We start from the raw sequence: 144,179 nt of genomic DNA on the forward strand, positions 1-144,179 counted from the left end.
ATAATATACTTCTGGACCTGAAAATGAACCTCTGTCAGAATGACTGCTGTGCTGCCCAAAGGACTCAACTGGGCAGTTTTTTTGGAAGTACTGCTTTACTGCTTGTTGCCCTGCTGCATGCTACTCTCTGACCCCGATGGAAGGACACTGGCTTCCCTCTACAGTGGTCTCCAAGGGCTTGATGACTTGTTCCCTGTTCTCCTACAACTCTCCTGGAGGTGCTGAACTGTGCTTTCTGGAAGTCACATCCTTGCCTGAGAGGCGCCCTCCAAGCTCTGGTCATCTGAAGTTGGTTCTGTATCTGTTTTCTACAAAACTTATGCACCCCCTTTGTGTGCAGGAGAAATACCACCACATTGCTCCTTTGACACTGACGCAGAGGCTATTCAATGACAGCAGGTTCACAGCCTGAGTGGCCCGATGATGATGCTCTGCACGGCTTGATGTGAATGCATAACATTCTCTTCAACAGAGTTCACCACAGACGCGTGACCCGACTGCATGGAAAATACGCATTATGTCATCAATGTCGATGCTTTGCTTCATCCAAGGTACTGTTTCATTGGACCCTGCATGGGTTCTGTAGCCGACCTATCTTCCATCGCCATCAGCCTGAGCTTTGGGTTTGCATCAGTCCCCCACGACCTCAAGTAACCTTTGACCACTAGTTACTTCTAAGCAGTATTTTGGATCTCGTATTGAAAAATTCATATCTTGACTTCGACTAGTTGGATATTTGCAGTTTTGGTCTTGTTTTACTTAGATCAGTATTCTCTATTTGTCTAACCTGGTGTGGGGCCTTTTTGTGGTGTTTTCACTGTGTTACTGTATGAGTTATTGCACCCATTGCCTTCTAAATTAAGCCTGCCTGCTCTGTGGCAAGCTACCAGAGGGTGGACATAGGATAATTTAGGTTATGTTGTGACTTACCCTGACTAAGATTTTGGTCCCTACGTGGACAGGGTGCATAACTCTGCCAACAAGAGACCTAATTTCTAACAGTAGATAAATATCTTCTTGCAAATATAGTGATTCAGGTGTCCATGGTAAGTAAATGGATTAGTAAGTCTCCTCCCAAGGTATGTCAGTGGTGTACACCTTTTTGCCAGATATATTCATATGAAATTGAGGTAGCTCTCAGGAGGCTAAGAGGCAATAAGGGACTTAAATTCCTTAATTATATATGGACCACTGTATTCTTGTGCTGATTTACCATTTTGCTGCACTGTAGTTTTTTTTTGTTTTTGTTTGCACTGTGCAGTGTTAATTATTGTTTGTCAACTTGTTTTGATTATATTGAAATTGGTGTACTTGAAAGTTAAAACAAAATGTGTTAGCCATCATATACTAATTTATAAATGCAGTTAATAAAAAAAGAGTAAATCTTTCTGCCTTTCCACAATATATGTACTCTCCCCTTAGTGTTTGTGGAATTGGAGTGAGGAGAAGAATACTGCCAAGAAAAAAGGCACAAAAGAGACATTGTTGGGTTGCAGCCAAATAGCTTGTCATATTAAAAACAGGCTTCTCTGATGTTCTACTGTCTTTCACATGGAATAGCTCTTTTATACCAAATGGAACATATCTTATGTTAGTCCCTGTTCTTATGTCAATTTCAATTGCAGGGAGTTATTTCATCTGCGTGGACTTCATTTGAAAGATAACATTCTACATACACTGAAAAAAACACCAGAGGATCACTGTACCAAAAGAAATCATAGTAAAACACTTCACTGTCAGTGACACAATACTTTCATCATGCCAGAAACAAGGGGATCACCGTGATCCTGGTCTTTTCCAATGTCCTTGTTGTAGTTGTACTCTTGCTTTAGGCAAGACTGCTGGTTTAGGGATGACAGCACTTTTGTATGTAGATGATTCGGCCAATCCTAAAACAAGTCGCAACGGTTGACCCAACCCTTCAGGCTCACAAGCAGTACCTCACCAAAAACCCAAACAATTAAGGTGATTTCTGGCAGCCTTTACTCATGGACTAAAGAGTGCGACATCTCAGGGGAGTCATAGTTAAAAAGAGATTACCATTTTCCAACATGATCAATAAGTCAAAGTCACACACAGGCAATGAAGGAGATGCAGTAAAGTTTTTAATAGCTTTTAACAACAAGACTGCAATCTACTGTAAAATGCACGGACTGCAATCATTGGGATAATGAACAATGCAAGAAACAGACTTGTAAACATGAGAGTTGTGAATATAAAGACCCCAACCATCTTGCAATAACATGAGATGTGAAATAGGCCCTGATACCCTAGCATGATGAACCTAATCTCTAACCTAAAGAGAGATAGGCGTGTTAAACCTAATCATCCAGTACCAGCTCCTTGAGAAGCACCCCCCAACCCTTGGTATTTTGGAATATGGTCTCTAGATTAGACTCCATTGGGACATGAAGGCTGGGTGTGGATCAAGGCAACGTGTAGCATAGATAGGGTTGATGGCACCTGGTAGGAATCCCTCTGATAACTTTGCCTGCATGAGATGTATTTATAAAGATCTTGTAGAACTCCTGATGCAGGTATGTTCCTAAACAATAGATAAGAAGGCATGCTTTGGGTGGCAATTACATAAACAATTCCCTCCAAAAGTATATTCTGTTCCTGTCACACATAAGTGGGAAAGGGACATGATGTGAATACCTACGTATATCACTTGTCCTTGACGCTGATAGTGCGCCTTCACAGAATGGCACTGATGACGTGAAATCAAAACATCTTCCCAACTATATGTATAGCAGCCTTCTTGGAAGAAATAATTAAATAAAAAAGAGCAGGCTAAGCAGGTTAAAAGTCACGAGGTGACGGGGCACAGGACTTCAAGCCAGAAGGCTAAGCTAAACTCCTGATTCCCATTGAAACTAAATAGGACACACTATGGCCCTCATTACAACATTGCCGGTAAAAGCTGCTTACCGCCGTGTAGAAGACCGCCAACACACTGCCGCGGCTGCTGAATTCCGCCACAGCTATTATGACCCACAGCTCGGAATCCGCCAAAATTCAGACACCCACACAAGTCAGCCACACCAAAGGTCAGTGATAAATTTGCGAAAACAAATCCTCCACCATCACGCCAACAGAAATACGCCCACACTATCACGACACACGAATCCATGCGGCAGTCTTTCAACACTCGGTATTCCATTGGCGGTACACACCGCCGCGCTCAAAATACATACACTCTTACAAAACACTACCACATTGGGCAATTCCAAATACACACACCTGATACACATACACACACCACTCCCACATACCCATTACAATATAAAACATACACCCACATAACCCACAAACCCCTACGACCACAATTACCGAGAGAAGGCCAGAGAGAGTCACCACAAACAACTACCAAGCATACACAGGCACACAATACCATCACCCACAGAACTTCCACGCACCTCACACAACACACCACTAAATATCACCCCACTTATCACTATACACACCACCCCACACATCAACCACACCACCCCATGGCACGGCAAAGACACCCCAGGTTCTCGGAGGAGGAGCTCAGGGTCATGGTGGAGGAAATCGTCCGGGTAGAGCCACAGCTATTCGGATCACAGGTGCAGCACACCTCCATAGCTAGGAAGATGGAGCTATGGTGAAGAATAGTGGACAGGGTTAACGCAGTGGGACAGCACCCAAGAAATCGGGATGACATCAGGAAGAGGTGGAACGACCTACGGGGGAATGTGCATTCCGTGGTCTCAAGACACCACCTTACGGTTCAGCGGACTGGCGGCGGACCCCCACCTCCTCCCCCACAACTAACAACATGGGAGGAGCAGGTCTTGGCGATTCTGCATCCTGAGGGCCTCGCAGGAGTAGATGGAGAATGGACTTTGGTAAGTCAAAGCTTTACTTTTACATCCCCCATCCTACCTGCATGCCATCACATACCCCCACCCTCACCCTTACCCCATCACTCCTACTCCTCACAAATGTCCCACTATCACAACCCACCCACCCCAACACCAAGCCCTGCATGCAACAACAAAGCATGGACACCTATCACCAAAGCATGGCCACTGCACATACCCATACACCCCCCTAAACCACCATCACACAAGGTCCCACACATGAATGCAAGCGCTGGGGTACAAGGTCACCCACCTATTGCACACCATGGCACACACAGATGTAATAAACATCCTTTTATACCCCTGCAGGACCCCTACCCAACGTCACCGGACAGGAGGGTCCACACATGTCCACACCACCAACAGAAGAGGCCCACAGTGATGACAGCACCTCTGTCCAATTGGATCTAGTTGACCAGGGGGGCCATTGGGGACCTCGGGACAATCGGTTCCCCTCACACAGTCACAGGCCACTACAGACCTTCCCCCCTCTGGAAACACCAGCACAGCACCCACACAGCGGGCCCATACCTCTGTCCCCAGGACACCTCAAGCAGCAGTGTGTCCACCACTACAGGGAACCCAGGCTAACCCACCACCCCAACAACAACAGGGACCTGGGGGCAGTGGTAGTGGGCACACGGTCCAGGGGACGGAGGCCCAGGAACACAGGGGAACTGGGAGGGCTGCTCTGCGACAGGGGGAGGACAGGCCAAGGGAACCCACTCTCCACGAGACCCTCTCCAATATTGAGCACTTAAATAAACACCCTTAAAGCACAAAACAATCTGGAGTCAGTCTGTGATTTCGAAATAGTGTATTAGCAATTACAGTATCAAAATGCTCTTTCAATTGTAATGTCAACATACCTATGTCACACAGCTCTAGTCCATGAGGAAACAAAGCAGATGTTACACTGTGAAATCGTAAGGGAAAGTGACAACTCAGTGGCTAAACACTGGGTGAAAACAACAGACAGTAGAGAGGTAGTAGTGTTAAAGTACATGTAACAGTCAGGTTTGTATTCTTATATGTGTCTCACTGGAAATATTGCAGGATCACCGAGTTCCTGTTGTCCATGTCCTCTTCTTCTGCTTCCTCGTCTTCACTGTCCACAGGCTCCACAGCTGCAACAACACCGCCATCTGGACCATCCTCCTGCAGAAAAGGCACCTGTCATCGCAAAGCTAAGTTGTGAAGCATACAGCAGGCCATGATGATCTGGCACACCTTCTTTTGAGAATAGAATAGGGATCCACCTGTCATATGGAGGCACCTGAACCTGGCCTTCAGGAGGCAGAAGGTCCGCTCTATTATCCTCTGAGTTCGCCCATGTGCCTCATTGTAGAGTTCCTCTGCCCTTGTCCTGGGATTCCTCACTGGGGTCAGTAGCCATGACAGTTTGGGGTAACCAGAGTCACCTGCAAATGGCGAGGGACAACTGTTAGACACACACTAACCTGTAGGGATATCCTCAGACCCAGATAACCATTCCCACAGACTTGCTTCCAGGTGCTCACCTATTAGCCACACACGGTGCCTCTGGAGTTGACCCATCACATAAGGGATGCTGCTATTCCGCAGGATGTATGCATCATGCACTGAGCCAGGGAACTTGGCATTAACATGGGAGATGTATTGGTGTGCCAAACACACCATCTGCACATTCATGGAATGATAACTCTTGCGGTTTCTGTACACCTGTTCACTCCTGCGGGGGATACCAAAGCCACATGGGTCCCATCAATGGCACCTATAATGTTGGGGATATGTCCCTGGGTATAGAAGTCTCCTTTCACTGTAGGCAAATCCTCCACCTGAGGGAAAACGATGTAGCTCTGCATGTGTTTCAGCAGGGCAGACAACACTCTGGACAACACATTGGAAAACATAGGCTGGGACATCCCTGATGCTATGGCCACTGTTGCTTGAAATGACCCACTTGCAAGGAAATGGAGTACTGACAGCACCTGCACTTGAGTGGGGATTCCTGTGGGATGGCGGATAGCTGACATCAGGTCTGGCTCCAGCTGGGCACACAGTTCCTGGATTGTGGCACGGTCAAGCCTGTATGTGATGATCACATGTCTTTCCTCCATTGTCGACAGGTCCACCAGCGGTCTGTACACCGGAGGATGCCGCCATCTCCTCACATGTTCCAGCGAAAATTAAGCCATGTGGACCCCTGAAATGGCGGCTGCCTGACCTGTAAAGTGGGACAATGGGATGTGAGGTAACTGCGCTGGCGTTGTACACCGTCGCGGTAGGCGGTTGAAGACTGCGGCGCAATGCTGCATTGGTTAACATTGGACCCTATGGGTCCCAGGAGCCAATGACGATGTACGCCGGCGGTGACGGGACGCACCGCCGCGAACGTGACCGCCATTTTCTATCTGTTCAATCACTCGATACCTGATCTTCGACAGGAGAGGACCTACACTGAAAGTGCTGCTGTGACCTCAGTCTGGAAGAGACAATGGCTCGTGCGTCTGGGGAAAGGGCCCCTGCCTTCACATCGGAGGAGTTGGAGAAACTCGTGGATGGGGTCCTCTCCCAGTACACGCTACTCTACTGTCCTCCAGACAAACAGGTAAATACACCGGGAGCATGCTGTATGGGCTATGCCTGTGTGGAGTGGGGTGGTTGAAAGATGGGGGGGGAGATTGAGGCGTGGATGAAACAATAGTGAGTGCATGTGCATCATGGCAAGGGTAGGGATGGGGGCCAATGACTTTGATGGTGCATTTGGTAATAACTTTTCTTTTCTCCCTGTACAATTCATGTAGGTCAGCGCCCACCAGAAAAAAGATATTTGGCGTGCCATTGCCAAGGACTTCCTGACCCTGGGGGTCTACCACAGACGGAGCACCCACTGGCGTAAGAGTTGGGAGGACATTCACCGCTGGAGCAAGAAGACGGCGAAGGCCCAGCTGGGGATGGCCTCCAAACGTGGGAGGGGTGCCCGTCGCACCATGACCCCCTGATGTTCAGGATCCTGGTGGTGGCATACCCGGAGTTGGATGGGCGCTTGGGGGCATCACAGCAGCCACAAGGGGGTGAGTACACTCTCATTCAGCTGATTTTGCACGCAGTGGAGGTGTCTGGGTGGGTGAAGTGGGCTGTGGGTTTCCCTAGGCCAGGGCGAGTTTAGTAGGCAAGGTCCCCTTGTTCTGGCAGACCCTGTGGCACCCCACCTGTGTACAGTGCCAAGTACACCTAGTCAGGCTCCTGTGTCATCCATGTGTGCAGATGTCGTCCATAGCCTTGTAGGCCATGTCCCAGGGATTGAACAGTGGAGGCCAAGTGCGCGGCGTAGTGTAGGGGGCTTCTGTGTCTGTCGTGTCCGCCAATGGTAGCGGTAATGCATGCACTCAACATGTCTTTCTTCTGTCGCCCCCCCCCTTTTTGTGGTCTCCCTGTTCTTGTGTGCATTAGCATTATCAGGCGGAGGAGCAGTGGCACCGGAGCACGAGGGAGCTGCATCCCACATGGCCCTGGAGGGTAAGACAGTGGACTCGGAGTTCACCAGTGGGACGGAGGGTTAGGGGCCCAACCTAGCACCTCAGCCACAACATCTCCAGGACCAGTGGTGCCTGTAGTCACCGGAATCTGGAGTGCACCGGCCACCAGGGCAGCCAGTGTGGCATGGAGCCACAGCACGGACAGTCCCCCACCTGTGAAGCATCAAATGTTGGCCAGTGCCCGGCGGGAGAGGGGGAAGACTCCAGTCACCAAAGCTGCTCCCAGGGGTACAGGTGGGAGTGTGGAGTCAGCTGCGACACCTTCCAAGGTGGGGAAGCGCCACAAGAAAGTAAGCAGGTCTGGGAAGAGCAGCACGGCGGAGAAGACCGCCATCATCCCCGCTGCCCAGGAGGCCACCGCCATCATCCCCGCTGCCCAGGAGGCCACAGCCATCATCCCCGCTCCCGAGGAGGCCACTGCCATCATCCCCGCTGCCCAGGAGATCACCGCCATCATCCCCGCTGCCCCAGCACCTGCCTTGCTGCCCAGGAGGCCACCGCCAGCACCTGCCCTGCTGCCCAAGAGGCCACCAGCCCGCTGGGCCATACAGGACCGCCAGCACCAGCCCCGCTGGGCCAGAGAGGACCGCCAAAACCAGCCCCGCTGGGCCAGAGAGGACCGCCAAAACCAGCCCCGCTGGGCCAGAGAGGACCGCCAGCACCAGCCCCGCTGGGCCAGACAGGACCGCCAGCACCAGCCAAGCTGGGCCAGACAGGACCGCCAGCAGCAGCCCCGCTGGGCCAGACAGGACCGCCAGCACCAACCGCGCTGGGCCAGACAGGACCGCCAGCGACAGGACCGCCAGCACCAGCCCCGCTGGGCCAGACACGACCGCCAGCACCAGCCCCGCTGGGCCAGACACGACCGCCAGCACCAGCCCCGCTGGGCCATGAAGGACCGCCAGCAGCTGAGTCACTGGGCCATGAAGGACCACCAGCAGCTGAGTCACTGCAAAGGACCCCGGCACAACAAGCACTGTTGAACAGGGCACTGCCGACACAAGCACCGCTGAACAGGGCACCGCTACAACAAGCACCGCTGAACAGGGCACCGCCGCCACAAGCACCGCTGAACAGGGCGGCAGCGCAACAAGCAGCGCTGAACAGGGCACCGCTACAACAAGCACCGCTGAACAGGTTACCGCCGCCACAAGCACCGCTGAACAGGGCACCACCGCCACATGCACCACTGGCCCATGAGCGCCAAGGGCACTGACGCTACTGAGTCCGTCACAAGCAAGATGAAGCACTCTGGGCACCAAGCCCCCTCCAGAACCAGTGGAGAGATAATTCCACCACCTCAGTCCTTGGCAGGATGAAGCACTCTAGGCATCAAGCCCCCTCCAGAACCAGAGGAGGGATACATCCACTACCTCTCTCCTTGGCAGGATGAAGAACTCTGGGCACCAAGCCCCCTCCAGAACCAGTGGAGACTGTCATCCACTTGAGAGACTGTGGCTTTGCACTCCCCAGGATAAAGCAGTGGGCAAACCACCCACTGTAGAGACTTGAGAGACTGTGGCTTTGCACTCCCCAGGATAAAGCAGTGGGCAAATCACCCACTGTAGTGACTTGAGAGACTGTGGATTTGCACTCCCCAGTATGGAACAGTGGGCAAACCACCCACTGTAGAGACTTGAGAGACTGTGGCTTTGCACTCCCCAGGATTGAACAATGGGCAAACCACTCACTGTAGAGACTTGAGAGACTGTGGCTTTGCACTCCCCAGGATTGAACAGTGGGCAACCCACCCACTGTAGAGACTTGAGAGACTGTGGCTTTGCACTCCCCAGGATAAAGCAGTGGGCAACCCACTCACTGTAGAGACTTGAGAGACTGTGGCTTTGCACTCCCCAGGATTGAACAGTGGGCATGTGGCCCCCTCGTGGATATGGTGTCGTGCACTCAACCGGCTGAGGTTCCCCCCCTTTCCCTCCCCCTGAGGTGCCTGTTTTATTGCTATCTGATGCCCCTGCAGTGTTCTCTCCGTCATGGTCGGGGATCTTGTGTGGGCCTCGCCCATACCGTGGGGCTCAGTGTTCCACGGACTTCAATGGAGCACTCCCTGGACCACTATTCTTGGTGTATATTTTGTTTATAGTGCGTATATGTATATTTTTGCGTACTGCATTTTCATATATTACAATGGTTACACTCATTTTCTTTGGTCTTTGCATTCTTCCGGGGGGCTTGAGGGGTGTAATTATAATGTATCATGATGTATTAGTGTGTGTGTTGTCGTGGGTGAGGGTGGGGGTGTTGCATGTTGCGTGTGTGTGTCCCTGTTTTTTCCCTTCCCCCACCCCTGTGTCATAGGTGCAGTACTCACTGTGGTCTTCGCTGCCGGCGTTCGTGTTCCTGGTAGAGGAGCAAGAAGATAAGGGCTGGCAGGATCTGCAGCTCTGGTTCTATGGCGTCCTGGTTCCCCGTGAGGTGTGTAGAGGTGAGCGTTTTCCCTTCGAAGTCCTGTTTCCACTGTGTTTTTGTCCGCAGTGAATCCACCCCGGAAAAGGTGGCGGATTGGTAGGTTGTGATACTATGGGCGGTACTTTGACCTCCGACTGTCTGTTGTCGGTGACCGCAGTGGTGTTTGTTTGTACCGCTGTGGCGGTCGGAGTGTTAAAGTGGCTGTCTTTGTTGGCTGTTTCTGCCACGGTCATAATTCCAATTTTTTTACCGCCAGCCTGTTGGCGGTCTTACCGCCGCTTTAACAACGTCCGCCAGGGTTGTAATGACCACACAGCTCTTAAGGCTCAAAAGCTTGAGGAACCAAACAAAAGCAAAGATTCACTCAGAATTTATAAATAATTCTTTGCCTCAATTTCTGACACCAGGTGCAACAATACAAAAGCACCAAAAACAACAATCTCTTGCATTCTGTTTTCCATGTGTTTGTAAAAAATGTTTTTACCATGAATTACATATTTTACAGGAAATGTTTACTGTGAATGCCACAGTATTACACAAAGTGGCAATCATGTAACAAGAGTAATACAAAATATAAGAAATTATGCAGATTAAGCTGCCACAATTTTAATTTCTCCCAGGACTAATAGTATCCCCAGGTCACCTAGAGGTGGTAATAGGGAATTAGAGCAGAGAAGACTTGAACCTAGATATAATCTTGAATTGGATACCATTGAACCCTCATGTTCCAAAACCGACAAGGAACTCTATGTAGATCAAGAGAGTCTGCCTTTTCTTTCTGTAGTGTATAATTAAGGGGAACAATGGGAAGCACGCAGAGGGTCGTCTCTTTAAATCCCCCACTCTGTGGTCCGAAAACTCACCTGTACTCTGAAATCGACCTGCTGCCAGCTTGAGTTCCTGACATCACAGTGAGATTTCTAGATTTCCCAACATCTTCTAAGCTTCCTCTGTGCTCGTCAGCATCTCGTTCCTGGAAGATAAAAAGAAGAAAAACATTAAAAAGCAGGTATTCCTGCTCCATGTTGTGGAGAGCACATCAGCCTTCAAAACAAGGTATTTTTATAATTCTTTGTGCTCAGAAAAGCTGAAAGCAAAGAACTCTTGCCAGACACTGGGATATTGAGCACCGTGGACAATAATGTTAAAGGCATTCCAGCAAACTGTTTAACTGTTAATTCAAGGACATTGTTTGGGTGTTTTATTTGCTTCATGCAGCAAGGACACAAGCTATAGACAGTGTTGGCATTTATACATACTCTCAGGATGCACAGAACGTTTTACGAATTTATAATACTGTGAAGAGAGAGCAACTTGTTTAAGACAGTTGTATGGTATGAGTACTTCTTATGAAGTTTGTTGTACACATGTGTAGTACTCCACACGGAAATAATAGCAATAGTGTTTACTATGTTCACAGATACTCAAGATGTTGTTGAAACAGACACCTGTGGACAGCAGTATTTCTTCAGTCCTTGAAGAACAGAGAAGTACAATAGATTTTATGACACCTCATTTCTCTCCTTCTCTCTTCTCTCTCCCAAACCCCCCTTAGGGACTATCACATGTATAGTGTTCATAGCTGCTACAGGGGTTATTCCACAGGAGGAGCCAGGGAATAGCGTCACCCTACCTGAACCACCTGGAGTTCAGGTGAGTGGCTTGTGACAATCTATGAGTAAAGTATCCAAACCTGGGGAGAACACGTGTGATAAAGAATGAATTATGAAATTACAATGAAATACTTTCATGCGATGGATAAGATTGATTTGGTCTCTGTTCATGAATTTTATAATGACAAATTACCATATTTTCCAAATTCATATTTTGAATGTTTAAGAAATTATATTGGGGATTTTAGTGAAAACAAAACTTGTCAACTCATGATCATGGAATGTAATAGAGTGCACACTTTAAAACATAGGGAATCAAGATGCCTTGCATCTTGTCTAATGTCAGTGCTGTGAAATGAGTAGGAATGGTCATTGAGGTACGAATTGGGAACTGTGAACTAGTGAGTGCAACTATTCTTTTTGGAAGAAAGGACTGAGATTCACAAGATATAAAAGTGCAGTTGTTGATTAATATGTGTTATTTTAATTTAATAATACACCTCATTTAAACTGTTTAATTTAGTCTGACAAATATGAAAAATTGTTACATTACTTGCATAGATAACGTTTAAGCACGTCTATTTCACATTAAGCAAAAATAAAAATGTTAGTGAGGGTGAGTATTTTTTAGTTACTATTTGGAAATGTATTTAATACATTCAATTATTTTATCATTAAATAGCCATTTATTTGAGGGGTTCCTGTGCTTTTTTAAAATCATTTAGCTAAAGTTTATGTTTTCAAAAATGTGTTTATATTTGTGTTATGATCTGATATGCTTGTAATGCATTCTGTGCACACCTCTGTTGTTCTTTGCTCTGAAATGCCAGTTTGTGATGTCATGGAATGTTGGTGAGAGACTGGAGGAGTGTGACAGTTAGAGAGAGTAGGCCGAGGAGAGAGGATGCTGCTCCTCATGGGATTACTTTACTAAATAAATTGTAATTTATCCTGTAACCTTTTAAATAATTCTATAACCTCTATCCTACGTGAAATGGCTACCTCTGGAAATGAACCTATATTTAAGGAAACTCATGAAACAAAGGAGTGGAGGAACATTGAAGGTGCAGCAGAAAAAAAGAGAGGCAAGAAGAGGCCAAGTAGATGCTCTGATTACCAACCAGTGTCTTAACCCATCAGACAGCCTGCAGACTGAGAAGGTGGTTTACTTAACTGTACATAGATCAACAAAGATGCTGTCAAGCAGTTACTATGTTTGAGCCAGGCCTGCTGTGCCTGGTAGGAACTTTGTCAGATGTGAATTTAAATGGTTTGATATTAAACAGGCTACAAATACCAAAGAAGTGGCCGACTGAACTTTGCATGCACACAGTTGGCCAGAATACAAAGTTGGTCTAGTCTGTGGAGTGGAGTAGGTGGCTTGCAGTCAGCATTTCTGGTGGTGTGTACACTGGTAGCGAGTATAAAAGTATAACAAAAAAGGAGGGCAGCGAGTGTCACCTAATTGCAGAGGCTGACTCATCCAGTGCATTGTTATTAATGCTAAGACTGAGGCTCCCATTATGACCCTGGCAGTCACCAGACCACCAGGGTCATGGTTGGACCACTGTCAAAATGGTGGTCCAACCGCAACATTACAGACCACCGACACCGCCAGGTTACTGCCAGACGACAGCTTGGCGGTCTTGGTGGTTGTAATTCTCCAGGGCAGCGCTGATTGCAGCGCTGCACTGGGGATTATGAGTCCCCATTCCGCCAGCCTTTGAATGGCCATAGCCCTGCCATGTAAAGGGTGGTGGAAAGGGTTTGTGGGGGGCCTCATGGGGCCCCTGCACTGCCCATGCACTTGGCTTGAATAATTGGTTGAGTAATAGGTGGTGTTATGGGTCCAGTGGGACCTGCATGTGGCTGTGCTTTTGATTGTATATGGATGGGGGTGTAAGCTTCTACTGTGTAAACAATATTATAGGGTTCAATATTTTATTGAACTTATCAAAGCTAGAGTCTCTTATGTTTTCTGCTTGTATTGTTTTCTATCTTATGTTTGCTGTTTGCATTTAATTATTTTCTAAAGGAAGGAGATGTATTATAATCTGCTATGATTGTAAAACATTCTGAGCACACCTCCATTGTTCTCTGCTCTGCTCAGACAGTGTGTGATGTCATGGAATGTTAGTGAGTGACTGGAGGAGTGTGACAGTAAGAGAAAGTGGGCTGGGCAGAGAGTATGCTGCTCTTGTGGGGTTTACTTATTAAGTTACTTGTAATTTATCCTTTAACCTTTTAAATAAATTTACTATATATATCCTAGGTAAACTGACTGCCTGACTCCTACTTCAAAAGGAAGGATCATTGATGACAAAAACTTATTCTTGACATTAAAATTTGTTTAAATTATTGTTTAACTTTATTACATTTTCCGGTACTCCTCAATAGGGATATCTCCACCAATCTTCTGAAGAAGGAGAAATCCCAAAGTTTTGGGCTCTTAGCAACTGCACTCTGGCCCATTTGTGTCGAGATCTTGCCATCTGTAATGACTACCAATGCGAAAGTCTGATGGACCGGACTCTTTTCTCTACAGTGACCACCAGTGAGGACCGGCAATGAAAGATTTGCACTTTGTGCTACAGTATCAACAGGCAGTGGTAACTGCCAACATGAAACTCCAGGGACTGCCCTCTGCGATGTCTGTCCAGCTCTTCGTGCTACAGAAATGACCGTTTGTGATGATCTCCTTGCTCTATGCAGCCTCTTCCACCATGAACTGGACCCATCGTACAAGACATAAGAAGTTACTTTTTCAAGGGGCTTAACCTGGTCCCTATGTTTGGCTTGTGCTCCCTCATGGTCAGCCTGAGCTTGTGGCATTCCCACTGTGTACCAGTACCAGAGACCCAAGAGTGGCAGTTTGTGCTTTTAGGCGGTATACTTGCCTAAATGTTTTAAATTGCCTATCTCCGCTTTCACTGGATCTTTGTCATTTTGGTGTCAGATATTTTAATACATTTTGATCTATTTTTTTTAATCAGTGAGGAGTTGTTCTTGTGTAATGTTTTGACTTTATTGCTGTCTGTGCAGAGCAACATTACTTTCATGTTAAAGAGAAAATGTGCAACTCAGCAACCCCTTGTGAGCTTGGGTATAAACCAAATTAAAAAGCAGAATGCTAACAGGGGAATCATTTACATATAAATCCGATTAATACGCTCAATCGTATGTACGTTAAATAGTGACAGTATGAATTATTCAGAAAATAAATTAAAGAAATTAAGTCATACCATCATGTGTGAAAAGGAACAGGCGTGTAACATAAAGAAGGATTTGTCATGAATCTTAAAGAATCATAGAAACATTATATAACTGCATACCTAAATGGGACAGCAATAATCTCTATATCAGAGCATCTAGAATTATCAAATGGCCCCAAAGCAATAAGGGAAGTGTCTCTAGTTCTAGTTTCAAAAAGAATCCTCGATGATCAATAATATAAATTAATCTGAACAAGTTCAGATCACACGCATCTTTAATACTCCACGAGTGTGTAACTAAAACACCACCTCATTGTAACTTTACTACTAAGGCTTGCTGATGCAAATCAAGCTACATAAACGTTATGTGAGTTTGAGATCTATTTACATATTACTCACACATTACTGCAATTTGTTTTCATCTACTATAGAAAATATGGTTTCATTGTTGACGACCTACAATTGCATTAACTACAAATGCAGCCATTATTCAATGCTCGCCAAACCTTCTTCAAAACTCAATATGCACTCTGAAGGGTACCTACCGTGTCATTCTTTTGCTGCAAACAGAACAATTACAATTTACGCAACAATGTTGTGGTGCCTTCAATGAGCGAAATACATAATTGACATTAGAGCCCACCCTATCACAGGTAGAAATAATATGTTACGTGCAACAGCAAATGTACCCATTGTTTCACATTTAATTTTGAGTTAAGAATGTCTCAAAAAGGACATCTGGCATATGGGTGGTCATTACAACATTGGCGGTAAAAGCCGCTTACCGCCATGCAGAAGACCGCCATCACACAGCAGCGGCCGTGGAAATCCGCAACAGCTATTATGACCCACATCTCGGAATCCGCCAAAATTCAGACACCCACACAAGTCTGCCACACCAAAGGTCAGTGATAAACTGGGGAAAACAAAACCTCCACCGCCACGCCAACAGAAATACGCCCACACTATCACGACACACGAATCCATGCGGCGGTCTTTCAACCGCAGTATTCCATTGGCGGTACACACCGCTGCGCTCAAAATACACACACACATACAAAACACAGCCACATTGAACAATTCAAAATACACACACCTGAGACACATACACACAACACTCCCACACACCCAATACAATATAAAACACACACCCACATCACCCACAAACCCCCACGACAAAAAATTCAGAAAGAAGGCCAGAGAGAGAGCACCACCAGCAAGAACAACAGCATCCACAGGCAAACAACACCATCACCCACACAACTTCCACACACCTCACACAACACACTACTACATATCACCACACTTATCACCACACACTCCACCACACACATCACCTACATCACCCCATGGCACGGCAAAGACACCCCAGGTTCTCGGAGGAGGAGCTCAGGGTCAATGTGGAGGAAATGGTCCAGGTAGAGCCACAGCTATTCGGAGCACAGGTGCAGCACACCTCCATAGCTAGGAAGATGGAGCTATGGTGCAGAATAGTGGACAGGGTCAACACAGTGGGACAACACCCAAGAAATCAGGAGGACATCAGGAAGAGGTGGAACGACCTACGGGGGAAGGTGCGTTCCGTGGTCTCAAGACACGACCTGGCGGTTCAGCGGACTGGCGGCGGACCCCAACCTCCTCCCCCACAACTAAGAACATGGGAAGAGCAGGTCTTGGCGATTCTGCATTCTGAGGGCCTCACAGGAGTAGGTGGAGGAATGGACTCTGGTAAGTCAAATTTTAACTATTACATCCCCACTCTACCTGAATGCAAGCACATACCCCCACCCTCAACCTCACCCCCATCACTCTAACTCCTCACAAATGTCCCTACATCACAAACCACACATCCTAACACCAAGCCCTGCATGCAACAACAAAGCATGGACACCCATCACCAAAGCATGGCCACTGCACATACCCATACTCTCCCCTAAACCACCATCACACAAGCTCCCACACAGGAATGCTAGCACTGGGGTACACGGTCACCCACCCATTGTACACCATTACACACACAGATTTAACAAACATCCTTTTATACCCCTGCAGGACCCCTACCCAACGTCACCGGACAGGAGGGTCCACACGTGTCCACACCACCAACAGAAGAGGCCCACAGTGATGACAGCACCTCTGTCCAACTGGATCTAGATGACCAGCCCAGACCATCGGGGACCTCGGGACAGTCGGTTCCCCTCACACAGGCACAGGCCACCACAGACCTTCCCCCCTCTGGAAACACCAGCACAGCACCCAACCAGCGGGCCCATACCTCCGTCCCCAGGACACGTCAATCAGCTGTGTGTCCACCACTACAGGGAACCCAGGATAACCCACCACCCCAACAACAACAGGGACCTGGAGGCAGTGGTAGTGGGCACACGGTCCAGGGGACGGAGGCACTGGAACACAGGGGAACTGGGAGGGCTGCCTTGCGACCGGGGGCGGACAGGCCAAGGGAACCCACTCTCCACGAGGCCCTCTCCTCCATCATGGGAGCCTACCACCACTCCCAGGAGACGATGGCAATGGTACTGCCCAAGTTTCAGGAGACCCAGCGCATGTAGGAGGAACAGTATATGGGCTTCAGGGAGGAACTCAGAACCATCAGCTCCACCCTGGGCACCATCGTAGGGGTGCTGAAGGAAGTAATCAACACCAGGAGGGACAGTGTGGCACTTCAAGGGGTCCCTGACACTAGCATGGACGATGAACTGCCCACCACCTCCGCTGGCGCTAGTGGACAGGACGCCCCGCCACAGGACCACCACACCAGCACCCCACCCCCTGCAGAGGGAGAACCACCCCCCACTGGGCCAGACAGGACCGCCAGCGACAGGACCGCCAGCACCAGCCCCGCTGGGCCAGACACGACCGCCAGCACCAGCCCCGCTGGGCCATTAAGGACCGCCAGCAGCTGAGTCACTTGGCCATGAAGGACCGCCAGCAGCTGAGTCACTGCAAAGGACCCCGGCACAACAAGCACCGTTGAACAGGGCACTGCCGACACAAGCACCGCTGAACAGGGCACCGCTACAACAAGCATCGCTGAACAGGGCACCGCCGCCACAAGCACCGCTGAACAGGGCGGCAGCGCAACAAGCAGCGCTGAACAGGGCACCGCCACAACAAGCACCGCTGAACAGGTTACCGCCGCCACAAGCACCGCTGAACAGGGCACCACCGCCACATGCACCGCTGGCCCATGAGCGCCAAGGGCACTAACGCTACTGAGTCCGTCACAAGCAGGATGAAGCACTCTGGGCACCAAGCCCCCTCCAGAACCAGTGGAGAGATAATTCCACCACCTCAGTCCTTGGCAGGATGAAGCACTCTAGGCATCAAGCCCCCTCCAGAACCAGAGGAGAGATACATCCACTACCTCTCTCCTTGGCAGGATGAAGAACTCTGGGCACCAAGCCCCCTCCAGAACCAGTGGAGACTGTCATCCACTTGAGAGACTGTGGCTTTGCACTCCCCAGGATAAAGCAGTGGGCAAACCACCCACTGTAGAGACTTGAGAGACTGTGGCTTTGCACTCCCCAGGATAAAGCAGTGGGCAAATCACCCACTGTAGTGACTTGAGAGACTGTGGATTTGCACTCCCCAGTATGGAACAGTGGGCAAACCACCCACTGTAGAGACTTGAGAGACTGTGGCTTTGCACTCCCCAGGATTGAACAGTGGGCAAACCAACCACGGTAGAGACTTGAGAGACTGTGGCTTTGCACTCCCCAGGATTGAACAGTGGGCAACCCACCCACTGTAGAGACTTGAGAGACTGTGGCTTTGCACTCCCCAGGATTGAACAGTGGGCATGTGGCCCCCTCGTGGATATGGCGTTGTGCACTCAACCGGCTGAGGTTCCCCCCCTTTCCCTTCCCCTGAGGTGGCTGTTTATTGCTATCTGATGCCCCTGCAGTGTTCTCTCCGTCATGGTCGGGGATCTTGTGTGGGCCTCGCCCATACCGTGGGGCTCAGTGTTCCACGGACTTCAATGGAGCACTCCCTGGACCACTATTCTTGGTGTATATTTTGTTTATAGTGCGTATATGTATATTTTTGCGTACTGCATTTTAAATATATTACAATGGTTACACTCATTTTCTTTGGTCTTTGCATTCTTCCGGGGGGCTTGAGGTGTGTAATTATAATGTATCATGATGTATTAATGTGTGTGTTGTCGTGGGTGAGGGTGGGGGTGTTGCATGTTGCGTGTGTGTGTCCCTGTTTTTTCCCTTCCCCCACCCCTGTGTCATAGGTGCAGTACTCACTGTGGTCTTCGCTGCCGGCGTTCGTGTTCCTGGTAGAGGAGCAAGAAGATAAGGGCTGGCAGGATCTGCAGCTCTGGTTCTATGGCGTCCTGGTTCCCCGTGAGGTGTGTAGAGGTGAGCGTTTTCCCTTCGAAGTCCTGTTTCCACTGTGTTTTTGTCCGCAGTGAATCCACCCCGGAAAAGGTGGCGGATTGGTAGGTTGTGATACTATGGGCGGTACTTTGTCCTCCAACTGTCTGTTGTCGGTGACCGCAGTGCTGTTTGTTTGTACCGCTGTGGCGGTCGGAGTGTTAAAGTGGCTGTCTTTGTTGGCTGTTTCTGCCACGGTCATAATTCCAATTTTTTTACCGCCAGCCTATTGGCGGTCTTACCGCCGCTTTAACAACGTCCGCCAGGGTTGTAATGACCACACAGCTCTTAAGGCTCAAAAGCTTGAGGAACCAAACAAAAGCAAAGATTCACTCAGAATTTATAAATAATTCTTTGCCTCAATTTCTGACACCAGGTGCAACAATACAAAAGCACCAAAAACAACAATCTCTTGCATTCTGTTTTCCATGTGTTTATAAAAAATGTTTTTACCATGAATTACATATTTTACAGGAAATGTTTACTGTGAATGCCACAGTATTACACAAAGTGGCAATCATGTAACAAGAGTAATACAAAATATAAGAAATGATGCAGATTAAGCTGCCACAATTTTAATTTCTCCCTGGACTAATAGTATCCCCAGGTCACCTAGAGGTGGTAATAGGGAATTAGAGCAGAGAAGACTTGAACCTAGATATAATCTTGAATTGGATACCATTGAACCCTCATGTTCCAAAACCGACAAGGAACTCTATGTAGATCAAGAGAGTCTGCCTTTTCTTTCTGTAGTGTATAATTAAGGGGAACAATGGGAAGCACGCAGAGGGTCGTCTCTTTAAATCCCCCATTCTGTGGTCTGAAAACTCACCTGTACTCTGAAATCGACCTGCTGCCAGCTTGAGTTCCTGACATCACAGTGAGATTTCTAGATTTCCCAACATCTTCTAAGCTTCCTCTGTGCTCGTCAGCATCTCGTTCCTGGAAGATAAAAAGAAGAAAAACATTAAAAAGCAGGTATTCCTGCTCCATGTTGTGGAGAGCACATCAGCCTTCAAAACAAGGTATTTTTATAATTCTTTGTGCTCAGAAAAGCTGAAAGCAAAGAACTCTTGCCAGACACTGGGATATTGAGCACCGTGGACAATAATGTTAAAGGCATTCCAGCAAACTGTTTAACTGTTAATTCAAGGACATTGTTTGGGTGTTTTATTTGCTTCATGCAGCAAGGACACAAGCTATAGACAGTGTTGGCATTTATACATACTCTCAGGATGCACAGAACGTTTTACGAATTTATAATACTGTGAAGAGAGAGCAACTTGTTTAAGACAGTTGTATGGTATGAGTACTTCTTATGAAGTTTGTTGTACACATGTGTAGTACTCCACACGGAAATAATAGCAATAGTGTTTACTATGTTCACAGATACTCAAGATGTTGTTGAAACAGACACCTGTGGACAGCAGTATTTCTTCAGTCCTTGAAGAACAGAGAAGTACAATAGATTTTATGACACCTCATTTCTCTCCTTCTCTCTTCTCTCTCCCAAACCCCCCTTAGGGACTATCACATGTATAGTGTTCATAGCTGCTACAGGGGTTATTCCACAGAAGGAGCCAGGGAATAGCGACACCCTACCTGAACCACCTGGAGTTCAGGTGAGTGGCTTGTGACAATCTATGAGTAAAGTATCCAAACCTGGGGAGAACACTTGTGATAAAGAATGAATTATGAAATTACAATGAAATACTTTCATGCGATGGATAAGATTGATTTGGTCTCTGTTCATGAATTTTATAATGACAAATTTCCATATTTTCCAAATTCATATTTTGAATGTTTAAGAAATTATAATGGGGATTTTAGTGAAAACAAAACTTGTCAACTCATGATCATGGAATGTAATAGAGTGCACACTTTAAAACATAGGGAATCAAGATGCCTTGCATCTTGTCTAATGTCAGTGCTGTGAAATGAGTAGGAATGGTCATTGAGGTACGAATTGGGAACTGTGAACTAGTGAGTGCAACTATTCTTTTTGGAAGAAAGGACTGCGATTCACAAGATATAAAAGTGCAGTTGTTGATTAATATGTGTTATTTTAATTTAATAATACACCTCATTTAAACTGTTTAATTTAGTCTGACAAATATGAAAAATAGTTACATTACTTGCATAGATAACGTTTAAGCACGTCTATTTCACATTAAGCAAAAATAAAAATGTTAGTGAGGGTGAGTATTTTTTAGTTACTATTTGGAAATGTATTTAATACATTCAATTATTTTATCATTAAATAGCCATTTATTTGAGGGGTTCCTGTGCTTTTTTAAAATCATTTAGCTAAAGTTTATGTTTTCAAAAATGTGTTTATATTTGTGTTATGATCTGATATGCTTGTAATGCATTCTGTGCACACCTCTGATGTTCTTTGCTCTGAAATGCCAGTTTGTGATGTCATGGAATGTTGGTGAGAGACTGGAGGAGTGTGACAGTTAGGGAGAGTAGGCCGAGGAGAGAGGATGCTGCTCCTCATGGGGTTACTTTACTAAATAAATTGTAATTTATCCTGTAACCTTTTAAATAATTCTATAACCTCTATCCTACGTGAAATGGCTACCTCTGGAAATGAACCTATATTTAAGGAAACTCATGAAACAAAGGAGTGGAGGAACATTGAAGGTGCAGCAGAAAAAAAGAGAGGCAAGAAGAGGCCAAGTAGATGCTCTGATTACCAACCAGTGTCTTAACCCATCAGACAGCCTGCAGACTGAGAAGGTGGTCTACTTAACTGTACATAGATCAACAAAGATGCTGTCAAGCAGTTACTATGTTTGAGCCAGGCCTGCTGTGCCTGGTAGGAACTTTGTCAGATGTGAATTTAAATGGTTTGATATTAAACAGGCTACAAATACAAAAGAAGTGGCCGACTGAACTTTGCATGCACACAGTTGGCCAGAATACAAAGTTGGTCTAGTCTGTGGAGTGGAGTAGGTGGCTTGCAGTCAGCATTTCTGGTGGTGTGTACACTGGTAGCGAGTATAAAAGTATAACAAAAAAGGAGGGCAGCGAGTGTCACCTAATTGCAGAGGCTGACTCATCCAGTGCATTGTTATTAATGCTAAGACTGAGGCCCCCATTATGACCCTGGCGGTCACCAGACCACCAGGGTCATGGTTGGACCACTGTCAAAATGGTGGTCCAACCGCAACATTACAGACCACCGACACCGCCAGGTTACTGCCAGACGACAGCTTGGCGGTCTTGTTGGTTGTAATTCTCCAGGGCAGCGCTGATTGCAGCGCTGCACTGGGGATTATGAGTCCCCATTCCGCCAGCCTTTGAATGGCCATAGCCCTGCCATGTAAAGGGTGGTGGAAAGGGTTTGTGGGGGGCCTCATGGGGCCCCTGCACTGCCCATGCACTTGGCTTGAATAATTGGTTGAGTAATAGGTGGTGTTATGGGTCCAGTGGGACCTGCATGTGGCTGTGCTTTTGATTGTATATGGATGGGGGTGTAAGCTTCTACTGTGTAAACAATATTATAGGGTTCAATATTTTATAGAACTTATCAAAGCTAGAGTCTCTTATGTTTTCTGCTTGTATTGTTTTCTATCTCATGTTTGCTGTTTGCATTTAATTATTTTGTAAAGGAAGGAGATGTATTCTAATCTGCTATGATTGTAAAACATTCTGAGCACACCTCCATTGTTCTCTGCTCTGCTCAGACAGTGTGTGATGTCATGGAATGTTAGTGAGTGACTGGAGGAGTGTGACAGTAAGAGAAAGTGGGCTGGGCAGAGAGTATGCTGCTCTTGTGGGGTTTACTTATTAAGTTACTTGTAATTTATCCTTTAACCTTTTAAATAAATGTACTATATATATCCTAGGTAAACTGACTGCCTGACTCCTACTTCAAAAGGAAGGATCATTGATGACAAAAACTTATTCTTGACATTAAAATTTGTTTAGATTATTGTTTAACTTTATTACATTTTCAGGTACTCCTCAATAGGGATATCTCCACCACTCTTCTGAAGAAGGAGAAATCCCAAAGTTTTGGGCTCTTAGCAACTGCACTCTGGCCCATTTGTGTCGAGATCTTGCCATCTGTAATGACTACCAATGCGAAAGTCTGATGGACCTGATTCTTTTCTCTACAGTGACCACCAGTGAGGACCGGCAATGAAAGATTTGCACTTTGTGCTTCAGTATCAACAGGCAGTGGTAACTGCCAACATGAAACTCCAGGGACTGCCCTCTGCGATGTCTGTCCAGCTCTTCGTGCTACAGAAATGACCATATGTGATGATCTCCTTGCTCTATGCAGCCTCTTCCACCATGAACTGGACCCATCGTACAAGACATAAGAAGTTACTTTTTCAAGGGGCTTAACCTGGTCCCTATGTCTGGCTTGTGCTCCCTCATGGTCAGCCTGAGCTTGTGGCATTCCCACTGTGTACCGGTACCAGAGACCCAAGAGTGGCAGTTTGTGCTTTTAGGCGGTATACTTGCCTAAATGTTTAAAATTGCCTATCTCCGCTTTCACTGTTTGGATCTTTGTCATTTTGGTGTCAGATATTTTAATACATTTTGATCTATTTTTTTTAATCAGTGAGGAGTTGTTCTTGTGTAATGTTTTGACTTTATTGCTGTCTGTGCAGAGCAACATTACTTTCATGTTAAAGAGAAAATGTGCAACTCAGCAACCCCTTGTGAGCTTGGGTATAAACCAAAGTAAAAAGCAGAATGCTAACAGGGGAATCATTTACATATAAATCCGATTAATACGCTCAATCGTATGTACGTTAAATAGTGACAGTATGAATTATTCAGAAAATAAATTAAAGAAATTAAGTCATACCATCATGTGTGAAAAGGAACAGGCGTGTAACATAAAGAAGGACTTGTCATGAATCTTAAAGAATCATAGAAACATTATATAACTGCATACCTAAATGGGACAGCAATAATCTCTATATCAGAGCATCTAGAATTATCAAATGGCCCCAAAGCAATAAGGGAAGTGTCTCTAGTTCTAGTTTCAAAAAGAATCCTCGATGATCAATAATATAAATTAATCAGAACAAGTTCAGATCACACGCATCTTTAATACTCCACGAGTGTGTAACTAAAACACCACCTCATTGTAACTTTACTACTAAGGCTTGCTGATGCAAATCAAGCAACATAAACGTTATGTGAGTTTGAGATCTATTTACATATTACTCACACATTACTGCAATTTGTTTTCATCTACTATAGAAAATATGGTTTCATTGTTGACGACCTACAATTGCATTAACTACAAATGCAGCCATTATTCAATGCTCGCCAAACCTTCTTCAAAACTCAATATGCACTCTGAAGGGTACCTGCCTTGTCATTCTTTTGCTGCAAACAGAACAATGACAATTTACGCAACAATGTTGTGGTGCCTTCAATGAGCGAAATACATAATTGACATTAGAGCCCACCCTATCACAGGTAGAAATAATATGTTACGTGCAACAGCAAATGTACCCATTGTTTCACATTTAATTTTGAGTTAAGAATGTCTCAAAAAGGATATGGCATATGGGTGGTCATTACAACATTGGCGGTAAAAGCCGCTTACCGCCATGCAGAAGACCGCCATCATACCGCAGCGGCCGTGGAAATCCGCAACAGCTATTATGACCCACATCTCGGAATCCGCCAAAATTCAGACACTCACACAAGTCCGCCACACCAAAGGTCAGTGATAAACTGGGGAAAACAAAACCTCCACCGTCACGCCAACAGAAATACGCCCACACTATCACGACACACGAATCCATGTGGCGGTCTTTCAACCGCAGTATTCCATTGGCGGTACACACCGCTGCGCTCAAAATACACACACACATACAAAACACAGCCACATTGGACAATTCAAAATACACACACCTGAGACACATACACACAACACTCCCACACACCCAATACAATATAAAACACACACCCACATCACCCACAAACCCCCACGACAAAAAATTCAGAAAGAAGGCCAGAGAGAGAGCACCACCAGCAAGAACAACAGCATCCACAGGCACACAACACCATCACCCACACAACTTCCACACACCTCACACAACACACCACTACATATCACCACAGTTATCACCACACACTCCACCACACACATCACCTACACCACCCCATGGCACGGCAAAGACACCCCAGGTTCTCGGAGGAGGAGCTCAGGGTCAATGTGGAGGAAATGGTCCAGGTAGAGCCACAGCTATTCGGAGCACAGGTGCAGCACACCTCCATAGCTAGGAAGATGGAGCTATGGTGCAGAATAGTGGACAGGGTCAACACAGTGGGACAACACCCAAGAAATCAGGAGGACATCAGGAAGAGGTGGAACGACCTACGGGGGAAGGTGCTTTCTGTGGTCTCAAGACACGACCTGGCGGTTCAGCGGACTGGCGGCGGACCCCAACCTCCTCCCCCACAACTAAGAACATGGGAAGAGCAGGTCTTGGCGATTCTGCATCCTGAGGGCCTCGCAGGAGTAGGTGGAGGAATGGACTCTGGTAAGTCAAATTTTAACTATTACATCCCCACTCTACCTGAATGCAAACACATACCCCCACCCTCAACCTCACCCCCATCACTCTAACTCCTCACAAATGTCCCTACATCACAAACCACACATCATAACACCAAGCCCTGCATGCAACAACAAAGCATGGACACCCATCACCAAAGCATGGCCACTGCACATACCCATACTCTCCCCTAAACCACCATCACACAAGCTCCCACACAGGAATGCTAGCACTGGGGTACACGGTCACCCACCCATTGTACACCATTACACACACAGATTTAACAAACATCCTTTTATACCCCTGCAGGACCCCTACCCAACGTCACCGGACAGGAGGGTCCACACCACCAACAGAAGAGGCCCACAGTGATGACAGCACCTCTGTCCAACTGGATCTAGATGACCAGCCCAGACCATCGGGGACCTCAGGACAGTCGGTTCCCCTCACACAGGCACAGGCCACCACAGACCTTCCCCCCTCTGGAAACACCAGCACAGCACCCAACCAGCGGGCCCATACCTCCGTCCCCAGGACACGTCAATCAGCTGTGTGTCCACCACTACAGGGAACCCAGGATAACCCACCACCCCAACAACAACAGGGACCTGGAGGCAGTGGTAGTGGGCACACGGTCCAGGGGACGAGGCACTGGAACACAGGGGAACTGGGAGGGCTGCCTTGCGACCGGGGGCGGACAGGCAAAGGGAACCCACTCTCCACGAGGCCCTCTCCTCCATCATGGGAGCCTACCACCACTCCCAGGAGACGATGGCAATGGTACTGGCCAAGTTTCAGGAGACCCAGCGCATGTAGGAGGAACAGTATATGGGCTTCAGGGAGGAACTCAGAACCATCAGCTCCACCCTGGGCACCATCGTAGGGGTGCTGAAGGAAGTAATCAACACCAGGAGGGACAGTGTGGCACTTCAAGGTGTCCCTGACACTAGCATGGACGATGAACTGCTCACCACCTCCGCTGGCGCTATTGGACAGGACGCCCCGCCACAGGACCACCACACCAGCACCCCACCCCCTGCAGAGGGAGAACCACCCCGCAAACGGTCCCTGAGATCCAGGAACAAGACAGAGAACGATGCCAAGACCCCAGCCAAGAAATGAGACCACCCTGATTGTCATCCTACTGTCTAACTTTGTCACCCTGTCCATAATTAAACTGCCCAAGCTCCACTTCCTATGTCCATATGGGCAATGCACTTGTGAGACTAATAGACTGGACTCTTCCATGGACACTCCTCCGCCATCACCCTTCACCATTTCACTGCCCCCTCCGATTTTGAGCATTTAAATAAACACACCTAAAGCACAAAATTATCTGGAGTCTGTCTGTGATTTCGAAATAGTGTATTTGCAATTACAGTGACAAAATGTTTGTGAAATAGTAATGTCAACATACCTATGTCACACAGCTCTAGTCCATGAGGAATGTAAGCAGATGTCACACAGTGGGACCCACATCTGTGAAACCGTAAGGGAAAGTACAACTCAGTGACCATACACTGGGTGAAAACGACAGTCAGGAGAGAGGTCGTAGTGTTAAAGTATATGTAGTAGGCAGGATTGTATTCTTACCTGTGTCTCACTGGAAATATTGCTGGATCACTGATTCCCTGTTGTGCATGGCTTCTTCCTCTGCTTCCTCCTCATCACTGTCCACAGGCTCCACAGCTGCAACAACACCGCCATCTGGACCATCCTCCAGCAGAAAAGGCACCTGGCATCGCAAAGCCAAGTTGTGAAGCATACAGCAGACCACGATGATCTGGCACACTTTCTTTGGTGAGTAGAATAGGGATCCACCTGTCATATGGAGGCACCTGAACCTCGCCTTCAGGAGGCCGAAGGTCCGCTTGATCACCCTCCTAGTTCGCCCATGGGCCTCATTGTAGCGTTCCTCTGCCCTGGTCCTGGGATTCCTCACTGGGGTCAGTAGCCATGAAAGGTTGAGGTAATCAGAGTCACCTGCAAATGGTGAGGGGCAACTGTTAGATATACACTAACCTGTAGGGATAACCCCAGACCCAGACAACCATTCCCACTGTCTTGCTTCCAGGTGCTCACCTAATAGCCACACACAGTGCCTCTGGAGTTGACCCATCACATAAGGGATGCTGCTATTCTGCAGGATGTAGGCGTCATGCACTGAGCCAGGGAACATGGCATTCACATGGGAAATGTACTGGTCTGCCAAATATACCATCTGTACATTCATAGAATGATAACTCTTCTGGTTTCTGTACACCTGTTCACTCCTGTGGGGGGGGACCAAAGCCACATGGGTACCATCAATGGCACCTATGATGTTGGGGATATGTCCCTGGGCATAGAAATCACCTTTCACTGTAGGCAAATCCTCCACCTGAGGGAAAACGATGTAGCTCCGCATGTGTTTCAGAAGGGCAGACAACACTCTGGACAATACGTTGGAAAACATAGGCTGGGACATCCCTGATGCCATTGCCACAGTTGTTTGAAAAGATCCACTTGCAAGGAAATGGAGCACTGACAGCACCTGCACTTGAGGGGGGATTCCTGTGGGATGGCGGATTGCTGACATCAGGTCTGGCTCCAACTGGGTACACAGTTCCTGGATTGTGGCACCTTCAAGCCTGTAGGTGATTATCAAATGTTGCTCCTCCATTGGCGACAGGTCCACCAACTGTTAGTACAACCGAGGATGCCGCCATCTTCTCACTTGTCCCAGCGGACGGTGCCTATGAAGGACAACAGCAAGCACAGATTCAACCAACTCAGAGGTACGTACACACAGTTTACCCAGAACACAAATAATACAAAAAAGGTGGCCTGTATGTGTGTTGAGACTAGGCCTAGGTATGTGTGACACAGTTGAAAATGAAGCCATGTGGGCCCCTGAAATGGCGGCTGCCTGACCTGTAAAGTGGGACAATGGGATGTGAGGTAACTGCGCTGGCGTTGTACACCGTCGCGGTAGGCGGTCGAAGACCGCAGCGCAATGCTGCTTAGGTTAACATTGGACCCTATGGGTCCCAGGAGCCAATGATGATGTACGCCGGCGGTGACGGTACGCACCGCCGTGGACGTGACCGCCATTTTCTATCTCTTCAATCACTCGATACCTGATCTTCGACAGGAGAGGACCTACACTGCAAGTGCTGCTGTGACCTCGGTCTGGAAGAGACAATGGCTCGTGCGTCTGGGGATAGGGCCCCTGCCTTCACATCGGAGGAGTTGGACAAGCTTGTGGATAGGGTCCTGCCCAATTACACGCTACTCTACGGTCCTCCAGACAAACAGGTAAGTACACAGGTAGCATGTTGTATGGGATATGCCTGTGTGGAGAGGGCTGGATGTAAGAAGGAAGGGTGCAGAGTGCTGCATGCATGAAAGACGGTGAATGCATGTGCCACATGGCAAGGGTAGGGATGGGGGCCAATCACTTTGACGGTGCAGCTGGTAATAACTTCTCTTTTTCCCCTGTACATTTCATGTAGGTCAGCGCCCACCAGAAGAAAGATATTTGGCGTGCCATCGCCAAGGACGTCCGGACCATGGGGGTCTACCACAGACGGAGCACCCACTGCCGGAAAAGATGGGAGGACATTCGCCGCTGGAGCAAGAATACAGCGGAGGCTCAGCTGGGGATGGCCTCCCAACGTGGGAGGGGTGCCCGTCGCACCATGACCCCCCTGATGTTCAGGATCCTGGCGGTGGCGTACCAGGAGTTGGATGGGTGCTTGAGGGCATCACAGCAGGCACAAGGGGGTGAGTACACTCTCATTCTGCTGGCTTTGCGTGCAGTGGAGTTGTCTGGGTGGGGGAGGAGGGCTGTGGGTTTCCCTAGGCCAGGGCGAGTTCCGTAGGCAAGGCCCCTCCGTAAGGCAGGCCATGTGGCACCCCAGCCCACTTCTGTAGACTGCCAAGTACAGCTATTCATGCCCCTGTGTCATCTATGTGTGCAGATGTCGTACATAGCCTTGTAGGCCATTTCCCAGGAATTGAACAGTGGAGCCCAAGAGCACGGCGTAATGCAGGGGGCATCTGTGTCTGTCTTGTCCGCCAACGGTAGGGGTAATCCATGCACTCAACATGTCTTTTTTCTGTCGTCCCCCCTGCTTTTTGTGGTCTTCCTGTTCTTGTGTGCATTAGCATCATCAGGCGGAGGAGCAGTGGCACCGGAGCACGAGGGAGCTACATCCCACATGGCCCTGGAGGGCGAGACTACGGACTCGGAATTCACCAGTGGGATGGAGGGCGAGGGGAGCTTCACGGTGGGGACAGGAGCTGAGACCAGCGACACGGACACATCCTCTGATGGGAGCTCCCTTGTGGTGGCGGCAACATCTGTGCCCCCGCATCTACAGGTACAGCCGCCACCCCCCCTACCAGCACCGCCCTCCCAGCAGCCCCTCAGCCTTCGCCCGTGCCCGCTCACCCAGGAGGGTGGGCATCACCTTCACCCCAGGCACCTCAGGCCCTGCCCCATTCACCCCTGCTGCCCTCAGTGAGGAGGCCATTGACCTCCTCAGGTCCCTCACTGTTGGGCAGTCTACCATTTTGAATGCCATCCAGGGTGTAGAAAGGCAGTTGCACCAAACAAATGCATTCCTGGAGGGCATTCATTCTGGTCAGGCGGCCCTTCACCGCGCTTTTCAAACTCTGGCCTCAGCACTGATGGCAGCCATTGTCCCTGTGTCTAGCCTCCCCCCTCCAACTTCCTCCACCCAGACCCAATCCCCTCTACCTCAGCCTATCCCAAGCACACCTTCAGACCAGCATGCACACACGTCAACACACAAGGGAAGCTCAGGCAAACATAAGCACCACACATCCCACAGGCACTCACGCAAGCAACACACACATGCAGACACACCAACATCCACTGCTTCCACTTTGTCCCCCTCCTCCTCTTCTCCCTACTCCCTCCCAGTCTCGTCTACACTCACACCTGCATGCACTACCTCTACAGCCACTATGTCCCTTACCAGCACACCCACCAGCACACCCCGCTCACGTGCAGTCACCACCCCCACTACCATTCACACGTCTCCTGTGTCCTCTCCCATTGTGTCTGTGACGCCCCCTCCCAAGATACACAAATGCAGGCACACACCCACCCAACAGCCATCCACCTCACGACCGCCTCCAGCGCATGCACCTACACCCAAAGTCACCAAACGTACACCTCCTACTACCACCACCTCTTCCTCCACTCCCAAACCCCCTCCATCAACCCGTCCCAGTGTGTCCAAAAAACTTTTCCTGTCCAGCATTGATCTTTTTCCCACACCTCCCCCACCCCGTCCATCTCATAGGTCCCGAACTAGCACCTCAGCCACAACATCTCCGGGACCAGTGGTGCCTGTAGTCACCGGTATGTGGAGTGCACCGGTCACCAGGACAGCCAGTGTGGCACGGAGCCACAGCACAGACAGTCCCCCACCTGTGAAGCATCAGAAGTTGGCCAGTGCCCAGCGGGAGAGGGGGAAGACTCCAGCCCCAAAGACGCTCCCAGGGGTCAGCTTTGACACCTTCCAAGGTGGGGAAGGGCCACAAGAAACCCGGCAAGTCTGGGAAGAGCTGCACAGTGGAGAAGACCGCCATCATCCCCGCTGCCCAGGAGGCCACCGGCATCCCCAGCCCAGCTGCCCAGGAGGCCACCGCCAGCACCAGCCCAGCTGCCCAGGAGGCCACCGCCAGCCTCGCTGATCCATGAAGGACCGCTATCACCAGCCCCTCTGGGCCATAAAGGACCGCCAGCACAAGCCCCGCTGGGCCATGAAGGACCGCCAGCACAAGCCACCGCTGAACAGGGCACAGGGCACCACCAACTCAAGCCCTGCTGACAGGGCACCGCCAACTCAAGCACCGCTGAACAGGGCACCGCTGAACAGGGCACCGCCAACTCAAGCCACCGCTGAACAGGGCACCGCCAACTCAAGCACCGCTGAACAGGGCACCACCAACTCGAGCACCGCTGAACAGGGCACCGCCAACTCAAGCCACTGCTGAACAGGGCACCGCCAACTTGAGCACCGCTGAATAGGGCACTGCCAACTTAAGCACCGCTGAACAGGGCACCGCCAACTCAAGCACCACTGAAGAGGGCACCGCCAACTCAAGCACCGCTGAACAGGGCACCGCCAACTCAAGCCCCCGCTGAACAGGGCACCGCCAACTCAAGCACCGCAGAACAGGGCACCGCCAACTCAAGCCACCGTTGAACAGGGCACGGCCAACTCAAGCACCGCTGAACAGGGCACCGCCAACTCAAGCACCGTTGAACAGGGCATCAGCAACTCAAGCACCGCTGAACAGGGTACCGCCAACTCAAGCCCCGCTAGCCCATGAGCGGCAGGGGAACTGGCGCAACTGGGTCCGTCACGGGGTGAGTGTTGCACTCCGGGCACCAGTCCCCCTCCAGAACCAGTGGAGCCATCCATCCACTACCTCTGTCCTTCACAGGATGAAGCACTCTGGGCACCAGTCCCCCTCCAGAACCAGTGGAGACATCCATCCACTACCTCTGTCCTTCACAGGATGAAGGACTCTGGGCACCAGTCCCCCTCCAGAACCAGTGGAGATTGTTATCCACTTGAGAGACTGTGGCTTTGCACTCCCCAGGATGGAACAGTGGGCAAACCACCCACTGTAGAGCCTTGAGAGACTGTGGCTTTGCACTCCCCAGGATGGAACAGTGGGCAAACCACCCACTGTAGAGACTTGAGAGACTGTGGCTTTGCACTCCCCAGGATGGAACAGTGGGCAACCCACCCACTGTAGAGACTTGAGAGACTGTGGCTTTGCACTCCCCAGGATGGAACAGTGGGCAAACCACCCACTGTAGAGACTTGAGAGACTGTGGCTTTGCACTCCCCAGGATGGAACAGTGGGCAACCCACCCACTGTAGAGACTTGAGAGACTGTGGCTTTACACTCCCCAGGATGGAACAGTGGGCAACCCACCCACTGTGTAGACTTGAGGGACTGTGGCTTTGCACTCCCCAGGATGGAACAGTGGGCAACCCACCTACTGTATAGACTTGGGAGACTGTGGCTTTGCACTCCCCAGGATTGAACAGTGGGCATGTGGCCCCCTCGTGGATTTGGCGTCGTGCACTCAAGCGGCTGAGGTGCCCCCCCTTTACCTCCCCATGAGGTGCCTGTTTAGTTGCTGTCTGATGCCCCTGCAGTGTTCTCTCTGTCATGGTCGGGGATCTTGTGTGGGCCTCGCCCATACCGTGTGGTCCCAGTGTTCCACAGACTTTCTTTGTGCAGTACCTGGACTACTATGCATGGTATATATTTTGTACATGGTGTATATATATATTTCTTCCTACTTGTTTGTAATATATTCCGATGGTTACACTCATTTTCTTTGGTCTTTGCATTCTTCCGGGGGGGATTGGGGGGTGTAACTGTGATGTATTGATATGCATTAGTGTGTGTGTTGTGGTGGGTGAGGGTGTGGGTGGGGTGTTGCGTGTGTGTGTCCCTGTTTTTTGCCTCCCCCCTCCCCTGTGTCGTAGGTCCAGTACTCACTGTGGTCTTCGCCGCCGGCGTTCGTGCTCCTGGTAGAGGAGCAGGAAGACTATCGCAGGTAGAATTTGGAGTTCCGGTTCCATGGTGTCCTCGTTCCTCGTGGAGTGTGTAGAGGTGAGCGTTTTCCCTTCGAAATTCCTGTTTCCACCGTGTTTTTATCCGCGGTGAATCCGCCCCGGAAAAGGTGGCGGATTGGCCTGTCATAATAGTGTGGGCGGTACATTGTCTCCCGCCTGTCTGTTGGCGGTGACCGCCGCGCTGTTTGTTTGTACCGCCGTGGCGGTCGGAGTGTTAAAGTGGCTGTCTTTGTTGGCGGTTTCCGCCACGGTCGTAATTGCAATTTTTTTACCGCCGGCCTATTGGCGATTTTACCACCGCTTTAAGACTGTCCGCCAGGGTTGTAATGACCACCATGGTGTTTTTTATTTAACAGGATGAAATCAAAGTGCAAAGTGCACAATTCTGGGAAAGTGCTAGTCACAGTGCTCACAAAACATGCCAGTATGTTAGACTAATAATCATTGAAGTGTGTTCATAAACGTTGTCCACCTACTGCCATATAGGTCCTTGTCTAACAAAGTCGGAAAATTTCTCACAAATTTCTCCTTGAAATCTTCCTTTGCACTCATCGGTCTTTCAGTTTAATGATCTTCCATAAAAAGTTATTTTTTAAAGGTTTTAATTCACAATTCTTTTCCTACTATCTGTAATGAACAAACTCATGTTGGCATGGAAATTCTCTTTCGTTTGATGTGATGCTGACTGCAGATTTTATTAGTGTTTCCCAGAAATACAGTAATTCAGATGTACGAATAGTATAAAAAAATTATTTTACATGAATTCCAAAGCTTTTTCTCTGCGTAAAGCAGAATTATTTACAAAGAATGAAAAACTGCAGAATCCAGATTGAACTGGGACAGAATAATATCAACAACTTATCTCTATTGATTTGCCATGATGAACTCAGATATCCCAGCTATTTATTTAATTTAGGAATTTTGAAAAGCTCTAACACACCTCAGTTCCTTTGTGGCATTGTATACATATAGGAGTGAGCTGCAACTACCCTTAGATTTGTTTTTGCTAGAACTGTTACTGGGAACCAGTAAATTATCCAGCAGTGGTAAACAGTGTGTGGAATGGACTCACATCGAAAATGACTCCAACTAGGTGGCAGCAAATCTGTGCAAAAATAGCAACCTTCTGTAATGCCTGGGAGGCCATTGCACACGTCCTGGGAGTATTCCACCAATCCTAGGACAAGATGGGCCCGATAATCACCATGTTGGTAGAACACCAAAGGTTGAAAACCCAGTACCACCAGAAGGTCACGCAGCAATGGCAGGAACACAATGCCACCATGGCCTCCATTAAAGGGATTACGCATAAATTCATATCCATCCTGTGTAAGTCCTCCACTCACCACCAGGCCCCTACCAGTAGCCACAGTGCTGAGCAGCCCTCCTCGTCTGCTGCAGCTACTTGGATGGTGGCTCTGCCTGAGGACTCACAATCCACAGGTGACCTCCCCCAGTAGATGAGAAACCCCCATACAAACTTGGACGTAGACCCAGACATCCTGCAGGGACTGGTGCCAAGACCAAGCCGACTGACAGAAAAAGAGCCTCTCCTGAACTATCTCCCTTGTGTGACACTGAGACACCTTGGGGACTGACTACTGCCATATCTCCATTACCTATCACTCCTGGAAACTGGACCTGTGCTACTGAATGCTTGGACTAACAACCTGATGATTTTGAGCACAATTGCCCCACTCTTTTGCACCAACCCATCCTATTAGACTCAAAATAAATATACTTAAACACAACAATTGGTTTTGTGTGTTCAATAAGTGACAATGAACAAACAATGTTGTGGTGTAGTGATGAAGTGTAGTGTGAAATGTAAAATCTTTGAAGCCTTGGTCCATAGAGCTCGGAGTTAGATGCACAGTTTCAATGTAAACACATCTCTGGGTCCACAGGTAGCAGAGAGGGAAGGGAACTCAGCATCCAGTGATAGTTCTCCTGTGTAAAGTTGTCAACAAAAAATGCATTATGATAGATAACCATATCAATGTAGTATTACATACACCTGCAACAGTAAGTGTCTCCAAACATAACTAATTCCAACAACTCGAAGATTATTTTTTATGAACAAGACGGAACATATCACACAATTCCTGTCTTGGAGACATGACTAATAAGTGTCTATCACAATTATCAGTATGCTATATTCCACTAATAGTATGACAAAACTGAAAAATGTAATTTGTGGAAACTGTACCACGAGGTGATGTATGAGGACAGCTGTGAAGAAGGTACATTCCATTGTCACTTCCAATTTATTCATATATAATTTAGCATATGATGCATTTGGATAGTAAGTGAAATCAATTCATAGGACTGACAATAGCAATGACTCTGTACAGCTGTACCTAACTCAGAAATGACACTGCTCATATCACAGATAGATTTCAAACAACACCCATACTGTAGTTCTGCATGATAAGTAGTATACTGAGAGATAAACCTACCAGAATTTTACTGGAAGCATTGCTGGATGAGCTGAGTTCTTGTGACAACATCATCCTCGTCCCCATCTTCATCACTGTCCATTGCTCCCTCTGCTGCTACCAGTACGTCCCCTACACCCTACACCTCCACCAATGGTCCATGCTTCCTTAGTGCCAAATTGTGCAGCATGCATCAGGCCACAACAATCCAGCACACTTTCTGAGGTGAGTAGAGTAGGTAACCTCCACACATGTGCAAACACCGGAACCTCTCCTAAAGAAGACAGAATGTCCGCTCAATGACCCTTCTCATCCTCCCATGAGCCTCATTGTACCGAATTTCCTCCCTGCTCCTTGGATTCCTCACCGGTGTCAGTAGCCAGAACAGATTAGGATACCCTGAATCACATGTGATTTGTGTAAACATATATCACAGCCCTGCTATGTTCAGAGTAGGAAGTGTAAGCTTGCTGAGGTTACAGTGATTGTACACACACTCATCATACTCACCAATGAGGATGCCTCTCTCCGTCTGTAGGTACATCATCATATGTGGGACACTGCTTTTTATGAGGATGCAGGAATCATGTACAGAGCCAGGAAACTTTGCAGCCACCTGTAAGATATATAGGTCTACTAAACAGACCATCTGCACAATAATGGAATGATAGCTCTTCCTATTTCAATACACTTGCTCTTTGTCCCTGGGTGGTACCAATGCAATATGGTTACCATCTATGGCCCCTATTACACGAGGGATATGCCCCATTAAATAGAAGTCAGCCTTCACATGGGGAAAATCTTCAGTATGGGGACATTTTATGTAGCTGTCAACATATTTCAGCAGGGCAGACAAGACTTTCCACAACACATGACTGAACATAGGTTGAGACATACCTGCTGCCAATTCTACAGTCCCTTGGAAAGAGCCAGTGGCTAGAAAGGAGAGGACGGAAAGCACTTGTACAGTGTGAGGAATGGCTGTAGGTTGTTGTATGGCTAGAAGCAGATCTGACTCCAACTGGCTACACAGTTACATGATAGTTGCACAGTTGAGACGATAGGTGAGTATAATGTGTCTGTCTTCCATGGTGGCAAGGTCAACCAGGGGCGGTACACAGGTGCAGTTCTCTGCCTCCACAGTGGTCCATATCTAGGTTTAGCAAAAAACACATTTGTGAGTACAATTGCACTTCCTTTGTCCCATATTGTGACAATATATCACCAAAATGCATCACACCTGAAAATAGGTTCATGACTCAGACCTGAATATTTGATGAGATACTGTTCCAACAATATGACAACCCACTGCTGTCATCTGGAGTGCATACACCGTATATATTAGTGGAGTGTGGTATCAGGCATCACACTTTCACCTGCTACACAATGATAGGCTGTTTATGTGTCTGTAAGATATTCCTCATTACTCTGAAGGTACAACTGACTATATATGGCTCTCTCACTTGACTCCTGACTCGCCAGCCAACCAGACCTCTACTGCATGTGCTGCTGTGTCCTGTTCCTGGAAGCCACAATGGCACATGTAACAGGGGAGAGGGCACCCTCCTTCAGACAGGAAGAACTACAGAAACTTGTGGATGGGGTCCTACCTCTGCACACAAAGCCATATGGGGCTCCAGAAAAGCAGGTAGGTTGCATATTGGTGTATTTGTAGCAACATGGTTGTGTGGGGTTGATAGTATGTGTATGTCGTATACCCTGTGGAGGGTGATGCATCGGACATGAATGCTGGAAAAGGAAGTATATGTGTCCTGTTGTGGATGGAAGTGTCCTTCTTACTGTGTCTCCTATAGATGTCAGCACCCATCAGAAAAAAATCCATGTAAAAAGCCATTGCCAAGGAAGTGCGGACCCTGGGGGTCCATAGCCGGCAGAGCACCCACTGCAGGAAGTGGTGGGAGTACTTGAGAAGTTGAGCCCGGAAGATCGTGGAGGCCCAGTTGGGGATGGCCTCCCAACGAGGAAGGGGTGCCCGTCAGACCCTGACCTCCCTTATGGCCTGCATACTGGCAGTGGCATAGCCGGAGTTGGATGGGCACTTGGGGGCAACACAGCAGCCACAAGGGGGTGAGTAACAGAATGTAGTTATTGTGTTACTTCACTCTAAATGGAAAGGAGGAGTGTGATGGACAAAGGTAGATCTCTACTGTACATATGATAGGGTATGTAGCTAGGATGTTTGTGTAAAAGGTGTGTAGGCATGTTAGATTGGTAGTATATGTGCCTAAGGATGCCAGGCATAGGTAAAGTTGTACTATCTAGGATTGGCCTGGAGGAAAGAGACTGTCATGTACAGTTGTTATCATGAAAAGTTAGGTCTGTGAGGGCATGCACAGGTTGGCATCACATTGCAAGGTTGTTACTCAGGGATTCCGTTAGCATAGTTCTAACCTGGATTCATTGAGGCATGCCAGTATGCAACAGATCCTGAATTGTGCTGACGAACCGTGATGGTTGTGCTCACTTACTTATGGGTAGCTATTTGGGAGTGTTGATGGATGTGGTAATGTAGTATGTGTTGCATACCTGTAATTGCTATGCTTATGGATCAAACTGTGTTGATATTTGCTATTTGTGCTGCCTTTCATGCTCTCCCATCCTCCCTCCTTGACCTCTTCTTTCCACGTGTGCATTAGCATCAGCAGGCAAAGCAGTAGGGGAAGCGGTGAGTGGGGAGGCTGCAGCCCACGGGACCCAGGAGGATGAGAGCACAGACAATGAGAGGACCAGTGGGTTAGAGGGCGAGGGGAGCAGCACGGGGAGACAGGAACTGCAACATCGGACTCCGATTTCTCCTCTGATGGAAGCTCTCTGGTGGTGGCAGACCCTTCTGGGACCAGCCCAGCAACATCCTTGTCCGCCACCCTGTTTATCAGCACTGCCCTCCCAGAAGCTCCCCGCCCAGGTGCCTCTGCCCACTCACCCAGGAGGGTGGGCGTCTCCTTTGCTGCTGGTACCTCTGCCCCTGCCCCAGTCAGCCCTGCTGTCCTCAATGCAGAGGCTATTGACCTCCTGAGATCCATCTATGTGGGGCAGTCAACCATCATGAATGCCATCCAGGGCCTGGCATCCCAGATGCTACAGACCAATGCCTGGAAGGCATTTACAAAGCCTTAGCTGGCCTACAGAGATCATTTCAGGCTCAGGCCCCCTCACTGACAGCAATGAGTGTCCCTACTTCTTCCGTCCTCCCTTCAGCTACCTGTGCCTAAGACCAGATCCCTCTCCCCTCACCCATCCAACCCACTCATTCAGAAAGCCATTCACCCAAAGCAACAGACAAGGTACACAAAGACATACACAGGCATCACAAGACACACTACAGGCACACACTCAACACTCACAAGCAGACACAACAACAGCCATTGCGTCCCCCGTGTCCCCACCCCTCCTGCCTTACAGTCATGTCACTACTCACACCTGCCAGCATTGCATCCTCACTCCCAAATCCTGCCACCACTTCTGTTTTTCCCACAGTCACCACAACAGCAGACACTCAGACATGCACCCCATACACCACATCTGCACTCACCACAACCACCATCACAACCAAATGCAATACACCCACCTTCCTTGCAGACACTACCCCAACATACATTCACACAAGCTGTTTGTCCTCTCCCATCCTCTCTTACCCCTCCCAAAACACATAAACGCTCCCACTCAGACGCTCATCATTCCTCCACCTCACACATGCACACCATGCATACACCTGCATTCATATTGCGCATACCTACATGTCCTATGAGCACTCCCTCTACCTCCACTCCCAGACCTGTATCCCAGTCCATCCCGGTGTTCCTAAAAAGCTTTTCCTTGCCCACCTTGACCTGTTCCCTGCTCCTGTCCCACCTTGTGTTGCCCCTCACCGCTATGGTTCCCACACCACACCCAGTCCCTCCATCTCAAAGTCCTCCCATGACCCCCCTTCTGTTACCCATACCCCTCCCCCACCAAAGAGCCTCCCCCTGTACCTGTGGCTGAATCCAAACACCTTCCTCCTCAGTCCAAATCAAAATTTGTCTGCCCACCCCTTCCCAAAACAAAGGCCAAGGAACCCCCTCACAAAACATCAGTAAAGGACCCCCTCCCTAACCAAAGACCTCCATCACAAACTTAAACCTCTGCTGCCACCCCCACTCACTAACCCCTGAGGTGCCTGCCTGCCCCATTGATGTCCCTAGCTTGTGGAGGCCATGAGGTTGTCAGGAATCAAGTTAGGCCAGTTGCCTGGCTTTGTGTGCCTGTGGCATCTGTGGACAATTTTGACTGGTCTATGGCCCCCTTTTGTATATAGTTCGACCAGTGTCCTTTAACAATTGAAACTTCCCAACAGACAACGTTGGTGTCAATTTGAAACATTTATCATGCCTTTCACAGTACATGCTTGATGTACAAATGTATTTGGATGCTGTTTATTTAGCATGTCTATGTATTGTGTTTGTATGTCTGTATTGGCTGGATTCACTACTTGGGCAGTGTAAGTATTGTTATGGATTGGTATGTTTGTGTATGCTTGGTTGTGGTATTTGTGAGGTTGAGTATTATAATATATGTGTGGAGGTATGAATGTGTTGTGTGTCCATGATGTGTGAATGTTTCCTTTGCATGGATGTCTGAACAGTCAGAATTGGTTGTGTTGAATGTTTCCTATTCTTTGGAGGTTGTACTGCCATTTTGTTTTGCTTGCTTACCCTGTCTGTTACAGGATTAGGGTGCCTGACTTACGTTTTATGGCCTTTTGAGTGAAATTACTGTGGGTGGGTGTATTTGAGGTTCCATTGTAAAGTTTGTCACATGGGTGTGTGTGACATGTGTGTTGGGTGTGGTGTGTGCGTGTTGGTTTTATGTGTGTGTGGTCTGTGTGTGTCTGTTAATGTGTGTGTGTGTGTGTGTGTGTAGCAGTACTGGTGTTGTATCACGTGTGTGAGTGTTGCAGTCCATGCTGGGTGTGTGTGGCGTGTATGACTCTCTCCTTCCCTCCATTGTGTGCTAGGTGGGTGTACTTACTGATGGCATCTTCATTAGCATTGCTGGTCCTGTAGGAGGATGTTGTAGAATAGCACTGGGAAGACTTGTAGTGCACATTCCATGGCATCCACTGACTCGTCTGTATCTCTGGAGGTGAGTGTCTCCTTCTTTCAGTTTATTTCTGCCAGCTTTTTGTGGCATTCATACCACCCGGAAATCGTGGTGGTCTACTGACTCGTTATAGGGTGGGCACTACTGTGCTTTCCGACAGCCTGGAGATGGCTACCACCATTGGCAGTGGTGATACCGCACTGGCGGTATTGGTCGGGAATTGGCTGTTTTGCGGTGGTATCACTGCCAGGGTTGTTATGTGGTAGTCTGCCCCGCCAGCCTGGCGAGGGTACGACCACCACCGACAGCATGGCAGTACTGTGACCGCCAAAGTTGTGACGATGGCCATTGTCTTTAAAGATGAGATGAATGATTTAGTTCTACTATTCCCTTGATTCACAGACTTTAATAGAAACTAAGTATAAAAGTTACAACCCAATTAAAAAGGCACAGTTACTGTAATGTACAGGTTATATATCAAATTATTGAACTACATAATTGGACGACTACATTTAATTAACATAATTGAAATGAGCTTGCAAGAGCAATCCTCTTGAAAATATATTCTCACAGTACACTAAACTGTGATTCAACACAAAAATGCGTAATTGAATTTGAATGTCAACTTGGTGTATGAATGAAAACTATCATTTAAAAAACAAACAGCAATGTAATTTTGATGGCCTTCAGCAGTTTTAGAGCATTTTAGATCAAACTTAAAGTTTCTGACAGAAGTATTTTTTTGTTGGCAGCTTTGTATTATAGGTCTAGGCATCACAGTGCAATTCTATGCTGATAGAAGTAGTGAATAATATGATACATTCAATTTTGTAAAAGCTCATTTTATTGAAGTAAGCACACCATATCTACTGCCTATCATTTGTTTTTTTATTTTATTTTAGATTCCACTTATTTGTTTCTTTGTAGCAGAGCTGTCCGAAATGAACATGTAAACACTTTGTTGAAAAGCATGGAGTAAAATGATTTTGTTTTAATGGTACACCTATAACTAAATGTGCCATTTGAAGAAATTTGTCACATTATATATAGAAGGATGTACAATGTCTGCGGACAAAGATTGCTTTGCATGCATATTTTGTGGAGCTTCTTATTGTTGCCCTTTTGTCTAGTTTGTGAAGTTTCTCCTTTACCCATAAAACATTTTTCTTGACATTTCAAAATAATTTATTGTGTTTTTTTGTTTTAAATCACTATACTCAAACACTGTTAAGGTAGAAAATGTTTGCAGAAATGTATTTGTTGCAGAGCATTTCTGTTTCCCATGCTAAATATTTTGTTTGAAAGATATGTTACGCAGAAACATTTTGTTAAAATTAAATAATTTACAATGACATACAATGTCAATGCAGTGTCTCTTTTAATTGTGATAGTGCCGATAATGGAAGTTACCAGTGCCGTGGGAATTACAAGATCTGCAGGAACTCCACAGGTCTGTTTTTGGGGTAAAACAGTAAATTACCAGGCATAGTAACTTATGTTAAAAAAAAACTACCCTTTATTCTCTGAAATGATAATGGGTTAATATTGTCCCAGACTCCTGCCCCATATGCAACTGCAGTACATTTTGCCATGGATATATGAATACGTTTTTTCTTTGGTCTCTGTAGAAGCAGTGATGTAAAACTAAATACTGCATCCATGTCTCTCCGAAACTGTAAACATCTAACATTTATTAACTGACCCCATTTTAATTCATCATCAAAGGGAATGCCTTGGTAGTTAAAAATGTTATTCCTACTTATTAGGCACTCCCCTATCAGGAGTGTTTTAAGCTTGGCCTTCGGTGGACCGCAAACCATAGTGTAGGATTTAGCCATATGAACATTTAGAGCTAACATGTTCGTGAATGAAACAAAATCGTCCAACAAAAGCTGTAAACCATTCGCTCTTCTAGCGAGGTGAACAACACCTTCTGCATTCATAAGAACGGGGATAGGCTGCTTCTAAATTTGGGGCATATCTTTCCCATTAGCCACTAAAACATTATCTAGATAATTTATGTAAAGTAAAAATAAAAAGGGCCCAGAATACAACCTTGTCAAATGCCCTGAAATCATTTGATATGTGATGTGCACTCCTTGCATTGGGTATACTGGACTTTAGCAAAGGTGTCCCAGTGTAAGCAACAAAGTAGGTCAACTAAAGCTTGCTCGACCCCCATAGACTTTAAAAAATACCAGAGTTCTGCATGGCTGACAGGGTCAGAGGCACAGGAGAGGTTCATAAAAGCCAGATGAATGGCACTTGCCCTGGCCTTCAAATACTTCCCTGAACTAAGTGATAAATTGAGACACTGCTCAGTCATCCCCATACTTTGCAGGAAGCCAAACTGAATGTCTGAGATGATATCGTTGTCCTCTGCACATCTCTCCAACCTAAATAATAAAACTCAACCCAAAATTCTGAAAGTAGAATTGAGCAAAGAAATGGTCTGATAGCACAAAGGATGATTTATGTCTCCTTTTTTAAATATAGTGACAACGATTGCCTATTCCAAGGGTCTGTAAGTGGACCTAATATGGTCACATGAAGAATATTCATCATTCATTCATCAGTAAGGATCCTGAAAAATCAGCATTAGCAGTTAAGATATCAAATGGATCACCATTGAGATCTGGGACTTTCCTGAAGGTGCACTTGTGAATAATCCACACCATGACCCTAAGGCTCATCTATGGCAAGATTCTGTAAGCTCTCTTCAAAAACCATTCTAAAATGTTCCTCACAGCAATCCACACTAATATGGCACACAGGTTTTGGATCTTTATGATATGTGAAAAAAAGGACCACAAACTCCTGCTATCTCTCATAGTCCCAGCTACCATCACATTTTCTCCTTCCTGGTGTCTAATATGGATTTATAAGCATATCAAACTTTCTTGAAATCATCATTATGCCTAAGAATTACATTCAACTCTTTAATCAAAGCTTTATGTGCTGCAGGACACTCCTCATTAAACGATCTACAATGGTGGGGAACACCTGGCTGCTTATTCAATACTAGCTTACCACACAGTGAAATAAAGGATAATATGTGAAACGATGTAGGGAGAGGAACACACTATAATAGTGGATGCGTTGTCTGTAATAAAATCTCACAAAAAAGATCAGGATCCCATTGATCCCATCCAGCATATCAAACTTCAGTATGCCTACTAGCTCATTTGCCTTAATCAAATCAAAATTCATAATAAAGCATAATGGATTATGATCTCTTAATTAGTGGGTGATTACCACAAAGATTATAAACAATGGAATCAGTTCTCTAGATATAGAATGAAATCAATTGTGCTGGGTGTGCAGTGGCCATTATAAGTAGGTATTGTTGAAATAACTGAGGTATCAATGCCTTGCACGAATACCAGATTAGATTTTTTTTTAATGAGCTTATTTAAAACATCCCATAAGGAGAGTGCTAATGAATGTAGAAATTCCTCTTGTCTGAAAGTGATCAGGCCACATAGCATGTGAACTCTAAATTTAGATGCTATAAAATTGAAAGCATCACCTCAAATAGCAAACGTTTGAGAGTTAGAAACCCCAATCATATAAATTTGAGTGTTAGAATTCTCCATAAACGTAGTTAAAAATCATCAAGTTGTTGAACCACCTCTGCAGTTCTATTATGGAAGATATTATGATAATTGAATAAAATATTGACTAGAACATACAAAATGTTCAATTTTATACCATAAACCACTGATAACAACTTCAACCTTGGCACAAGTTACCTTCACTGACATAAGCACTACCTCCTGCAAACCTCCTTTTGTTCTCCCATGTGAAGACCGCTTTATGGGGGTACGAAACAATATAAAATCATCAACTGCAACACTTTTCAACATCCATGTTTCCTGGCAGCAAACTATATCACCATCAGAAATAATATTCAGCCAACCAGTATTAGATAGCTTACAGCTATTTCTAGGTCATGATTTTAAAACCCAGAGGGTCACAATCCCCCACTTCAGAAGACGTGGGGACATGGAGCTAACAAGACAGATGGAACCCTCTTGTTTTACTTGTCTTTTCAGGCCGGTAAATTTGGCACCGATCCATCATTAATGTTACAAGTTCCAAATCAATCAATGTGTAATGCTATCCAAAGGGGTAAAACGATTCCATGTTTGAACATTATAAGTGGGCCCTGGTTCACACTAGGAGCATTACTTGTGGTGAGGTTCGCAAACTGTGGTGTATAAAAGTAGCTCAGTGGGTGTGCATGAATTCTCCCAGACAATTATATCACATAATTTAAACAAGGCAACAAACCTCTCACTATTGCTGGGTTCAGGAAATTAATCACCCCACAATCAATCTCTCATAGGTTGTTTAGGGCCATAACCTACCCATCCAACCCTTCTTACCAAAATGTCTGCCACTAACAAATCATCTTTCCATCTTGAATTAGTTTTCAGCCAGTACAAAACCTTATACTTTGGGGCCCTCTCATCTTTTGACTTTGAGGTAGAAAGTGGGAGGGCTGATTCTATCTGTGAGAATGTCATTCTTTTTGCCCTGATCACCCCTACATATTGATGATAGTGGTGGTTACTGACTCTGATTGTCCCCTGAGGTCTACTAACCAGGTCAAGGGCCAGTTCTTTATGTACAAGGCATATGGTACTTTGGCATAGTTATGGTTGACTCTGACAACCTACCTGTAAGTCCCTAGTATATGGTAGGGCATGTATAATTAGAGGACTAATAGATTTAACACACTTGAGTGTGCACTGCTGTGGTGCCTGCTGACATTTTAAAAGCCAGCTATAGCTTGGAGGCTGCTCCAAATAAAATAAAACGATGTACAAATTGTACTTCCAAAGTCTTAAACTACCATATTTTGTACACATAGGTCACCTTTAAGGACTACCCTAGGCAACTCTAGGTGCCTCAAGAGAAGGGTGCATAATAAACAAGGGACATTATAAAATATATTTTATATTCCCTGGTAAGGGAAAAACTACCCATTTCAATTTCTCTGTTGTAACACTGCTAGCTCCATAGGCTAACACAGGATGGCTTTATTTAACTTCACCAAAGTCCTGATTATGAGTTTGGCAGTCTGTGGAGTGCCATGGTGGCAGTGGCGATCTGACCATCGTCGGGTTGGCAGTTGGACCACCGTATTACGATGCGTGCTGTTCTTCAGACTAAAGACCACTGCTCTTCCCCACAAGGCAGCACAAACTGTAGCAACCATGAGAAAAGGTCAATGAGGCAGTCTTATCTACTGCTTCCACATGACACATTAAGATGCTGCCTTCTGCTGACGTGACTGTGGCAGTGCAACCACCACGTCCTAGTTGGCAGGAAAGGAGGCATAAAAGGCAAGAACTCACCTGTCTGCAACTTCACACATCTTGTCAAAGAGACAGTCCTTTATGTCCTGCTGCTTCTGATGATAAATGGAGCTCAAAATCAATGCTGGGCTGGACACAACCGACTGTAAGACAAAACGCCTGCCCCTGTACCAAAACACAACAGCAAATAGCACGCCACCATCGTCCTGGTATAGGGGGTGCGCTCTGTCAGAGTTGACACAATAAATGAACCAATCACAACAACATGAGCAGGCCACTGACACTTTACTGCCACACTCCACAAAACCACGCATGCCTGCATATCCTAGTTTCAGGAACAGCAAAGTGTACATTACATTGTGTCACACAACAGCAAAACCAAATCAATATCACATTCTACTATTTGAACTGACACCCTCAGATTGAACATATGCCATGGATTGTGTCATATTGAAGACACATATGTATGGATATGTCAGTAAACGCAAACACCCCTTCCATGCTAAATCTCTGCAATGGACACACACATCACCCACATTTCAAGAGATATTAAGGTAAATGGGATGCACAATATTTTGGGAGAAAATTATCCAAAGCTCACAATGTAAACAATACCTTTAGAGAAGGGATAGTAGCAATGTTTACATTATGAGGAGGAAGGATGCAGTCCTGGACACATGTCACTTTGCACATCCCCATAAAACACTAGTTGCATAGGAACTGGGCCTTCGTGTATCACAGGGACAACCAGTTGTTGAATCAAGTGCTATGCCTATGTGCCAAATGTGTAAGAGCAAGTCAAGATAGCAAATAGGACAGAAACAGCCTAGGTCACACATGAAGATGAAGTAGCTGGAAGCTACACTCATGAAAATGAACACATGGTCAGTCAAATGAATAGAAGGGAGGAGGTGGTGGTTTCACAGGGGAAAGGGGAAGGTCAAAAAAGGAAACCTGCCTTGGGAAAAGGAATAGGGGTTTGGAGGTTGAGGGAGTGCTTGTGTCAGCTATGGGTATTGTTGGTGCTAGTGTGTGTGTGTCTGAGGTATGCTTGGTTTTGGGTTGTGTACGTTGTGTGTGTGAGTGTGGGCAACTGCGTCTCTTGGGGGAGCTGAGAGGTGGAGGTGATGGCTGAGGTGGGAGTTATGGATGTGTCCTCAGGGGTGTCTGTGGGTATGGTATGTGTGGTGAATGCGTCTGTGTGTGGTGTGATGGAATCTATAGGCATAGTGTGTGTTGTGTATGGGTCTGTGGGTATTAGGGTGGTATCCATGAGTATGGTGTGTGTGGTGTGTGGGTCTGTGGGAGTTGGGATGGTATCGGGGGTTTGGTGTGTGTGGGTCTGTGGGTGGTGGGGTAGTGTTTGTGGGTATGGTGTGTGTTGGTCTTTGGCAGTGGGGGTGGTATCAGGGGATTTGGTGGGTGTCATGTGTGGGTCTCTGAGTGTTGGGGTGGTACCTTGCATATGGCATGTGGATCTGTGGGTGTTGGGGTGGTGTTTGTGGGTATGGTGTGTGGATCTGTGGGTGTTAGGGTGACGTCTGTGTGTATGGTGTGTCTGGTGTGTAGATCTGTGGTGATGGGGTGGTGTCCTGTTGTGTGGTGAGTGTGGTGTGTGGGTTTGTGAGTGCTGGGGTGTTATCTAGTGGTATTGCATGTGTAGTCTGTGGGGGTGGGGTGGTGTCTGCGGTAATGGTGGATGTGGTGGTGTATGTGAGTGACTGTCGAGTGCTTTCATGCCAGTGTGTCTTGTGGTACCTGTGCTTTCATGTGCTTCTTGTGTGTGTTGAGGTGGATGCATGTGGATGTGTATGTGTGCTTTGGACAGGCATGGATGAGGGAAATTGTATAGGGAAGAGGTAGGTGGTGGGGGTTGGATTTTGGGGGGGGGGTGATTGGCTGCCATGAGTGAGGAGCGAGACCTTGAAGAGATTTCTGAAGGCCACATATGGTACTATGAATGCCTTGCAGGTATGCAACCACCTGCTGAAGGTGGGTACCCTGCACCTGGATGGCATTCAGGATGTTAGAATGATCCACAATGATAATCCTTAGGAGGTCAATAGCCTCCTCACGTAGGGCAGCAGGGGTAACAGGGCAGCGAGTGAGGTGCCTGGGGCAAAGGAGATGCCCATCCTCTTGGGTGAGCAGGCACAATCGACCGGGTGTGGAGCAACGGGAGGGTGGAGATAGAACTGGGGGTGGTGGACAAGAATGGAACGAGTACAGGTCCTGATGGGTCCACCACCAGTAGGGAGTAGCTACTGGAGGAAGAACCCAAAGATTATGTCAATCCTCCGTTCTTCATGGCACTCCCCTCACACTCTAGGGAATTGGGTCCCTCCATGTCATATGTCTTGTGACTTGAGGTACCACAGCCAGCTGCTTCCCCATTGATGTTTGCCCTACTTCCTCTGCTTGCTTGTGCTAATGCTGAAATTGCAAAGACAAATAGGGTTACTACATGTGCCTGATCACACTTGAACAACAGCTTTGATTACCAAATATTACCATATTGTACTGCAAAACCCAACCACAAGGTTCAGTAAGATGTCTCAAACATTTACTACACCATAAGCATGCATGCAACATGAACTGTGAACAGTTGCTACAGGAAAATTACAATCACATACTACTCCAATTGCATGGGTGAAGTCGTGTAATCACAATACCCATGGATCAAGTAGGACATGTTATCACCTTGAATGGTTTGGCTCATGTAGCATCCCTCAGTAACCTGCTGTTGCAATATACTGTGGCAATGCCAAGTTCAAGCTCACAGATCCCACACAAGGTCATGCATCTTGACAAAATCTACATATACTAATGGGATGGGATAAAATGATGGCCAAATATTCCATCCATGTTGCAGCAAGAAGTACAGCAGTCAGAAGAAGGTGACATGGAAACACCTATGTCACACTGTAAATCATCCCCTGTGGTAACTTCACAATATGTCCATTGTGTAAATAAACTCATGGAAGTTGCTTTGATAGATAACACATCTTGCACAGAAACGTATACAGTAGACAATTTGGCCAAAATGTCTGGGAGATTTGTCTACAAATATCCACACCACAATTAATCAGCTAGCCCAGGGAAAATCACCTGCCTTGATTGATACTGCTGTGGATACCCTACTCAGATTCCATAAGTGAAAGCCAATGGTCTATTGAATGTTGTTGTACCTGTGGAAGGCCGTTAGCATGGTGCTGAAAGTGAAGGCACATCATAGACCCTTTCTGTCATGTAAACACAGATCCAATTGGATGAATGAGTGCAAGTCACTCTCTGATGCATGTCAACAGTTAGGAAATGCACCTTCAATATTAAACATATGCTGAGCACTTCACCAAATGATTCCACATGACTGGCATGGAAATGCACATTGTGAGCAAAAATGGTAGTCCTACCCGTCATGTCCTTCATTGCTTCTGTAATTGCACATACCAAATTACATGAGGTGACGGGTGAAGGTATGTATGAACCACCCAGCAATGGTGACACACTTGTGTCTGCGGCACAAAATGAACTCTAGCGCCATCACATAAGTCCAGTTCCAAACACATGTTGGTATTCACACATGTGAGAAAATCAGACATCATTCCATGAAGACAGGTAGACCATGCATGTAATAGAAGTGAAAAAATATGACAAAAGTGAAAGGCACACATGATAACATGTCGGCACAAAGATTGATGGCAACAGTAATGTAACCAAAATCAGGTCACTGGACATTCACTACTTACCAAGGGAAGGTATTGCTCTGTGACAGTACCCAAAGAGGCAATGTATGCCTTGTCTCATTTATGATGGCTGACTTCATGTAAGAGACAGATATGAGGCACCAGCACTTGTGACACACTAAAGACAAGTGGCCTGTTGGGGACAGATGCCAATATACTCACTTGAAAAGACACATGGCTGAGTACAATGATCCATTACCTCATGTTGTCTTTTGTTGGGGCTGACACACTGACGACAAGTGGACTCTTGGTTACAATTAACACCCACAACAACAGACAATGTGATCTGATTGATCACTGTACTCAGCCATGTGCTGGCCCTTCAGAATATTGGTAGTTGACTGTAGTCTGCTTTGTCCTAGGTCACTGGGACAATAGGCGCAGCATATCAGCATGCATCAACCTCCATACTCACACAAACAACAACTCATCATGTGTGTCTCACATGGCCCATCTCCAATATTCAGGGATAGATGGCAGACTCTAACACATCAACTTGGCAATGTAACAGGCAGGAAGAGGCCTAAGACTCAGCCCCATGTAGCTGCTATGCTCCCCTCAAATGCCCATCATGCTAGGAGTAGGTCACCTCCAGTATGCACACCATCAGGGGGTTCAGACTCCAGCGTGTACCCTGCCCATATTGGGAGAACAGCCTCAGCTGGACCTCTGAGACCTCCCACCTCTTGCAACAGTGGGCTCTCCACCGGCTATAGTCCCTTAGGGTTGGCACCTTCCAGTCAATGGCTTTTCAAATCCCTTTCTTCTGATGGGCGTTGACCTTCTGATAAGTACAGGGACATAAGTACACACTTTGGAGTCACCTGCAGACTAACCCACTCCCCTTCTCATGGCCTACACTGATTAAGCATGGCCTCTGACATAATGTAGCCCAGGTTCAAGCAACATGTACTGTGATGTGAGCCTCAATGACACACAACTCACCATTGGGACTTCCTGAAGGGTAAACTCCTAGGGCCTGACTGAACATACACATTTACATCCATTTACATCTAGCCACATTGATTCAAAGGATACAGTCCCTACAGCCAACTCCCATAGTACAAACTACACCCTAATACTAAAGTGACAATGAAAGGGTTGGCAATGATGGTACAGGAAGTCTCTTTCCTGTGCATCTGTCAATATATGGCCTACACAATTTAATCTCACACAACTTCAGAGTGGGTTTGTGTGGAATGTAGTTGTGACACATAACCCGCAGAAATGTAGCTATCACACAGGAAATGCATCCAACATACTAATGTTTCTTTGGTCTGACTGGTTGCATATAACTAAGCTAATGAGTCACATGTCATGCCCTACCTTGAATTAAACAACTATCTATACTGTAGGTTTATCACTTGTGCAATACACTTGTACTGTACAGCTATGACTCATGTAAAAGTGACAACAGGGGTGTGGGAGTAAGGGACCTGTCATAATCAAAGACAGACATTGCCAATGAGGGGCAATGAAAATATGTCCTCAGTCAGAGTGTTACCTCAGTACCCATTTCTAATGTAGTTAATGTACAAAGGCCTTCAGACCAAGTCTTGCCATTGAAGGCTCATATTGTCTATGCCAAAGGATCTGCAGGTCTACAGGGAGTATGCCCAGTGTAACAGTTACATAGCCACAGTAACTCTACCCCAGCCTGCTCTATGTCCCATACTGGGAGAAACATTTGACAGGCCTTGGTCTTTGCAATCTGAGCATGCAGAACATACATGACACTCAAATTACCATCACATCTATGCATGACAGTGCATCCTTTTCCTATCCTCTATGTGGGTTTTGCATTATGTAGTACTCTGAAGGGCACAGTGAGTTTGCATGCTTCTCAGACAACAGTTTGGCAAGGCCAGATGTGGGCTGACTAATCTGTGCGTCTATGAACATTTTTACCAAGATCCTAACATGACTCAAAAAGTATACATACCCAGCTCATTATGTAATGCAAATACATGTTGATTTACAGTTACTAACATCATATCCAGAGATGTAATTTTATGGCTGTTGAGTCTCCCTGCCTAGATATATGAATGGAGCTTAATGAAGATTTGTGGTTTATCACACATCACACAACACAAAGGTTATGTGACATGCATAGAGTACTTATCTCCACTACCAGCACCATGTGCATCCTATGTATAGGACACAAAATGTGACAACGACAACAGGTACCCAACAAATTCTCACTGGCACTCAGAGGCACATTGCAGCCTATGAGGAGAAACACAGTCAAATATGCCTATTAGTATCTTACCTGCTCCTCTGGTGAGCCATAGAACTGACCATGCAGACTTTAGGTGTACATGTCCTGTGCCACAACAGCTTGCACAGTGAGTAAGATGGAAGTTTAAAAACTCCATTGGATATGTTCCTTGTTGTGTGTTGCCCCTAATGCATCATGTGTGTCATCATGTGATCAGAAAATATGTAGTCCTATGCCAAATTCATGTTAGTTACTCTTCGCATTGGCTAAACACTCTTTTTGTATGAACTATATGCAGCTGTTGATGTGTTTCATCACTGCAGGCCAAAGTGGCTTTCATACATCACTGACATATGTTTGAGTCATACCCTATGACCCGATGATCAGAACCTGTAGTATTGCCGTCTGTCTGATTCTTGCATTATGTAATGTTTGTCTATTCTACAGGACAATGTTTGATGAATCCCTTCCTTCCATGGTCTGGAGATCTATACCTGTAAATGTGATCATTTACACAGTATGATTCAATCATGTATGATTTGGTATGTTTCAGGCATATTGACAGCCTATGCGCTGAACAATGTATTAGGATTTCTTCTTTGACAAGATACTTGTATGTATGTGTTTGTGTGAAATGGTTGTACTCCTGAGCTGGATACTGTGTACATGCAAAATATCCCTGCTTGCACAAGTACCTTGGATCTTCATAGTACGGTTCACATGATCTAACATATCTGCATGGCTAAATCTTAATTTGAAGACAGAAGGCAATGAGTTTTTGATGGTGAATTTATTGCAATGCTACTACATAAAAAATGTGTGACAGAAATAAACAAAAATGTAAAGTGAAAGGATCAGTCATGGTGAATGTAATCATTGGAGTAAATGCCACACCACTGGAAGTCCAAAGTCTGCAGTAATTCTCTCATTGGAAATAGAGGGGGTCATTCCGACCCTGGCGGTCGGTGACCGCCAGGGTCACCGACCACGGGAGCACCGCCAACAGGCTGGCGGTGCTCCGTCGAGCATTCTGACCGCGGCGGTTCAGCCGCGGTCAGAAACAGAAAGTCGGCGGTCTCCCGCCGACTTTCCGCTGCTCGGGAGAATCCTCCATGGCGGCGGAGCGCGCTCCGCCGCCATGGGGATTCTGACACCCCCTACCGCCATCCTGTTCCTGGCGGGTCTCCCGCCAGGAACAGGATGGCGGTAGGGGGTGCCGCGGGGCCCCTGGGGGCCCCTGAAGTGCCCATGCCAACGGCATGGGCACTGCAGGGGCCCCCGTAAGAGGGCCCCACTGTGTATTTCAGTGTCTGCAATGCAGACACTGAAATACGCGACGGGTGCAAACTGCACCCGTCGCACATACCCACTCCGCCGGCTCCATTCGGAGCCGGCTTCCTCGTGGGGAGGGGTTTCCCGCTGGGCTGGCGGGCGGCCTTCTGACGGTCGCCCGCCAGCCCAGCGGGAACGCCTGAATGGCCTCCCCGGTCTTTCGACCGCGGAGCGGCCATATGGCGGTTCCCACGAGGCGGGCGGCGACCGCCGCCCGCCTCACTCGGAATCAGGCCCAGAATGTGGTTCAGGATTAGTCAACAGAGTGTATGTGTGACACATAAAAGAGGACACTAAGGAAGAGGTTTCTTGCTGGCAGTGGTGAATGTTTTGCCAGCATCACCTCTTGGATTACTGCAAGGGCATCCCTTCTTGCAAGGGGGGATCAGCTGCTACAGAGGCAGGGGTGTCTGTGGGTGGTTGTGCCTCTGGCAGGACCTCCCTTACTGTGGCTGCCACTGATATACTTGGGTCTGATGTAATTGCCCCAAAGAAAGGGAAGATTGGGGTATAAAAGCCCTGCTCAGGGTTGTAAGGATGTCCTTCAGCACCCCTGTTAGGTAGGCCATGCTGGAATTGTGGGAACTGTTTGCACAAGTCCCTATGCATGCCCCACTGCAGCTGCTTCATTTCCTCAAGTTCAGTCAATACCTGGCCCATCAGGTCTTGGGACTCCTGATAGACTCCCAATACTTGGCTGATGGTATCCTGGTCACGAGTGGCCCCAGTCGCCTCACTCTGATGGCCCACAGCATTTGGACCCTACCCCCATGAGCATGTTCCCTTTGGCACAAGGTGCCCTCTTCAACTGAGTCCCTCAGTGTCAGGAGTGTTGTGTTGGACCTCATGATCCAGGACTTGAGGGCACAAGATGGTGGAAACGGTGCTAGGTACAAAGGTTATGGGGTGCATTGTTGCCCTGTGATGTTGATGCAACAGGGCTGGGAGGTTCAGTTGTAGGCACAGTGAGACTCATTGTTTACGTCTGACCAGGATGCCCAGATGTGCCGGGACCATCCTCCAAGTCTACAAGTTCAAGACTGTTGTGATCACTGAGGGCTTCATCCGGGGGTAGAGTAGTAGTCTGGGTGGTTGGCGAGGTCTGCCCAAGGGGTTTGCCAGCTTGAACTATTGAGTAAGAGAGTACATTGTTATTGGTTGAAGTGTGCCATCTACCTCCTAAGTTTTTCTGTTACAGTAAGTGGCAACATTATACAAACTTAAGTTGTAGGTTAGTCTATTGTGCCATGTTAACATGGTATTGGAGTGCTTGACATGACATGCATGAAGCATGCCTAGACTATTGGACTCAAGCAGCACAGTAGATGTACTGCTCATTTAGAGTTTGGATGAGGGAATGAAAATGACATCTTACCAACAGTGAAGCCAACACAGTAGAGAAGCAACATGTGCATTTGACCATTTGGGGCCTAGCTCTATAGTATCTGTATCCAAAGTCATCAAGTATGCAGTGGTGTCTCAGTGTGTTTGCTGCTGCTACCAATCTGCTGATGCAGCTGAAGGCCTTAGGAATGCTTTGTGTACAAACTTGGTAAGGTGTCATTCCTCGCCTTACTAGGTAAATTTTGGGATAAATTTTGGGATACCAGGTCAAGATGGAGCTAGTTAGTCAGACACGTCTCTGAGTTGAGCATGATTTGTATTTTGTTCACTCCCAGGAGAGTAAACCTCATTTGAGAGTTAACACACAGGTGTCTTTGGGAACATAAACACTGGGCTAGTGATTGGAGTGACAGGAACTGGGACTATTGGGCTTTGCAGTCAGGTTAATTCCTCTACTTCACAGACTAGACAAATGGCATACTGCCAAGTGAGTAAACTTCATCTGAGAGCACACACACTGGTGTCTTTGGGAAAGGGAACACTGGATTGGTAGTTGGAGTTACAGGAACTGGGTCTCCTGGGAGTTGTAGTCAGGTCCAGGTGAGTAAACGTCATGTGAGAGTTCATACATAGGTGTCTATGGGAAAGTAAACACTGGGCTGGTGTTTGGAATCACAGGAACAGGGCCTATTTGGCTTTGCAGTCAGGTAAATCACTCTTCTTCACACACTACACAAATGTTGGGTATTACATTTCTGTTGGCAGACTGCATTTAGGTTCAATCATATATTTTCATGTTGATACATACCATAAGTCCTGGGATGATTTATTGATGTTGCCAACTTATAGCCACCATTCCATCTTGAGGCATGTGATGTGCTTTGGTAGTTGTGATGTGTAGTTCAACAGTACACACTGACAGTCTTACATCTCAGATTCTCTGGGGATTGCATGTTTGAATAGTCAATGAACGACACAGTGGCAAAAGCTGAGCTGTGAGCATGCAGGTCATTGCAGTTTGGCAACAGTTTTTGTGTGTAACTTACCAGACTCTGCTCCCCCAGGCATTCCTGTCAGGCCCTCAGTATGCAGGATGGCCAAGACCTTCCCCTTCCAGGGGAAAGGTTGTAATGGGGCCCTGAGAGGGCCACCACCAGTCTTGATGGACTCCATGTGTTGCCTGAAGGCCAGGGAACACACCTTGCCCCTCAGGTAATTCCACTTCTACCTGATGCCCTTCTTTGTGCACAAGGTGGTGCCTACAGCCTTCACTCTGTCAAAATATCTTTGCCACACTCCCATTTTCATACTGAGAGGAGTATGTTTGGACTTGTTCTCCAAACAATTGTGGCTCTACCTTTATGTTTTCATCCACCATGACTCTCAACTCATCCTTTGAAAAACATGGATTTTTGGTGCATGACATGACTGAAAAATAAATGGGTGACAGTGACAAAGTAACCATGGCAAGTGATATTTGGGACAAAAATGAAAAAACAGTAGCAGTGTGTGAAAGGTGAAAAATGGGATGGGCAAAAAAGGATGCTCTATGTGGCAACAATTATAAAAAGTAGTGTGGTCTCTGTCTTGGTGTGCTGCAGTGAAGAAGAAAACAATCATGGTCTGTGAAACGGTATGTGTTATAGTGTGATTTACAGGTGAGTCCACTGGGCCCATAATTGTCAACTGTGTTGTTTTTTAATTCATCCAATGTGGACTTGTCAGTTACTTTGCTGAACAAGGACCACAGTGGTCGAATGCCACTGGCGAGCCGCTGACTGTGTTTGCAATAGGCTCGGTTGTTGGCCGTAGCGCTGATGACAACAGAGTATGGACATCCATGATAGCAGACCACCGCACGGCTGGCAGTCTGCATTTTAGCTTGTTGGATGAAGCTACTGCCTATGTAAATCATAATATGGCAGTCTCGGAATCTCTGGGCACTGCAGCCTTTTTGGGACTGCCGTCTTGGTGATTTGGCAGTCCAACCACCAAACTCACCGAAGACCAACTTATCATGACCCTCTCCCAGAACCCACCCATTGACACCACCGACACTGATGCAGCTGCCTGCAACTTCAGGCAATGGGTAAAAACATGTGCCAATACTCTCGACCAATAAGAATCCCTCCAATAGACGCACCAACAGAAAAGCTTTCGTGTTTACCGCCGACCTCCACGAATATAAGCAAAGCTGCCAAAGACTTGAAAGAAAGTGCCGCCAAGATCAGACTCTGGACAACCACAGAGCCTTCAAAAACACCATCCGCAGACACCACCAACTCATCCGAGCTGCCAAAAGAACCGCCTTCAAAAACCGAATCCACAAAGCACACAGCCTCAAGAAGCTCTTCAACGTTGTGAAGGAACTCTCCAACCCCAGCTCCAACATCAATGACATCCCGCCATCCCGAGACCTCTGAGACTCCCTAGCCTCCTACTTCCACTGCAAGATTGCAGACATCCATGATAGCTTCAGCCCCCAGACCCCTGGCAACCACCAACTCCACAGATTCACCTCTGACCAACCTCCTGCTCTCCTTTACCCCCGTCAATGACAACAACACTATCGAAATCATGAACAGCATCAACTCCGGCTCTCCATCTGACTCCTGCCCTCAACATATCCTCAACAAAGCAAGCTCCTTAATCGCACGCCAACTACGGAAGATCATCAACAGCTCCTACGAGTCCACCACCTTCCCAGAGAGCTGGAAACACGCCGAGATCAACGACCTCCTCAAAAAACCCAAGGTGGACCCAAAGGACCTCAAGATCTTCCGGCCTATCAACCTTCCCGGCAAAAGTTATCGAAAAGTCCGTCAACAGACAATTAACCCACTTCCTAGAGGAGAACCGCACACTGGACCCTTCCCAATCTGGATTCCGCAGCAACCACAGCACCGAAACCACCCTCATCGCCGCCACCAACGACATCAGAACCATACTGGACAGCTGGGAAACCACGGCCCTCATCCTCCTGGACCTCTTGGCCACGTTCAACACCATCTGCCATCACACCCTATGCTCATGCCTCTGCAAAGCTGGAATCCGCAACAGAGCCCTCGACTGGGTCACCTCCTTTCTCACTGGCAGAACCCAGAGAGTCCGCCTCCCACCATTCCGCTCGGAGGCTACCGAAATCATCTGCGGCATACCCCAGGGTTCGTCCCTCAGACGACCCTCTTCAACTTCTACATGGCCCGCTGGCTATCATCGCCCAATCCCACAATCTCAACATCACCTCATACGCCCACAACACCCAGCTGATCCTCTCCCTCACCAAGGACTCCGCAAAGACCTACCTCCACGAAGGAATGAAGGCCATCGCCGAATGGATGAAGAGCAGCTGCCTCAAACTCAATTTATACAAGAAGGAAGTCCTTATCTTCGGCACCACCCACTTCACATGGGGTGACTCCTGGTGGCTTGCCACTCTCGGAACCGCTCTGACTCCCACTGACCACGTACTCAACCTAGGATTCATCTTGGACCTCTCGCTATCCATGACCCAGCAAGTCAATGCCATCTCCTCCTCCTGCTTCAACACCCTCTGCATGCTCCGAAAGATCTACAAATGGATATCCACAGAAACCAGAAGAAGAATAGTCACCCAAGCCCTAGTATGCAGCAAACTGGACTACGACAATGCCCTCTATGCAGGAACCACAGCCAAACTCCAGAAGAGGCTGCAACGCATTCAGAACGCCTCTGAATGTCTCATCCTGGACATCCCCCGCCACTGCCACATTACAGACCACCTAAAAAACCTGCACTGGCTCCCAGTCCACAAGAGAATCACCTTCAAACTCCTCACCCATGCTCACAAAGCACTGCACAACACCGGACCAGAATACCTCAACAAACAACTCTCCTTCTACACCCCAACCCGGCATCTCCGCTCCGCTGACCTCGCCTTCGCAATGGTCCCACGCGTCCTTAGAACTACAACCGGCGGTAAATCATTTTCACACCTCGCCACAAAAACGTGGAACACTATTCCAACCCACCTGCACCAGACCAAAGACCTCTTTACCTTCAGTAAACATCTCAAGAACTGGCTGTTCGAGCAGTAGCAGCACCACCCCACCTTCTCCTCAGTGCCTTGAGACCCTCACGGGTGAGTAGTGCGCTTTACAATTCACCTGATTGATTGATTGATAATCAGGCTCTAAGACTTCTGACAGGAATGAGCTAGAACAGTTATTCAAAGTGACAAAATAATAGATACAATAAATCCAGCAACTTGCCACGGATAGATTTAATATAACTATTGTAGGAAAGTATTTTTAGAATTGCTTTCCTAAAGTTAACTAGTAGTCAGCCTTGTTGCAGCCACTTCTGATTGGCCATCCTTTGACAGGCTGAGTCACGCTTCCTTGATTTGGTGTGAAGTGCCCTGCGCTGAGACAAAGGCCCTGATTTATACTATTTTTGCTCCACATTTACGTTATTTTGTGATGCAAAAGCAGAGTAAACTTACATAATACAATTGTATTTTGTAAGTTTCGGCTGCTTTTGCATAAAAAAAAGACACAAATCAGGACCAAAGTGATCATTTGGTAGCAGGAGATCTGCTGCTGCAGATGCCAGGACAGGAAGGGGGCGGGGTAGCCAAACTTGCCTTCAAAGGGAGAAGGACAGATAGAACCAGGCCCGCCCCCACTTCCTGCACCCCCAGCCAGATGGAAGCATTTCCAATTAAATTATGAAAGGCCTTGAAGGGTAAAGACACAACTGTGGATTGGGTTAACCAGACCAGATTCTTCAGCAGAGATTTTCTTCATTTTGGATTTTTGTGAAACAGTGCTTTCTGGGACAAATGTATGCCACACTTTCAAGGAAGTTGTCATCACAGAGGGTGGCACCCTGAACCTCATTGAGCGGGGGTGCCCCCTGCTTGCCAGCAGAGAAACCTGGAAAAATATCAGATAAATACCAGCAACTCAGATCCCTGCCTGGAAATATCAAGAGAAGAAGGGATACCCTGGCTAATCCCTGTTCTGCACCCGAAGAGGACAGCAGGCATAAGGACTGCACCTGCTGCACACTCTTGACTTCACAAAAGAGGGCTTGGTATGGCTTCAAAGGGATTAAGGAGTAAACTCCCTGAAAGCAACAGGTACAAAAGAACGACTAGGAGTTAACTGCATCAGTTCCTGCAAGGACAAGCCCAGCAGACCAGCTCAACTGGACTTTTAAAGATTTACCCTGGTGCATTGTGTGAATTTAAGTTCCAACTCTCCAAGATTCAACTCAAAGCTTCTGAAACCTTGGCTGGTGTTGTGGACTTTTCAAGACCCTAAAATGACCTTCTGGAAGAAGCTCCAGATATTTGAAATAATTTATAGAATTTCTGGTAAAAAGCTCGATAAGCTGACCGACCCGTCGTCGAGAGTCAGGCTAACAATGTCAAACCACAACTTGGCCTAAAATTCAGGTATGCCTTGTTGAGGGAAACATCCTGAACTACTAGGTCTAAACCACTACTTGCCTGAACCACTACTGCTAAACAACTAAAAAGTCTCACAACTAAGGACTGAACAACTACTTTGTAAACAACAATTGTGCCTGAATAATAATTGCCTGAACAACTAATTTTAAGGTAATGTTTTCTTTTTGGTTTTTATGGTTTATTAGTTTTTTAGAATAGATATATATATATATATATATATAAATATATATATATATATATATATATATATATATACATTAGTTGTTCAGGCAATTGTTATTCAGGCACAATAATTGTTGTTTAGACAGTAGTTGTTCAGTACTTAGTAAGTTGTAGAGACTTTTTAGTTGTTTAGCAGTAGTGGTTTAGGCTATAGTTGTTTAGGACTTAGTTGTTCTGTCACATATTCGAAGGACGCCACAGTCATCGAAATGCATCCCTGCCTGATGAGTAGACTCCCTCGATGTCATAAGAAAAAAATCCAGAAAAGTGACTGAGAAGGTAAAAATTTGATCGATCCAAATGACCGAATCTGACCCATGCTCTATTGTGGTAGGCCTTAAATTTTGACTTGGTACTGGTCGAATGTGACCAGATAGCTGTGGTTAGAGCTCTTCACTTTTTCAGCACTAGAAAGCACATTTTTACAATTAATCTTTAAAAATGTATCTGCTAGTTTCCCTGTGTTAGATTTTTGTCATTTTGGTTGATTTTAAAGATAAAAATATTTTATATTTTTATAAATTGGCTTTGCATTCTTATTGTGTGCTGTGTCTTACTTATTTACTCTTTTATTGATACCAAATGCTTTACACACCTTTCTCCTTAGTGAAGCCTGACTGCTCATCAGCCAGGCTACCAAGGTTTGAGCAGGAATTCATTTATCAAGAATTTGACTGGATCTTATTTGTGATTGTCATGTTACTAGTTGTAGGTATATGCCTTTGCCTACTAATAAACTGCTTTCCAACACTAGCACAAAACATATGGAGTACATTTGGAGGGGACATTATTGCTAATATCCTGGACAGATCCACCTGATTGATTGACTTCCTAAGTCTGTCTTGCATAATTATTGTTATTTGGACTAGCTCCATTTTCCTCATTTTGATCATCAAAATCCCTCATAACCTGGTTCTCTTTTGGCCTAGAAATGTACAACAGTTCTGTGAGTAAATACACTGGTTCTATGTCCCTGTAAATTCAGCATGATAGGTGCCTTATACACAATGACTGGGGCCTCAATTTCACCCCTAGTACCAGGTTGATGGGAAACAGAACAAAAGGTGAGAGGTGAAGTAATCACAGCATCAAGTTTATTTTCCAAGCCACAGCGCTCCTCCAAAAGTTCAGTTTTGAAGGAATTTATTAAGGGAGTTAAACTCCTGAAATGGTCTGCACAATGCTCCCTTAGTTTTCCAATTGTGTCACCTATAACAATATGTTGTAAAACTATCTGACAATTGTTATTCAAACTATCAGTAGTCTTGGAAACTTCATTTCTCCCAGAGGGAGGGTTTGCAGCAGATGCCTGATTCCTGCATGGGCCTGTTAGACTTGTCAGCTTGAATGTGGTCTTCCACCAATTGCCTCTCCTTCTACAGTTCGCTGAACCTATTTTTGTTGCCTTTAGGACTCTGCACACGTTACCACCTCTAACCAGTGCTAAAGTGCTTGTGCTCATTCCCCTAAAACATCGTTAAATTGGCTTATACCCAATTGGCACATTTAATTTACTTATACGTCCCTTGTAGGGTGATGCACCACCTACCAGTAAAATAAATGCTAACAGTGAGCATGCAGCAAAAACTGTTCCACCCACTTAAGTAGCACCTTTAAACATGTCCTAGGCCTGCCATGGCAGCCTGGATTCAGTTTTAATCTGCCATGTTGACTTGGAAATAAAATCCCCTTGCCAAGTACTCCCCTTTTATTACATATAGTTCACCCCTAAGGTAGGCACCAGGTAGCCTATAAGAAAGGTTGCTGTGTGGTTAAAAGTATGGACATGTACTTTTAAGTTTTACATGTTCTGGTAGTGCAATACTCCTAAATTTGCTTTCCACTATTGTGAGGCCTCCCACTCTCATATGGTAACATTAAAAATATGTTTATTTTGCATTAACACATCCCTAAAACACTATCAAAAGTACAACATAAAAAATACAATAAACAAGAGAAAAACAAATTTAAAAACCATAACACTTAAAACACCCTGACGGTTGAAGACATACATTTACATAAAATCACATGGATAAGTTCATAAAAGCATCACAACTAATCCCAGTTCCATAAAAATGAATTATAAAATCAGTGTGAAGAAAAAAGGTGCATGACTGTCAATTCATAATCCAAGGTACGCTCATATTGGGTGGCCTAGCTTAGTCCTTATTACAGCCCCGTCGTATTTGGACCCTGCTGGTTTAGGGATGATAGCACTTTTGTTTTGGAAGTGACTAGGTCAATCGTACAATAAGTCGCAACTGTCGGCCAAACGCTCCTGGCTCACAAGCAGTACCTCGCCAAAAACCCAAATAGTAAACGGTGATTTGTGGCAGCTTTTACGCATGGACTAAAGAGTGCGACATCTCATGCAAGTCGTGGTTAACCGGAGTTTACCCTTTTCTCACATGAGTAGCAAGTCTCAGTCACACACTGGCAATAAAGTAGATGCAGTAAAGTGTGCAATAGGTTTTATTAGAAAGACTGCAATCTACTGTAAACTGAAAAAGCTGCAATGATTAGGAAAATGAACATTGCAAGAAACAGAATTGTAAAAACAAGAGTCATAAAACAAAGACCCCCCCACCATCTTGCAGCAACACGAGATGTGAAATAGGCCCTAATACCCTAGCATGATGAACCTAATCTCCGACCTAAAGGGAGCTAACTGTGTTAAACCTAATCTGCCAGTACCATGAGAAGAGCCCCCAACCCTTGTTTCTAAAGGGACACGGAGACTGGGTCTGCATCAAGGCAACGTGTAGCATACATAGGGGGTGATTCTAACCCTGGCGGTCGGTGATAAAGCGGCGGCCAACCCGCCAACAGACCGGCGGTCGAAAAAATGGAATTCTGACCCTGGCGGGAACCGCCAACACGGTCCGCCACATTAACTCTCCGACCGCCGCGGCGGTGCAGACAAACAGCGTGGCGGTCACCGCCAACAGGCAGGCGGCAGACAATGTACCGCCCACACTATCACAACTCACCAATCCGCCACCTTTTCCGGGGCGGGATCCCCGCCTATAAAAGAACGGCGGAAACAGACTACGAACGGGAAAACGCGCACCAAAACACACTCCACGAGGAAGGAGGACAGCATGGAACCCGAATTAAACATCCTACCTGCTCTCGTCTACCTTCTCATCTACCACGAGTACGAACTCCGGCGCAGACGACAACGGTGAGTACTGCACCTACGACACACGGGAGGGGGGAGGAGGGAAGCTTACGACACACACATATGCGACCCCCCCCCAAACTATGTGCACACTAATGCAGAGCAACAATGCACAGTGACACCACCAAAACCCCCCTTAAGAATGCAAAGACAGAAATAAATTGGGATGAAAATTTATATAAAAAATAGACTCTGATATGGAGCGATCAACTATGCAAAATATCCATAACAAAATGATACTATGTACACTGCCATGGAGAACCGAGGCAATTAGTCCTGTACATGAAAGTTAAATGGAACAGTCCGTGGGCTACAGTGTAGCGACACAAGGGCAAAGCCCACACAGGAGACCTGAGTCCTTTGGAGAGAACACTGCAGGGGCATCTGATGAAAAAATACAGGCACCTCAGGGGGAAGGGAAGGGGGAGGCACCACAGCCACATGAGTCCACGACGCCAGATCCACGAAGGGGCCACCATGCCCATTGATGTATCCTGGGGAGTGCAAAGCCACAGTCTCTCAAGTCTCTCCAGTGGGTGGGTTGCCCACTTCACCATCCTGGGGAGTGCAAAGCCACAGTCTCTCAAGTCTCTCCAGTGGGTGGGTTGCCCACTTCACCATCCTGGGGAGTGCAAAGCCACAGTCTCTCAAGTCTCTACAGTGGGTGGGTTGCCCACTTCACCATCCTGGGGAGTGCAAGCCACAGTCCATCTGGTGGATGACAGTGTCCACTGCTCAAGGAGGAGGCATGGTGGGCACAGTGAACCATAAACAGTGCTTGACAGGAAGGGCCCAGCGGAGCGGTGCTTGAGACGGCGGGGCCCAGCGGAGCGGTGCATGACAGGAAGGGCCCAGCGGAGCGGTGCTTGAGACGGTGGGGCCCAGCGGAGCGGTGCATGACAGGAAGGGCCCAGCGGAGCGGTGCTTGAGACGGCGGGGCCCAGCGGAGCGGTGCTTGAGACAGCGGGGCCCAGCGGAGCGTTGCATGACAGGAAGGGCCCAGCGGTGCGGTGCTTGAGACGGCGGGGCCCAGCGGTGCGGTGCTTGAGACGGCGGGGCCCAGCGGAGCGGTGCATGACAGGAAGGGCCCAGCGGTGCGGTGCTTGAGACGGCGGGGCCCAGCGGTGCGGTGCTTGAGACGGCGGGGCCCAGCGGAGCGGTGCATGACAGGAAGGGCCCAGCGGAGCGGTGCTTGAGACGGCGGGGCCCAGCGGAGCGGTGCATGACAGGAAGGGCCCAGCGAAGCGGTGCTTGAGACGGCGGGGCCCAGCGGAGCGGTGCTTGAGACGGCGGGGCCCAGCGGAGCGGTGCATGACAGGAAGGGCCCAGCGGTGCGGTGCTTGAGACGGCGGGGCCCAGCGGAGCGGTGCTTGAGACGGCGGGGCCCAGCGGAGCGGTGCATGACAGGAAGGGCCCAACGGTGCGGTGCTTGAGACGGCGGGGCCCAGCGGAGCGGTGCATGACAGGAAGGGCCCAGCGGAGTGGTGCTTGAGACGGCGGGGCCCAGCGGAGCGGTGCTTGAGACGGCGGGCCCTGTTCAGCGGTGCCTATCTTCACGGCGGGCCCTGTTCAGCGGTGCTCTTCTCCACAGCGGACCCTGTTCAGCGGTGCTCTTCTCCACGGCGGGCCCTGTTCAGCGGTGCTCTTCTCCACGGCGGGCCCTGTTCAGCGGTGCTCTTCTCCACGGCGGGCCCTGTTCAGCGGTGCCTATCTTCACGGCGGGCCCTGTTCAGCAGTGCTCTTCTCCACGGCGGGCCCTGTTCAGCGGTGCTCTTCTCCACGGCGGACCCTGTTCAGCGGTGCTCTTCTCCACGGCGGGCCCTGTTCAGCGGTGCTCTTCTCCACAGCGGGCTCTGTTCAGCGGTGCTCTTCTCCACGGCGGGCCCTGTTCAGCGGTGCCTTTCTTCACGGCGGGCCCTGTTCAGCGGTGCTCTTCTCCACGGCGGGCCCTGTTCAGCAGTGCTCTTCTCCACGGCGGGCCCTGTTCAGCGGTGCTCTTCTCCACGGCGGGCCCTGTTCAGCGGTGCTCTTCTCCACGGCGGGCCCTGTTCAGCGGTGCCTATCTTCACGGCGGGCCCTGTTCAGCGGTGCTCTTCTCCACGGCGGGCCCTGTTCAGCGGTGCTCTTCTCCACGGCGGGCCCTGTTCAGCGGTGCTCTTCTCCACGGCGGGCCCTGTTCAGCGGTGCTCTTCTCCACGGCGAGCCCTGTTCAGCGGTGCTCTTCTCCACGGCGGGCCCTGTTCAGTGGTGCCTATCTTCACGGCGGGCCCTGTTCAGCGGTGCTCTTCTCCACGGCCGGCCCTGTTCAGTGGTGCTCTTCTCCACGGCGGGCCCTATTCAGCGGTGCTCTTCTCCACGGCGGGCCCTGTTCAGCGGTGCTCTTCTCCACGGCGGGCCCTGTTCAGCGGTGCTCTTCTCCACGGCGGGCCCTGTTCAGCGGTGCACATCCAGTAGGTCAAGCGAGCCAGACCTGGCCTGGACTCCCTGCTCAGTCGCCCTCCGACCGTGATGCTTCTGGACCCTTCGGGGACGGAGTCCTGGGCCCTTTGGTGTCCTCCTTTCCAGCTGGGATGTGGCATGTGGGGCCCACCTGCTCCGTGCTCCTGCTGCCTGACTTCTCCGCCCTGCTGCCCTTACGCTCCTTAGATGGGGCTCTCGGGCCCTTGCCTCCCCTAGATGATGTGGCTGGTGAAGTGGGCGAAGTTTGCTCCTTGGGGGCAGCCGTGTCAGTCCTCGCACGGCGGCCCTTGTGTTTCCTGGTCCTCTTGCCGGGGGGGGGGGCTGGATGTGTCCTTGCTGCTGATGGAGGTGTCACTGCTGGCAAAGGGTGGACTCCAGAACCCATGCACAACAGTGACACCCGAAGCTGGGCTGGTGGTGGCTGTGGTGCTCTTGGGACTCTTTGCAGATGGAGGGGGTAGGTCATCGGAGGGAAAGAGGTCAAGATTAGCCAGGAAAACTTTTTTAGGGCCAAGGTAAAGGGTAGGAGAAGTGGTGATGGGAGTGGAGGAAGAGGATGTGGTTGTAGGAGAGTCAGGTGTGCTGTCATTGGGTGAAGGTGCTGGTGCTGTAGGCTGTCGTGAGGTGGATGGCTGTTGGGTGGGTGGCTGCCTGCGTTTGTGTGTCTTGGAAGAGGGGGTGACAGACACAGTGGGAGAGGACACAGGGGATATGTAAATGGCAGTGGGGGTGGTGACTGCATGCGTGCGGACTGTACAGGAGGGTGTGGTGGTGATGGAAGCACTGGCTGATGTTGGTGTGCATGCAGGTGTGAGTGTAGACGTCACAGGGAGGGAGACGAGGAGGAGGGGGACACAGGGGTGGCAGTGACTGTTGGAATGTCTGCATCTGGGTGTTGCTTGGGTGAGTGTTTGTGGGATCTGTGGTGCTTGTGTCTGGATGAGCTGGCCTTGGGTGTTGAGGTGTGTGCAGGCTGGTCAGATGGTGTGGATGGGATAGGCTGAGGAACAGGAGACAGAGACAGGCTTGAGGCAGTCAGAAGAAGGAGGCTGGAAACAGGGACAATGGCTGCCGTCAGTGCTGAGGCCAGAGCAGTGAACGATCGTTGATGGGCAACCTGACCCGAATGAATGCCCTCCAGGTAGGCATTGCTCCGATGCACCTCCCTTTCTACCCCCTGGATGGCATTCAAAAGGGTAGTCTGCCCAACAATGAGCGTCCTCACAAGGTCAATGAGCTCCGCACTGAGGGCAGCAGGGGTGACAGGGGCAGGGGCTGAGGTGCCTGGGGCGAAGGAGACGCCCGCCTTCCTGGGCGAGCGGGCACGGAGCATAGGCTGAGGGGCTGCAGGGAGGGCGGGCTGGTGCGCTGGGTGGCGGCTGTACCTGTAGAGGCGGGGCTCCTGGATGTTTCCGCCACCGCTAGGGAGCACCCATCCGAGGACGTGTCTGTGTCGCTGCTCTCACCACCGGTCCCCGTTGTGGTGCTCCCCTCGCCCTCCGGATCACTGGTGCCCTCGGTGTCTGTTCCTGGGCCCACCGGGGCCTTGTGACTTGCAGCACCCTCGTGCTCCGATGCCAAATCTCCTCCGCCTGATGATGCTAATGCACACATGCACAAGTAGATGAAGAAGAAGGGGGGGGAGAAAAAAGAAGACGAGGTTGAGTCCATGCAATGTCAACACCGTTGGCGGAGAGGACAGACACAGGAGCCTCATGCACTAAGCCGCGCATTCGGGGTACACTACTCAGTACTTCTGACTAAGACAACAGGTCAAGAGAGGACAAACGCGCAGATGTGTGAGGCTGGACCATCAATAGCTGTACTTGTCACCCTACAGAGGTGGGGGCCGGGAGCACAGGGCCATGCCTAAGGGAGAGAACTACACTACAGAAAGCGCCCTGGCCTAATTTCACTCACAACCCTCCTCCCCCACCCAGACGCCTCCACTGCGCAGAAAGATAGCAGAATGTGCTGATACTCACCCCCTTGTGTCTGCTGTGATGCTCTCAAGCGCCCATCCAAATCAGGGTAGGCCACCGCCAGGATCCGGGACATCAGGGGGGTCAGGGTACGACTGGCACCCCTCCTAGGTTGGGAGGCCATCCCCAGCAGTGACTCGACGGTCTTCCTGGTTCCGCGGCGGATGTCCTCCCACCTCTTGCGGCAGTGGGTGCCCCGTCTGACGTGGACCCCCAGGGCCCGGACTTCCTTGGCGATGGCACGCCAAATCTCGACTTTCTGATGGGCGCTGACCTATGTGACATGTACAGGGTGGGAAGGAAACATTCATCAACTTACTGCATGTTAGATGTGATTGGCCCCCCCTCCCCAACCTTGCCATATGGCACATGCTCTCATCTGTCGTGCGTTGCACTCCTCATTCACCCCCCACCCCACCAACTTACATCCACCCCACTCCACACAGGCATCGCCCATTCCATGTGCACCCGGTGTACTTACCTGTTGGTCTGGAGGACCGTAGAGTAACGCATACTGGGGGAGGACCCCATCCACGAGCTTCTCCAACTCTTCAGACGTGAAGGCAGGGGCCCTTTCCCCAGTCGCAGCAGCCATTGTCACTTCCAGACCGAGGTCACAGCAGCACTTGCAGTATAGGTCCTCTCCTGTGGATGATCAGGTCTCCAGTGATTAGGCAGATAGAAAATGGCGGTCACGCCCGCGGCGGTGCGTACCGCTACCGCCGGCGCACATCGTCATTGGCTCCTGAAACCCATAGCATTCATTGTTAACCAATGCGGCTCTGTGTAGCGGTCTTCGACCGCCTACCGCCACGGTGTGCTCCACCTGCGCATTGACCTCACATCCCATTGTCCCACTTCACAGGTCAGGCAGCCGCCATTTCAAGGGCCACATGGCATAATTTCTACTGCGACACACAGGCCTAGGCCTTGCATTGCCACACATACACGCCTTTCAAAACATAGATAACCGTGTGCTATGCAAGCTGTGGTGAACGTACCAGTGATTGGCTTGACTCTGTGCTCCATGTTGTCATTCCTAGGCACCGTCCGCTGGGACTTGCGAGGAGAAGGTTGAATCCTCGCGTGTACCGACCGCTGGTGGACCTGTCGACAATGGAAGAACGCCACATCATACTACGATACCGACTTGACCGTGCCACTATCCATGAACTGTGTGCCCAGCTGGAGCCAGCCCTGATGTCCCCCATCCGCCAACCCACAGGAATTCCCCCTCTGGTGCAGGTTCTGTCAGCCCTCCATTTTCTTGCAAGTGGCTCATTCCAGACAACAGTGGCCATGTCATCTGGAATGTCTCAGCCTATGTTTTCCAAAGTTTTGTCTAGAGTGTTGTCTGCCCTGACGAAACACATGCGGAGTTACATTATATTCCCTGAGGAGGGTGATTTGGCCACTGTGAAGGGTGATTTTTATGCCCTTGGACATATTCCCAACATCATTGGTGCCATTGATGGGACCCATGTAGCCTTAGTCCCCCCAAAAGACGATGAGCAGGTGTACAGAAACAGGAAAAGTTACCATTCAATGAACGTCCAGGTGGTCTGTTTGGCTGACCAGTACATCTCCCATGTGAATGCCATGTTCCCTGGGTCAGTGCATGACACGTATGTGATGCGTAATATCAGCATCCCTTATGTGATGGAACAGCTACAGAGACAAAGCGTGTGGCTAATAGGTGACTCTGGTTACCCCAACCTGCCTTGGCTATTGACCCCAGTGAGGAATCCCCGGACCAGGGCTGGGGAACGGTACAATGAGGCCCATGGGCGAACTAGGAGGATCATAGAAAGGACCTTTGGGCTCCTGAAGGCCAGATTTAGGTGCCTGCATATGACAGGGGGATCCCTGATGTACTCACCAAAGAAGGTGTGCCAGATCATCGTGGCCTGCTGTATGCTTTACAATCTGGCATTGCGACGTCAGGTGCCTTTCCTGCAGGAGGATGGTCCAGATGGTGGTGTTGAAGCAGCTGTGGAGCCTGCGGAGAGTGAAGAGGAGGAAGACTCAGAGGACGACACAGACAACAGGGACAGAGTTATCCAACAGTATTTTCAGTAGCACACAGATAAGAATCAACCACACCATTTTACTTTTCCTGCAAGCCTCCTGCTTCTCAACTTTGTCTATGACATCCCAGTTCTTTTAAACTGATGTTTGATTTTCCCTTCCCTTTTCAGTGCTGTATGACCCACTCCGTGACTACTGCTTGGTTAGCCCATGGACTAATGCTTATTGATCTCGGTATGTGTTCAGCACAAAGTTAACAGAACATAATTGATCGGTAATGTGTTATACATTTGTAAATAATACAGCCTGACTCCTGTTTGATTTCAGTGCATTGAGTGATTTATTTTTTGTGCTAGATAATGGTACATGATATAAACACGGTGATGGGTGGGGGTGGAGTAATGGCCATGGCAGAGTTCAGTTCTCAGTCTCACAGGTGCATTGTCCATATGCCTGTGGAAGGATGGAGCAGGGGCAGTTCAAGGTTGGACAGGGTGGCAATGTGGGACAGTGGGATGACTTCTGGGGGTGTCTCATGCTGGCGGGGGTCTTGACATCCTACTCTGTCGATTTTTTGGATCTCAGGCTCCTCTTGCAGGGTGGTTGTTCTTCAGCAGGAGGTGGGGTTCTGGTGGCCTGTCGTTGTGGTGGGGCCTCCTGTCCACTAGCGCCGGCGGAGGTGGTAGGCTGTTCCTGGCTAGTGACAGGGGCCCTGTGTGGTGCCACACGGTCCCGCAACGTGTCTTCTATCCGGTTGAGGGCCTGGACTATGCTCCCCATAGCGGTAGAGATGTTGGTGAGTTGATTGGTGAACCCCATGTAGAGTTCCTCCTGCTGTGCCTGGATCTCCTGGAACCTGGCCAGTACCGTCGCCATCGTCTCTTGGGAGTGGTGGTAGGCTGCCATGATGGTGGTGAGGGCCTCTTGGAGAGTGGGTTCCCTGGGCCTCTCCTCCCCCCCTGTCGCACAGCAGCCCTCCGAGTTGCCCTGTTTCCCCCGGCCTCTGTCCCCTGGACGGTGTGCCCACTACCACTGCCCCCAGGTCCCTGTTGTTGTTGGGGTGGTGGGTTAGCCTGGGTGCCCTGTAGTGGCAGACACACCGCTGATTGACCTGTCCTAGAGACAGAGGCATGGGCCCGCTGGGTGGGAGCTGTGCTGTTGGTACCAGAGGGGGTTGGGTCTGCTGTGGCCTGTGTGTGGGGAACCGACTGTCCAGAGGTCCCCGATGGTCCGGGCTGGTCATCAGGTTCCAGGTCGACAGAGCTGCTGTCATCACTGGGGGCCTCTTCCGGGGGGGGATGGACATTTCTGGACCCTCCTGGCCGGTGTGTTGGCGTTTGGGTCCTGCATGGGGTAAGAGAGTATGGTTATTGTTTCTGTGTGTGCTATTGCGTGCCATTGATTGGTGCCCTTGTCCCCCAATGCTGCCATTCCCTTGGGGGAGGTGTTGTGGGGGTGTTTTGGGGGGGGGTATGTCCAGTGGTCATGCTTGGGTGATGGGTGTCCATAGTTTGTGGGGGCATGCAGGGGTTGGTGTTGGGTGGGTTGTGCTGGAGAGACATACTCAGGGAGTATGTGTGATGGGGGGTTGGGGGTGAGGGTGGGGGTGGGGGTTAGCATGCTGGGGGGGGAAGTAGTTGAGATTGTACTTACCAGAGTCCATTCCTCCGTGTACTCCAGCGAGGCCATCAGGATGCAGGATGTTTAGTACCTCTTGCTCCCATGCTGTGAATTCGGGTGGAGTGGGTGGGGGTCCCCCGCCAGTCTTCTGCACTGCGATGTTGTGTCGCGAGACCATCGAGCGCACCTTTCCCCTTAAGTCGTTCCAGCATTTGCGGATGTCGTCTCGATTTCTGGGATGCTGTCCCACCGCGTTGACCCTGTCCACGATCCGCTGCCATAGCTCTGCCTTCCTGGCTATAGTGGTGTGCTGCACCTGTGAGCTGAAGAGCTGCGGTTCAACTCTTATGATTTCCTCCACCATGACCCGGAGTTCTTGGTCCGAAAAGCGTGGGTGCCTTTGGGGTGCCATGGGGTGGTGTGGATGAGGTGTGGGGTGGTGTATATGGTGATGAGTGTGTTGGTGTGTGGTGCTTTGTGCTTCTATGTGGTGTGTGTGATGGTGTAGTGTGCCTCTGTGTGATGTAGCTCTCTATTCTGTGATGTGTCTCTCTCTCCTTCGTCTCTGATCTTCGGTCGTAGGGGTTTGTGGGTGATGTGGGTGTGTGTTTTATAGTTGTATGGATGTGTGGGAGTGTTGTTGGTATGTGTGTCAGGTGTGTGTATTTCAAATTGCCCAATGTGGCAGTGTTTTGTATATGTGTGTGTATTTTGAGCGCGGCGGTGTGTACCGCCAATGGAATACCGCGGTTGAAAGACCGCCGCGTGGATTGGTGGGTCAGAATGGCATGGGCGTGTTTGTGTTGGCGTGGCGGTGGAGGTTTGGTCATCTCCAGTTTTCCGCGGCCCGCTGATGAGGCGGCCTTCCTTGGATGTCGGGTTTTTGGCGGATTCACAGTTGGTGGTCAGAATGACCGTGGCGGTTTACCGCGGCCGCGGCGGTAGTATGGCGGAGTTCTGACCGGCGGTATGGCCCTTTTACCGCCAAGGTCAGAATGACCCCCATAATAGTGTTAATGGCAACTGGTAGGAATTTCTCTGATAACCCTGTCTGCATGAGATGTATTTATACAGATCTTGTAGGATCCTTGACATAGGTATGTTCCCAAACAATAGATAAGAAAGCATGCTTGGGGCGGCAATTATATAAACAATTCCCTGAAAAGGCACATTATGTTACTGATACTCTTAAGTGGGTAAATACATGATGCGAATACCTACATATATCACATTTCTTTGATGCTGATAGTGACACCTTCACTGAGTGGCACTGATAAAGTGAAATTAAAACATCTTTGTAACTATAAAGATAGAAGCCATCTTGAAAGAAATAATTAAATAAATGTGCTAAAACAGAGCAGGCTAAGAAGGTTAAAAGTCACTAGGTGACAGGGGCACATGCCTGCAAACCAGAACGCTAGGCTATCTCTGGATTCCCAATAAAACCAAATAGGATCCACTACACCCTCCCCATTGCCAGAACAAGTATGATGCCATAATGATGATCCCAGAGAAGGTGACTAAACAAAGTTAAAATCAAACTAAAATTTTACTAAAATCCAATTAAAAACTAGTTATAAATAGCTAAATCATATAAAGAGACAATGTCAACCATGACAGGCACAGCAGGACAAAGTTATAGGAAATGTTGGTAAAACTTTTAAACTTTAGAATAAGCCAATGGTCAAATTTATTTTAACAGTAGTCATGATCTTGAAGAATATCTTTGAAGCCATCAAAAAGAAGGGCATCAAGGAAAGATACCACATTGTTAGTTTGATGATAGGATTGGCAAAAGGATCCACAGAGCAGTAGTGTGCAGCAGCCTCAGGTGCAGGATCGCCCGGGAGGGCAGAACCATTCAAAGTGCCTAAAGGAGCTAGATAGTCCACCAAGAGCAGCTCGTAAGTGGCCTCGCGAATCAGCCTTAGTCTCATGGGGCACAAAAGTGAATGAACCCTCATTGGAAACATAAGTAGTTCTTCGTCCACAGGAGGCACTGGCGGGACAGCGAGACACACCAAAGGCAGATGTTGAAGAGGCACCAGGTGCAATAAAAGAGTGGTTGCACACACCATAGGACTGGTCGGAATGAAAGTGACCAATCATGCTCCAATTCTTCCAGCAACGGAGCACCAAAGAACTGCACCATGCAATCACGGCACAGCTACGCTGGTGGTAGTAGCTCCATCATTCTGCATAGCTGTGAAGGCACAACCACTGCGTATCAGGAACAACAGCAGCAGTATCCTTCCTATCAATGCCAAAGTCACAGGAAGGCAGCCAAACACACTTGAAAAGAATGAATGGATGGCTGAAGGGATGACTCCGAAGACAGTCTGTAAAATGGACACTAATCTAGACCCGACAGCCTTAAAGAAGTGCACAATCCCTGGAGTGCTCGAAGCATTGAATATTCTGGATACAACCTCTCCAAAATGCTTGGGGAAGTTGGAATTTAATAGGAATTGTATCTCGGCTGATGATCTTGCTATCTGGAGAGCATATGTCTCTCTAGCCGGTGTCAACGCAACTTGTTTCTCGAACAGTAGCATCTTTAGTCTGCTCAGCTTGTCATAATATACATTAGTAATATCAATGTGAGGACACATTTCTGCTACTCTTATCTCTTGTGTAAAGGGAATAAAGCATGTCTAAAACAAGTTATAATATTAGAGACTGAAATTGTGGAGGCAATTCCTGGTCTCATACCGCAACAACTTTGTTCGTTCAGGACCACATAAGTTCCATTCAAAAGTATATGAAATGCTGGACGACTCAAAGGGACCTTTCAGAAAACAGGCCAAGTTTGCGACCCCCACATTGCAAAGGCCATGAAGGGACACCTGTTTGCAAATCATTGAATGACTAACAGCAGTCTCACATTCGCTTCTGCTGAGAGAGACCTCTGTTTCGCTGTTCAGAGGGTAACTCCCACTTTTCTTAAATATAGCTATCACCTAGCCGCTCATTTCTGCCCACAGCAAGATGCTTCAAGCATTTCAAAAAATGAAAGGTGTAAATGGGGAGAATTTATAATGCCATGTACGAGCCATACTTTTGATGGACTTTCTGCAACCATTAAAGGCAACTTTTTAAAACTTTTCTATATGAAGCATGGTGAAACTCGCTTCCCTTTTAGCCATTGTCTGTTGTTCCCTGGATAAATTAAAAGCAGCAAACAGGTAACTACCTTTAATGTATTTCCATGGAAGGCGGCCATTTTTCAGAATCTGTAGTGTCCAATCTAACTACATGATGGAACACAGTTGACTTTCTCTATGGTGTAAAAAGGACGTCATTCTGAATGATGTCTATCGCAGATGACACTATGGCCCTCATTCTGACCTTGGCGGTCTTTTCGCAAGACCGCCGAGTTACTGCCGCGGTAAAGACCGCCGACCGCGGCGGTATGCCGCTGCGCGTATTCCGACCGCTGGGAGCGTTCCGCCGGAATACCGCCAGCAGCCACACTGGCGGTCGGCGGGAAAGTGGAGACTGGTCAACCTCCACCGCCACGCCAGCAGAACACCGCCCACAGAATTACGACCCACATTTCTGTGTGGCGGTCTTCTGTTGGCGGTCTTCTGTTGGCGGTCACGTCCCTATGGCTCCCGTCGCCTCCCGGAGGACCAACGCACAAGGTAAGTTGATCGTCCGTGAGGGGAGGGGGTGGTGGGGTGTTGTGTGATGTGTGCGTGCATGGGGGTGTGCGTGTGAGTGTGTAGAGGGGGTGTGTGAGTGCGTGCATGCGGGCGGGGAGTGCTGCTGTGCCTATGGGCAATGTGTTTAGTTCGGCGGGTGTGCATGTCGGCATGTATGTGTGCGGGTATGTGTCCCCGTTGTGTATGTGTGTGTAGGGGGTGTGTATATGTGCATGTTGGGGGTGTGTGCATGTCGGGGTGCATGTATGTGCATGTCGGGGTGGGGGTGGGGAGGGGGTTCGTACCACCTCTGGGGGGTGGCAGGGGGGTGGAGGGTGTGGGGGGAGGACTCGGGTGGGTAGTGGGGGGTGGGGGAGACCCCTATCAGTGCCAGGGAAGGAATTCCCTGGCCCCGATAGTGCTTACCGCCATGGTTCGCACGGCGGTTCCCGCCCGCAAGAAACCGCGGCGGTAGGCAGGGTCATAATACCCTTGGCGGTCTTGGGACGACCGCCGGGCCGGAGTGCGCAAACTCCAGCCCCGCGGTCATGACCGCGCGGCGGTCGGAGTGGAGAAGTGGCGGTCGGTCGCGGCGGGGACCGCCGCGGTCAGAATGCCATTTTTAATACCGCCGGTCTGTTCGCGGTCCGACCGCCGTCTCTCCGCCGACCGCCAGGGTCAGAATGAGGGCCTATGTTATTAAGGGAGTATATTCTGTTGGACAGAGTGTTCATGCCATTATCGACAACAGCTAAAGCTTTTTCCAAATTTTTCTTATCTATCTGCCTTAAACCCGCAGCAGCTTCCATTTGAGAAAGCTTCCAGATCTCATTGTATATGCCATAGATGAATCTTTTAGAGAGAGGCTTTCTGGGACCTCACAAGAAATCCTGCAAGTCCATATCTTCAGATAAAGTATTAAGATGTTCTTTGATTGCTGCTAAGGTGTTAGTCTGCAACTATTGTTGGCACAGTTTACCCACACTGTATGTAGAAACTATACCCGGGACAAAGCGAGGGTCAGGCTGGCTGGCTAATCTTGAAAACCCCTGAGGAATTCACAAAACATTCCTGACACCCATTTGCGTCTATTGGTCACAATAACCAGTGTGTACCTTGGTGTTTTAGCATATGCATCAGTGTTTGCCTGCGTGTGTCAGCATATGTATCAGTGCCTGTCTGGGTGTCTCAGTGTAGGTATGAGTGCACCTGAGTGAGACCATGTATGCCTGAGTGTCTGCCTTAGTGTGTTGCTGTATGCATGAGTTTCTGCCTGGGTGTATCAGAATGTGCATCAGTGTATGCCTGGTTCTGTTAGTGTATGCATGATAATCTGACTGAGTGTGTCAGTGTATACAGCAGTGTGCCTGGGTGTTTTAGTGTATACATGATTGTGTGTGTCTAGGTGTCTCAGTATATGCAGGGGCGAGTGCCTGTATGTGTCTGATTATGTATCAGTTTGTGCCTGGCTGTGTTACTGTGTTAGTGTATGAATCAGTATGTGCCTTGATTTGTCAGTGTATGTATCAGTGTCCTTCTGGGTGTGTTAGTGTATGCATCACTGTGTGCCTGAGTGTGATAGTGTATGGATGAGCGTGTGCCTGGGTGTGTAAATGTATACATGAGTGTGTGCATGAGTATGTTAGTGTATGAATGTGTCTTAGTGTGTCAACATAAACATCGGTATGTGCTTCAGTGTGTCAGTGCATGCATGAACATGTACCTCTGTGTGTCAGTGTATGCATGAGTATGTGTCTGGGTGTGTCAATGTATGCATCAGTGTCTGCCTGAGTGTATCAGTGTGTGCATCAGTGTCTGCCTGTGTGTGTCAGTGCATGCATCACTGTGTGTCTGGGTGTGAAAATGTGTACCTGGGTGTGTTACATATGCATCAATGTTTGCCTGGGTGAGTCAGCATATGCATGAGTGTTTACCAGGGTGTCTCAGTGTATGTATGAGTGTGCACCTGAGTGTGTCCATGTATGCATCAATGTCTGTCTTAGAGTGTTACTGTATGCATGAGTGTCTGCCTGGGTGTATCAGAATGTGCATCAGTATGTGCGTGGTTAGTGTATATATAATTATCTGCCTGGATGTGTCAGTTTATCTGTCAGTGTATACCTGGGTGTGTTAGTGTAGGAAAGGCCTCCTTTTTGCCCTGGTCACCCCTACACTTTTTGGACAGGTACTGGTGGTTACTGACTCTTGGCTGTGCCCTTGGTACTGCTTACCAGTCCCAGAGCCAGTGCTCTGTGTAAAATGGATATGCAAATTAGACTAATTATAATTGGCTAAATTAACCTACCTATAAGTCCCTAGTATATGGTAGGGCATGTAGGTTTAAGGACCACAGCATAGGTAGTGCACCCATAGGTGCACTGCTGAGGTGCCCAGTGTCATTTTAAAGGCAGGCCTGCCTTGCTGGCTGCTTTTAAATTAAAGTTATATGCAAATTCGACTTTGGAATTAAAAGTAGGTCCAAAGTCTTAAACTACCTTATTTGTACATATGAGTCACCCCTAAGGTGTGCCCTATTTGCCCCTAGGGCTGGGTCCCATGTAACTATAAGCAGGGACTTTAAAAAAAATGTTTTATAAGCCCTGGTGAGGTAAAAACAGCCAAATTCGTTTTTCCCTCATTGTAGTAAATGGCCTTCATAGGCTAGAATGGGGAGACTTTATTTTAATTTTTAAAGTCTCCTTAAATGATGCATACCAAGAGTTTGGTATCAAATTAATTGTTGTATTAAATCCCACAACTTCCAGTTGTGGGATTTAATATAAATTGTTCAGGTAAAGAGTTTTAAACTTTACCTGAAATGTTGCCAATTTCAGTCCTGCATTGTTTTTGCTGCTGTGCTCTGATTGGCCAGCCTCAAGCAGCCTAGCCAGGCTGCCTTGATGAGGTGTGAAGTGGCCTGGCTTCACACAAAGGAATGTGCCTGTGGGAGGGAATCTCTCCTCAGCAGATGGTGAGGCAGGAAGGGGGAGGGCTGCCAAACTGGTCTTCAAAGGCAGAGAAGGACATTTGGAGTAACCAGCAACACGCCCACATCCTGCAACCCCAGACAACTAGGTGCCCCCTTGATTAGATTAGGAGAGGGCAGGAGAGGGGTGTGTTTATGACTTTTAGCCACACCAGTGGGTGGGCTCAGCCAGATGTAAACTCCAAAAATCAGATTCAGCCATGATGGATTTTTGGAGAATGTTGCCTCCTAGGATTGATTTTTGCCACACTTCCCAGGAAGTGGTCATCGTAGGGGGAAGGACCTTGCACCTGATTGGAGAACCAGGACCTCCCTGCTTTTCACCCAGGAGCAAGGATAAAACTGGCAGACCTGCACCCACACCTCAGATCCCCATCAGATTCCAACAAGGAAGAACCAAAGGAGAAGAAGGACTGCCCTGCTGGACCCCTGGCCTGCACCTGGAACCTGCACTCAGAAGGACTGCACCAGCTGCACACTTGGGCTTCACCACAAGAAGGACTTTGCCTGGCTTCAACTGGTTCAAGGAGGGACTCCCTGTTTGCTACAGGTGAAAAATTGCTATCCAGAGTCCCCTGCACCAACTCCTGAAGAAATCAACCAGCTGACCACTGCCCAGTGGACAAAAAGGAGTTTGCGCCAGGTGCATTCTGGGAGTTGTAGTCCGCACCCCCAAGGACCATCTCAGAACTTCTGGACCCTTGGGCTGAGCTGTGGACCTCAAAAGAACCTTAAAAGGACATCTTGGAGAAGCCCCAGAAGTTTGGAGAACTTTTGTAAAAAAGCTCCATAGAGGGACCGACTCGCCGCGGCAACTCTAGCCGGCTTGCCTCAACCGCGACCCAGCCTGATTTGCTGGTTCGTCCCGGTAAAGAAAATGTCCAAAAAAGAGACTAAGGGGGTCATTCCAACGTCAGCGGTAAAAGGCGCTTACCGGCGTACAGAAGACCGCCATAACACCGCCGCGATAAACCGCCACGGTCATTCTGACCCACAACAGGCAAACCGCCAAAATACAGACATCCACAAAAGTCGGCCACACCAAAGGCCAGCGAGAAACTGGCGATGACCAGACCTCCAACATCACGCCAACAGAAATACGCCCACACTATCACGACACACGAATCCACGCGGCGGTCTTTCAAACGGGTATTCCATTGGCGGTACACACCGCCGCGCTCAAAATACACACACATATACAAAACACAGCCACATTGGACAATTCGAAATACACACACCTGATACACATACAAACAACACTCCCACACACCCAACACATTATAAAACACACACCCACATCACCCACAAACCCCCACTCCTAGAGATTCGTGAACACGCACAGAGATAAGAGACCCAAGCACCCTGACGCACAATTCACTGTCACCCAGCAATATTACCACGCACTTCAAACTACACACCAATACACATCACCACACTTAGCACCACACAATCCACCCCACACATCACCCAAACCACCCCATGGCACCGCAATGACACCCCAGGTTTTCTGAGGCTGAACTCAGGGTCATGGGGGAGGAAATTGTACGGGTAGAGCCACAACTCTTCGGGACACAGGTGCAGCACACCACCATTGCCAGGAAGATGGAGCTATGGAGCAGAATAGTGGACAGGGTCAACGCTGTGGGACAGCACGCAAGAAATAGGGACGACATCAGGAAGCGGTGGAACGACCTACGGGGGAAGGTGCGTTCCATGGTATCCAGGCACAAAATCGCGGTGCAGCGGACTGGCGGCGGACCCCCACCTCCTCCCCCAGAATTTACAACATGGGAGGAGCAGGTCTTGGCGATCCTGCATCCTGAGGGCCTCGCAGGAGTAGGCGGAGGAATGGACTCTGGTAAGTCAAATCTTAACTACTTCATCCCCCCCACCCCACCAGCATGCCAACTCATACCCCCACCCTAACCCCCACCCCCATCACACCTACTCCTTGCAAATGTCTCACCCTCACAACCCACCCATCCCAACACCAAACCCTGCATGCGACCACAAAGCATGGACACCCATCACCTAAGCATGCCCACTGCACATATCCATCCCCCCCGGCCAAACCACCATCACAAAAGCCCCCACACAGGAATGCAAGCACAGGGGTACACGGGCACCCACCCATTGCACGCTATGGCACACACAGAAGCAATAACCATACTTTTATACCCCTACAGGACCCGAACGCCACGTCACCGAGCAGGAGGGTCCACAAATGTGCACTCCACCCCAGAAGAGGCCCACAGTGATGACAGCAGCTCTGTCTCCCTGGATCTAGATGACCAGCCCGGCCTATCGGGGACCTCTGGACAGTCGGTTCCCCTCACACAGCCACAGGCCACAGCAGAGCTTCCCCCCTCTGGGAACACCAGCACAGCACCCACACAGCGGGCCCATATCTCTGTCCCAAGGACACGTCAATCAGCGGTGTGTCCACCACTACAGGGCACCCAGGTTAACCCACCACCCCAACAACAACAGGGCCCTGGGGGCAGTGGTAGTGGGCACACGGTCCAGGGGACAGAGGCCCAGGGAAACAGGTGAACTGGGAGGGCTGCTGTGCGACAGGGGGGGGACAGGACCAGGGAACCCACTCTCCACAAGGCCCTTTCCAACATCATGGGAGCATACCACCACTCCCAGGAGACGATGGCCACGGTCCTGGCCAGGTTTCAGGAGATCCAGCTTCTGCAGGAGCAACAATATATGGGGTTCAGGGAAGAACTAAGAAACATCAGTTACGCCATGGGCACCATCGTAGTGGCTCTGAATCAGGTAGTCACCACATTGCGGGACACTGTTGCACCACAAAGGGCCCCTGACACTAGCATGGACCAAGAACTGCCTACCACCTCCGCCGGCGCAAGTGGACAGGAGGACCCGACACAAGACCAACAGGCCACCAGAACCCCACCCCCTGCAGAAGGAGAACCACCCCGCAAGCGGGCCCTGAGATCCAGGAAGAAGACAGAGTAAGATGCCAAGACCCCAGCCAGGAAAGGATACCTCCCTGATTGTCATCCCACTGTCCCACATTGACACCCTGTCCAACCTTACACTGCCTCTGCTCCACTTTCCACAGGCATCTGGACAATGCACCTGTGATACTGATAGTCTGGACTCTGCCATGGACAATCCTCCACCATCACACCTCAACGATTTGCAACCACCCACCAATTTTGAGCACTGTAATAAACACACTTATTGCATAAAACAATCTGGAGTCTGGCTGAGATTTTGTACAAATGTATTAGACATTACCGTGCCAAATGGCATATTCACATTGTGATGTCAACATACCAATGTCACACAGCTGTAGTCCATGGGGAATTAAAGCAGATGTCACGCAGTGGGGCCCACAACTCTGAAATCGGAAGGGAAAGTCACAACTCAGTTACCATACACTGGGGGAAAAGGTCAGACAGTAGAGAGGTAGTAGGGGTTAAGTATATGTAAAATGCTGTTGTGGATTCTTACCTGTGTGTCATTGAAAATACTGCTGTATTACTGTGTTCCTGTTCTCTATGTCGTCCTCTTCGCCTTCCTCCTCTTCACTCTCCACAGGCTCCACAGCTGCTACAACACCACCATCTTGACCATCCTCCTGCAGAAAAGGCACCTGGCGTCGCAAAGCCAGGTTGTGAAGCATACAGCAGGCCACGATGATCTGGCACACCTTCTTTGGTGAGTACATTAGGGATCCACCAGTCATATGGAAGCACCTAAACCTGGCCTTCAGGAGGCCGAAGGTCTGCTCGATCACCCTCCTAGTTCGCCCATGGGCCTCATTGTACCGTTCCTCTGCCCTTGTCCTGGGATTCCTCACTGGGGTAAGTTGCCATGACAGGTTGGGGTAACCAGAGTCTCCTAATAGCCACACACGGTGCCTCTGGAGTTGACCCATCACGTAAGGGATGCTGCTATTCCGCATGATGTACGCGTCATGCACTGACCCAGGGAACTTGGCATTAACATGGGAGATGTACTGGTCAGCCAAACACACCATCTGGACATTCATGGAATGATAACTCTTCCTGTTCCTGTACACCTGTTCACTCCTGCTGGGGGGGACCAAAGCAACATGTGTCCCATCAATGGCACCAATGATGTTGGGTATATGTCCAAAGGCATAGAAATCAGCCTTCACTGTAGCCAAATCCCCCACCTCAGGGTAGACGATGTAGCTCCGCATGTGTTTGAGCAGGGCAGACAACACTCTGGACAACACCTTGGAAAACATGGGCTGGGACATCCCTGATGATATGGCCACTGTTGTTTGAAATGACCCACTTGCTAGGAAATGGAGTACTGACAGCACCTGCACTAGAGGGGGGATCCCTGTGGGTTGGCGGATTGGTGACATCAGGTCCTGCTCCAGCTGGGCACACAGTTCCTGTATAGTGTCTCGGTCAAGTCTGTATGTCAGTATGACATGTCTTTCCTCCATTGTCGACAGGTCCACCAGCGGTCTGTACACAGGAAGATTTCTCCATCTCCTCGCATGTCCCAGCGGACGGTGCCTATGAAGGACAACAGCGAGTCAATCTACCCACAGGTACGTAACCACAGCTTGCACATAACACGATTCCCAATGCATTGAATGGCTTGTATGAGTGTCGATGCAAGGCCTAGGTATGTGTGACGCAGTAGAAAATAAGGCATGTGGGCCCTTGAAATGGCGGCTGCCTGACCTGTGAAGTGCGACAATGGGATGTGAGGTCAATGCGCTGGCGTGGCACACCGTGGCGGTATGCGGTCGAAGACCACGGCGCAAAGCGGCATTGGTTAACATTGAACCCTATGGGTCTCAGGAGCCAATGACGATGTGCGCCGGCGGTCGCGGTACGCACCGCCGCGGGCGTGACCGCCATTTTCTATCTGCTTAATCACTCGATACCTGATCTTCAACAGGAGAGGACCTACACTGCAAGTGCTGCTGTGACCACGGTCTGGAAGAGACAATGGCTCATGCGACTGGGGAAAGGGCCCCTGCCTTCACTGCTCAGGATTTGGAGAAACTCGTGGATGGGGTCCTCCCCCAGTATGCGCTACTCTACGGTCCTCCAGACCAACAGGTAAGTACACTGGGACCATGCTTAGAGGGCAATGCCTGTTTTGAGTGGGGTGGATGAATGATGGTGGGAAGGGGAGCGATTGAGACATGCATCAAACGACAGATGAGAGTATGTGCCACATGGCAAGGGTGGGGATAGGGGGGCCACTCACATCGAGCATGCAGAAGGTGATGATTATTCTTCTCTCCCTGTACATGTCACATAGGTCAGCGCCCACCAGAAAATCGATATTTGGCGTGCCATCGCCAAGGACGTCCGGACCCTGGGGGTCCACCAGAGACTGGGCACCCACTGCTGGAAGAGATGGGAGGACATCCGACGCTGGAGCAGGAAGACGGCGGAAGCTCAGCTTGGGATGGCCTCCCAACGTGGGAGGGGTGCCCGTCGTACTTTGACCCCCCTGATGTCCCGGATCCTGGCGGTGGCCTACCCCGATTTGGATGGGCGAGTGAGGACATCACAGTAGACACAAGGGGGTGAGTACACTCAAATCCTGGTGACTTTGCGCGCAGTGGAGGGGTCTGGGTGGGGGAGGAGGTCTGTGGGTATCCCTAGGCCAGGGCGATATCTGTAGGCTAGGCCCCTCCGTAAGGCATGGCCCTGTGCCCCCGCCCCCCACCTCTGTAGGGTGCCAAGTACAGCTATTCATTGCCCTGTGTCATGTATGTGAGCAGAGGTCGCCCATAGGCTTGTAGGCCATGTCCCACGGATTGCGTAATCGACCCCAAGTGCGCGGCGTAGTGCAGGGGGCTTCTGTGTCTGCCCTGTCCGCCAACGGTGTCGCCAATGCATGCACTCAACATTTCTTTATTTTTCCCCAGCCCCCTTTTTTGTTGTCTTCCTGTTCATTTGTGCATTAGCATCATCAGGCGGAGGAGAAGTGGCATCGGAGCACGAGGGAGCTGCATCTCACATGGCCATGGCGGGCCATGCAACAGAATCGGAATTCACCAGTGAGACGGAGGGCGAGGGGAGCTCCACAGCGGGGATTCGTGCGGTTGTCAGTGACAGCGACTCGTCCTCTGAAGGGAGCTCCCTTGTGGGGGCGGCAACATCCGTGCCCCCCGCACCAACAGGTACAGCCGCCACCCAGCGCACCAGCACCGCCCTCCCAGCAGCCCCTCAGCGTTTGCCCCGTGCCCGCTCACCCAGGAAGGTGGGCATCTCCTTCGCCCCAGGCACCTCAGGCCCTGCCCCAGTCACCCCTGCTGCCTTCAGTGAGGAGGTCATTGACCTCCTGAGGACGCTCATTGTTGGGCAGTCTACCCTTTTGAATGCCATCCAGGGTGTAGAAAGGGAGGAGCACCAGAGTAATGCATACCTGGAGGGCATTCATTCTGGTCAGGCTGCCCATCAGCGATCATTCAACACTCTGGCCTCAGCACTGATGGCAGCAATTGTCCCTGTCTCTAGCCTCCCCCCTCCAACTTCCTCCACCCATACCCAATCCCCTGTACCTCTGCCTATCCCAGACACACCATCAGACCAGCCTGCACACACCTCAACACCCAAGGGAAGCTCAGACAGACATAAGCACCACACATCACACAAGCATTCAAACAAGCAACATCCATATGCAGACATACCAACACCCACTGCCTCCACTGTGTCCCCCTCCTCCTCGTCTCCCTCCCTGTCACGTCTCCACTCACACCTGCATGCACAACATCTTCAGCCACTACGTCCATCACCAGCACACACACCAGAACCCCCCTCACACGTGCACTCACCACCCCCACTACCATTCACACGTCCCCTGTGTCCTCTCCTAGTGTGTCTGTCAACCCCTCTTCCAAGCTACACAAACGCAGGCAGCCACCCACCCAACAGCCATCCACCTCACGACAGCCTCCAGCCCAAGAACCTGCACCCAAAGACAGCAGACTTCAAACTCCTACAACCACAACCTCTTCCTCCACTCCCATACCTACTACACCTACCCGTCCCTCTCTTTCTAAACTTATTTTCCTATCAAAACTTGACCTCTTTCCAACAACTCCCCCACCCCGTCCATCTAATAGGACTCCAGTCAGTACCTCAGCCACCACAAAAGCGGGCCCTGTGAAGACAGTCTGCCATGGACTGTGGAGTCCCCCACCCTCAAGTTCAGCCAGTTCAGTAGGGAGCCAAGGCACGGCCAGTCCACCCCCGCAAAAACATGCGAAGATTGTGAGTGACCGGCGCGAGAGGCCTGCAACACCTGGGACCAAAATCCGTACCATGGCTCCGGCAGGGAGTGTGGTGCCAGCTGGCACACCGCCAAAGGTGGGGAAGGGCCACAGGCGAACAGGGAAGGCTGGGAAGGGCAGCACGCCCGACAAGACCGCCAGCAGCCCAGCTGTGCAGGAGGGCCCCGCATGCCCCATCCCAGGTGGGCAGGAGGACACCAACAGGCCCGGTACTGCAGCCCAGGAGGGCCCCACCAGGCCCATCCCAGGTGGGCAGGAAGGCGCAGCCAGCCACAGGTCAGGTGGCGAATGACCTCCACACCATGGGCGGATCCGCTGAACTGGGCAGTCATCAGAAGCACCCCTGAACTGGGCACTGCCGTCTCAAGCACCGCTGCGCTGGGCACCGCCGTCTCAAGCACCACTGAACTGGGCCCTTCATCTCAAGCACCACTGAACTGGGCACCGCTGTCTCAAGCACCGCTGAACTGGGCACCGCCGTCTCAAGCACCGCTGAACTGGGCCCTTCATCTCAAGCACCGCTGAACTGGGCACCGCCGTCTCAAGCACCGCTGAACTGGGCACCGCCGTCTCAAGCACCGCTGAACAGGGCCCTTCATCTCAAGCACCGCTGAACTGGGCACCGCCGTCTCAAGCACCACTGAACTGGGCACCGCCATCTCAAGCACCGCTGAACTGGGCCCTTCATCTCAAGCACCGCTGCGCTGGGCACCGCCGTCTCAAGCACCGCTGAACTGGGCCCTTCATCTCAAGCACCGCTGCGCTGGACACCGCCGTCTCAAGCACCGCTGAACTGGGCCCTTCATCTCAAGCACCGCTGAACTGGGCACCGCCGTCTCAAGCACCGCTGAACTGGGCGCTTCATCTCAAGCACCGCTGCGCTGGGCACCGCCGTCTCAAGCTCCGCTGAACTGGGCCCTTCATCTCAAGCACTGCTGCGCTGGGCACCGCCGTCTCAAGAACAGCTGAACTGGGCACCGCCATCTCAAGCACTGCTGAACTGGGCCCTTCATCTCAAGCACCGCTGCGCTGGGCACCGCCGTCTCAAGCACCGCTGAACTGGGCCCTTCATGTCAAGCACCGCTGAACTGGGCACCGCCATCTCAAGCACCGCTAAACTGGGCACCCCCGTCTCAAGCACCGCTGCGCTGGGCACCGCCGTCTCAAGCACCGCTGAACTGGGCCCTTCATATCAAGCACCGCTGTGCTGGGCACCGCCGTAACTGTGATGTCTTGCTATGCATTGATGTGTGTGTTGTAGTGGGTGAGGGTAAGGGTGGGTGTGTCGCATATGTGTGTCCCCGTAATATTTTGCCTCCACCCTCCCCTGTGTCGTAGGTGCAGTACTCACCGTTGTCTTCTGCGCCGGCGTTCATGCTCCTGGTAGAGGAGCAGGAAGACAATCGCTTGGAGGATGTGGAGTTCGGGTTCCATGCTGTCCAGATTCCTCGTGGGGTGTATGGAGGTGAGCGTTTTCCGTTTGAAATGGCTGTTTCCGCCGTGTTTTTATCGGCGGGGCTATCGCCCCGGAAAAGGTGGCGGATTGGTGGGTTGTGATAGGGTGGGTGGTACATTGTCTCCCGCCTGTCTGTTGGCGGTGACCGCCGCACTGTTTGTTTCTTCCGCCGTGGCGGGCAGTGTGTTGACGTGGCGGTCCATGTTGGCGGTTTCCGCCAGGGTCGGAATTGCATTTTTTTTACCGCCAGCCTGTTTGCGGTATTGCTGCTGCTTTAACACCGACCGCCAGGGTTGTAATGACCCCCTAAGTCTGAAGGTAAAAATGTGCCTGGACCTTCCAGCCAGCGTGTCCGAGGAGGGCTCAAGGGACGTCGGATCAAGATCCAGGTTTACCCCGGTCGAAGGATTTTCACCACGAAAAAGAGACTAAGTCCGAAGGTAAAAATCCCACCGAGGATTCCTGCATCGCGTATCCGGAGAAGGGCTCCAGGAGGTCGGATTGGACTGGCAGGTTTGTCCCGCTGAAGAAATCTTCGAAAAAGAGACTAAGTGTGAAGTAAACTTTTAACCGAGGCCTCCCGCGGCCTGTAGCCGAGCAGGGCTCCATCGCGGTCGGCCTTAAACTGTGACTGTGCCCCGGTCGAGGTGCAACCAGATGACCCGATTGGCGCTTTTTGTTTCTAGGCGCGAAAAAAATTATAATTCTTTCAAAATTCATATCTCCGGTTCCCCTTATCCGATTTTATTCGTTTTGGTGTCATTATAAAGATAAAAATATAATCTATTTTTATAAATTGGTTTTGGATTTTTAAACTGTTACCTGTGTTTTATTTAATTACTGTTTTGTGATACTTGAATGCTTTACACTCTGTATCCTAAGTTAAGCTTTGACGCTCGTTGCCAAGCTACGAAGGGTTGAGCTGGGATTAATTTACTGAGACCTAACTGGACCTTATTGAAGGTTGGTGGCCTATTGCTAAGTGTAGGTACCTACCTGCCCTTACCAATAACCCATTTTCCAACATTTTTGGTGAGCAGTGGTGGGATCCTGTACTTGTGTTCAGTATCACGTTACAGTTTTAAGTAAAACAAATTAAAAATCCTTTAAATTGTCCTAGTGCAAAAATTGTTTTTAATTTTTAATTTGGATTAATTTCAATTATTTAATTTTTGTGATTTTTCAAAATTCTTGTTTCCAATTTTTGCAAAAAGATTTTGTTGACTCAAAACCAGGGAACCATGGAGCTTGATCTGGCTAGCCTACCCACACTGACAGTAGTCCAGCTTAGGGGGTTATGTACTGAAAGAGGGTTGCCTGCAACCACTGACCTCAGGAAGCATGTCCTGATCAAATCCTTGACAGCATGGGCTGAGGCCCAAGAGGTAGACTCAGAAGAAGTTCCAGAGGAGGGAGAAGTAGGGGAGGATGCTAGCTCCAACCACTCAAGGGATGGAGGGCATCTGAGCCTAAGTGAGGATGAGGAAGACCGGTCTTCATTACATACAGTCACTAGGGGCAGACCAAAAGCTAGTTGGGGGAAGGGGGTCCCTTCAGGAGGAGAGAACCTGTCCCTCAGGGAAAGAGAGCTGGAGGCCCAGCTAGCATTCATAGCTTTGGAAGCACAGAAGCTGGCCCTAGAAGAGAAAAAGTGGGCAAGGGAAGATACAAGAGATGGTGGCAGCGACAAAGAAGCTGAGGTGTCCATGGGTGGGGGTTTTTGCCCCAGATTACCCAAGGGGGTGGTCCCTACCTATGTAGAGTGGGATGATATAGGTGGATGGGGGCCTTTGAGAGGGCTCTCCAGATGAGGAGAGTCAAGCCTCAGTACTGGGGTTCACTTCTTTGGGAGTTGGTTCCCAACTCTGGGAGGGATAGGCTCCTAACCTTGAGTGGGGAGGAGGCAGACTCATACCCCAATATGAAGAGATGCTTCACTAAAAAGTTTGGTCTGAACCCAGAGCAGTATAGGCTCAAGTTTAGGGACACCCAAAAGACAAGCACCCAGTCCTGGGTGGACTTTGTGGACATTTCAGTAAAAGCACTAGAGGGCTGGATACAGGGCAACAAGGTAAGTACCTTTGAGGGGCTGTACAATTTGATTATGAGGGAGCACCTTCTAACCAATTGTGTCCAAGAGAAGCTCCGCCAGTATCTAGTTGACTCTAAGTTGACCAACCCCAGAGAGCTGGGGGAGGCAGCAGATGACTGGTTAAGAACTAGGGTTAACCAGAAACCCCCAGGGGGTGATCAGAAAAAGGGAGGACATGGTTCTTCTCAGGGGAAGAACCAAGGGAAAGATGATAAAAAGCCCAAAGAGTCCTCACAAGAGTCCCCCAAAACTTCTCAGGGTGGGGGAGCCCCGAGTCATTCCACTTCTAAGGGGAAAGGGTATCAGGGAAAGAATTACGATCCTGCTAAAGCAGGAAAGTTTCAGGAGCTTGCTAAGGCCGGCAAGTGTTTTGAGTGTCATCAATCTGGAAACAAAAGAGGAGATGCTATCTGCTCCAAGAAGCCCCCCACTGGTGGGCAATCCCAGGGGATTGCAAGTGTAGGGTTGGGGGTGGAAGTTGGCCCAGGGCTGGGATCAGGGTACACAGAGGTCACCTTAGTATCCGTGGGTGGGGTGGACATTGCAACTATGGCCACCTTACCTCCCAGCATGGAGAGGTATAGGCAGAGGCCTAAAGTCAATGGGACTGAGGTGGAACCTCTGAGAGATACAGGAGCCAGTGTGACAATGGTCACAGAGAAGCTGGTTTCTCCAGAACAGGTCGTACCTGGTGTCTTCCACCAAGTGACTTATGCAGATAGCAGAACCAAACTCCATCCCATGGCCATGGTGAGTCTGGAATGGGGAGGTGTGACTGGCCCTAAGAAGGTAGCTGTAGCTTCTGCCCTCCCGGTAGAGTGTCTGCTGGGAAATGATCTTGAAGCATCTGAATGGTCAGAGGTGGAGAGAAGAGTCCATGCACAGATGCTGGACCTCCCTGAATGGGTGTGTGCTGTGACCAGGTCACAGGCCGCACAACAGGGAAGTGCTGGACACTTGGACCCTGGAACAATGGGCCAAGCCTCCAAGAAGAAGAGAAAGGGCACTTCCCCCCTACAAGTATAGAGGGTCAGGAGGAATCCAACCCTGAGGGGGAGGATCTGACCTCTGAGGGAGGGACACTTCTCCTGCAAGCTCTGCCTGACTTGGCAGAACTGCAAGGGGCAGGTGGGCCCACCAGAGAAGAGTTGTTCCAGGGACAAAGAGTGTGTCCCACTCTTGAGGGCCTGAGGCAGACTGCTGCCAGGCAAGAACAAGGGGATACCAGTGGGACCCACAAGGTTTACTGGGAGGATGGAGTTCCCTACACTGAGGCAAGGGCCCTCAAACCAGGGGCCACCAGGAGAGTAGTGGTCCCCCAGAAGTATAGAGAATTCCTCCTTACCTTAAGCCATGATATCCCCTTAGCTGGACATTTGGGACAGACCAAGACCTGGAACACACTGGTCAACCATTTTTATTGTCCCCAAATGTCAGAAAAAGTCAAGGAGTTTTGCAGCTCATATGTCACCTGCCAAGCCAGTGGCAAGACAGGGGGCAAGCCAAAGGCTCCCTTGATACCACTGCCAGTGGTTGAGACTCCCTTTGAGCGGGTGGGGATTGACATTGTTGGTCCCCTAGACCCACCAACTGCCTCAGGTAACAGGTACATTTTGGTGGTTGTGGACCATGCCACCAGGTACCCTGAGGCAATACCCCTCCGGACAGTCACTGCTCCCACAGTGGCTAGGGCCCTACTTGGTGTGTTCACCAGAGTGGGGTTCCCAAAGGAGGTGGTCTCAGATAGGGGCACAAACTTTCTGTCAGCCTATCTGAAAGCAATGTGGGATGAGTGTGGTGTTACTTATAAGTTCACCACCCCCTATCATCCACAGACCAATGGTCTGGTGGAAAGATTTAATAAGACCCTGAAGGGCATGATCATGGGTTTGTCTGACAAACTCAGGAGGAGATGGGATGTTCTCCTCCCATGCCTGTTGTTTGCCTACAGAGAGGTGCCACAGAAGGGGGTTGGACTCAGTCCCTTTGAGTTACTGTTTGGGTACCCTGTAAGAGGCCCATTGTGCTTGGTGAGAGAGTCTTGGGAAAAGCCTCTCAGAGAGTCCAAGGAGAATGTGCTAGATTATGTGCTGGGCCTGCGGTCATGCATGGCTGAGTACATGAAGAAGGCAAGCAGAAACCTGGAGGCCAGCCAGGAGCTCATGAAGCTCTGGCATGATCAGAAGGCTACCATGACTGAGTATCACCCAGGACAGCTGGTGTGGGTTTTGGAGCCCATGGCTCCCAGGGCACTTCGGGCCAAATGGACTGGGCCCTATCCAATTCTGGAGAAAAAGGGTGAGGTCACCTACTTGGTGGACCTTGGCACCCCCAGGATTCCTCATAGGATCCTGTATGTTAACAGGCTGAAACCCCACCAGGACAGGGCAGACATGACCATGCTGATGGTCACTGATAAAGGGAAGGAGGAGGAGAGTGAACCTATGCCAGACCTCCTGTCCTCAAATGCACAAGATGGGTCAGTGGAGGGAGTGGTACTCTCTCCCAAGTTGACAGACCAGCAACAAAAAGACTGCAAACAAGTTTTGGAACAGTTTGCTAGTCTGTTCTCCCTGACCCCTGGACTCACCAATTGGTGTGTCCATGACGTTGACACTGGTGACAGCTTGCCTGTCAAGAACAAGCTGTACAGGCTGTCTGACCAGGTCAAGGCCAACATCAAAGCTGAAGTGGCTAAGATGTTGGAGCTCAAGGTAATTGAGCCCTCTGATAGTCCTTGGTCCAGTCCAGTGGTACTGGTGCCCAAACCTAATCCCCAAGATGGGAAGAAGGAATTGAAATTTTGTGTGGACTACAGAGGTCTAAACGCAGTCACTCGGACTGATGCTCACCCCATACCTAGAGCTGATGAGCTCATTGATAGGTTGGGGGCTGCCAAATTCCTGAGCACCTTTGATCTGACCTCAGGATACTGGCAGATTGCCTTAAGTCCAGGAGCTAAGGAGAGGTCAGCATTTTCCACACCAGAGGGCCACTTTCAGTTCAAGGTGATGCCCTTTGGCCTGAAAAATGCTCCTGCCACCTTCCAACGGTTGGTGAATAGAGTCCTGTACGGGTTGGAATCTTTCAGTGCAGCTTATCTGGATGATATAGCTGTATTTAGTTCCACCTGAAAGGACCACCTGGTCCACCTGAAGGAAGTGCTTCAGGCCCTCCTTCAAGCAGGCCTGACTATCAAGGCAAGCAAGTGCCAGATAGGGCAAAGCTCATTTGTGTACCTGGGCCACCTTGTTGGTGGAGGCCATGTACAACCTCTCCAGCCCAAGATCCAGACTATCCTGGATTGGGAGGCTCCTAAAACCCAGACTCAGGTCAGGGCCTTTCTTGGCCTGACTGGGTACTACAGGAGGTTTGTTCAGAATTATAGGACCATAGTGGCCCCTCTGACTGAGCTTACCTCCAAGAAACAGCCCAAGAAGGTCATTTGGACCCCAGAGTGTCAGAAAGCTTTTGACACACTAAAACAGGCTATGTGTTCAGCACCAGTGTTACTGGCCCCTGACTATAGCAAGGAGTTTATAGTGCAAACAGATGCTTCAGAGGAAGGGATTGGGGCAGTGTTAGCACAAGTTAATGAAGAGGGCCAAGATCAACCAGTTGCCTTCATCAGCAGGCGACTACTCCCCAGAGAGAAAAGATGGAGTGTCATTGAGAGGGAGGCCTTTGCTGTGGTCTGGTCCCTGAAGAAGTTGAGGCCATACTTGTTTGGCACTCACTTCCCTGTTCAAACTGACCACAGACCTCTCAGATGGTTGATGCAGATGAGGGGGGAGAACCCAAAACTGTTGAGGTGGTCCATTTCCCTACAGGGGATGGACTTCACAGTGGAGCACAGACCTGGGACTGCCCATGCCAATGCAGATGGCCTTTCCAGGTTTTTCCACTTAGCTGATGAGGACTACCAGGGTGTAGGTTAGTACCCATCACCTTTCATCTGGGGGGGGAGGCAGTGTAGGAAAGGCCTCCTTTTTGCCCTGGTCACCCCTACACTTTTTGGACAGGTACTAGTGGTTACTGACTCTTGGCTGTGCCCTGGGTACTGCTTACCGGGAAACATCCTTTTTTCCGACTTTTTTTTTCCGAAGGTCATGGTTAACGAAAGCGCAACAACGCTTTTTTTAACCACGACTTCGTTTTTTTGTGCCTTAACTACGTATGTTCTGAACAACGAACATGCCTGGTTAAGGTACAAAGAAGGGACTTGGCGAAGGTAAGTGTGGGTTTAGGTTTTGGGGAGGGGGGTTTTAGGTTTTGGGGTGGGGTTGGGGGGGTGGGGCGTTTTTGGTTTTGGGGAGTGGGTGGGGGGTCAGGGGGTTTTAGGTTTTGGGGTGGGGTTGGGGGGGTGGGACGTTTTTGGTTTTGGGGAGTGGGTGTGGGGTCAGGGGGTTTTAGGTTTTAGGATGGGGTTGGGGGGGTGGGGCGTTTTTGGTTTTGGGGAGTGGGTGGGGGGTTTTAGGTTTTGGGGTGGGATTGGGGGGGTGGGGCGTTTTTGGTTTTGGGGAGTGGTTGGGGGTCAGGGGTTTTTTGGTTTTGGGGTGGGGTTGGGGGGGTGGGGTGAGGGATGTAGGGTGAATGGTGCCTATTGCTAATGATTTTATCAGGAATGCCTTTACAACGAAATATCGTTGTTAAGGCATTTGTGGTAAAATCATTAGTAGTAGCAACGAGGTCGGTGTTCCGACCTCGTTGTTAAGGCAGTAGTTTTTTTTGCAGTCGTTGTTTCTTCGTACAGTCCTGCTTACCAGTCCCAGGGCCAGTGCTCTGTGTACAATGGATATGCAAATTAGGCTAATTATAATTGGCTAAATTAACCTACCTATAAGTCCCTAGTATATGGTAGGGCATGTAGGTTTAAGGACCACAGCATAGGTAGTGCACCCAGAGGTGCACTGCTGAGGTGCCCAGTGTCATTTTAAAGGCAGGCCTGCCTTGCTGGCTGCTTTTAAATTAAAGTTATATGCAAATTCGACTTTGGAATTAAAAGTAGTTCCAAAGTCTTAAACTACCTTATTTTTACATATAAGTACCCCCTAAGGTGTGCCCTATGTGCCCCTGGTGCTGGGTGCCATGTAACTAAAAGCAGGGACTTTATAAAAATAGTTTTATAAGCCCTGGTGAGGTAAAAACAGCCAAATTCGTTTTTCCCTCATTGTAGTAAATGGCCTTCATCGGCTAGAATGGGGAGACTTTATTTTAATTTTTAAAGTCTCCTTAAATGATGCATACCAAGAGTTTGGTATCAGATTAATTGTTGTATTAAATCCCACAACTTCCAGTTGTTGGATTTTTTATAACTTGTTCAGGCAAAGAGTTTTAAACTTTACCTGAAAAGTTACCAATTTCAGTCCTGCATTGTTTTTGCTGCTGTGCTCTGATTGGCCAGCCTAAAGCAGCCTAGCCAGGCTGCCTTGATGAGGTGTGAAGTGGCCTGGCTTCAGACAAAGGAATGTTCCTGTGGGAGGGAATCTCCCCTCATCAGATGGTGAGGCAGGAAGGGGGAGGGCTGCCAAACTGGTCTTCAAAGGCAGAGAAGGACATTTGGAGCAACCAGCAACACCCCCACATCCTGCAACCCCAGACAACTAGATGCCCCCTTAATTAGATTAGGAGAGGGCAGGAGAGGGGTTTGTTTATGATTTTTAGCCACACCAGTGAGTGGGCTCAGCCAGATGTAACCTCCAAAAATCAGATTCAGCCATGATGGATTTTTGGAGAATGTTGCCTCCTGAGATTGATTTTTGCCACACTTCCCAGGATGTGGTCATCACAGGGGGAAGGACCCTGCACCTGATTGGAGAACCCGGACCCCCCTGCTTTTCACCCAGGAGCAAGGATAAAACTGGCAGACCTGCACCCACACCTCAGATCCCCATCAGATTCCAACAAGGAAGAACCAAAGGAGAAGAAGGACTGCCCTGCTGGACCCCTGGCCTGCACCTGGAACCTGCACTCAGAAGGACTGCACCAGCTGTACACATGGGCTTCACCACAAGAAGGACTTTGCTTGGCTTCAAATGGTTCAAGGAGGGACTCCCTGTTTGCTACAGGTGAAAAATTGCTATCCCGAGTCCCCTGCACCAACTCCTGAAGAAATCAACCAGCTGGCCACTGCCCAGTGGCCAGAAAGGAGTTTGTGCCATGTGCATTCTGGGAGTTGTAGTCCGCACCCCCAAGGACCATCTCAGAACTTCTGGACCCTTGGGGTGAGCTGTGGACCTCAAAAGAACCTTAAAAGGACATCTGGGAGAAGCCCCAGAAGTTTGAAGAAGTTTGGAGAACTTTTGTAAAAAAGCTCCATAGAGGGACCGACTCGCCGCGGCAACTCTAGCCGGCTTGCCTCAACCGCGACCCGGCCTGATTTGCTGGTTCGTCCCGGTAAAGAAAATATCAGAAAAAGAGACTAAGGGGGTCATTCCGACCGGGGACGGAGGAAGCACTGCCAACAGGCTGGCGGTGCTTCAGTGGCAATTCTGACCGTGGCGGTAAAGCCGCGGTCAGAAAAGGGAAACCGGCGGTTTACACCGCCATGAAGAGGCTGGCGGGAACGGGTGTCGTGGGGCCCCCTAACAGGGCCCCATTAAGATTTTCAGTGTCTGCAAAGCAGACACTGAAAATCGTGACGGGTGCCACTGCACCCGTCGCACAACAGCAACTCCGCCAGCTCCATTCGGAGCCGGCTTCATCGTTGCTGGGGCTTTCCCGCTGGGAGGGCGGGCGGCCTTTTTCCGCCTGCCCAGCTGGAAAGTCAAAATGACCGCCGCGGTCATTTGACCGCGGTACGGTCTTTTGGCGGTCTCCGCCCGGAATGACCCCCTAAGTCCGAAGGTAAAATGTTGACCGGGACCTTCCAGCCAGCGTATCCGAGGAGGGCTCCAGTGACGTCGGATCAAGATCCAGGTTTATCCCGGTCAAAGGATTTTCACCTCGAAAAAGAGACTAAGGGGGTCATTCCGAGTTTGGCGGGCCAAAAGAGCGCCCGCCGGCCCAGCGGGAAAGGCCCTGCAACATTGAAGCCGGCTCCGAATGGAGCCGGCGGTGTTGCAGGGGTGCGACGGGTGCAGTTGCACCCGTCGCGATTTTCACTGTCTGCAAAGCAGACAGTGAAAATCCTGCTGGGGCCCTGTTAGGGGGCCCCTGCACTGCCCATGCCAGTGGCATGGGCAATGCAGGGGCCCCCAGGGGCCCCACGACACCCGTTCCCGCCAGCCTCTTCCTGGCGGTGAAAACCGCCAGAAACAGGCTGGCGGGAAGGGGGTCGGAATCCCCGCCATGGAGGATTCTCCCAGCCGGGGGAAATCCGGCGGGAAACCGCCGGACCCGGCTGGGCGACCGCGGCTTTACAGCCGCGGTCGGAATAGCAAAGGAAGCACCGCCAGCCTGTTGGCGGTGCTTCCGTGGTCGTCGACTCTGGCGGGCGATGACCGCCAGGGTCAGAATGACCCCCTAAGTGTGAAGGTAAACTTTTAACCGAGGCCTCCCGCAGCCTGTAGTCAAGCACGGCTCCATTGCGGTCGGCCTTAAACTGTGACTTTGCCCCGGTCGAGGTGCAACCAGATGACCCGATTGGCACTTTTTGTTTCCAGCCGCTAAAAAAAAAAAAAATCTTTAAAAATTCATATCTCCGGTTCCCCTTATCCGATTTTATTCGTTTTGGTGTCATTTTAAAGATACAAACATAATCTATTATTATAAATTGGTTTTGGATTTTTATACTGTTTCCTGTGTTTTATTTAATTACTGTTTTGTGATTCTTGAATGCTTTACACTCTGTCTCCTAAGTTAAGCCTTGATGCTCGTTGCCAAGCTACCAAGGGTGGAGCTGGGGTTAATTTACTGAGACCTAACTGGACCTTAGTGGAGGTTGGTGGCCTATTGCTAAGTGTAGGTACCTACCTGCCCTATTACCTTTGGGGGTTGGTAGGGGGTTGTGGGTGTTGGGGGTGGACTCAGGTGAGGGGGGAGTTGGAGACCACAATCAGTGCCAAGGAACAAATTTCCTGGCACTGATAGTGCCTACTGCCATGGATTTCTTAGCGGTTCAAAACCCCACGAAATCCATGGCGGTATGTGGGGTCCTGATACCACCGGCGGACTAGTGACGGCTGCTGGGCTGGAGACCGTTGTCTCCAGCCTGACGGTCATTACTGCCGTGGTAGACGGTGCGGTACATTGGTACATATGACCAATGTCATAATGGGGCTGTAATGACCGCCGGCCTGTTTGCGGTCTTACTGCCATTATTGCACCATCCGCCGTGGTTGTAATGAGGGCCTTGTCTAGCTATAGCACGTTTGGGTTCATAAGCAGTGTTCTGACAGTATAACTGGGTGTATAAGTGCACCAGTTGTGAAGTGTTTAACAGGCACTGTACATTGTCACTTTGAATTTATAGATTCATTTATGAGTTACTGTATGGATAAGTGACTAGGTGTGTCAGTACCAAAGTACATATTTAAGCGATTGCATAAATGTCACTGAGGCCATGTCAGTGGAGTTGTATGTAATTATGACAGTGTAGTATTACCTTTTCTTAGTAACTCTATGGGTCTTTTAATAAGCATGTAAATCACTCTATGAATAGCTTACTTGCTGTATTAGAGAGTTTTGGCGTATGCTGGTGATAATGACTAATTTAATGCAATGTGTTACTTATTCTCTGGCTGTAGTTAAATGCTCATCAAACTCACTTCTTCAAAACTGAAACCTGCTGTATAAATACCTACTTGAGTTTCTCACTCTGTACAAACTATATACTACTCACTTATTTACTGATATTTTTAATCTACATTTACTTCCATAATATGTACATTTTTAGCAACTTAATTATACAAGCTTTAATACTCTTTACAAATTGTTCATCTTCCTTCGCTGGTCACTGAACTATTCTTTACTATCATCATCTGCTCTCCCTTTCATCTTTCCGTTTACTCTTCTGTACATGCTGACACTTTCATTCACCTAATATTCACATTTTTGCAAACACATTTTTTTCTTTAAAGTGCAGCCTAACTCACATACCTGTGAAATGTCTTTGTCTGTAATAATTTTTTGTCAGTATAAGTAAGAATTTCTTTTCACTGAAAATGCGGATTTTTAAGCATAAGAATGGTACTCACTCTCTAACGGAGAAACCATTACTGGCAACCTTTTCAACTTTTCTTACAAAGTTAGTCAGGCAGACAACAAATCACAACCTTCCTTTCATAGTTGACTTAAGTTATGCTACTTCTGAATGGTCAGTATTGTTAACCCTTTTTAAGACTCCTCTAAATAAGCCCAATTTCAAAATTGTTTTGGGCCAAATGCATGATTCCTCCACATCGCTCACTGTGGCCCCTTATAAATTTGCGGAGGGTCTGTGGATCCATAGGGGATCCCTGAAAATCCATTTCAGAAAGCTACTGCTGAACATTCTCATTTATACTTGACTTGATGTTGTTAGCGCGCCTGGTCCTTAATAAGTAAACTTACAAGGGGACGTGCATAGGTCGATGAACCTTTTAATTCGCATAGCGTATCTCAGCTACTGTGTGAAAAATGTTTCTCAATAATCAATATACAACAATCAACAACCATTAGGCTAGTCATTAATCAGCAGTTAATAAACATCACACCATGACCCTTGACCATAAATAACCACAATTAATGTTAGGTTTAGTAGTTTTTATTCCCTATTAGTTACAATACTAATCATTAGTTCAAACTTTATTCAAATCAAATCAATATTAATTTATTATAAAGTGCCAAAAACATAACCTAATCAAATCTTGCATCAGAATACATTCTAAAGCATTAACATAAGTCAACATTTGCATCAAAATGTGAATAAGTCAACATAAGTAGCAGAGTTCAGCAAATCAGTCCGTCAATCATTTGTCTCTGTGTTTGTCAGCGTCTTAGAATCAGAACCTCATCTAACCCAGATTAGCATTAGCATGTGGGACTTCATGCAAAAACAATTTAGAACATGAATTTGGAAAACATCTAGCTAGGAGAAAACTATTAGACAGCGCAGTTGGTACCTAGAAAGGAAAGGCAAAAAAGGTAATTCAGTCACATGGTCATATCTACCTATCCTAGGTATGGATCAGCAACAAAATCAAATCTGAAACATTATTACTGCTGGGTTTGGCACCACGGGACAACACTCGACCACCATGTTGTTCACTTTTCGCAAGTCCTGTACAATTTGTACTTTTCCACTTTTCCACAAGGTTTCTTCAAACCCATTATCCGTGAATTACAGGGGTTACTCAGCATTTCTTTCAAAACCACTTGTTTCTAGAAATCTCCAATTATCTGTGCTACTTTCACTAAAACATCTTTTTCCATGTTGTGCTGTGGAAGCTGCGGAAACACTACATTCGGCTTCAAAGTGACCTTAATTGGCTCCACTCCCTTGATCAAGCCCACTTCTTTACCTGTCAGGTCCCATACTTTTTCTAGAACTGTTCCCTACAAGTCCGCATGCAGCTATTTTACAGTGAACATCAGGAAAAATGAAATCAACGGGTATTCCTCAATAGTAGTTTCACTCTTAATTTCTGAAGTTTGTTCTTCCTCATCATCACTATTCATCTGGATCTCTATTCAAGTAGTTGAACAAGTAATCAAGCATTTGGTCTTGCACAATAAGTCTCTTCCCAGTAGGGATACTGGACTCGAATCACAGACTACAAACTTGTGCAGTCCCTGAAAATTGCCAATCTCAACTTGTAGTGGATCTGTGATCGGATTTGTCAAATGCTTATTTGCTACCCCCAAAACCTCAACTGTTCTTCCAGAAAGAGGTAAGTTTGGAACTTCTGCACTCCTCACTGTAGAGTGTGTAGCTCCCGTGTCCACTAAAAATCAGACCATATGGCCTATCTTCTTCACCTTCCCTCTCACAAAAGGTCCTCTATGATCTACTTCTAATGAGACTGCAAGCATACATGGCTCCTCATCTGAACTATCACTCACCCATGCTCTGATTCATTACTGGAGTCACATCTGACTGTGTCCCTGTCATTGGTGTAAACTTCGGCAAACCCTGTGGCTGTGCCTGAGGCATCAATATCGGAGTTGGCTCATTCTGGACTAACAATGGTCTCGGAACCACTTGCTCCATAGGAACCACTAATTTCAAAGTTGTCTCAAGAATTGGTATCTCTGGATAAATTCTCTGTACAGGGGATGGGTGCATCTGCGCTTGGACTACTGAAGTAGTTAATGCATTAGGAGTACTCTGCACCACCCCTTGCACCTGCCCATTATCTGCTTGTGCTGGTCCCACTGTCCACAACACTTATGCTGGGGCAGTTGGAGCATTACTAGTACTCAGACCCCCCTCATACACTGCATATGGTGGAGGTCAGTCCCTTAGCACCTGAGTAATAAGATCCTCAACATCTAAATCTTCTTCTTCTATGTAGGCCTTTTTCTTCTTCACCTTCCCTCTCACAAAAGGGAAGTAGGCCCTCTCTGATCTACTTCTAATGAGGCTGCAAGCATACATGGCTCCTCATCTGAACTATCACTCATTCATTCACCATTTATTTAATTCTCACTATGTAATGCAAATTGGTGCACTGTGTAACTACTTCTGTCTTGTCTCTGACCTGTTTCCTGCTAGTTAAGCATCATCTGTTGCTGTTCCATTGGAGATTGAGGTATCTGCATTTGTTGTCGAGGTACCATAGGAACCTGATGCTGCATTGGTTGCAACTGTGTTATTTGTGCACAAGGCATTTGTACATGCTGCATGGGATGGAAATTCTGCACCTGATTCATGTTATTCTGAAAATTAGGATTAAGACCTCTCATTCTTGGGTTTTTCACATTTTGAAATGTATTGACGTCTCCACTTTGCCAAACAACACCTTCCTGCACCATCGTCGGACACTCCCGCTTCCAATGTCCCACGGCTCCCCAAATGTGACACGGTAACATCTTCTTCATCCCTTGCACATCATTCTGAACCACTACATTACTCAAATCTGGTCAGTGATTCATGTTGACTCCACGACCTCTACCTCTCACCTGAGGCTAAAACATAACAGTTCCCTGCTGCTGTGGTATCTGCTGTACAAACTTTCCCTGTACTCCTGTTTGAGCTGCCTTAATCTGCATCACCATCGCTTTCTCCTTCAGCTTTTTCTGCTTCAACTCAGTCTCATCACCACAATATTTTGCTCATCAATTGGCTTCACTTGCCAACAAATCAAATGACTCTTAATCACCTGACCTACTTCAACTCTTAATCCTCCTACAAACCTGAACACAAAGTGCAACATGTCTTTCGACTCAATTGCTTCTTTGCCACTGTATTCCTTGAACGCCTTCATCAATGTCTCATATTATGCATGTATCAACTCCTTTACCTCCTGCACCATCCTGTCAATTCTTTGCCTGTCAATATTTTTAGGCAAAATTCTCATCTTCAGGAACTCAATCACTTTATAATAATGTTTCATTACTTCAGGTGATGGTGCACCTGTAACTCTATCTCTTTCTGGTTCACTTGTTGGCCAATCTACTGCCCTCTTGCCTTCTACCCACAAATCAGCTGGAACCACTATTTTCGACAGAATATTCAAGTCTTCCCACAGACATTTTGAAAGTTTCACAAATCTGTCTGTTTGTTGATACCATTCAACCGGTTTCTCTCTCAACTTCGGATAATCATTTGTGAAAGACAGAATATCACTCATGTGCCAAGGAACATGAACAAACTGCCCTCCTGGATTTTCCCTCATTGGCAAAGTTTTCACTGGATCCTTTTCTTTCTGAACACCTTCAGACCCTTCTTGTGAATCTCGTTTCCATTTATCCTTCTTCTTCGTCCATCTGCCTTCCCACTTCTCTAATGCTCCCCAAATCTGAGTACTCTGCAATAGTTCCTTGAGATGCGCTTTCATCCCAGCTGATCTCATGTATTCAAAATCCTTGGCTTCAAAATCTAACCTATAGCTCCTTTTTAGATGCTTTGTTTTCCCAATTTCTATATCATGTTTTTCTGCCAAGTCTGACAACCTCTGATGTATCTTTCCCAATTCTCTCGTGATTCTCGGAAATAAGTATCACAGCTGTTCTTCAGTATAGGATTCTAACCTATTCACTCCCATTGATCGCTCGACTAGTTCAGTTATTTCTGTAGCCAGCCTCACGCAATCAATCTGCTCTTCAGCCTTGGATGCATTCTGTCTAACCACTCATTTAACTGCTGTGCTGTCAATCCCTGCAATGTAATGTTATTCGCATTTGGCACTGGCACCTGTTGTACCACTGTTCCTGGAGTTTGTGGTGTCAGAGCTTCAAACTCTGATTTACACTCAGGCCATTTACTACATCTGGAAGTGCAACAAGTGGACTAAGATCCATTAATGACATAGATCCATCAAAGGTCTGACCCATGGACGAAACTACCTGCACATGTTCTCTCACCCCCCTCTTCACGAGGCTCTGTGACATTTCGCCTGTTCTCCTGTGACTGGCTTCTTTTGTGCAAATAATGGTACCACTGGACCAACATTAATTGGCAGCAATATTGCATCTGGTGCTGCTCTGACACCCGCATTTTGTGGAAGGGCTACTCCCATGCTCTGATTCATTACTCGAGTCACATCTGACTTTGTTCTTGTCATTGCTGTAAACTTTGGCAAACCCTGTGGCTGTGCCTGAGACATCAACATCGGAGTCGGCTCAGTCTGGACTAACAATGGTATCAGAACCACTTGCTCCGTAGGAACCACTAAGTTGTCTCATGAATTGGTATCTCTGGATAAATTCTCTGTACCGGTGGTGGGTGCATCTGCGCTTGGACTACTGAAGCAGTTAACACATTAAGAGTACTCTGCACCACCCCATGCACCTGCCCATTATCTGCTTGCGCTGGTCCTACTGTCCCTGACACTTGTGCTGGGGCAGTTGGAGCAGAACTAGTACTCGGATCCCCCTCATACACTGCATATGGTGGTGGTCTGTCCCTCACCACCTGAGTAATAAGATCCTCAACATCTGAATCTTCTTCTTCCATGTAGGCCTTTTTCTTCCTCTTACTCCCTGACACACTCTTGTCACTTTTGTTAGTCTCCTCTTTCCCTTCTGCCTCATCTTCCTCTGTCATAACAGGAAACAACATAAGCTTGAGAGGCTTAAGGCACACTCCGGGATCAACTTTGGCTGGTCCCGCACGTGCTGGTCAACACAGTCCCTACACTCGGGGAGCACCTGCGCTTGCATTTTCCCTATGCCTATTCAGAGGCAATGCTTGTGGCCCCCTGCCATGATTCAGGGAACTGGCTCCCCCTTCTGGGTGATCCAGCCAGCCCCAATTCAGTAGTGTTCTCCCTCTTTTGGGGTCTACTCCTACTCGGGACCTTCCTTCGGGATGTAGTCACCCAGTTCCACCCCTGCCCACTGACCCCTCTATAGTGACCCTCAGGTGGACAGAGTAGAGCTCACTTAGGCTTAGTCCCTTCAAGTGATTCCTATCCTGAAGGCAGATGTCTGCAGGCTTACTCAATCAGGCCTCAGCTGTGGCCAGCGGCACAAGCAGCCCATACCAGCATACCCACATGTGGTGTGTGAGCACAGTGGCCCTGAGGGTACCTGACTGCACCTAGGCACTATACATCTTCAAGTGCCTAGGAGCTCAAAGCACTTTTCCTCTGCCAATGCAGAATGAAAGTGCCCACGCCAAAAATACATGTTAGAAATTGGCACCTCTGCTTCTGTGTATGTGGGTTTGAGTACATGGGCTGGGCCAGGTATGGGTGGAGGTTGGCCTTTCTGACCCGGGCATCCATGTTTATGACCAGGTGGGGTTGTTCCTATGTGAATATGCACATGGCCGAGTAGTCACCGTGCATATATTTACGCACAAGTATTTCATGATAGGAAGAAAGTCTCAGGGCTCAGACCAACCAAAGGCACACAAGCACTATGATAGTGGCTATAGCCGAAGTGTTACCTGCCTTGTCAGGTTGGTGCGTGCACCAGGCCACCCTCAACTTTCACTGTGAGAGTGAGAGCCTTTATAACTAGGCCACCGGTGAGTCCTTTCTGTGCAGTGTCCAGATATATCTATTACATTCGACTCAACGAGTTTGGTGAGAACAAATTGTAAATGTTCCATTACTAGGAATGTTTCACATTCAAAACACTTGTCAATAAACAGATACAATGCAATAGGATACAAGCCTTTCAACCTTTAACCTACTGTGTGACAGTACAAGAGTTTTACCAGTAGGCCAGAAGTGACTCAGTTCTTCTGTGCATCAAAACATAACTATAGCATTTGAACAAAACATCTTGCTAGTGTGACACTGTGAAATCATTGCATGGACAGACATTTGGAATAACTATCTCTCTTTCTCTTCCATCCGAAGTGATATATTGCTAGAGAGAGAGGGAGAGAGAGAGAGAGAGAGAAAGAAAGGTATTGGCAGAGCAAATTGAGAGAGAGAGAGAGAGAGAGAGAGAGAGTAAGAGGTTTTTAGGCTTTGATGAGTGATAGACCTAGAATGAGATATTAGCAGACAAATTCAAAAGAAAACTGAATTTGTCATGTAAATAGAGTGGGATCACCTTTTGGTATGCACCTTAACATTTTGTGAACTTGAAAAGTAATTAAAGTGAGGAAATGACCATTGACTCATCTAGGCTTGAACCCTCAACCTTCAGTATGAGATCATCACCATTACTATACTGTTGACTTCTCTTTCTCTATCTTTCTTTCTTTCATCCCATTACAGGATGAGAGAGAGAGACAAAAAGTGACAGGACCACGGGGAAGCCAGAAGCCCCCCATGATCCCAAGTGCCCCCCTACCCCTCCTCCTGCGGGATCCGGCATTGCTTCAGCATTCAGGGAGCTGCTAGAAATGCAGCAAATTGCATGCAGGAGCAATCATTTCATCTCTTTTTTATGCCCACATGACAGTGGGCAGAGGAAAAGATTAAAAATCCACTCCAAGCAAGAGGGAGTAGCTTTCAAATTCCTGCCTGCTGGAAGTGGAGGTAGTGTTTGCTTCTGCCTGGTGGGAGGTGTTAATTAACCGAGCCATGAAATACATGAACAATTTTTTTTAATTTGTTAATAATTTAATGTTTAGTCCTTATTATAAAAAATCGAAACCCTCTTTTTTAAATTATACAAAATGTAATAATAATATATTAATTAAAAAGCATAATGAAACCCAGCTACTGTTTTAACTTTGTCCAGATTTTCAGTTCTAAGTCCAATCTTACTACCAAAAGTATTCATTTTGGGAATGCAGATCCACTATTCTCTTTCAGACCACACTTCCTTTGGGAAAAGTGTTTAATTTTGAGGAGTGTTGTTTTACTATTCTCACTCCAACCAAGCTACTTTTGGGGAATGTGTGTATTTTCTTTTTTTTGGTGGGAGTTGAGATTTATTCTCATTCCATCCTAAATACCACTAGGAAAGTGTGTATTCAGTCAGAGGTCCGATTTACTTTTCTCACTCTAACCCAACAAACATTAGACAAGTATTTGACTGTGGGAAGTTAAGATTTACTATTTAACTTCTAAGTCAACTACTTTGGATAAAATATTTTGTTTTGTCAAGTATCTACTTACTCTCTTGAGTACAACATAATTAGTACTGAGGAAAGTGGTGCATTTTAAAGTGTATATTAACTGTTTAACTCTAAACTAACACCTAGTATAAAATACATTTAATTAAAATAAAGCATTTTACTACTCTTTAAAATACTTGATTGTAATAACTTATTAAATGTTAATCAAAGAAATGCACATTATATATTAATTACAAGAAGTAAATACATACAATTCCTCCCTTTTTTAGCTCAAAATTATCCAGCGTGACAAGGCTGAAGGCCGTATCCCGGGCAGTTGCGCTAAAGTCAGAAACTATTACTTGGAGTGCCAGCTAAAGCTCCAAAGGTCTTAGAAGTAAAAACAAGTTCTAAGACCCAATTTTTATCATTCTGTGTTAGCTCCTATTGGTAATTTCTAAATTCCAGGACCTCTGGGACAGCTCTTAGGGGGGTTGGACTCACATCTGCAGAGGTCACCAGCTGGACCCATTCCAGGGCAGTTGGTCATTCCAGGAAAAGGCCTCATTGCAGCTTTTGATTCCTGTAACCACACAGGAGGTCAGTCAATTACCTCTTCTACTAAGAGTTCCACTTCTTAGCCCTGGATACAACTCAAAGCAGATTTCTGCATATTCAAAGGTGGCAGGTTCACTTACCTTCTGTTCTTTTACAAGTTCAAATGTGCTCTGAGAAGCTAAGGGTGAGGGGTCACTTTTGTAGAAATCGCTAACTGATTAGAGGGGATGACCACATGGACACTCCCTGACTAATAGGTAAAATGTAAACAATCCCACTTTTCCAGCACTTCCCATTTGTGTTATTGAAAAGAGTTCCACAGAGCACTATTCTTTGCCTCTAACTCAACCACACCAAACGTGCTGTGGACCAGCTCTCCCCCTTAGTAGAATTGAATACGACTGGTTCTAGATGCTACTAGGGTTAAAGGGACTAACTTTGAGTCTCATTTTACAGATAACTATGAATAGTCAGATTTCAACCTAGTCCCTATCAAATTAATAACATTCCTGAACTCTCCCCAACTGCCATTCCTGTGTGAAGATGAGTCACTTACTTCACAAGTAGGGTGTTCCTTCCAAAATGCCCCAGCATTTGTCTGTGCTTTGGAAGAGGTTTTTACATTTCCTTAAGGAGAAAACACTGATAGGTGGGTGGCTGCTAGTAGGCTAATGATAATTAGCAACCCTGAGCTTTAGCAGGAATAGGATATCTTACTAAAAGTTACTTTTTATTTAATTATGAGTCCAGCATGATCATTGAATGGGAGTTTTAATAAACATTAAACACAATTGTAAAATGGGACAGTTGTTGAAAACAGTATTTAATTGGATCTTAGTTTTTCTCATAGAATCTGCTGCAAAACTGTTCAGCTCTTGGGGGATAATCACTGTAAAAACATGGCAACCTTAACACTGTACATGTCTTACTTTTGAATACTAGCCTCCATACCTTGTTGGTAACAAGGTGGGAATTATTTAAAAGTTGGGTTCCTACCTGTCAAAAGAGCTAACTTTGATAGGCTCGCCAGCAGGTTTAAAAGCTTATGGAATAATATGTACTGTAGTCCGCAGTGACATTTAACTTTAGGGTCCAGAGCACATCTGCTAGGGACTGGGAAGCAGTCCGCCACTATGCACACATAAATATAGCAATACTAGTCAGCACAAAATGGGGGTACCACCACACAAAAAGATAAACTTCCTCACACTACTTTATCACAATGTATAAAGCAGTAAAAGAAAATATCTAAGAAGATAGAGAAAAAGGAGGTGCACAAAATCTATGCTTCGATTGTGAAGGTCAGGCAGGTGTGAAAGACTATAGAAGTAATCTAGTTCATTTAGGGAATCAAATGTTGGTAATGTTATCCGATGGGAGCAGATGCTGGCAAAAATATATTACTCAAAAACAAAAGGATCTGCATTACTGTAGGAAAGTAACCACTTTCTTGGCATGGTTACCCCCATTTTCTGCCTGATGTCAGTGTGTTTGAATGTGTTCACTGGGATCCTGCTAACTGGGACCCCAGTTTTCATGCCCTCTCTCCCAAAAGTTAGTATTTCACCCACAATTGGCATACTGGTGCCCCCTTATAAGTCCCTAGTATGTGGTACCTAGGTATCGGTACCATACCATTGGGTGTTGGGGTTCCAGGGGATCCCTATGGGCAGCAGCATATATGTTGCCACCCATAGAGAGCCCATGCAATGGCTTTTGCAGGATTACAATTGAAGCCTGCATTAAAAGGTGCAAGCACCCTTTCACTGCCTGTTTACTGCACCATGTCACTTATGAGTCACCCCTACAGCCGGCCCTCTAGTCCTGAGGGCAGCGTGCAAAGTACCTGCATGTGAGGGCACCCCTGCACTAGCAGAGATGCTCCCATGAACTCCAGGCCCATTTTCCCAGACTTCGTAAGCGGGGAACACCATTTTACGCATGTACAGGATATAGGTCAGTACCTATGTCCAGCTACATAATGGTAACTCCGAACATGGGCACGTTTGGTATCAAACATGTTGGAATCATACCCCCAAGGCTTTTGCAAGCATTGGTTGTATGAATCCATGTACTCTGGGGGCTCCTTTGAGGTCCCCAGTATTGCCATTTCAGCCTTCTGACGTTTTACAGGCAGCTTGAGCTGCTGCCATCTCACAGACAGGTTTCTGCCCTCCTGTTGCTTGAAAAGTTGAAGCACAGGAAGGCCAAACAAAGAATTTCCTTTGGGAGAGGGGTGTTACACCCTCTCCCTTTGGAAATAGGTTTTGCATGCTTGGGTGAGGTAGTCTCCCCAAGCTACTGGAAATGCTTTGAAGGGCACATTTCGTGCCCTTCTTGCATAAACCAGTCTACACTGGTTCAGGGACCCCTAGTCCCTGCTCTGGCAGAAAACTGAACAAAGGAAAGCAGAGTGACCACTCCCCTGTCCATCACCACCCCATGGGTGGTGCTCAGAGCTCCTCCCGAGGGTCCCTGGATTTTGCCATCTTGGATTCAAGATTGGCAGGAAACTCTGGGAGCATTTGAGTGGCCGGTGCCAGCAGGTGACTTCAGAGCCCTCCCCTGATAGGTGCGTACCTGGTTAAGTGACCAATCCCCCTTTCAGGGCTATTTAGGGACTCTTCTTTGGGTGGTTCCTCAGATTCGGATTGCAAGACTCCAGCAGTAATCCTCTGCATCTTCCACTTCGACTTCCTACTGAAGAAACTGCACTAGGACCCTTTAGGAACCTACAAACTGCAACAAAGAAGCAAGACAGCTCCTGCAACATTGTATCTCTGGCTCCTAACAGCAACTGCAACAGTTTCCCAGTTGTGCATCCTCTGAAGACAGCCTGTCTTCAGCCTGCATCAAAAGGAAGAAGGAATCTCCCTTGGGGTGAAGGAGTCATTCCCCTGCTTCTGCAGGCACCAACTGTGATGACGACCAGCTGAGCTGTGTGGATCCAGCATCACTGGTGGTGGACTGAAGTGGTCCTGACAGTCCACTCTTCCAGCTGTCCCACTTTGGTGGAGGTAAGACCTTGCCTCCCCATGCAAGACAGTACCACCGTGCACTACGTCTTTTGCAGCTTCTAAGGCTTGTTGGCATCCTTCCTCCAAGTCTTTCATGCATCTTGTAGCTCCAGACCCCAGCACTCTATCCTGTGATGCACAGCTTCCTGTGTGGTTCTCCAGCGGTCTGAGAGCCTTTGTCGTAGTGCTGTGTGGGCCTCTTCTGCAACTCCCTTGTCCCTGTGCTGTGGGACTCCTGTGTGCGCTACCTGGTCTTCTGTGGGCTCTCTGAGTTGCTGAGGGTCCCCTCTTCCTCCCCCTATCGGGTAAAGTCCACCTGGTCCTCCCTAGTCCCAGGCAACTCCATTTTCTGCTAACCACAAGTTTCGCATGTACGAAGGTTTGTTGGCAGACTCCGACAACGCAAAGCCAACTGCAATCCTCCATATCTGGCATGGGACATCACTTGCACCCTCCAGGAACCTGACTTTGTCTTCGGGGTGCTGACTTTTCTTCTTCACCGGTGGTGCATCGTTTGCACCTTCATCCGGGTTAGCAGGGGTTTTTGCTCTTCCGGCACTCTGCTGTGCTTCTTGGACTTGGTCCTCTCCTTCCACAGGTCTTCTTGTCCAAGAATCCACTGTTGGTGTCTTGCGGTCTCTTCTAGGTATTGCATAATTCTTCTTCTTGTTTCTGTTTGCGTTTTGGGAAAATTACTGTGATTTACTCCTGCTTTCCTGGTCACTGGGGCGGGTTGTGGTACTTACCTTTGGGCTTTTCTAATACTCCTTCTCCCCTCTACACACTACACTTGCCTAGGTGGGGGACCGACTTTTGCATTTCAATTTCTTACTATATGGTTTGTGCTCCCCCAGGCCCATTTCTAACTATTGTAATTTTCACTAATTGCACTGTTTTCAAACTGTTTTTATTGCCTATTTCTGCATACTAGTGTATATAATTTATGTATTACTTACCTCCCAAGGGGGTACAGTCTCTATCGTATTTTTGGTATGCAAGTATTTTCTTTCATGTGTATGAGTACTGTGTGACTACAGTGGTATTGCATGAGCTTTGCATATCTCCTAGATAAGCCTTGGCTGCTCATCCACAGCTACCTCTAAACAGCCTAGCTTCTAGATACTGCCTACACCACACTAATAAGGGATAACTGGACCTGGTGTAAGTACCAGAGGTACCCAATACACACCATGCCAGACTCCTACAATTACCAAATGGGTAGTGGAATACCCTGCAGCTAGCTGTGGCTCCTATGACAGTTCCAATGAGAACCATTGTGCCATAATGTCAGAAAGAGGTCATTTTAGGGTTTTCATATGGAGCAGCTTTAGGGAAATACATGACCCTTAAGTTTGCTCGTTGTTTGCTAATTGTGTAAGTAGCAAAATGATCTATGAGAAGGACCGAGCAGTAGATATTTCTTTTCTGTCCTTGGGTCTAGTACAGCCTAATCACACAGGAAGATTTTTCAATTCAGTTTTTTGGAAACCATTATCAAAAAAGTTGCTCTGATTTTGTAGATGCCCTTCAGTTCAAAGTATCTAAGAAATTCACTCTTTGACTTTACATAATTCTAATATTGATAGGCTCCAAGAGCAGTACAACTGAATTATGATTTCTGTCAGGTTAGTTGTTGACTATATGCACATCGAAAGAGAGTTGTCCTAATGTGCTTGCAGAAGCTGGTATTTTACTACTTACAACTGCATATTGGTTTTGCAAGATCTCTACCTTTGTTGTGAAAAGTGTAGTGTTTTATAAGAGAAAATGCTTCACACCAACATTGTAGATATGGTTGTAGGATGAAGACTTAAATCTGATAAAAGAGTTCAATGGGCCCTCACAGTCCTTCATTTGATCTGAAGCAGGACAATATTCACAAAGTTGGATCTTAACCCCCAGGGTGCCTGGGGAGAGCTGGTATAACCCTAGCACAGGGTTCCCATGTGCCCGGGACAAGACTAGCTCGTCCTGTACCCTGCCCATGGGGATCGCTATCGCTCCCCCTTTGGGCCTCCCTCCCACAACCCCCAGTCAGTGATGGAAGGGGAATCGCTTCCCCTTCCACCCCAACCTCCCCACTCCCCCAGTGATGTCTGATGATGTCAGCGCGCAAATCGAGCACTGACCTCATCAGAGGTCACCTCCAATCACGCTGGAAGCATGCTTCAAGCATGATCCTGGAAGAGAAATGCTTTTGCATTGCTCTTCCGACCGGGAGGTGGGGCAGGAGAGGCATCAAAGGAAAGGAAAGATCTTTCCTTTCATTTCATGTCTCTCACAGCATTTTCGCAATCGGGCAGCAGAAATGCCTACTAGACACCAGGGATTTTTTTTTCTATTTCAATAAGGGGAGCAGCCCCTTGGGCAAGGGCTGCTTCCCGGGGGGGGCAAAATATCTGCCCCCAGGGGGGAAGAAACCTTCAGACACCATGGATATATATATTTGTTTATTTACTTTATGTTTTTATGTATGGGGAGCGACCCCTTAGGCAAGGGTGGGTACCCTGGGGGGCAAATTTTATTTAGGCCATTTGTGCCCCCCTTGTGGGTAGATCAGCCTATTTTTGTTAGGCCAATCTGCCTCCAAGTGGGGCAGAAACCACTAGACATCAGGGATTGGTGTTTGCGTATGTGTGTGTTTTATCTGGGGGGGTCAGCCCCTTGGGCAAGGGTCAATCCCCATTGGGGCACATTACTGTTGGCCATATCTGCCCCCCCTTGGGGGCAGATCAGACTATTTTTGGAAGGCCCATCCGCCCCCAAGGGGGGCAAAAAGCCCACCAGAGACCAGGGAAGATTTTTTTTTTTCAAAAAAAGAAGGTGGGGGATGGCCATACCCCCACCTCAAATAAATGGGGCCACAGTTGTTCTTCTCACCATGGTGCAGATTGGGAAGTTATCCCCAATCCACACGCCGGGGGTGCAGAAAGTCTACTAGATGCCAGGGAATAAAAAAAAAAATAGTGGGGTGGTAGCTACCAACCAGTATGGGCTGGTCATGCCCCCACGTCAACTAAAGGGGGTAACAGCCTTTCAGCTCTTCCCCCGAACACTAAAACATCTTATCACATGGCAAGAAAGAGGACATTTGATTATTTTGGGTTTTGGTTTTACGTTTGCGTCATGAGAGCTTGGTAACTCTCAAAATTGTCCCATTTGGAATGGTGAGGGCTGCACTTTTTTTACTTTGGGACGCTGCCATGTAGAAAAATCCACAAGACCTAGACACATCTGAAAACTAAACATCTGGTTGATTCCAGGGTGGTGTGCTTCAAATGCACCCCACACCATTTTTCTACCCACAATGCCATGCAAACCTCCAACTTTGCTGGAAATCACACATTTTTCCCCCATTTTTGTGATGGTACCTTGCGGAATCTCCAGGAATCCACAAAATTCCTACCACCCAACATTGTCTCATCTATACCCATAAGAATTCTGCTGCACTTGACAGCCTTAAAATGTTATATTTCAAACTGGCCTTTGGACCCGCTTTGCTTCCCCCTCAATTTTGACATGTTTTTGGCTCTTCCCTGTCACAGGCACTTGGCCCACCTACAGAAGTATCATTTTTACCGGGAGGATGAGGGGGACATTGGGTGGTAGGAAATTTGTCCTGGTGCGGTGATCCTACACAGAAATGTGGGAAAAATATGATTTTTTAGCTAAATTTGAGGTTTGCTGAGGATTCTGGGTAAGAAAACATTGGGGGAGCCATGCACGTCATAACTCCCTGGACTCCCTCGGATGTCCAGTTTTCAGAAATGTCTGGGCTTGATAGGTTTCCCAAGATGGCTGCTAAGCCCAGGACTAAAAACACAGGCCCCCGCAAAAACAGGTAGTATTGTATTTGATAATTTTGATGTTTCCAGATAGTGTTTTGGGGTATTTCCTGTCGCAAGCACTAGGCCTACCCACACAAGTGAGGTACAGTTTTTATCAAGAGACTTGGGAGAATGCTAGGTGGAAGGAAATTTGTGTCTCCTCTCAGATTCCAGAACTTTCTGTCACTGAAATATGAGGAAAAAGGTTTTTTTTGGCCAAATGTTGAGGTTTGCAAAGGATTCTGGTTAACAGAACCTGGTGAGAGCCCCACAAGTCACCCCATCTTAGATTCCCCTAAGTGTCTAGTTTTAAAAAATGCACAGGTTTGCTCAGTTTCTCTAGGTGCCGGATGAGTTAGAGGTCAAAATCCACAGCTAGGCACTTTGCAAAAAACAGCTCTGTTTCATTTGGGAAAATGTGATGTGTCCACGTTTTGGGGCATTTCCTGTTACGGGTGCTGGGCCTACCCACACAAGTGAGGTACCATTTTTATCTGGAAACTTGGGGGAACGCTGGGTGGAAGGAAATTTGTGCTCCTCTCAGATTCCAGAACTTTCTGTCACCAAAATGTGAGGAAAAAGTATTTTTTTGGCCACATTTTGAGGTTTGCAAAGGATTCTGGGTAACAGAACCTGGTGAGAGCCCCACAAGTCACCCTATCTTGGATTTCCCTAGGTGTCCAGTTTTCAAAAATGTGTAGGTTTGCTAGGTTTCCCTCGGTGCCAGCTGAGCTAGAGGCCAAAATCCACAGCTTGGCACTTTGCAAAAACCGGCTCTGTTTTCTTATGGAAAATGTGATGTGCCCACATTGTGTTTTGGGGCATTTTCTGTCGCGGGTGCTAGACCTACCCACAAAAGTGAGGTACCATTTTTATCGGGAGACTTGGGGGAACAATGGGTGGCAGGAAATTTGTGGCTCCTCTCAGATTCCAGAACTTCCGTCACCGAAATGTGAGGGAAAAGTGTTTTTTGGGCCAAATTGTGAGATTTGCAAAGGATTCTGGGTATCAGAACCTGGTGAGAGACCCACAAGTCACCCCATCTTGGATTCTCCTAGGTGACTAGTTTTCAAAATTGTGCAGGTTTGGTAAGTTTCCCTAGGTCCCGGTTAAGCTAGAGGCCAAAACCTACAGCTAGGCACTTTGCAAAAAACACATTGGATTTCAATGTAAAAATGTGATGTGTCCATGTTGCGTTTCCTGTCGCAAGCATTAGGCCTAAGCACGCAAGTGGGGTACCATTTTTATCAGGAGATGTAGAGGATCACAGAATTGCAAAACAAGTGTTATTGCCCCTTATCTTTCTGTAAATGTTTTCCTTCCAAATGTAAGACAGTGTGTAAAAAAGACGTCTATTTGAGAAATGCCATGTAATTCACATGCTAGTATGGGCTCCCCGGAATTCAGAGGTGTGCAAATAGCCACTGCTTCCCACCACCTTATCTTGTCCCCATTTTAGAAATACAAAGGTTTTCTTGATACCTATTATTCATTCTTTATATTTCAGCAAAGGAATTGCTGTATACCCGGTATAGAATGAAAAACCGTTGCAAGTTGCAGCTCATGTATTGGCTCTGGGTACCTAGGGTTCTTGATGAACCTACATGGCCTATATATCCCTGCAACTTGAAAAGTCAAGCAGACGTAAAGAAATATTGCTTTAAAAAATGTGGCATTGCAGGAAAAAGTTAGAGAGTAAAATCTGGAGAAAAATGGCTGTTTCTTAAACAAAATTTCAATTTCTTTTTTGTATTTCAGCTGCTTTTGTCTGTAGGAAACCCTTTCAGGATCTACACAAATTACCCCTTGCTGACTTCAGAGTTCTGTCTACTTCTCAGAAATGTTTAGTTATCTGGGATCCAGCATTGGTTTCATAGCCATTTCTGTCACTAACTGGAAGGAGGCTGAAAGCACAAACAAATATTAAAAATGGGGTATGTCCCAGTAAAATGCCAAAATTGTGTTGATAAATGTGGTTTTCTGATTCAAGTCTGCCTGTTCCTGAAAGCTGGAAAGATGGCGATTTTAGCACTGCAAACCCTTTGTTGATGCTATTTTCAATGAAAAAAAAACACAAGCCTTCTTCTGCAGCCCTTTTTCCATTTTTTTTAAAACAAAATTAATTTTTTCCTGTATTTTGGCTAATTTCTTGGTCTCCTTCAGGAGAACGCACAAAGTCTAGGTACCTCTAGAATCCCTAGGATGTTGGAAAAAAAAGGTCGCAAATTTGGCATGCATAGCTTATGTGGACAAAAAGTTATGAGGGCCTAAGCCCTGAGAGGGGAAAGGCCTAGCAGTGAACGGGTTAAAGGAGCTTAATATCTGCTCAGAGTCTCAGAGGGTGAAGAGGGAAAAACAATATTCTTCAGTTGATTTGAGTGTTTACGAATACCAGATCACACTTTTCAGAACTCTGCAACACTGTTGCAGAGTTTCAATATTTTGCTAGTGAATTATTGAGAGGATGTTTGAGGAGTTCTCTATTGTCTATCTTGATGACACTATTACTTATTCAGACTCCTTTAAAACTCACCCACCACATGTTTGATTTGTTCCACAATGATTGAGAAACTCAGCTTTTTGTTAAGGTGAGTACATGTATTTTCCATAATACTTCAGCAGAGGTTTTGGGATAAATAATTACAACTGAAGACATTAACTTGGATGAAGAGAAGTGGCAGCATTTGTTCAGTAGCCCAGACCAGTGTTAGTTAAGGCCATTGAAAATATTTGAGCTTTGCCAATTTTGAATGGTTGTTCCTTCATCAGTTTTCTGCATAAATAATCCCCATTACTAATTACTACAAAAGCGAGCAGCATATGTGTGTTGAACGGAGGATAATCACGCTTTTTGGTGCTCTTGTGACTGTTTTTCTGATGTTCCTATTTTTGAACAGTCTATTGTAGAATATTCCTTTAATGCCAAACAGGATGCTTCCGATTGCGCTGTAAGTGGTGTTTGTAGGACAATGGGTTATGGCTATTTAACCCCATGGATTTTTGTTTTTTGGACTACCCAGGTTTTTGAACTGGGTCTCACTCACTATGACCTCAGTTAAGTAGATTGAGAGTAAGCCATCTTTTGAAAAATTACTAGTATTTCACATCTAGGGTGAGAGACTCTAAGTGGCTGCATATGAACATGTGCACACACAAGTGTACATACGTGCACAGGCTGATCGATTGGGACTTCCTTCCAGGCCAGTCTGTTATCTGTGCACAAGTAACCTGTAACAGAAGGGACCTTTTACAGGTTTGTGCTGATCTGATACAGACCTTATAATGTGAGAGGACATCCACAATGTAAGTCTGCAATTCTTAACTCAAAAGAGTGTGTGCTTACTGTACTATACATTGTGGGTGAAATCTCATCAAAGTACTGTTTCGTTAGAGGGCGTGGCCGAGTTCCCAAGATGGAGGATGCGAAGTCCATGAGCTCCCAGGTCTGGAGCATTCAATCCACTGATACGTGCCCATTAGCAATGGCATAGTGTTGAGGGAAACAACCAGCTACTCCAACTACCCACCACCTATATGATTTGGAGAGAAGATCCTCATCCGGACCTACAAACTGCCTGTGTCATTTCTGAGTGGTGTGCCTAAGATGGTGGCAGCATGAGATAGGCCCACAAGCTGAACGTGCGCTGAGCACTCCAACGTCAAGTGCACTATGCTTTTTCCCTATCGCACTTCTGGGGCCCTCTCCTAAATAAAGCAGCAGCTGGACTGCCCCAGTGGTGAGACAACAGGTACCTGGTCCAGCAGGGTAAAATGCTGCCACATGTACACCAGGCTGGTACATGGGCACTGCAAGTGGAGATGCTGCATTGCACCCGATTAACACCGGGCTGTGGATGCTGGCAAGGTAGGTGCTGTGGCCTTTCTGTTTTGCCCATTACAACCTGATATGGACACGTCCATTGGCCCCATCGTGACGGAATTGGGCTCAAGGTGGGGATGCCTGCCGGAGCCTTGGACATGGAGGTGGCATAGCTATAGCACGATTTGTTAAATTGGACTGGAGCGCTGGGGAGTGCCACTAGCCCAGTGACAACCACTGCTGACGATACAACACACTTCAGGCCCCTGTGACAGTGAGTGCCCTCCTTGGCTCTCTAGTGGTACTGAATGTCATATAATTCAACATTAACATTCCAGCACAAACTATGCCAGATTTCAGCATACAGGTGTGGGTGCTGAGACGGGTGGTGCGGTCCCCCTGGTGAGTAAAAGCTGAGCTGGGAGACAGATTATGTGTGGGGTCAGTGCCCAGCACCTCTGGCTGTGTGGTGTAGAGATCCCCAGGACCCCTTGCTGGCACTCTCAAGTGTGATCTCACCTGCTGTTTGGCACATGAAGGGAAACAGTGCCCCATCTCCTCAGTAATGGACCTGACCTTGCATCATCACGCGACAACCAAGTGCCTTGTACTGCAGTCACACTGCAGCCCCCATAACCCTTTCTTGGCCTGCAATTCTTGGAGGCCCTCGACTGTTGTTAGTTCTACTGTGGAGGTCCAAAGCGGCATGGCCCTGTTGGACACACATGCTGGCCACAGCAAACCTGCATAAGATACTGCGGAGCCCGCCTTCCTCTCCCTACACTAACATGCTGCACAACAGTCACCAACACAATTTGGGGCAAACCAAAAATGTGAGCTCCACTGCCAACTCGAGATTAAGGTCTATGCCACCGGAGGGTCCCCCAGCCCAGACGCCATATGACTATATACCTCCCACAGCTGCACTGCCACAAACAGATAAATAAGACATCATTCTCCTGGAAGTCCGTGACTCGCATTCGGCTATCCAAGAGCGCCTCAAGGCCATTACCACAGATATTAACTTGATGAAAGACAAGCATCATAAACTAGTAGACAGGGTCAAAACTAATGTACCAGCACTTGGAACCTTGTCACCAGGTTATAGGGATCATACTACACAACTCACCTAACTGTGCTGTCAAGTGGATCAATTGCAGGAATGAGCTGAAGATGCGGAAAGAAGAGCCCACAGAAACAACATCCGTAAAGTTGGGATGCCAGAATGAATGGAGTCCATTGCTCCACTAAGACCCATAGTGGCCAGAATCCTGAACTTTCGAGTTTGCAACATATTGCTTCAGTGGGCTTGTGAAAAGGCACCCATACTTGTTGATAATTAAAGGATCTCTGTATTTGCAGACTACACCATTGCAGTAAAACAGTAACGCACCTCCTCTCAAGAAATGAAGAAATATTTAAGTGGGGCGGGCCTCACCTTTCAAGCAATGCTTAAAGTGATCATGTTTAGTGCACCACTTCTTCTGAAAACCAGGAATCAGCTTGAGAGGGGTTGGACCAGAATCTCTGAAATACCCAGAGACGACAAACTGTTAGATCCTCTGCGCCCAAAACACAAAGAACTCCAAGACAACGGCGCAGAGGAACACTGCCCCGGAGCGGTACAAAAGGTTTTCCTTCCCCAAAGCAGGCACTGGAGGGACAATTAGTGACAATCCTCTCTGTATTCAATCTGAAAATAGATAAGCCACTTATTAATTCTAGCTCACCTTAAGACAGAACATTAGATTTGGACTCCATTGGCAGTATGGCACTGTTCCCATCTATCATACCACAGACTACCAATGACCTACTGGGGTGCTAGTTGTGAGTACTGAGTTCTTCAAGTCTAAGAATGTGAATGCTAGTAGATGATAGGTCAACAATAGACTCTCTGGCCAGTCAGAATAACTTTCCTGGATACATTTATTGTCTTGAACCTGTATTTTTCATTGCTTAGGATTAGGGCCAATACACTGTTATACTTCCCTATGTTTTGCACGACACAGGGCTGTACAGTACTTTTGTGATTATGGTACCCAGCCCGGAAAGACTCTGTAGAGTGATATGAACACTCTGGCAAGTGGCAGTCCCCGGTTCTGGGGTTGATAGAGCACGCCGCAAGTACGTTGGTGTTAGAGCTGACAGCCTTAGGGTGGTCACCCCTAATGTTTTTGCATGCCTCCCTCCACTTTTTGACACTGTTTTTGCTGGTTTTAGGACTCTGTGGACTTTAACACTGCTAACCAGTGCTAAAGTGCATATGCTCTCTCCCTTAAAACATGGTGACATTGGCTAATACCCAAGTGGCTTATTTAATTTACTTGTGAGTCCCCAGTAAAGTGCACTACATGTGCCCAGAGCCTGTAAATTAAAGGCTACTTGTGGGCCTGCAGCACTGATTGTGCCACCCACATAAGTACCCCCTTAACCACGCCTCAGGCTTGCCATTGCAAGGCCTATGTTTACAGTTTCACTGCCACTTCGACTTGGCATTTGAAAGTACTTACCATGCCTTAAACACCCCTTTTTATTACATATACGTCACCCCTAAGATAGGATATAAGTAACCCATGGGGCATGGTGCTGTGTTGGTAAAAGGCAGGACATGTACCTGTGTAGTTTATATGACCTGGTAGTGTAAGACTCCTAAAATTAATCTTGCACTGCTGTGAGGCCTGCTTCTTTCATAGGCTAGCATTAAGACTCATAAACTGTTTGAGTGGTAGATTATGTTTAAAAAGGGGTAAACAGGTCATATTTAGTATGGCCAGAATGGTAATACAAAATCCTGCTGACTGGTGAAGTTGGATTTTATATTACTATTTCAGAAAAGCCACTTTTAGAAAGCGGGCATTTCTCAGCACTTAAATCCTTCTAGGCCTTACAATCCAGGTCTGGCTAGGTTAAGTTGACAGCTCCCTTTCATTCAGACAACCCCAAACACAGGATGCTCAGTCACACCCACACACATCTGCGTACTAAATGGGTCTTCCTGGGCTGGGAGGGTGGAGGGCCTGACACTTCCATGTCAAAGGACAGTGGCCTGCCCTCACACAATGGACTGCCAAACCCCCTACCGGGACCTTGGCAGACAGGATGGAACTGAAAGAAAACCTTGTGTACTTCTAAGCCACTCTTTGAAGTCTCCCCCCACTTCAAAGGCACATTTGGGTATATAAACTGGGTCCATGACACTATCAACTCAGACACATCTTGACAAAATACATCCTGGGAAAGAAACTCTGAACCAGAACCTGCTAAGAGAAGCTGCCTGGCTGCCAAAAGGACTCACCTGACTGCTTTGCTGAAAAGGACTGCTGCCTTGCTGTTGCCCTGCTGTCTTGCTGCCCTCTGGCTCTGCTGAGAAATGCCCTCAAAGGGCTTGGATTGAGCTTGCCTCCTGTTTCCCGAAGTCTCAGGGCCAAGAAGACTTCAACTCTGCAAAGAACTCCTTGTGCGGCGAAAATCAAGGCACAGCTTGCTGGAATTGATGCACAGCCTGCCCCATGGTGAGAAAATCACCACACACCGAACCGGAATGATGCAGCCGTGCACCCTGAGTGGAGATAGATGCATCGCCAGCATTGCAACTGGAACTTTGATGCACAGCCCCCCGGATTGGCGCATCGCGAGCCGGAACGATGCAGCCCGACTTCCTGTGAGAGGAATCGACACAGAACCTGCCGTGCAATAGAAATTTCCCCACATCGGCCACCAGATCAATACAACTTCTGTGATTTGCCCTGCTCATCCAGGATTTCTATGCATCGTCCCTGGTGCATCCAAATGCCGGACAAACAATAGATGATTCAAGCCTACGTGCCTGATTTTGAAGCAAAGCCCTTGCCACGTGGAAAAGAATCGACGCATCATCTGTGTGCACCCAAAAATCTGACGCACACCTACCTTTTTCAGTTTATCTCTTCCTCTGTGGTCTTCATGCGTGTAATTTTGTCCCAAACCAGGTACTTTGTGCTTGCAAAAGACCATTGTTGCTTTAATGAACTCAAACTCAACTTATCATTACAAAAGGGAAATTTCAACCTGTATTTATAAAACCTTGATCATTTTTACCTTAATCTACTAAGATAAATATTCTATATTTCTCTAAACCTGTGCAGTGTCTTTTTGTAGTGTTTCCACTGTGTTATTGTTTGATTTATTGCACAAATACTTTATACATTGCCTTTTAAGTTAAGCCTGACTGCTCAGTGCCAAGCTACCAGAGGGTGGGCACAGGATAATGTGGATTGTGTGTGACTTACCCTGACTAGAGTGAGGGTCCTTGCTTAGATAGGGGGGGTAAACCGACTGCCAACCAAAGACCCCATTTCTAAAATTGGTGGCAGAGGTGGGATAGGACTTGTATTTGTGCAGTGACATACAATAGCTACATGTAAACTACCTACCCACAGTTGAAGGTCAACTTGATTTTTTTATATTTTTCTGAAATTTCATTTTTCTGCTTGACATTTTAACTTAATCCTCATACAACATGTCTCTGTCTGGGTCTCAAGTAGGAGCTGGAGAGTTTGACCAAGCCAAGCTGAAGACATACACTGTTAACCGACTGAAGGTGTTCTGCAAAGGGATGGGAGTACCTACCTGGGGTGACTCCAAGAAGGAGAAATACTAAAAGGCAATGAGGGCCTGGGCAGACGCTCGTTCACATAGAATGTTGAGGTGGAGGAGCCAGAGAGTAACCCCTCAGAGGATTTGCATGCAGTGGGGAATGTTATCCCAGGAATTGTGCCCCCTGCTAAACCAGGGGCAGTGTCTCTAGCCATGGCCTGACCACAGAGGAAAGGAGGGAGGAGAGAGAATTCTAATTGAAGATGGCAAAGTTATACATGGAGGTAGAAGAGAGGAAGGCTGAGAGACAAGCCAAAAAAGCTGAGGGTGAAAGGGCTTCGGTAATTCCTTTGGCTCATGAACTGAGTCTCAAAGAGCTGTATATCAAGGGAAGGTAATCTGAGTCCAGCAGTGATGGTGGCAGCATACATGCAGGACCTGCTGGAGACAAGAAGGTTTGTATACCCAAGTATGTGGTGCCAAGTTATGTGGTGGGAGATGACATTGATAAGTGGTTAGCTGCTGACAAGACCATGTCCACTCACCTGAATTCTAGGTTACGTGGGAGTGAAGGGAATAAAACCCTCACCCCTAAACACTATTCTCTTGCATCTGAAATGAACAGGGAACAAACGAAGAGCCTCTGGGGGAAAGGGATAGGGAACAGGGATTTGGGAAGGGAAAAGAAGCAAAAAAACTTGTTCACGAAGGAGTTTCACTGTTGTCCCAAGAAAGTTGCCTCAGGACTTGGTGCAGGAATTCTAAGACCAAAAACAAATCAAAAACAAAAGAATTACAAATATCTCAGAGTATTTCAGCAAAATAACAATGATTATTATCATTCGATTTTGCAATCACCTAGTCTTTCAGCAAAGTCACAATAATTAGTAGCGCTCCATTGCTCAACTATTAAGCATGCTTTGGTAACTCACAATAAAATTGTTATAAAATCAAACTTATGAATTTGTGGTTTGTTATTCTTTTTCACACAATAGACTTGCTCCAAAACAATCCGAATAAACTTCCAAGTCCGCATAGATACCGAGCGATGCTTTCAGGAGTTCACAACAATTATCTTAAATGCTGCTTTTAAAAATAGTTCTCAAGCTGTCTTTGGAAAATAGTCTTGTATCACTGGTTTCTCAGCATCGCTGAATGTCTTTCATAGTGCACTAAAAGACCACTAACCTCAAGAAGGCTGAAAACAGGGAGACAAGGGGGGAATTACTCATGAACCAACGTCTCCTGGAATGTTTCGATTGTTTGAGGAAGATGGAATACAGCTCGTAAATTATCCAGCCCGCTGCGAAAGTAATCCGCTCCAGAGAGGGAAGCTCCGATGAAGCCTCACACTGAAAAGACGGCTCCTGAAAGAATCACCGAACTCCAGCTGAACCGTGAATACCTACGAGCGAAGAAAGGCTTGAAGCCAAGCACAGAAAACACTTTGTCAGTTCAATTTACAGACTGGTAATAAGTCATCAGACACATGCTCGTGATGAGTCATCAATCAATTCTGGTGATTCATGTGAAGGAATTCTAGTGATGAGTCATCAGACACATGCTGGTGATGAGTCATCAAACACTTCTGATGATTCATATGAAGGAATTTGATGTCTCCATAAACCACTTGGCACACAGTTCACAAATGGAACAACACTTGCTTTTATCAATATAAACAAACATGCACTGTAGTTTTCCTCACAAGTTATAGGGAAGTGATGTGCTGTAAACACATTCATGACATGTTTCATTCTTCCTCATACAAGCTGATTTATTTTGTGAGGGTGCAGCAAGACGTGTGTGAGTGAAAGTCCTAACAGCTGCTTGTGAAGTTGCACTAAGGGCTCATGGGGTTTCTGAAGAGCAATGGTGGGCAGCCTTGTAGTCATATGTACCAGTAGTGGGTAAGAACACACTCCTTGCATTGGATCCAAGGGATCAAAACACATATGCACCCATGAAAACTGCTTTACTTGCCAAGTTTGGGCTGACCCCTAAGAAGTACCGTCGGAGGTTCAGGGACAGCACCAAATTCTCCACACAAAACTGGGTAGACTTTTTTGATTTCTCAGTAAGGCACTGAATGAATGGGTGCAGGGCAGTAAAGAAGATGACTATTTGGGGTTATATAATTTGATCCTGAAAAAGCATATGTTCAGTGTTTGCTTTACAGAGTTGCGCCAGCACCTAGTTGATAGTGAGCTGACTGATCCTAGAAAGCTTGCTGAAGAGGTAGACCTCTGTGTTAGCAACAAAGTGTCCAAAAAGGCACCTGGGGGACACCCACAAAGGTGATCAGCGTTCCCACCAGAAGAAAGAGGGGGGAGAAAAAGTTAAAATAAGGAGTTCTCAAAAGGCTCCCAAAACTATTTCCAAGGGGGGGGGTAAGCAGTCCCCACCTAAAGCAGAATGGCCGCCAGGGTACTTTGACAAGAAGAAAGGGAAGTTTATCCCCAAATGCTTAGAGCGCTTCAAGCGTGGACACTCCAAGGGCGTCTCCCAGTGTCCCATGAGGGCACAGTCCCCCACTGGAGGGCAGACACCTGAGGTGTCCCAGTTAGCTTTGGTGAGCAGATAGAGGTATTCCTAGTATCCCTGGGAGATGAGGAAATTGTACCAAAAGCCTATATGCCTGCCAATACTTCCAAGTATAAGCAGTGGGTCACCATTAATCTGCAAAGAGTGGAAGCTCTGCATGACACAGGATCCAGTGTGACTACTGTCAGGGGTCAGCTGGTGTCAGCAGAGCAGGTCATCCCTAATACATTCCACCAGGTCATAGTTGCTGACAATTGGGAGAGCCACCTACGGGTAGCTTTGGTTCCCTTTGAGTGGGGGGTTGCTGGTACTCTAAAAGTAGCTGTGAGTCCTGCCATGCCTGTAGATTGTCTTTTATGCAATGACCTTGAGCATACTACCTGGAAGGAGGTGGAGCTCAGGTCCCACCTAGAGATGTTAGGTTTGCCTGAATGGGTCTGCATGATCACATGATCCATGACTGCCCGGGAAGGGAGTCAAGGGCATCTGGCACCTGGAACAATGGCCCAGACAGCTGCACAGAGGAAGGGCAAGGGGCACAGGAAACCAGCCCCAGAAGTTCCTGCAGTGGTTGACGGGCCCCAAAAGAAGAGGCCCCTGAGCAAACTGGGGAAGACAATGCCGCCCTGGGTAACCTGCCTGTGCTTGCCGGTTGGCGAGTAGAGGGTGGGCCAACCAGGGAGGAATTCTGCCAAGCGCAGAAAGAGAGCCCCACTCTTAAGGGTCTGAGGCAATAGCCCTCACCCCAAGCAGCAGGTGAAGCCTCTGGCAATCACCACATATATTGGGAGAATGATCTCCTCTACAGTGAGCCTAAGGTACCAGCGTTCGGGCAGCACAGGTGCTGTCGGTCTCCCAGTGTTACTGGGCCATCCTACTGAGCCTGGCTCATGGCATCCCCCTGGTGCCACATTTGAGGCAAGACAAGATCTTTGCCAGGCTTGTCACCCACTTTTATTCGCCACATATACAGGTAGCCTCATATGCTTTCTAGGATCCTAAAACCACTCTAGGCAACTGGTTTATCCTGGTTTTGGTGGACCATGCCACCCGCTATCCAGAGGCAATCCCTCTGAGGACAGTGACTGCACCGGTGGTGACCAGAGCACTGATGGGGATATTTACCCATGTGGGGTTCCCAAAGGAGGTTGTGTCTGACAGAGGCACAAACTTCATGACAGCGAATATGAAGGAAGTCCATGTGGGATGAGTGTGGAGTAACCTACCGGTTTACCACCCCTTACCATCCTCAAATCATTGGGCTTGTTGAGAGGTTCAACAAGGCCCTGAAAGGCATGATCACTGGCCTACCTGGGCCATGGGGTGTAAGTGGGATGTCCTCCTGCCATGCCTTCTCTTTGCTTATTAGGAGGTGCCCCAGAACTGGGGTGGGATTCAGCCCCTTTGAACTTCTCTATGGATACCCTGTCAGGGGACCACTATGCATAGTCAAAGAGGGGTGGGAGAAAGCTCCCAGGAAACCCTCCCAGGATGTGGTCAGTTACATGCTGATCTTCTGCAACCAGACGCAGCGCTTCTGGAAACAGGCCAAGGGCAACCTCGAGGCCAGTCAAGAGGTGATGAAGGAATGGTATCACCAGAAGGCCACCCAGGTAGAATTCTCACATGGAGACAAAGTATGGGTAATGGAGCCAGTAGAGCCTGGAGCTCTCCAGGACGGATGGACGGCCCATTTGAAATCAAGTAGCGAAAGGGGGAGGCCACTTACCTAGTGGACCTCAAGACCAATCCCCTAAGGGTATTCCACCACAACAGACTGAAGCCCCATTTTGAGAGGTCTGAAGTCAGTATGCTTCTGGTGACAGATTAGGGCATGGAAGAGGAGAGTGAGCCTCTCCCCGACCTGGTCTCTGTTAAGGACGGCGATGGGTCAGTGGAAGGTGTTAATCTCTCTGACTCCCTGACTCTAGATGAGAGAGGAGACTTCTACGAGTTGTTGGAGCAGTTCTCTTCCCTGTTTTCCCTCACTCCTGGGCTCACACACTTGTGTGTCCATGATATTGACACAGAGACAGTCCACCTGTAAAGAATAACATTTACAGGGTGTCAGATAAGATGAGATCCAGCATCAAGGATGAAGTTGCTAAGATGCTGGCTCTTGGGGTGATAGAGAAGTCCAGTAGTCCCCAGTGCAGCTCAGTGCTGTTGGTTCTCAAGGCTGCTGCTCCCCGTGCCAAGCCAGAGCTGTGGGGCCAGATGAATCAAGATTCCAGTTAGCGATTCTCAAATAGCGATTTTTAAGAAATCACTATTTAAGAAATGCAAAAAGCGATGTATCAAAATTGAAAATCACTAATACCTATTTCTTAAAATTCGCAAACACAATTAGCGAGATGCTAATGCCGAATCGCTAAAAAAATCGGTAATTGAAAATCACAAATAGCGAAAACAGCAAACCGGAACAGCCTGATGACATCACAACCATGAAGTGAGTCAGCCCATGCTGTTTCCAGAAGCCACACTCACAGGGAAAGAGACACAGCCCAGCACCAGCGAGCCAGCATTGTGAGCAAGCCAGGACCAAACAGCAACATGCCCAGTGCTGGAAATGGGAAGGAGAAGAGAGACAGGAAGAGGAAGCTCAAATTCAGTGAGCAGGAATTGGAGGTGCTCACTGAGGAGGTTGTCATGAACCACGACAGACTATTTGGCAAGAACTCACTCCAAGTACCTGAGAGTGAGAAGCTGAAACTCTGGTCTGACATCCAGACAAAAATATGCACAGTGGGTGTTGCGCAACGCTCTGTTGAGGAGATACGCAAGCGATGGAATGACTTGCGTTCCCGTGCCTAAGAGAGGGTGGCCAGCAGGTTAAAGAAGGCAAGGAGCACCGGAGGCGGACCATCCACTCAGACACCGTCCACCCCCATGGAAGACCTGGTGGAGTCCACAGTGCTTCCAGAAGCTGTCAGTGGCGTCACTGATATTGACACCTCAGGGACATCCAGCACCAGCAAAGGTAAGGCCAGTAATTATGTGTATCCCCATATGTGCATGTACAAATGGCCCTTAGGAAATAACTATTAGCTTGATGCACAGTGAAAAGTAGTCCATGTCACATCTTACATACAACACGACTATGCCTTATGGGAGTGGTAGTACACAACCACAAACGACTTATAGTGACACAATTTAATTTTACATTTAAAACAACAATGCAAAAGTCTGTGAAAAATGCAAAAACTGACATGCTGCACATTGTCCTTGCAGATGTCCAGGTCCCTGCTGCTGCAGGATCTGAATAGGTGGGGGAACCAGAAACACAGCCACAGTCTGACTCACATACCAGTGAGTCCTACAGTATTGCACCTAGTAGACGCAGGGCAAGGGTGTTACCACTCCCAGAGTATAACCTGGACTCAGATGAGATGCCAGAAGGCAAACCCACACCACCACCAGAGGCTAGTCCCACAGGAAGACAGCAGTCCCAGCACCAGCGCCAGCGACAATCAACTCCCCTCAGGAGGCACCACGATGCAGGCAGACAGTGCACAGATGAAGGAGAAGACCCATCAATCTTTGGTGGCCTTGAAGCTTCCATGCTGAAGGTGCAGTGCCTACAATGGATGGCTCTGCTGAGAAATGCTCTCAAAGGGCTTGGATTGAGCTTGCCTCCTGTTTCCCGAAGTCTCAGGGCCAAGAAGACTTCAACTCTGCAAAGAACTCCTTGTGAGGCGAAAATCAAGGCACAGCTTGCTGGAATTGATGCACAGCCTGCCCCATGGTGAGAAAATCACCACACACCGAACCGGAATGATGCAGCCGTGCTCCCCGAGTGGAGATAGATGCATCGCCAGCATTGCAACTGGAACGTTGATGCACAGCCCCCCGGATTGACGCATCGCCGAGCCGGAAAGATGCAGCCCGACTTCCTGTGAGAGGAATCGACACAGAACCTGCCGTGCAATAGAAATTTCCCCACATCGGCCACCAGATCAACACAGCTTCTGTGATTTGCCCTGCTCATCCAGGATTTCTATGCATCGTCCCTGGTGCATCCAAATGCCGGACAAACAAAAGATGATTCAAGCCTACGTGCCTGATTTTGAAGCAAAGCCCTTGCCACGTGGAAAAGAATTGACGCATCATCTGTGTGCACCCAAAAATCTGACGCACACCTACCTTTTTCAGTTTATCTCTTCCTCTGTGGTCTTCATGCGTGTAATTTTGTCCCAAACCAGGTACTTTGTGCTTGCAAAAGACCATTGTTGCTTTAATGAACTCAAACTCAACTTATCTTTACAAAAGGGAAATTTCAACCTGTATTTATAAAACCTTGATAATTTTTACCTTAATCTACTCAGATAAATATTCTATATTTCTCTAAACCTGTGCAGTGTCTTTTTGTAGTGTTTCCACTGTGTTATTGTTTGATTTATTGCACAAATACTTTATACATTCCTTTTAAGTTAAGCCTGACTGCTCAGTGCCAAGCTACCAGTGGGTGGGCACAGGATAATGTGGATTGTGTGTGACTTACCCTGACTAGAGTGAGGGTCCTTGCTTGGAAAGGGGGGGTAAACCGACTGCCAACCAAAGACCCCATTTCTAAAATTGGTGGCAGAGTTGGGATATGACTTGTATTTGTGCAGTGACATACAATAGCTACGTGTAAACTACCTACCCACAGTTGAAGGTCAACTTGATTTTTTTTTTTTTTTCTGAAATTTCATTTTTCTGCTTGACATTTTAACTTAATCCTCATACAACATGTCTCTGGCTGGGTCTCAAGTAGGAGCTGGAGAGTTTGACCAAGCCAAGCTGAAGACATACACTGTTAACCAACTGAAGGTGTTCTGCAAAGGGATGGGAGTACCTACCTGGGGAGACTCCAAGAAGGACGAATACTAAAAGGCACTGAGGGCCTGGGCAGACGCTCGTTCACATAGAATGTTGAGGTGGAGGAGCCAGAGAGTAACCCCTCAGAGGATTTGCATGCAGTGGGGAATGTTATCCCAGGAATTGTGCCCCCTGCTAAACCCGGGGCAGTGTCTCTAGCCATGGCCTGACCACAGAGGAAAGGAGGGAGGAGAGAGAATTCTAATTGAAGATGGCAAAGTTATACATGGAGGTAGAAGAGAGGAAGGCTGAGAGACAAGCCAAAAAAGCTGAGGGTGAAAGGGCTTCGGTAATTCCTTTGGCTCATGAACTGAGTCTCAAAGAGCTGTATATCAAGGGAAGGTAGTCTGAGTCCAGCAGTGATGGTGGCAGCATACATGCAGGACCTGCTGGAGACAAGAAGGTTTGTATACCCAAGTATGTGGTGCCACGTTATGTGGTGGGAGATGACATTGATAAGTGGTTAACTGCTGACAAGACCATGTCCACTCACCTGAATTCTAGGTTACGTGGGAGTGAAGGGAATAAAACCCTCACCCCTAAACACTATTCTCTTGTATCTGAAATGAACAGGGAACAAACGAAGAGCCTCTGGGGGAAAGGGATAGGGAACAGGGATTTGGGAAGGGAAAAGAAGCAAAAAAACTGGTTCACGAAGGAGTTTCACTGTTGTCCCAAGAAAGTTGCCTCAGGACTTGGTGCAGGAATTCTAAGACCAAAAACAAATAAAAAACATAAGAATTACAAATATCTCAAAGTATTTCAGCAAAATAACAATGATTATTATCATTCGATTGGGCAATCACCTAGTCTTTCAGCAAAGTCACAATAATTAGTAGCGCTCCATTGCTCAACTATTAAGCATGCTTTGGTAACTCACAATAAAATTGTTATAAAATCAAACTTATGAATTTGTGGTTTGTTATTCTTTTTCACACAATAGACTTGCTCCAAAACAATCCGAATAAACTTCCAAGTCCGCATAGATACCGAGCGATGCTTTCAGGAGTTCACAACAATTATCTTAAATGCTGCTTTTAAAAATAGTTCTCAAGCTGTCTTTGGAAAATAGTCTTGTATCACTGGTTTCTCAGCATCGCTGAATGTCTTTCATAGTGCACTAAAAGACCACTAACCTCAAGAAGGCTGAAAACAGGGAGACAAGGGGGGAATTACTCATGAACCGACGTTTCCTGGAATGTTTCGATTGTTTGAGGAAGATGGAATACAGCTCGTAAATTCTCCAGCCCGCTGCGAAAGTAATCCGCTCCAGAGAGGGAAGCTCCGATGAAGCCTCACACTGAAAAGACGACTCCTGAAAGAATCACCGAACTCCAGCTGAACCGGGAATACCTACGAGCGAAGAAAGGCTTGAAGCCAAGCACAGAAAACACTTTGTCAGTTCTATTTATAGACTGGTAATAAGCCATCAGACACATGCTGGTGATGAGTCATCAATCAATTCTGGTGATTCATGTGAAGGAATTCTAGTGATGAGTCATCATACACATGCTGGTGATGAGTCATCAAACACTTCTGATGATTCATATGAAGGAATTTGATGTCTCCATAAACCACTTGGCACACAGTTCACAAATGGAACAACACTTGCTTTTATCAATATAAACAAACATGCACTGTAGTTTTCCTCACAAGTTATAGGGAAGTGATGTGCTGTAAACACATTCATGACATGTTTCATTGTTCCTCATACAAGCTGATTTATTTTGTGAGGGTTCAGCAAGACGTGTGTGTATGAGTGAAAGTCCTAACAGCTCTTTGTGAAGTTGCACTAAGGGCTCATGGGGTTTCTGAAGAGCAATGGTGGGCAGCCTTGTAGTCATATGTACCAGTAGTGGGTAAGAACACACTCCTTGCATTGGATCCAAGGGATCAAAACACATATGCACCCATGAAAACTGCTTTACTTGCCAAGTTTGGGCTGACCCCTAAGAAGTTCCATCGGAGGTTCAGGGACAGCACCAAACTCTCCACACAAAACTGGGTAGACTTTTTTGATTTCTCAGTAAGGCACTGAATGAATGGGTGCAGGGCAGTAAAGAAGATGACTATTTGGGGTTATATAATTTGATCCTGAAAAAGCATATGTTCAGTGTTTGCTTTACAGAGTTGCGCCAGCACCTAGTTGATAGTGAGCTGACTGATCCTAGAAAGCTTGCTGAAGAGGTAGACCTCTGTGTTAGCAACAAAGGTGGTCATTCCGACCTAGGCGGGCGGCGGTTGCCGCCCGCCTGTCGGAATCCGCCTGAATACCGCCCCGCGGTCAATTGACCGCGAGGGGTATTCTGACTTTCACGCTGGGCCGGCGGGCGATCTGATTCAGATCGCCCGCCGGCCCAGCGGGAAAGCGCCTTCCACAAGGAAGCCGGCTCGGAATCGAGCCGGCGGAGTGGAAGGCGTGCGACGGGTGCAGCAGCACCCGTCGCGCTTTTCAGTGTCTGCATCGCAGACACTGAAAAGCCTAGTTGGGCCCTGTTAGGGGGCCCCTGCCGTGCCCATGCCATGGGCATGGGCACGGCAGGGGCCCCCAGGGGCCCCGCGACCCCCCCTACCGCCATCCTGTTCATGGCGGCTTTCCCGCCATGAACAGGATGGCGGTAGGGGGGATCAGAATCCCCTCGGCGGCGCAGCGAGCTGCGCCGCCTTGGAGGATTCTAAGGGTCAGAGGAAAACCGGCGGGAGACCGCCGGTTTTCCCGTTCTGACCGCGGCCAAAGCGCCGCGGTCAGAATGACCAAGGGAGCACCGCCGGCCTGTCGGCGGTGCTCCCGCCCCCGTTGGCCCTGGCGGTAGGGAACCGCCAGGGTCAGAATGAGGGCCAAAGTGTCCAAAAAGGTACCTGGGGGACACCCACAAAGGTGATCAGCGTTCCCACCAGAAGAAAGAGGGGGGAGAAAAAGTTAAAATAAGGAGTTCTCAAAAGGCTCCCAAAACTATTTCCAAGGGGGGGGGGGTAAGCAGTCCCCACCTAAAGCAGAATGGCAGCCAGGGTACTTTGACAAGAAGAAAGGGAAGTTTATCCCCAAATGCTTAGAGCGCTTCAAGCGTGGACACTCCAAGGGCGTCTCCCAGTGTCCCAAGAGGGCACAGTCCCCCACTGGAGGGCAGACACCTGAGGTGTCCCAGTTAGCTTTGGTGAGCAGATAGAGGTATTCCTAGTATCCCTGGGAGATGAGGAAATTGTACCAAAAGCCTATATGCCTGCCAATACTTCCAAGTATAAGCAGTGGGTCACCATTAATGGGCAAAGAGTGGAGGCTCTGCATGACACAGGATCCAGTATGACTACTGTCAGGGGTCAGCTGGTGTCAGCAGAGCAGGTCATCCCTAATACATTCCACCAGGTCATAGTTGCTGACAATTGGGAGAGCCACCTACTGGTAGCTTTGGTTCCCTTTGAGTGGGGGGTTGCTGGTACTCTAAAAGTAGCTGTGAGTCCTGCCATGCCTGTAGATTGTATTTTATGCAATGACCTTGAGCATACTACCTGGAAGGAGGTGGAGCTCAGGTCCCACCTAGAGATGTTAGGTTTGCCTGAATGGGTCTGCATGATCACATGATCCATGACTGCCCGGGAAGGGAGTCAAGGGCATCTGGCACCTGGAACAATGGCCCAGACAGCTGCACAGAGGAAGGGCAAGGGGCACAGGAAACCAGCCCCAGAAGTTCCTGCAGTGGTTGACGGGCCCCAAAAGAAGAGGCCCCTGAGCAAACTGGGGAAGACAATGCCGCCCTGGGTAACCTGCCTGTGCTTGCCGGCTGGCGAGTAGAGGGTGGGCCAACCAGGGAGGAATTCTGCCAAGCGCAGAAATAGTGCCCCACTCTTAAGGGTCTGAGGCAATAGCCCTCACCCCAAGCAGCAGGTGAAGCCTCTGGCAATCACCACATATATTGGGAGAATGATCTCCTCTACAGTGAGCCTAAGGTACCAGCGTTCGGGCAGCACAGGTGCTGTCGGTCTCCCAGTGTTACTGGGCCATCCTACTGAGCCTGGCTCATGGCATCCCCCTGGCGCCACATTTGAGGCAAGACAAGACCTTTGCCAGGCTTGTCACCCACTTTTATTGGCCACATATACAGGTAGCCTCATATGCTTTCTAGGATCCTAAAACCAATCTAGGCAACAGGTTTATCCTGGTTTTGGTGGACCATGCCTCCCGCTATCCAGAGGCAATCCCTCTGAGGACAGTGACTGCACCGGTGGTGACCAGAGCACTTATGGGGATATTTACCCATGTGGGGTTCCCAAAGGAGGTTGTGTCTGACAGAGGCACAAACTTCATGACAGCGAATATGAAGGAAGTTCATGTGGGATGAGTGTGGAGTAACCTACCGGTTTACCACCCCTTACCATCCTCAAATCAATGGGCTTGTTGAGATGTTCAACAAGGCCCTGAAAGGCATGATCACTGGCCTACCTGGGCCATGGGGTGTAAGTGGGATGTCCTCCTGCCATGCCTTCTCTTTGCTTATTAGGAGGTGCCCCAGAACTGGGGTGGGATTCAGCCCCTTTGAACTTCTCTATGGATACCCTGTCAGGGGACCACTATGCATAGTCAAAGAGGGGTTGGAGAAAGCTCCCAGAAAACCCTCCCAGGATGTGGTCAGTTACATGCTGATCTTCTGCAACCAGACGCAGCGCTTCTGAAAACAGGCCAAGGGCAACCTCGAGGCCAGTCAAGAGGTGATGAAGGAATGGTATCACCAGAATTCCACTCAGGTAGAATTCTCACATGGAGACAAAGTATGGGTAATGGAGCCAGTAGAGCCTGGAGCTCTCCAGGACGGATGGACGGCCCATTTGAAATCAAGTAGCAAAAGGGGGAGGCCACTTACCTAGTGGACCTCAAGACCAATCCCCTAAGGGTATTCCACCACAACAGACTGAAGCCCCATTTTGAGAGGTCTGAAGTCAGTATGCTTCTGGTGACAGATTAGGGCATGGAAGAGGAGAGTGAGCCTCTCCCCGACCTGGTCTCTGCCAAGGACGGCGATGGGTCAGTGGAAGGTGTTAATCTCTCTGACTCCCTGACTCTAGATGAGAGAGGAGACTTCTACGAGTTGTTGGAGCAGTTCTCTTCCCTGTTTTCCCTCACTCCTGGGCTCACACACTTGTGTGTCCATGATATTGACACAGAGACAGTCCACCTGTAAAGAATAACATTTACATGGTGTCAGATAAGATGAGATCCAGCATCAAGGATGAAGTTGCTAAGATGCTGGCTCATGGGGTGATAGAGAAGTCCAGTAGTCCCCAGTGCAGCTCAGTGCTGTTTGTTCTCAAGGCTGCTGCTCCCCGTGCCAAGCCAGAGCTGTGAGGCCAGATGAATCAAGATTCCAGTTAGTGATTCTCAAATAGCGATTTTTAAGAAATCGCTATTTAAGAAATGCAAAAAGCGATGTATCAAAATTGAAAATCACTAATACCTATTTCTTAAAATTCGCAAACACAATTAGCGAGATGCTAATGCCGAATCGCTAAAAAAATCGGTAATTGAAAATCACAAATAGCGAAAACAGCAAACCGGAACAGCCTGATGACATCACAACCATGAAGTGAGTCAGCCCATGCTGTTTCCAGAAGCCACACTCACAGGGAAAGAGACACAGCCCAGCACCAGCGAGCCAGCATTGTGAGCAAGCCAGGACCAAACAGCAACATGCCCAGTGCTGGAAATGGGAAGGAGAAGAGAGACAGGAAGAGGAAGCTCAAATTCAGTGAGCAGTAATTGGAAGTGCTCACTGAGGAGGTTGTCATGAACCATGACAGACTATTTGGCAAGAACTCACTCCAAGTACCTGAGAGTGAGAAGCAGAAACTCTGGTCTGACATCCAGACAAAAATATGCACAGTGGGTGTTGCGCAATGCTCTGTTGAGGAGATACGCAAGCGATGGTATGACTTGCGTTCCCGTGCCTAAGAGAGGGTGGCCAGCAGGTTAAAGAAGGCAAGGAGCACCGGAGGCGGACCATCCACTCAGACACCGTCCACCCCCATGGAAGACCTGGTGGAGTCCACATTGCTTCGAGAAGCTGTCAGTGGCGTCACTGATATTGACACCTCAGGGACATCCAGCACCAGCAAAGGTAAGGCCAGTAATTATGTGTATCCCATATGTGCATGTACAAATGCCCCTTAGGAAATAACTATTAGCTTGATGCACAGTGAAAAGTAGTCCATGTCACATCTTACATACAACACGACTATGCCTTATGGGAGTGGTAGTAAACAACCACAAACGACTTATAGTGACACAATTTAATTGTACATTTAAAGTAACAATGCAAACGTCTGTGAAAAATGCAAAAACTGACATGCTGCACACTGTCCTTGCAGATGTCCAGGTCCCTGCTGCTGCAGGATCTGAAAAGGTGGGGGAACCAGAAACACAGCCACAGTCTGACTCAAATACCAGTGAGTCCTACAGTATTGCACCTAGTAGACGCAGGGCAAGGGTGTTACCACTCCCAGAGTATAACCTGGACTCAGATGAGATGCCAGAAGGCAAACCCACACCACCACCAGAGGCTAGTCCCACAGGAAGACAGCAGTCCCAGCGCCAGCGACAATCAACTCCCCTCAGGAGGCACCACGATGCAGGCAGACAGTGCACAGATGAAGGAGAAGGCCCATCAATCTTTGGTGGCGTTGAAGCTTCCATGCTGAAGGTGCAGTGCCTACAATGCAAACACATGAGGTCACTGCACAGACAGTTTGTGTCCCACAATTACAATATAGGATTACTACACAAGCAGTTGGCGACTACGATTGAGGGACAGCAAACAGCAGCTGAAAACACCAAGGAGTCAACACACGCCATTAGGGAACACTGCACTGAGATACGGCAGGAGCGCGTCAGCCAGCGCAGGTGCCATCACTAATTCTTGGGAAGGTTTGATAGCTTCTGTAGATCAGTCAATCGGCTTGCAAGTTCAACAGCCTTGATATCACAGCGTGCCGTGGCCACGCAGGTAGAGATGGCACATTACAGGCACAGGGATTGGTGCAAATAACCAATGTACTGGATGCAATACAAACGGCACGCAGTGCCACAACCCAGGGTGTTGGAGATAGTGAGGAGTCCTCTAGCATCAGCAGTCTGACAGTCCCTGTGATTGATCCGAGGCATTGCAGTGCCAGACACAGTATTGCATGTAAACCTGCTACAAGAGGTGCCAGCGAGGGCATTGAGCACTTAAGTGGAGTACGTGGATGTAAGAAGTGATGTTGAGGGCTACATGGGACTACCTATACATATAGCATTACAGTTATACTATGATGTTAATAGTGTGTCACTGTTAATCGTTTATGTCCGCCTATGGGGCATAGCTATGTCCTATTGACACATTTGTTACATGAATCAAGGTAATAAAGATGCTAACTACAGAAATACATATTATTGAAGTGGAGTTGTCATTACTTACATTAAAAATGGTTGTGCGTGATGTCCGCACGTCTTTGCCTGCCCTCTGCTGCGCTGCTCCTGTCTGCTGGTTGAAGGGGTGGTAAGGGATCATCATCCTTATCTGAGTCCGGCTCCGTGAGTTCCACTGGTATGCCCCTGGTGGTTGCTATGTTGTGCAAGATAGCACATGTGGCCACAATTTTGAATGTCGTCTCTGGGCTGTACTGTAGTGCACCTCCACTCTTATTGATGCACCTGAAGCGGCTCTTCAGCAGCACAAAAGTGCGCCCCACCACATTGCGGGTTGCCCTATGTGCAGCATTGTACTTCCTCTCTGCTGGAGTTGCAGGACTCAGGTAGGGCATCAGCATATAGGTGCGCACAGGCACAGCGTAGGCACTGTCTCCTGAATGTAAAGAGAGTAAAATGAGTACTTGTGATATCTGCCGTCACACGTACATCAATGCAACATCGTAAACTATCAACTTACCTAGTAGATATCCTTCACCAAACTCCCCAGCTAGCAGTCTTGTGTGAATCCCGCTGTGGCGAAAGATGTATGAGTCATAAGTGCTACCTGGGTAGGTATCTGGCCACCAGATTGGTAATGATGTGGGAGGCATTGCATATCACCTGTATGTTCATAGAATTATTGTTTTTACGGTTGCGATACACATACTCGCTTGCCGATGGTGGACAGATTGCTACATGTGTCCCATCGATGGCACCCAGGACATGTGGGAACTGTGCTATCTGGTAGAAATTAATTTTAGTTTGTTGTAATGTCTATGCGGTGTTGGGGAATCTAATGGACAGTTGTATTCTGCTCAGCATGGCATTGAGGAATGCATTGAAAAATCTAGAGAGGGCACTCTGTGATACCCCTACAGCTGCTCTTATTACATCTTGATAGCTCCCTGAGGCTAGTAAGTGCAGGGAGCATGTTACCTGCACATGGATGGGTATGCTACTGGTCCTGTGTTTTGCCCGCTGCAGCATGGGTTGCAGCTCAGCTATCAGGTCAAGTATCATGGCTGAGCTTAACCTGTACTTCTCATAAATTTCCTCCTCAGTCTGGTCAAAAAGGGTATTGCACACTCTGAAAATGCGCTCCTGTATCCTCCTCCTTCTCCTCAAACGTGCCAAGATCCTCATTCTCCTCACCATTTCATAGAGTGTGGCCATTGTGGAAGAGCAGCTGAGGCATTCTGGGCCTCTTTATGTAGGTTTCTCCTGGTTACCTTCGGTTTCAATTTGTGGTAAATTGCATGTGCAAATGCCCATTCTTCGAATAATCGAAATTTGCGATTTTTTGATGCATCGCATTGGGATTCGTTTTTTGCGTGTCGCAATCAGCAGATCGCAAATAGCGTTCCGATTTAGTGGACCACTATCTGCGATTCGCTTATCGGTGTCACAATTTGCATTTCGCAATTAGCGATTAACTAATTCATATCGCTATTTGAGATACGCTGTTTGTGACACACAAATTCATGTCTCATTCACAAAAAATAATTATTTTAGCAATTCTTTATTTTCGCGCTGCGAATGCCTTTCATACATCGCAAACACCATTTTTGCATTCACAAACGGCCTATTTTTGCCATTCGCACCGTTTCGAATGCAAAAAGTTTTGATACATCTGGCCCTAGGTTCTGCATGGATTACTGGGGTCTCAACTTTGTCACAAAGACAGATGCTCACCCCATCCCCTGAGCTGATGAGCTTGTAGACAGGTTAGGTGCTGCCAAGTTCCTAGTACCTTTGACCTCACATCAGGGTACTGGCAGATCTCCTTGGCTGAAGGGGCAAAAGAGAGATCTGCTTTTTCTACTCCTGCAGGTCATTACCAATTCAGAGTAATGCCCTTTGGATTGAAAAATGCCCCCACTACCTTCCAACAGTTGGTTAATGGGGCCCTAGCTGGCAAAAATGACTTCTGAGCAGCCTACCTAGACGACATTGCCATCTACAGTTCCAGCTGGGAGGAACACCTGCTCCACCTCAAAGAGGTGCTCCAGGCCCTGCAACAGGCAGGCCTGAACATGAAGGCCAGTAAGTGCCAGATTCAGCAGGGTTCCATGGTGTACTTGGGACACCTAGTAGGTGGTGGCAAGGTGCAGCCCCTCCAGGCCACGATTCAAACAACAACGGCCTGGCAACCACCTAAAACTCAAACAGAGGTGAGAGCCTTCTTAGGACTCACTGGTTATTACTGCAGATTTGTTAAGGGATATGGCACTATAGTAGCCCCTTTAGCAAAACTGACATCCAAAAAACAACCTAGGTTGGTGAATTGGACAGAGGCTTGCCAGAAAGCCTTTGACTCCCTGAAGGAAGCCATGTGCACTGCCCCATGCTCAAAGCACCTGACTTCTCCAGAGAATTCATTGTGCAGACAAAGGCTTCAGAGCTTGGCATAGGGGCGGTCCTAGCACAGCTGAATGAGGAGGGCCTAGACCAACCGGTAGCCTTTATTAGCAGAAGGCTATTCCCACAGGAACAGAGTGGAGTGCTATTGAGAGAGAAGCATTTGCTGTGGTCTGGGCACTGAAGAAGCTGAGACCAGAACTGTCTGGGACTCACTTACGGGTTCAGAGAGACCCCAGGCCCCTCAGATGAGTCATGCAAATGAGGGGGGAAAATCCTAAAATCTTGAGGTGGTCCATTTTGCTACAGGGATGGAATTTACGGTTGAGCATCACCCGGGGATTAACACACCAGTGCTGATGGTCTCTCCAGATCCTTCTGCCTTAACGATGAGAGCTCCCAAGGGGTTGGGTAGCTCTCCCCACTTTCAGCTGGGGGGACACATGTTAGACCTGACAGCCTTAGGGTGGTCACCTCAAACATTTTGCCTGCCTCCCTCCACTTTTTGACACTGTTTTTGCTGGTTTTAAGAATCTGCACACTTTACTGCTCCTAACCAGTGCTAAAGTGCATCTGCTCTCTCCCTTAAAACATGGTGACATTGGCTCATACCCAATTGGCTTATTTAATTTACTTGTATGTCCCCAGTAAAGTGTACTAAATGTGCCCAGGGCCTGTAAATTAAATGGCACTAGTGGGCCTGCAGCACTGATTGCTCCACCCACATAAGTAGTCCCTTAACCATGCCTCAGGCTTGCCATTGCAAGGCCTGTGTATGCAGTTTTACTGCCACTTCGACTTGGCATTTAAAAGTACTTGCCAAGCCTTAAATACCCCTTTTTTTACACATAAGTCACCACTAAGGTAGGCCCTAGGCAACCCATATGGCAGGGTGCGGTGTAGGTAAAATGCAGGACATGTACCTGTGTAGGTTATATGTCCTGGTAGTGTAAGACTCCTAAAAGTCATCTTACTGCTGAGAGGCCTACTCCTTTCATAGGCTAGCATTAAGGTTACTCTCATATTGTTGCCCTGCTGCCTTGCTTCCCCCTGGCTCTGCTGAGAAGTGGTCTCAAAGGGCTTGGATTGAGCTTGCCTCCTGTTTCCCGAAGTCTCAGGGCCAAAAAGACTTCACTCTTCAAAGCACTCCTTGTGCAGCAAAAATCAATGCACAGCCTGTCAGAATCGACGCACAGCCTGCCCTGTGGTGAAAAAATCACTGCATGCTGAACCGGAACGACGTAGCCCGCTCCCCGAATGCAGATTGACACAGCACCAGCTTTGCGACCAGAACTTAGATGCACTGCCCACCGCATTGATGCATTGCCGAGCCAGGGCAATGCAGCCCAACTTCCTGTGAGAGGAATCTACACAGCGCCTGCTGTGCGACAGAAATTTCCCCACATCACCCTCCCGATCAATTCAGCTCTTGTGACTCCGCGCTGCACTCCCAGGATTTCTCTGCATCGTCCCCGGGTCATCCAAGTACCTCTCAACACAAAGAGGATTCAAGCCTGCAAACCGGAATTTGACACAAAGCCCTTGCAGAGTGGAAAAGAATCAATGCATTGTCTGTGTGCGACCAGATTTCCGAGGCACACCTACCTTTTTCAACGCATCTCCTCCTCTGCGGTCTTCATGCGTGCAACTTTGACGCAAACCAGGTACTTTATGCTTGCAAGTGACCATTTATGCTTTAAAGAACTTAAAACTCATCTTATCATTAGAAAAGGGATATTTCAATTTGTATTTATACATATAAAACCTTGATCGTTTTGACCTTAATCTACTCAGATAAATATTCTATATTTTTCGAAACCTGTGTGGTATCTTTCTGTAGTGTTTCCACTGTGTTACTGCATGATTTATTGCACAAATACTTTACATATTGTCTTCTAAATTAAGCCTGACTGCTCAGTGCCAAGCTGCCAGAGTGTGGGCACAGGATAATGTGGATTGTGTGTGACTGACCCTGATTAGAGTGAGGGTCCTTGCTTGAACAGGGGGTAACCCGACTGCCAACCAAAGACCCAATTTCTAATGGTTGGCAAACAGTTTTGTATGTTTATCTAGTTCTCTTTTATTTTCAGGTTTGGTCGAACAATACAACATTTCTGGACCAAGTATTTTGGAAAAGTTTCCTATGTTTCATTTAGGATCACCACATATACTGGGGATAGCAATCGTGTGGGGTTGAGGGTGTCATGTTTCACTATTGTTGTTATCAGTTAAAATACCAACTGTAGTTAAGGACTACAATATTGATACTTGAAACATGAGGGGGATGAGCTCTGTATGTGAGAGGCATAGAATACTGGCACAAATACATATGCACAAAGCTCAGATTACAGTCCTGGAGGAACACATCTGGTAACCTCTGAGGCCTAGAAACTCCAGAAAAGGTGGAGGGGTCAGTTATTTTACATACCCTTTTCTACATTTTCCAGGGGAGACAAAATCTGGCTCTGGGCTTGGGTACCCTTTGTGCTGCAGGAATCAAAGACTGCCACATAAGGATGTCATGTGCTACTTAGGAGTACAGTGGATAGAGAATCAGTGGTGCTGGGATGCCAACACTGTGTAGTACACCTTCCTGTCCCACCTCTCCACTGTGGTGACTGACTGGGCATTCTGTCCATGAATATTAGGAGGGGATTTTAATGCGGTACTGGACATATCACTAGAACATTCCCATCCACCCCTGCCCTCGACAAATGCTGAGTAACATGTCTGAATGCTGAAATGATGGGTGGAAGGATGGGGCCTCCTAGATACCTGGGTAGCCACATTGAGGGTATTAGAGACTATTCCTTTTACCCCTACTTGTATACCCTCTACTGCCACCCAGACTGCTTCCTTTGTCCTCCCCTGCTCCTACCTAACATAATAAATACTGTCTATCTTGGAAAGACAATATCTGACAATGCACTGCTAGAAATACGTATTGCTTGGTGTTGAGTGCCACCCCCGATCCCAACCTGGCCTGAAGGTGGTGCTTTCTGAGGATACGGAATTGAGGGAGACCCTGGCAGCAACCACCAATAGATATTTTGTGGAAAACGCCAGCACAGCCTCCTCCCCATTGACAGAATGGAAGCAATTAAAGGGGTAGTGTGAGGTACATTGATTGGGGCAGTAATGAGGGCCAGAGGGAAAATTCATAGTGAGCTAAAGCAACTGGAGGGTACGGTAGAGAAAGAGGCAACTGAAATGGAGGAGGCAATTCCCATATTACAAGAAGCTAGGATCATACATGCTGAACTCCTAGTGTGCATTCGAGTACTAGACTATAGGGCCTATTCACAAAAAATGCATACAGAGGCAAACAGATCATGCACTTTATACAAGCAGACCCAAGTCCCACTCCTATCTTATTGAGGAACAGCCCCTCGAGTGGGATGGCGATTACCCAACTGGGAATTAACAGAGCCTTCTGTGAGTTTTACAGTACATTGTACACAGCCTCACTGCCCTGATCCAGTATTGACATACTTGTGCTGAACAAAACTCCCTAGAGTGCCACCAGATGTTAAGGTAATGCTGGATGCACCTATCACAGAAAATGGTAAAGCTTTATGTGTCTTCTTGTTAGAAATGAGTTTCGTAATTGGCTATGGTAGGCACCTAAGCCAGGCAGTAACTACCACTCTAGCCAGGGTAAGGACATCTAGGATAACCCCTCCTATCCCCCTTGGTAGCTTTGGCCAGAGCAGTCAGGCTTATCCCAGAGGTGATGTGTAAATCATTTGCACAACACACACAATCCTGTGACACAATAAATAAACTACAAAAAGAGACTTCACAACAGGTTATTTAAAAATAAACTGCATTGCATAATAGTTATAGAACAAGACAACAGGAATCAGTAATATTATGCCCAATAGATGAGAGGGCAATTGTTATATATACTAAGCCAATGGCAAGGGCCAAGACAGGGTTGTATGTTTTGGGATCATATCAGGTTGTGCGCGTTCCACAACTGGGGTGCCCCTTTTTACCACTTCCTTACATTTTGATGGTTGAACCCTTAGCACAAAGGCTCCGCCAGGAGGCAGGTGACAAAGGGATCTTAATAGATAACGTGGTACATGTTTTATCATTGAAGGCAGATGACATGTTCTTATATCTCTGGAACCTGCATGAAGAACAGCCGGTAATGTCCCATTTACTATCGAAGTTTGAGGACTTGCCTCTACTACAAATAAATGTTGCTAAGTCATGTACTTGCTTCCTCTCAGGCACATACACAGAACAAATGTTTCAGTTTAGGGAATCCTTGATACCGGTGGCCCTATTATCTTTAATTATTTGGGAATTCAGGGATACTGTGAACCAAAGGATTTACTTGATGGCATCCTTGTATACACAATTGGCACCCTCAAGCCCCAGGTGGGTTTTTGGACCACGCTTCACCTATCAGTGGCTGGGTGCCTGGCACTGGCAAAAATGGTTAGGTTGCCTCGGTTACTATACTACTTTGTGAACCTACCAATTGCCAAACCAGCATGGGTGTTTCGTCTCCTGGAAACTATACTGATAGAACTCACCTGGGGCAGTTGTCATTGTCAGGTTAGCCTTAAAATTCTTTGCTTCTCTGTTACCAAAGGGGTATGGGAACCCCAGACATTAAGGCCTACTGTATAGCTGGACAATTGCAATGGATGGCATATTGGCTTGTCCGGCCCCCGCTTATCTGAAATAGGCTGCACATTTGCTCAATTTACAGTGACCTACTGCATAAATTGCTTTACCCAAAGATTACCATACTACTCACGAGTTTCCTTCTACTACTTGCTGCCTTATGATACTGGAAGATGGCTCTTAGGTATACTTCAACATGTATGCTATGTGCACCAAATGTCTGGTTCGGTGGAATACCCACACCCTCCGGCACACTGACAGTACCCCAGGGAATAGGCTGGAGTAACATCTGTAGGATTGCTGTTTGACTGCACATTAATGACACACTGATTTTGTTCACACTCATGCACTACCTGAAGCCCTTTTTCTTACTCATGCTAGTATTATCCGCTATGTTCATCAGCATTGGGCACCAGATGGCAGAGAACCCCAAATGCATTGGCTGCTCCAGGCATTGCACACAATGGGACACAGTAGGCACTTGGTTAGATGCCTCTACAGAGGACTCTAGGACAACCTGATGCCCTACTTCATCCCCTTTAAAATAAATGGGAGATCGATTTGGGTAGGGAACTGACGCATAACGTTTGGACCTGCTTACTAGAATATACTAAGAAGATGTCACAGAATACACAGTTTAGATTTATTCAGGTCACTATTCTACACAGATCCTATCTAACGTAATATAAAATTAGTAAAATGTTACCAACAGCCTCCTCGGAGTGTCCTCAGTGTTATACTGTAGACGCCAACCTCCTGCATATGTTGTGGTCCTATCCTTCATTGGCCAAATACTGGAGGGAGATATCTATGGTGTTGACATACGTCACTAGCCTGAACCACTGGACCACACTGGACCGGTATATTTTA

Source organism: Pleurodeles waltl, chromosome 3_1, assembly GCF_031143425.1.
Source record: "Pleurodeles waltl isolate 20211129_DDA chromosome 3_1, aPleWal1.hap1.20221129, whole genome shotgun sequence".
Classification (NCBI taxonomy): domain Eukaryota; kingdom Metazoa; phylum Chordata; class Amphibia; order Caudata; family Salamandridae; genus Pleurodeles; species Pleurodeles waltl.